Source organism: Perissodus microlepis, chromosome 23, assembly GCF_051167445.1.
Source record: "Perissodus microlepis isolate ML-2025 ecotype Zambia chromosome 23, ASM5116744v1, whole genome shotgun sequence".
In the NCBI taxonomy this organism is placed as follows: Eukaryota; Metazoa; Chordata; class Actinopteri; order Cichliformes; family Cichlidae; genus Perissodus; species Perissodus microlepis.
Window position 1 is genome coordinate 37,985,594 of NC_140482.1, and position 114,630 is coordinate 38,100,223.

The window sequence follows — 114,630 nt, forward strand, 5'->3', positions numbered from 1 at the left end:
TCCCAGATAACCGTAGATACAGCTGATCCACCAGAAATGTATCCACTCTCTCCCTGCAAGTGTCAGCATTACAAAGCTGTTGAGTCTTCCCATTTTACAGCTCACTAACATCAACATATCAAAAATCATACAATTTTAGAAATAACTGCTTCCTCATTAAGTGTTTCTTTGTGTGTGTATTCTCTTTATGCCTCTTTTGCTGTCTTTCTGTCTCTGCTCTCCAGTAAAAGTAAATCAAGCTGAGAGCTGCTATGGCCTCTGTACTCCTTGATCCACTGTGAAACCAGGTGCTATTAGACAAGTAGAAGGCTAGTGAAGTGGACAAAACAGTTACCTACCAGTGCTGTGAGAGTAAATACTGTAGTAAAAACATAGTTGTGAATTCAAAGATTGCTTAGAACATCATAATAAAACTATATGAACCATAAATTATCTTGATGTGGCCTATTGCAGGGCAACACAGACCCTTTAAAAAAGTTAAATTAGTTTAGTAGGCTTAGTTCCTTTGAAAGATTGACCCAAATAAGGAAGACACTACGCTACATGGAGTTGTTCAGAGTGGTTGTTTAGATCAGTGGTGTCCAGCCTGTTGGTTGACCGGATGACAGAAAAGGTCAAATTGAGGACATCCTCTATCACCAACTGTGTGATTGAAAATGCTTCTCAGCTTTGTGACACATTTCTTGTTTACTTGTAACTTTTTGTTTAATGAGCAGTGATATATTTTTGTATGTCTAGCTTGCTTAGATGACAGCGAAAACTGATAGTGCGGCAGGTTTAAAAATGAGACGTCCTGTCTGCCAACAGGCAGAACTATCAGACTAGACAAGATCCAGCACTCTGGTGCAATGATTCTTCATCAGTCAAAGATCCATCAGTAATGTACAACTCTGTAAGCTATGACTTTTATTACTTTGGGCAACACTGCACTAAGAATGAGAACAGAGCCAGAGTTGTGTTTAAAGCCATGATAAGAGAAATTACATAAAAGCTATTAGATATGAAGCTACAACTGAATTAATCAGGCCAGCATGTTTTCTCATGCTTACAAAACAAGCTTTATTTGTCAACATATGGCATTCTAATTTCTCCCCCCCTCCTCCTCTAATTTTCTTGAGAAAGTTGACAGTGCAGCAGATTCCTCCCTCGGGGGCTTTATGGCTTCCTGAAAGGTTATAAAACTATCAGAACAAAGTGTCTGTGTTTAAGTCGACTTTTTCTCTCTTATTTTGCTTTTATTTTGCAATAAAAAACAAGCTGTAGCTGTGTCTAAATTAAACAAAAAAACATCATCAGATTAGGCATTTTAGGCAGAGAATTCAATGCAGAATATGCATAAAAGGGAACACTGTAGATGATGGTGTTGAATATTAATCGTACAAGGAAACGGGGACTCCTCCTCGCGTCCCCTGTCTCCCTTTACTCCCTTCTTTGAGGTTGGTGCCATGCAGGCAGTTGAAAGGACTGAAGTGAAATATCCGAGCAGACAACATTATCCTCCTCTCCTTGTTTGGGTGGATGATGATGATGATGCTCCTTTACAGTCTGCCCAAATTAGATCTTTCTCCTCTGTGTGACAGGAGTCTCCTAAGTGGACTCTGAGGCACAGGCTGAGTTTCCTATTACAAGAACAGTGACTGAGAATAAAGGAGATGAACTCAAATAAAGAATAGGGAGCCTAGTGTTTTTTTAATTGCTCTTGTCTTCCCCCCACCCAACACCCACCCTACACACACACACACACACACACACACACACAGACACTGAACAATTATGTCACAATTAAAAACCACAATCCCCTGGAGCAATTTTGTGCCATCAATTATTGTTCTTCCTATGTTGGTGCTAGTTAGTAGGAAGGGAAGAAAATATCAACAAATCCCCCTTTAAGTTAGGATGGAAATGACACCTCCATGCTGATAATTATTCATCCCATCCTGACAGTTAATCTTAAAGAGGAAAACCGCTATGTTTTCCACAAAACGCCCCCCAAAAAGCCAAAATGTCTCAAACGTGAGTCAGTTTGAGACAACAGCAGCCACAAAAGAAAACGGCCATAAGGATTGAACTGAAATCAGTGCATCTGTACAAATATTACAGTTTGCTGTGTATACAAGCACAATATCATAATATCTAGACTGTATCAATATCCTTTATTAGGTTTAGGCAGATATTATATAACTGGGGACACTGTGGTAAATGGTGTTTGTATACTAACCAGTAGCCTGACAAATGCGTTGATGCATAGCAATGTGTTGGTCTGCATGAGTTCAAATTTTAGTGCAAATCTTCATGTTTTCTCAGACTGATGGTACCGATCCAGTCCATATTTAATGCTCAGTTGTTTAATGCAGAAGTCAAAACACTGGTGTGACTAGAGATTTTGTATTTTATGGGATTTAAGAGTCATTCTAGGATGCTGTAAACAACGAGATTTTGTGGAATTTATCTCTTTGAAAGTAGAAGTATTTCTGTATTCCTTGCTTGTTAGTAAACTGCTTATTTTCTCAAAGGAAAAAAGAAAAGATACATTTTCTTAACAACTTTGCTTTTGTTGATCCGAATCTATTGAGCCTTGAGGGACCAAATAATTTTCAAAAAGTGTTATTTTAGGCTTGTTTTCCAATCTGTGAATAAATGAATGAAGCAAAATTGGTTATAGCGTGCCTTATTTCTAGGGAATGGTTGTTAATCAAGGCGTGGGAAAGGATTGCAGATAAGGTTCCCTCTCATGAATCTCATTTCATGTTTTTTTCCCTGTTGCTTAGGCTCATATTGATTTCTTGCCTCTTCTTATCACTTCCTCCAAATAATTGGGAGAGTAAAGCCAAATCCTCTCTGTGATCTACAAAGGGAACTTTTCAAATGGCTGCCTTCCTCTTCACACCTTATAATCTGTCCTTCTGGTATACAATGTAGACTGGAAAAGGATCAGTAAAATACAAAAAAAATCTGTCCCACTGCTTGGTGGTTGGGTGGAAGACACAAAAGTTGATCACAACTCAACACGTAGCCCACACAGCATGTTAGAAACATACTGACGGTACAGAATAAAAAAGGTGAGGGATCGCAAAAGTTGATCTGTTACTAATATGTCCATTCAAAACCCTAAATGTCTACCTCATGGTGCAACAAAAGGAATGAGCAGAGTAGAGCTGCTTCCACACATGATTTCCAAACAGTGGAGAGGATCACTTCTGAATATTTTCAAGAGGTAGTTTCATTGATATGCATGATGACCGGTGGAAATATTCTGTGCAGACCATGTTGGAAGCAGGACAGATGAAAAACAAAGGGGCTACTAACTGCAATATTCTCACACTGGCCTGATCGGACATTAGTTAGATTATGGACCAGGAAACTTGCAGGTTAAAGGCCATTTCGTGTCCAATGCTTCTAAAATACACCTTTGTGTTTACAAGTGCTGCTCTATTAAGTAAGTTCAGGCCAGAAGTGCATCTGTGATTCATCCACAACAGCACAGTAGAAGAATTCTCAAAAAAATAATCTAATAACTGTTGAGATGTTTGAGTCATGCTCACCAGATTACCTTTCATGGACCGACGCCGCAAAAACAAAATAGTGCCATAATATTTTAATATTATAGTTTTGTTTTTTTCTGTTGCAATCTTAATCAAAAACACATGACAACTAACCATTGCAAGTACTGCTGGAGGAAAAGCATGGCTCTGTATACATTTTTGAGGTTGGGGTTAACTTTAAGGAAACCTCCGGTGAACTTATAAGACTGGGAAGTGATGAAAAAAAGAACGATCCAGATTAATGCAAAGTCTGTCTCATCCTGTACAAGCTGGTCAGAGCAGAAGTCACAAATTATCTTGTCAAAGTTTGGGATTCTGCCAACCCACCAATCAAACCATGTATCACAGTCAAAGTAAAGCAAACTGCAGAGTGTTGCTGGCTGAGGTGGAGGAAACTGCAGGGAGAAGAGCAAACAGGCTCCCAGTTCCCTGCTTCAGTAGGCATGCATTTTAAGAGGCATGAAGAAATAACAAGTCAGGGGCTGTATGAGTGCAGACAGTCATATTCTCATGATTAAAATGTTCTACAAGTACTGCAGTAGATATAATGCTATCACTTTAAATAAACACAGAAGAAAATAACCAGTCAAAGCAATAATAAACTGAGAACCAGTGTGACTGTAGTCTGTGTTTTCCTCCCTTAAGCAAGATTGTTTCATGTCATTTGTCCTCGTGGAAAAATACAATTTTCATAATGTACTGTCCTTAGTCAAGTAACTGTCAGTGTATTGATTTAATACACATCACTTTGTGCTTTATAGTGACAGACAGCAGGGAGAAAAGCACAGACTATAAAAAGTGACATTCATTCAGTAAAAAGTGGGAGGTGAATGTGAAGCTTTGGGGAGTCTGACATTAATCTGCTCTGAAAGAGGGAGACAGCTTTGGTCTCTGACTGCCACTCCTCTGTGCTTTTTTCACTCTTTTGCATCATCCTAAAGCTTACCACCACGGTCCCCCTTATATTTGAGCCATTCACTGAGCCAGACATCTCGGGGTTTCCTTCCGTAGGTGTAGACACTTCATCTTCGATGCAGTGTGGCTAATCCAATGAAAAATCCTTTGAGGTTGTTCAAATGGAGTATCCATCTCCAAATTTATGCCAAGTCACCAGCCACCAAGGGAAAAAAAACAAACAATTATGCATTTGTAGTGTCTTCATGTACTAAATGATTGTTTCACATTTTGCAGAATGAACAAAATTTATAATCAGCTAGGCAAAGTGGGACAGTTCATCCAAAGCAGTCTAAAAACTAATCGAGAAGTTCAGTGTTAGCTCTTTGACTTTGAAATGCACTACCATGTCATTTACTCTACACTCTACTTTTTACTTTGTCAATCACATAGTAGCAACTCAGTGCATTTAGGCATGTAGACATGGTCAAGACGACCTCCTGAAGCTCAAACCAAGCAGAATGGTGAAAAGAAGTGATCGGCAGTTCTCTGGCCAAAAAAGCCTTGTGATCAGAAAAGAATGGACAGACTGCTTCAAACCACTCATTACAACCAAGGTTTGCAAAAGAGCATCTCTGAAAGACCAGCACACAGAAAGCAGAAGAAGAACATACTGGGTGCCACTACATATAGGAAACTGAGACTACAATTTGCGTGACCTCATCAAAGTTGGACAATAGGAGATTGGAAAAACATTAGCTGGGCCCCTTAGTACCAACTGAGTGTTGTTTAAACACCACAGCATACCTGAGTCGACTGTGTCCTTTTATGACCACAGTGGGCTCATCGCGTGATGTATGCTACCAGCAGCATGACACATCAGAAACCTATAATCATACCAAACTGGTTTCCTGAACACAACAGTGAGTTCACGGTACTCAAATAGTCTTCACATATCACCAGATCTCAATCCAGTAGAGCACCACTGGGATGTGATGGAACAGGAAATTTGCATCATGTGCCGCCAACAAATCTGCAGCAACTGTGTGATACTATCATGTCAACATGGACCAAAATCTCTGAGAAATCTTTCCAGCGCTTTCTTGAATCTGTGCGACCAAGAATTAAGGCAGCCAGTCCGGTACCTGCAGGGGGTAACTAATAAAATGGCCAGTGGGTGTACACTGAACTTAAATAGCTTCAGATAGACGCAGGCGCTGCTGTGGGGAAATAACTCGTGACCTTGTGTGCAGAGGACTGTGCCTCTTGCTTCTGTGACTTATTTTTCATTCTTGCTGTGTAAACACGAAGCTGGGTTTGATATTATCATGGAAACCTGTTGATTCTTTGTCACTGGGATGTCTAGCAGACTGACAGACTACAACGTGTGAAAAAAGATGCTATGAGATGTTTCAGCTGTCACAGTTTGTTTCAAACTGGTGCAGTAACTTTTCGTCCACAAACACAAACTTACCATCTAGAACCACAAATAGTGACAGCAAATAGCGTTCTTTACTTTGTGCCCTTGCTTCACACATCCACCCACTCGCTGCACAATTAGAGTCTACCTTACACACATGAATGAACACATATTGGCCACCACAATTCTCTCAACCTCCCTGCCTGCTCTCTCTCCAACATAAGAAGCCTGTCAGGGAGATGCTCAGTATTCAGGGATGGTGCTAAGAGGAAAACCCCGTCTCTCCCTCCCTCCCTCCTACCTCATCGCTCCCCTTCATCACCACCGCCACCATCACCTGCTCCTCTGTTCCCCCTCCACCCACACTTTCACCCCGCCTTTCTCCCTCTCACCAGATTGCCTTTTAACAGAGCGGCTCCAGGCATCATTCGAATGTGCGAGAGATGCCGATGACTCATCGGGTTACTCTTTGCTCACGATTAGACGAGTCTTCTCCTTCTCACTTATTATATGTGGCTAAACAAATGTGATGCCAAAAGCTGATAAGTGTGAAATAATATTGCCTGAGCAGACCCTGGCGGTGTGTTAGACAGCCATGAAGCTGAAAAAACAGGTTTCACTACTACAGTGTTGTTTTGTGAATTACCCAGTGAAAAAAAACAAAAAAAGGAACAGTGACATTATCAGTTTTATTGTAATAATTTCCTTTTTCTTGCAATTATACAAGAAAAAGGTGTTTCGATATGAATATAACCGCTCTCTGAAGAATATGAAGCACCTGCTTGAAAATACAAGCTTGGATGATTTATCTCTGAAGCTTAAGAATAAGCACATATGCTTGTGCAACTAAATGAGACATTTGAGCAAAAATAGTTTTTAAAAAAAGATAAAAGAAAACAAGAAACCAATAATAGCAAGAGAGCCAGGCAGACAGGGAGAAGGATGATGGGAACGAATAAGTCGGTCAAACCAAAAAAAGTAAAGAAAGTAAAGAGGAGAGCAGGAGAAAACCCTAGAAAGCTTATTATGCACCATCTCCGTCCCACGCATTCTGCCTACGCTCCCTCTCTCCACCGCCTCCTCTTCCTCCTCTCCTTGTTCAGGATTCTGCTCCATGCATCCCTCCCTTTCCTTTCTCAGCTGCGTCATCCAGCTCTTCATTGTGTGCACACCCCCACCCTCCTCCTACCTCTCTGGGGACGGAGCAGAACTCTCCACAGCTTAGCTTTGTTATTACATGCTGGCTGAAGCGTTTGGGCTTTTTGTTACAGCCGCTATGCTTCATGATGGGTTGAAAGACAAAAACACACCCACACACATGCAGACATTATTGCACACACTGGAGAGGCATTTATTTATCAACTGGCATGTAAAATCCGTTTAATTTAACAGTAGTCATGTGTTTCGATGCTTGGTGAAAGATCCCACTCGAGCATTTGGATGCATTTTTTTTATGTTTGTGTAAAATTCAATTTATTCCTGAAGGGCGGCTGAAAAAAAAACCCTGAATGTTGATATTTTCATTAAATAGTCTGAATGAGAGGGTCTCATCATCTGTCCTCTTCATGTGATGATACAAACTCTTTTTTATACTGACCTTGAACCTGCATCTGCGGATTGAGCTGTTTTATCTCTCATGATTATGAGTTTGGGCTCGGCATATCAGCCTGTAGACTTCTGAGTAATCCTCACTATTTAAATATCACTGCTTGTGTGCTGTCTTTGCCTCCTTTGTCTACACGACTGGTGCTTCCAAAACAGCTCTCACTTGTCACTTGTTGGGGCATGAATGAAGGGTCTCTCAGGGTGTCTGGCACAGGCTGTTGAAAACAAATTCTCTGGGTACCGTGGGTTGCAGAGTGGGACCCCACTGGGATGTGGGGAGGCTGGAGGCTGGGCTTTGTTATGTGCTATTTATTTAACCTATCACACAAGCCCCAAGGCACCGAGTATGATAAGAAACCTGCCAATAAGAAATTCATTTTTCACTGCCCTCAAACAGACAAGCATACAAATGGTATTATTACTATTTTTACATTTGGCCAGTGTAAAGATATTTAACATAATGATGGGTATACCTTTACAAACTGATCCGATGAAGGTTCGCTTGGTACCCAGTGTGAGCTGCTACCCAGTTTATTCCATGAATGTGCAGGTGTGAGTCTCACATGCAGAGCAAACTCTAGAGTTTCCAGTTCAAATACGGTTGCTGTGAAAATGTTAGAATTCATCTACAGCAAAGTGAAATTCAAGGAAACCTGATGGAGTAAATGAGACTCACCACTGGTCTTTTACGCACAAGGTGAAAAGAAAAAGGAATTGACATCATTAATGACAGGCCACAACTAGATTTTCTGTTATATTTAAAGCACCAAGCACTGATGTCATTTGGTGTTAGACCTGTAATGGGCAGGTGCCATGCTTAGGCTGGAACAGGCTTCAGCTGGATAAGTGGTTGGAAAAATGAATGGAAGGACACCTGTTATTGCTCTTAGATAGCAATAAAAATGCTAACAGTGTTCTGCTTCAAACAGGCAAAAGTTTAACCCAGCAAATGATAAGCCGGCAACCACACTCCTAATTTATATGAAGCTGATTTATGCCTAAGTACAAACTGTGCTATTATAATTTGTAGTATTAGCAAATCCCTTAAAAACACTTTTGCCACACAAACGTAAGCAAACAAGTCAAAAAGAATGGACCAAAACCAAAAGTAATTTTCTGACGCCAAGTGCAAAGTATGAAACCAGACAGCATTTGTGAATCACCTCAGCTCTCACTATAAAAAGCTCTTTTCCAAAACAGCATGTCTTCACCCGAGTTCTGTGACAATGAAGTGACAATGAGGCTTTTGATGATTAATTTCTAAAGCAGGGGTGTAGTGTTAATATTCAGAGACGCAGCTGTAAACTTGCAAAGTCCTTTTATGGGAAAACAGGAAATAACTTCCCGTAATGGATATCAAACAAAAAAAATAAAAATCTCCTTTCCAAAAATCATCTTTATTCAATCAGAGATAACAAGTGTTCTTGGACTAAAATGAGTGTTAGGTGCCCCCTTCCTCTTTCTGACACCACCCGCCTCCTTCACAGTGTGCTTCTCAGCTGTGGGTTTACTGATTAGCCAGATCCATAAATAAATAATCAAAGAGTAAGCGGCGACATTCCGCTCGCCCTCATCATCAGCCTGTGCTATGCTATCAATCATGCACATCATAACACAAATGACACAGTGGCCTTTTTAGATCATAATTTTAAGTATATTAGAATACTGGTGATAACTGAGAAATTTAGAGACATTTTTTTCCTTATCTGATGAATTTTTAGAGTTGGAAGAACTCGAAAAGTGTGTCTCAGTGTACGTCCGTTGATGGCGGGAAGGCAGAGGGACAGCGGGATGAGGGGAAAAAAAGAAGACAGAGGAACATACAGTCGGTGTGAGTGTGACTAAACTGACTGCAGCAGAATGACTCACCCTGTTGCTATGGCAACCTAAAGACACGCTCTCCTCTAATGTGCGATTTCAACAACTGGTGGATCGACGGCTAACAGGGACGGGGGGAATGTACATTTATGGAAATCACTGAGGGAAAAAGGGTTGCAGAGGGCAATGCATGGGTGCAAGGAGCAGACATAAAGCCTCTACTGCAAAAAAAAAGCAAGCGATATTAACAAAACCAAAGGCAAAATGCCCGGCACCTCTCTCTCTCCCTCTCTCTGTGAGTCTCTCAGCACTGCAGTATGAAACCCAGCGGCTCCTTCTCCACTGTAGTGGACTGCTGTGTGTGGGTGTTAAGCTTGAATGCCCTTGGTAAGTAAAAGTCATGTAGGATAAAGTCTGGCCTCCCACCACAAAACTAAAACCCCTTTAGATTTCATTTCCAGCCAGAATTTTCTGGTGATTTGTAACCACTGTAGCACTTCCTCTAATTCACATTCAGTCACCTCTGGTGATGCACAGACGAATTTAGCTCAGTAAAATAGCAAATATAAATAGCCATAAAAGTATTACTTAAAGAGAATGTAAATACAGAAAAACAATGGTTAAACATAATAAGTACTGAGCGGAGGATGTGCTCCTGTCATTTCAGACACCAGACTTGCTCAGTTGACAGAGTGATAATAAATGACAAAGGTAGGAATGTAAATCCAGTCTTATATCACGATGTTGCTCATCACTGGCTTCATGAATATTTTACATTCCCCCCACCATAAAAGCACAAAATAAAGCACACAATTAACAACAAAACAGGAATAAGATGTTGGAATCTGATTTAAACAATTTCTAAACAGCTACCGGTGCACAAATATACCAAAATGTTTAACATAAATTATAATATGGCACAGCCTCTTGAAGCAAAGACTTTCTTCTTCTCTCGACTGCTCTGTTTAGGAGTCACCACATCATCTGCCTCCCCCCAATTTATCCAGGCTTTGGATCGGCAGTAGCAATACGCTGGGTTATGGGCAGCCTCAAAAGATACTTTTATTTCTCAAAGATATAACCTTCTGGGCTATAATTGATGAAGTTGTCATGTTGCAGAGAAAGTTGAATGGAGAAATAAATAAAAGAATTCATTCCAGTGTGATGCGTGAAGCAAATCACAAAGTCCAGTTTTTGTCCTCAGATTCTTTGTTCTCTTCCTCTGCCCTCCCCTCAGCAGGAACGAAGAAAACCATGATTACTCTTCCACCTTAACAACACACCCCTCCCCCCAAATCATTTCTGTACAATCCCTAAATTGTGCTGAAATAATGTGTGCCCTCAGTTCAGACTGAAGAAGAAGTAATCTAATTTCCTACCACCACATAAACAAGACTCCAGTCTGACATACTTAACCTGCAATTAATTGGCAATAGAAAATGAATCAGACCATGTCCCTCTTCACGTCCTACCATTCTGGAGGTGGGGGCGAAAAGAATGATGGTCCTCATGTTTAATTTAATTGGTTCCTGTGTGCACACAGTCACATTTCCAGGCAGCTCATTAAGCTCTCCTATGGAAAAATAAATGTTCCAATTCAAAAACTAACACAATAAAACTAGACAAGATCATAAATAAATAGATATAATTTCCCATGTGACCCTCAAGACAGGTCTAACTTCAGCTGTATACTGTAATGCAGTGAGGCAAACATGTAATAACAGCAAATGAAAGGATTATTCTCTATAACTTCTGCCCGCCTACCACAAGAATACGCTGCCTGGATCTGTGATTGAGGACGCTTGATTATAAACGAATCTGAAGAGACTGTTGTAATGTAGCCCTTCATCACCACGTTTGACTCACCGCAATAAAGAGTCACTGCAATAAGAATGCTGAATCAGAACGCTCCTAAAAAAGCATATTTGCATAAAATCAAATAAAGAACAGTGTTGAAGCTTTTTGATTGAGTATTCAGTCAGAGATGATTGATGGCTGTGTGTCTACACGTGAATGCATGCTTGAGAGGGCATGTTGGCTTGCTGATACCGGCACCATGCTGTAATTAGCCAAACAAGAGACAATGACATATTGAGCACTGCTAGCACCTTCTGTTAGTCAGCCTACATATGTCTCTTCAGGCCATAGCTGCTGACACAACTACATTTAGAAAATAATTCAAATGTAACCCAGTGCATGCATCAAAGATGCTACGCATGACTGTAATCTTTTTCATTAATCTCCAAGTAGGTTTCCTAAAGAGAAGACTTTAGCAAAGACTTGGTTCCTTTCTTATTAGTTAAATCAAAATAGCTGCAATCATAAACTGAGCAGCATGCAAATGTCTGACTTCTTTTCTATAGGCAAGAATAAAAAAGTGTAATGACTTCAATGATTAAAGGGAAAAAACAATAAACAACATCTGCTTAATGTTAATTGATACATGATGGATTTTTGTAAGTAAACAGTGTTCACCTCTTTTGTTTAGAAGTGGTAAACACCTGCAATCGTCCCAGCATGAGCTTATTTACTGCAAGCCCAAGCAGCTCCTTATTTTGAATTATCCACTCCTATTTAAGCCATTCCTAACAGCACGTATAGCTATTATTAACCATTGTGGGTTGACGGTTATTTGCATACTGCTAATAATCAAACTGCAGGCCTTAATCATTTCTTTTAAATGATCTTGAAGCCAGAATAGCCTGTAGACATACAGGTAATCAGACACAAACACATCATGTCTCTTGTTTCTAGACACTGAAACAGATAATCATTACCAACTTGTCATTAGACGTGCTCTTGTGAACCTATCTCCTTCATGATGAAGTGTCTCATCACGAAGCGGTGGGGGTGTGGGGGTAGAGCCATTTTCCTACAAGAGCTCCTTCATGTGATGAGAACAAAAGGTAGCTGCAAAAGCTAGGAAAGCATGGCGGAGAAAAGGTTAAAGGATTTAAGTACAGAGCAACAAAAGTGAGCCAAGGAGTCGGGAAACACTGAAAAGGGACTGAGGGACTGAGGGGCTGCGTGTGCGACAGCTGAGTGAAAGATGAATGAGACAGCTGAATACGTGTGGGGAGACACATTTGGAACAAGACTCAATTCGCTGCATTTATCGGTGCAAAAAGGTCTGGCACAAACAGCAGGTCTAGACAGCTCTCTGCAAAAATCAGGTCATATTATGTAACGGTGACTGTTGATGTTGAGTTCATATATTTTCCTCAAAAAATGCTTTCAAATATTTTTTGAGCTCTTGTGGTTTTCCTGTTTGAGTTAAGTAATGCGCAAAAGAAAAACAAAAAGCTGAAAAAGGGGAAATTTTCTTCTTCTATAGCGTAAATAAAAACCAGCTATAACTCTTCTAGCCTAGACATGAAGTGGTTTGTATCAGTGTAAGTAATAATCAATAATAACCATAATAAAGACCTATTATGCACAGTTTTGATTACAAGTTATGAGATACAAGTTATGTAACAGTTCCTCTAGAAAATTTAAACAGTGGTTCAGTGTTCAGTCCTGCCACCTCTCAAGAGGGTCCTAAGTTCGAATCCTATAGGGGCTTTCTTTGTGGAAGTAGCGCGTGCTCTTCCTTTGTGAGCCGGGGTGGTCCGACTTGACCCCATCCAATCCACAGACATGCGTATTAGGTTAACTGGCAATTCTCCGATTCTATTTCTATTTCTAATTCCATTTGCTGTGGGTGTGAATGTTACCATTTTTACATGTTAGACCTGTCCCATGATAGCTGGGATAAGCCACAGTGGCAGCAGTACTGTGGAACTATCCTCTTAAGATTCTCACCAAAGAACAGCTTCTTTTCTTCCACAAAATGATCAAAAGTATGAACAAAGACTTAGAACAAATAGATATTTTATTCAGTTTTAAGAACTCTGTGATTTTCACTTTTCTTTCAGAATTTTTTTTCACAAAGCAGTTTTATAAATAACACGTCTGCAGCACCGACAGCACATCAACTCTTTGGCAGCTTGTTAGAAGATAAAAGTCAAACTTACAGATCCATAAAGGCCATACAGACAAATATGTGCTCGAGTGTGTGTCATGCAGTCACCCCGTGACAAATAAAAGAAAGGTAGAAATGACTCTTTTTTTTTTTCAAACAAGGGTCGTGACTGGTGTCATCATGAAGTGTGCTCTTGCTCTTTTTTACACATTTCAGACTGTCCGCTCACGACGCACCGACATGAATGAAGCGATGAAGCTTCTGTGGTCTTAATGAGGGGCTGGTAGAAACAATTGGGACCCATTCAGATTCATCCGCCTCACTCATATGAATATTAACTTTGTCATTCATGATCATCAAAAATACATTTGAAATTCAGAACACAGCTGGAAGTGTACCAATAGATTCCCCACTTTATAAAAGAAAAGCAGACGCCTTACCACGACTTTGTGTAGACACTTAAATTATGAAACACTACATAACAGCTTATGAATAGTTTTCTGCTGATGATGATTACATGGTGTGAAAATGTGGCATTAATTTGAGTTACATGTAACAAGGCACATAATCACTTCTACATAATGATAAATTACATAAAGGCAATTTTATTGATGCGACTTTGAAGGACCTTCAAGTGTAAAAAGGCAGAGAACAGGGAGTGTGAATGATAGATGGTTTCACAATAGTTATATACGCTGTCACTATACGACACGTGTGCTCTGTAGGTGGCTTTCTCCTCTTATGTATCATTCAGTCAAAAAATGGCCTGCCTGTCCTTCCTCTTACCAGAAATATCGAATAAAGAAGACTACAACATGTAACACACAGCATCCTCTCGGTGCGAGCAGTGAGTAATGTTTGGCGATGGAGGGATGTAGACCTTTAGTTTTGTAACAGCTCAGAGAGCATGAGTGATGTCAGCTGAGCCACAGGGGCATAAGGTAGGTAGCTGTGAGTGACTGTGTGTGTGCGTGTGTGTGTGTGTGTGTGTGTGTGTGTGTGTGTGTGTGTAGAGAGAGCTTTTTTATAACTGTGTAAAGTAGTATGTGTGTATGCGTGGGCAAAAGCGTGGAAGGTGTAAGTGTAGTGAAGAGTGTTTGATGCGTGGGAGGAGCGTGTGTATGCTTTCATGTAATGTAGATAGTGATGTACACACCAAGCAACGTCGGCTTCTTTGTGCTGCTGTCACATGTACAGTCCATGTCTCCTTGCTTTGTTAGAGTCGCCGTTTATTTCTTCCCTCAATTGTCAATACCTATTATTTCCAGAAATTACTTTTTCTTCCTTTTTCCTGAGACTAAGAGCTCTTCTTCCCACTCCCATTTCCAGAGTTAAACAACTTACTCCACCACCTCCACCACTGCAGTTATATAAAAACATTTAAAGGGGCAATTATGTGTGACTTTCAGCAAGTTCAACAATGAATTGAAAATATTTTCAGCAAAACGATCGTTGGGCTTATGTCATACTGTACCTGGCGCTTCAAGGTTTAGTTGGCTTTTTTCTCTTTCTCTCTTGTTAAAAAAGGATTTGAGAGACAAAGGCAATTTTTCACCCTTTCCATGTCCATTTCAGGATCTATATTCTGTGATGCCACCAATTAAGAGCTTTCAAATAGCCACGTGAGTCCTAGTACGCTATTTTTAGATTATGTTTTCACAAGCATGGATGCAATTTTTTGGAGGAAAATGAGATTTAGTCATACTGTACAATGAAAAGAAACACACAAAGAAAAAGATTGCTACCGTCATCAACAGCTATGGAAGTGGGGATGAGCAAATCTTTGCCAGGTGAAGCTCTGATTTGTCACAATCCTTCCACAATTTCACAGACATATGGTGGTTTGTGGTGGGGTTCAATCTTAAACAAAATTAAAATGCTTTTCACTAGAAAAAGCATGCTCTTTTATCCTAGAAATTTAAATTTAAATGAAGCAATTCTTTAATTGTTTTGCTTTATTCTTTAAATAAAGCAAGTCTTCTTATGGTTAATAAGTTGCTGAGATAGATGGTGAACAAACTGACTGTAAGCAACCACTGCTGTCTTGAGCCACACCTCCACCATGAGTAAAAATACCAATCCTCCATGGTCAACAAAATATGTTTGGCAACCGCAACAACATCTTCAGTGTCTCACTGAACACTGTCTCGCTATGTAGTGGATGACCCACACATTGGTCCACGCGGTAAGCTATTATCAGTTTTAGAGGCTTTGTGCTACCTGTCTCTACATGAAGTGACTCTACAATGGGTTGTGATCATTAGAAGGATTGTTATTTCCTGCTGAATCTTCCTTTACTAGAAAATACCAATTAAAATGACATTCCCTCTGATGGCAGTGTAACACTGAAGGCTTCTGTCTGTAGCCAGCAAACATTTTCCACTTTAAGAGGTGAAGGGCTTTTGCTGCCAGTCATTAATACTGCATAGACTCCAGCATGGAGCCTCTACTGATGAAGTCACCCCTAACATTCATATTTACACTGAATGGGGTAATTAATTCTAAAGACCCATCTGCCCTTTTGCTTGTTTAAATATTTATACAGCAGTCAGTCGTTTTTTTTCACCTACAATTTATTCCCGTCCACTGTTGCTTGCTCTGCCTACGTCTGCAAAGAAACAGCTCCCATATATGGCAGACAAATTGATTTAATTCTCCGGAATAATTCATTGTTGTTAATGACCAGAGAAGTAGCCAAAGGAAGTTCATCGATCAGCTTGTCAAACATTATTCTGTAACCGAAAACAAGCTGCAAATATCAAGAGCTGTAAAATTAAATCATGCTGGCAGTGACAGTAACCACTGGTAATATCATTGTACACATACTTGACTAAGGGATGTGTTTGTTTTCGTGACTTATTCGTGTTCAGACTGAATGCAGTGAATCAAAGTTTCCGAGCTGTCACATGGCTCTCAGTTCTGAAAGTAATAATCAAAATCTTCCCTCCTCTGTTTCATTTTATTTATCTGTTTCTGACAGCTCTCGGCATAAGAGCAGCAATAGATACACTTCAGTCATTTGTTGCCATGGTAACTGCTGCCAGCATGAGCATCAGCTTTTGTGCAGTCAAGAGTCTTTAAAGGGATAGCTCGCAGACACGGGCTTGGAAGTTGGAAAATTACAATGTGGAAATGAATTTTTAGATGCAGTCGGACAAAATAATATCACCCTTCATGCCAGTGTTTGCTTGTTTGGAAAACTGATAAGTCCCTACAGCACCTGAAATAGTCTTACAAAAGCATTTATATTAAAAAGAAATTGCTAAACTATAATGTGTAATATTCCTTACTACGGCTTAGTTAGCAGTTTATAATCATGCAAAGCTTTTGGGAGAGATTTCAACATGTACTTAAATAACATAATAGGCTGATATTTCATATCTCCAACATCTCCAACACTGATTAACATTGACCAACAACTACAACGTTAAAATCACTAATGGGCGAGACGAATAGCATTGATTATCTCATTACAATGCAATAATCTGCTGGGAAACCTTAAGTCCTGCCTTTTATGGAGATGTTGCAGAGCAAGTACACCTCCAACAATAGTGAACTGCTCCAACAGGACAGTGCATCGCAGAATAGCCAAGAGTGGCTCAAAGAACTTAATAAAGAGCTTAAAGTTTTAACCTGGTTTTAACCAGGATGCACAATTGGACTAGGAGGTGGTAGGTTTGAGGGAAGGCCTCTGTGTATCAGGATTCACCCGCAAAACAACAAGGATCCACTTCCAACATCCCACTGCCAGACATTGTTTTAGCATGAGGGACCTTCCCAATATTAGGCATGTGGTTTTAATGAGATCCCTGATCGGGTTAATGAGTGTATACAGACTACAGATGCAACTTATGAGTGTTTTCACATTTGCACTGCTAGCGCCTTTGGAGCAGTGTGAAAACTGGCAAACATGCATTCAGAGGCAGAGGGACGAGATTAGCACAAATCAAAAACAAGACAGCCACAAGACCTACGTTTACTGTTTGGTTAATTTAGGCACCTGAGGAAATTGGAAAGCTTTAGGAAAATAAGTTAAAATAGACCTCCATTTTTTGTTATTATTATCACAGTGCAACCAATCCTTCCATGAAAAGGCGAGGCATATTATATGTAAATACATGGATTTACATGACGATTGCCTTCAAAAATCAGCCACTATTTTTTTCTCTGGTGAGCTCAGGCTGAAAAATTATGTATTTTTTGGGGGGAAGCCAATAACACAGGCTAGTGTCATGCTTTCATGTTTGAACCATGGGATCTTGCAGAGTCTGGCATAATTTGCAGCGTGTGATCTGACAAGTGGTTCCTGCTGTGATACCAATACACTCGATTTCAGCAGAAAACAAGCAACACAAAAAGACACCAAAAACTAAGCCCCTGTTTACAAAAGCACACACACACACACACAGAAATGTACCGAAGTCTGTGTCATTTTTGGAGCTTTTGACTCAGGCCTGCATGAGGCTGAGTGAAACTGCTGCTTCAGAGGCAAACAGGAGAATGATTACTTACTTTGCTCTGTCTTTTCTTGAATCACGAACCTATCTGCAGGGTCATACTGGAGCATCCTAGAGCAAAGGAAAGAGGACACTATTTTATTTCTGTACAAAACCACACTTTGAGTTCTCTTTTATGTTTGCACATAAAGATGTTTTTTTCTGGGTATATTATTATGGCTACCACATACTTTGGGAGAAATGTATTTCATAATGTACAGGTATATTGCTCAGTTATGTAGGAAAAACATGCAATGTGTGAGACTGAAGCCTTCACATTAAAGACCGCCAACAGTTCTGACTCATATCTAGCACCTAGTGATGACACTGATGGAAATTAATATATTCGCAGCTAAAATTAAAAACACTGATGAGTACTGAAATACCACCTAAATATCCAAAAGTTATTTATGCTATAAAATGTCTGAGCACCTCCAGATGACTGGATCCTACACTCACACTACACTGACTTCTGGTCCATGTTTGATCACCTGTGATTGATTAAAAAGGAGGACATTAGGGAGGTCAGAGAGCAATTTAGCTTAAATGACAGCGCTCCAGTCCTCAGGGATTTTATACTCTGCTTTAATTTGAACTAATGAATGTTACTATTTCAAAAGTATCCCATGCCATGGAAGAAACTCATATTGCACATCATTTCAACAGTGCTTTACTTTTAAAATCTGGTGAAGCTCAGAATATTATTATGACTGTTGATGAGCTGTTTTCATCAGGAACCTGAAGTATCTTTTTTATCAGTACTGGAAAACAGTTAGTCCCCCTTTTTTTTATTTGTGCTTCCTGTTGTTCTTTCCTAATTCACTTCCTGTGTTTGGTATACATTGCAATGAGTTTTGAGACTTTACCCCTCTTCGCATTACATAATTCTTCACCAACAGTGCAGGAAGTGACTACAGTAAGTGGCAGTTGGCTGCCTACAGTAACTGAGTCATATTGAGTTGAATAGCAATTAGCTGGACTGAATGTGGCAGCTTTAAATGAGCCCTGACAAACACTGTTTGTTTAAGTGAGCTCTCAGTGCAACATAAGGCAACTTGAAGTGTAAAGAAGGCAGATGGCTGCTAGCACATCAGTTGCAGTCACAAGTCAAGCAGGGTATGTAGATCAGCACGTTTGTGCTATAGCTGTGATCAGTACCGGGCTGGAATTTGACATGTGTAGTGCAAAAATTTACTTTGAAAGATTTTTTTCAAATAAAAACATTAAACTCTGTTTTATTATTATTGTTGTTGTTATTTGGTTTATTATTTGATTCGTGCATACATTTTATTTATGCAAGGGTTTTTGATACAGCAGGGGTTGAGTGATATAGTGTAAAAATGGATGCTTTAAACTCTGTTTCACTCCCGGTTCACACAATTACAAATCAAATTTAGGTCAAATAGAGGCCAAACAAAAGATAAAGGACCAGTTAAACAGTTTGATTCTTTAAACATTTATGTGAAGGATATTCTTCACATACTAGAATCTTTTTCTTGCATGGACTAAAATAGTTTGCAGACACTTGCTTTTATTGATATCTAAATAAGAAGATATAAAAAAAACAAATCAATCTTAATAAAGAGCAATATCTGATCAGCTGCAGCGTCATCTACCATTGTGCAAAGAGTGGAGGCCAGAATAATGTCTGGCTGTTACAGCATATGTTCTCCGATATATGCCGAAAACATATGCTGTTCTTTGCACTTTGTTATTCCAGATGGATTTGGCAATATACACTCCTGGAATAAGAAAGATTCTGACACTTTATACAAACACACACACACACACACACACACACACACATATGTATATATATATATAGATATATAGATATATAGATATAGATATATATAGATATATATATAGATATATACACATATATACACATATCATCCCCATGTAACACAGTTGAGGGGAGTTATGCCTTAGTAGAAATACTCAATGACACTATCTAAGTTCCAGTAATCCAGTAAAACAGTACTCATTTTCATCACACCATGACAATAATTTGACACAAATTATATTGGTTGTCTAATATGTTGGATATATTGCTGATAATATACTGGCTAAATTAAGTATTCAGTATCAACGGTGGAAAAGGCACTCAGCTAAGATATTCTTCCAAAAATGTCTTTACATGACAGACCAATCTGAAAAGTTCGTCTGTTTTACAAGCTTTTATAAGTCCTTTTGAATACAGAAGCATATGACATCTATGGGGAGTATAAAGATTTCGGCTTATTACAGCCCTCAGGGTAAAAGCAGAGCCATCCGGAGCTGCACAGAGTTAGAGCTAAACAACAGCTACTCTGACACCGAGGGAGATCCTTAGTCACGACTGCATCAGTCTCCGGTTCTTGCAGAGTGAGAGGGCAAAGAGAGGACTCAAGTGAGTGGAAAAGGTGACACGGGGGCAGGAGGGAGGCCAGGGGGGAGGGAAGGAGAAAGGTGAAGAGGGAGCGAGTGCAGTTTATATGAGCGGCGCGTGCACCAACATTAACTCGCCCCATTAATGAAACGCTGGAGGGACTTCTCATGGGCAGCACTGAACACAGGAAGGAAGCAGAGAAGGAGAGGGCTAGAGCGGGGTGGACGAGGAGGAGGAGGAAAGTTGTGCATGCAGACGGACACAAGGTTTGATTCTATCCAGCCTTGTCACTGTTCCTGGCCTCATTGCCGGTTCAATCAGTAACACGCATTAGGAGTAAATTGAGTGGATAGATGATGCAGCTGCTTTCAGCCAGTCTGGGGCGAACAGAGCAATTACCACTGCTGGGCTGTGTTTAGCTGTGTGACGTCCACACCAACACTGTATGACTGAAGACAGGACAGCGGGTGGAAGGAAGAGTATTGGGCGCGTTTCTTTCTACATATCTGATTCGATATGTGTAATGGCAAGAAACAACATGAGTGCTTTCATTTATCCACACAGGAAAGTGTTCTTCTCAGTGACTCAGGAGTGCATGCCCTTTCATATGTAACACGGTACAGTTGATAAGTTGGGATTCAGCTCACACACTGACTGTAATAATGTCACTGAAGAACAAATCGTGGAATTTCTGGGGGGGCACAATTCAGAGACAAAGGCTTCTGAATCTTAGCCATAGTCCCCATGTAGTTATTTTACATGTCCCAACCATTAATTAATGTCAGCTGTCATTCCTCCAGGACAGAAACTGAAACTGTATGGTTGGGAAAGTCAGCATGTGGGACTTGACAAGAAAACCAATGAATTTAATGTAAGACTGCTTTAATTTCCCAAAACTGCTGCCTAACGGCCATTTTAATAGCCCGGGATGAGTGGTGAACGTTACAGGCAGAGACAGAGGCTGAAAATTTAAGACACATGTGAGAAGCGCCATCTTGTGGTAATTGTTATCAATTACCCCTGTAAATTACTGGCTAAAGGGAGAAAAATAGAAAAGACAGCAACAGCTTCATTTAATCATATACATATAATATAATAATACATATATTATAATAAATTTGGTCCCAGAGTTGATCACAACTTGCATTTCACCAGATAAGAGGAAAAGCTGTCTGCTTTCTTTACAATTTTCCTCATTTATCCCCACCTCAACTCCTTTACCTGAAGTCCTGTCCTGATTTTCTCATTGCTGATTGGTTCCTGAGTTTCTTTCTTCCTTAACTGAATTCACCGCACGCATTATATAAATAAGGAGTGCATCCCTTCCTGTTCCTTTTCACTCCTAGGTGGGGCAGCAACTGAGGTGTGTTTATATCCTTGGTTTCTTTAGTTAATTAAACCTGTTTTTGAAGAAACAGGTTAAAGTCTCACTTTGTTTTCTCTTTCAGTCTAGCAGTCCACGTGTGACTTTTTCTTAAGTTAAGCTATCTTTGGTCTAAAGTAGAATTAACTTTTTGATAACAATACTTAACTTTGAAATAACTTCCTGATTAACACTACTAGTTAGTCAAATTTGTCAAAAAGACAAATTAATATATACTGCGACACAATCACTGGTTAGCTTTAAGTTTACTGGCACAAGTTAACTTTAGTAAATGTTAAATGTTAGCTAAAGAACATCTGAAGTTATTTCCTTATTTATGTTTGAAGCCTTTACAGCTACAGGTTCTAACTCATGTTTCAAATGCAATTTGTAATGTATATTTTTGGGCATGTTATCCGACACTGTCCTATCAAACATTGGCTAAGGCTGGAAAGCTGGAAGAAAAGCATAAAGAAGGCTTCCATATTGGCCTTATGGAATAAGGGTTGTTCTCTTTGCAACCCAGTGAGCTAAAGCGGTACCAGTGGAATGCATTTTTAATTACTTTGTTATTAGTTGGACATGGGGATACTTAGGCTTCCTCCTTTTTTAAATAGAAAGTTGTTACTTTGTTGCATAGTGTTTGTTTTACAGCATAACACAATGTCATTGTTGCGTCAAGTGTAAAACAATATTGAGCAGAACTGAGTATATGCATCAGAAAAGCCAAAATGGGATGTTTCTCATCTGGGGATGGAGGGACAGAGGAGGTTTACTCTGTGGTCGTAAACCTCCTCTGTCCCTCCATCCCCAGATGAGAAACACACACACACACACACACACACATATATATACATATATATATATATGTATATATATATATATATATATATATATATATATATATATATATATATATATATATATATATATATATATATATATATATGGTTCCTGAGTTCTGCTTGAAAATATTTCTCAGGATATAGCTCAATGTCCACTTCAAGAACACCAGTTCAGCTGCGTTTCAATACAAATGACTAATATGGCAGCAACTGAGTGTATGAATGCAGACTTGGTAAAGACAACTTGCTAAAGTTCAAACCAGGCATCACAATGGGGAAGAAAGGTGTGTAGGAGGGGTTTTTTTGTTTGTTTTTTTTGTTTTTAAGTGACTGTAAAAATAACTGAACCGCTCATTACAACCAAGATATGCAGAAGAACATCTATGTACACAAAGCACTTGAAACAGATGGGCTACAGCAGTAGAAGACTACACTGGGTGCCACTAAGAACAAGGAAACTGAAGCTAACCCTTACCAAATTAGATACAATACAGTAGAAGATTGGGGGTGCCTTATCTGAGTCTGGATATCTGTTGACATTCAGATAGTAGCATCAGAATTTGGTATAAGCACGATCAATCCCAGTGTGGTAGTGTGGGTAAAATTGGCACATCTTGAGCCCCATTCTACCAACTGAGCATTGTTGGTGAAAATGTACATATTTATGACATTAGTGCATCCATCTTCCTATTTACTGGTTCTGCTTCCAGCAGGATAACGCACCATATCACAAAGCTCAAGTCATTGAACATTGTACTCAAACTGCCTCCAGTCACCAGATCTAAATCCTATAGAGCAGCTTTCAGATGTGGTGCATTGAGAGATTTCCTGAGAAATGCCTAGACATCTGCATCTGTGTGATACTGTCTTGTCAGTATGGATCAAAAACTCTGATGAATGTTTCCATTACCTTGTTGAATCTATGCCACAAAGAATTAAGGCAACTCTGAAAGCAAAAGGGGCTCCAGTGAATGTATATCCCTAGTTATAAGCTAAATGTGTGTGAGCAAAGATAAAACCCTGCTACATTATACACCAAACCACTCCACTAGATGGCAGTGGTGTGTTTTTAAAAAAAATACATTTTTTTGGTGATCTACAGAATGACACTGAACCCCACACCTGCCTTGTCGGGGATGTGCTGACAAGGCAGGTGTTGACTGTTCCACAATGGAAACAGTCTACGCTGGATTTTTTTCATGGTACTCCAAAGAGCCCTGCCACTTGAAAAAGACTAGAATCCCACAAAAATGGGACATTAAATTCTCTAATAAAAATCATACAGCGGATGCTCCAAAATTCCCACCATCCTCTATTCATGGTATCACTCAGCAGTGATGATCCAAACCATATGAGGGGCTCAGTGGATCTGCAGAAACCCAGCAAGGAGGCAGGCCACCCACAGCCATTACTTGCTGCGTTCTTTTCGTCTTTCCTCCCCTCCTAGGTCACGCAGCATTCCTTCGTTGCCCTGGGGATCTCCGTTGAAGAAGCCAACATCATTCACGAAGACTCAGATACTGCAGCATATGCTACCTCCATTTCCCCCTCAACCATCAAAAGGGAACATTAAAAATAAAGCTGTGACAGACAAATGGGCAGACTCGCATAACTTTGTCATTACCTCTCAGTGTCAGGGGGTGAATGAGTGCAGGAAAGGAGGAAAAGCAGAGCAGATGTCCTGATCTGACACAGTATTAATATAGATTAGGCTCTACTCGCTCCTAGTGTGCCATTTCTAAAGACTGGGTGGTGTTACATGAACATTGTTGTCCCTGCGCTTGACAGATATTGTATATATGTCCACATTTTAAATTTTTTTTTTATTGAATGTTTTCAGTCTCGCTGCTTGTGGCTGTCTGTGTTTGATCGTAGATTAGCAATGAAAGGACAGACATGTATGTCATAGTTTTGTTTATTGAACTTGATATATTGCCCAAGGGCAGACCACCTTCACTCCCACTCTTTCCTTCGTCTCTCAGTATTATTCTAACCGCAGCTGTACAGCGAAACATAAGCATTCATTGATAAACCCAGACAGTCAACAAAATAAGGAATGACAGTGCTGGCGAGGCAAATTGCTTCATGTATTCGGATTTGCTAGATACATATAATTATAGGCACTGGATAATAATTTGCAGCTTTGTTGTGGGGAACTTTTGCCTTCTGCTGGATTTACACTACAGAAAAAACAGTTTAGGGTCACTTCAAAAGAACAATGAGATAAGAAATAAGTGTGCCATTTCAATGGGCCATGTTCCAAAACCACACAGAGCAGCCGATAGAAAGAAAAAGGAGAATAAGTATCTCCAAGCTGTGCCCCATTAAAGGCAAAATGAAATTATACAAAGTAAAACATATTGGACCCCAACGAGCAACAAAAAGGTCACATCCAAAGGTTCATCTTTTAATTAATAGTATATAAGGAAACACTGCTGTCTTTAGAAAAACTTAATGTTTTATAAGGAAAAGGCTATTAAAAAACAAGCCCTTTTCATGATTTTTATTATTTTGTGTGGTGTAAAAAGGTTTTGTGAGGTCATATAAGTGCCCTCCGTCTAGTGCTGCAGGGCATGGATCATTTCCCGACTCTGGAAATTGAGTCAGAGTCAAACTGTGTCCTGCCCTGGCTTATTACTGGCTGAGAGGATCGCCCATCCCAGCAGCATAAATATTTATACAGAGGGGGAACGACATCACTTATTCACAACACATTCATTCACTTAAGGCAGAGCTACTTGCAAAGTTAACTCAGAGTGATCAGCTCTATTTGCCAAAGGACCATCACCTTTTCTTCTAGGTGTTTGCTGAGACAACCTTTTGAGAAGAAGTTTTTAAACTAACTCAGAATACACAATGAACGTTTTGATTTCAGTTTTGGGGGTGATTCTCGCTTTCTGTCAGATTGGGAGGAATCCTGTTAGTGGTGAGTAGATGTTTTCCATTTTTTCCATATTTTGAACAAAATGTCCTATGCTTTAAAAATCATGGCAGAAATGTTGGTAAAATGATCACTGTGAAAGAAGGATTTTGACAAAACCCCAATCCATTTTTCTCCTGCTTTGCATGTACATTTTTGTAAATTCGAAATAAGCTATTTACTACTGATATGTGTTAAAAACTCCTGACATATGTAATATATAGTTTTCTAGATGGTATAATATTTTTAAAAAGACAAAGATTTGTGACAAGACTTATGAAGTGTGATTGACAATCGTTCATAATAACATGATACACTTCCTAAGTGTTCCTGTAACAAAGATAAATATTCCTATAATAATTAACGTCTGTTATGGCACCATCTCCAGCTGGGATGTGCTGGCTGCAGCAGAGTCAAGATCAAAGGTGCGACATGGTGCTGATGAGAGGGGTGACCAGGGAGGAGTGCTGTGCCGGGGGACGCCTGGACACAGCGTGGTCCAACACCAGCCTGCCCATGAATGAAGTCAGCCTGCTGGGCTTCCTGGGTATTGTCTCCTGTAAACCATGCAAAGGTAAACAAACCATTAAGAAAGTAATGAGTTGCATCTGCCAAGTATAAGAAGCAAGTTGCATGTACTGCTCTTAGTCACTGCCATTAACTGTAAAAAGATGCTGCCTAATTCTTAACAGTCATATTCTTTCAAATATTTACTGCGCTTGGTCTGCTACTGTAGTTAGTTTAAGGTGAGTACATGGAATAACAGCTGATACCCTAGATATAATTTGCGCACTTAAAAACAAAGCTTAAATATCATTGGGTTTTGATTAATACACTGGGGATTCCATTGCATAATGTAACAATTGTGTCTCTTGGAGAGAGTTTGTGAAGGTCCATTTGAGTCATTTGTGAGATATTTACACAATGAGTTCCCAGTGCAGCTTTCTAACAAATTGCAGACGAGGATCAAGGAGAGGCATTATACAAAACTCCTGCTGTCCTGAGAAGCTTCCTGCCATGGAATTTCTGCAAGGTTCATTCAGGTTCACTTGCAGATAAATTCTGTTTTCATAAGCAGAACTTGTATGTGAACAATGTTTTTTCTTTTCTTTCCATGTTTATAAGTTCCACTAAAAAGACAAGACTAGCTACTGGCATTTTTGGATACACTCAGCCCCATGTTTGCCTTGGTGTGTCACATGGCTCATCATGGAGAAGTTGAGATGTGAATTCTGTTTAGATAAATTTTAAATAAGCAGAAAGAACACAGTTAAAGCTTTGTTAAAATGCCTCTTGCATAAAATAAACCACTGTAACTCATGGGGAATTAATGAGGCTGGTGGAAACCAAAGCTAGTTAAAAAGGAGTCCTGTTTTCTTTCACAAACAGGAAAATGTTTTCCTGCATTCTGAAATTTGCCCAGACACCTGGGAATCATAATGTCCTGCGCTATTTTGATAGTTTGGATTTCTGTAGGAGGAAAACATCAATATTTTCAACCATGTTGTGTCATGCCAAATAAATAACAACCAATAGCTAGCAACTCTGGACATTAGTGGCATATGCAGAGGACATGAAGAGAAGGTGTACAGACAGCAAGACAGAAAGGGAGAGATTGAAATCAACCATAGAAACAGACCAGGGGAGTCGAGCAATGAAAACACAGCTTTGAAATAAAACAGGATATTAAAGTACTGTTGGAGACAGGAAATAAGTTCCCGATTGTTTACAGAATCCTCGGGACTCGGAGCTCATCAGGAATCATCTCCACAGACTCAGAAACCCGGGAAGAGACCTGTATCCACTGTCTCATGTTGATTTTGCGCTAGGATTACAGATCGTCCTGTGCTTTGACATTATGAGGTGTCGGAATAGCCTGTAGCTTCCTCGTTTTTCAGCCTGTAAACTTTCCTGACAGCTTTTTGAACTCCTTCCTCACAGCCTCCGCACAGTCTGTGTGCAGCCATACACAGATCTGTTATGAAAACACGCCAGCCTCACATTCCATCGGGCGAGACACCTCTGTGTGTAACGGTCAATAAAGAGATGTGATTATTATAAATATTGTGCAAGGTGGGAATTGTGTTGTGATCTGGGAAAAAACCCAGGTTTCCAGCTTGTTTTGTATGAAAACGCAGGTGAATCACCTGATGTCTGCAGACTTGTTAATATGGTAACATTACACTGTGCTTTTGTAGAGACATGTGAGGGAGTCAGATGTGGTCCCGGGAAGGTTTGCAAGATGAAGACAGGAAGGCCTCAGTGTGTTTGCTCTCCAGACTGCTCTCACATTACCCGGAGGCATCCTGTGTGTGGCAGCGATGGAAAGACATATAAGGATGAGTGTTCTCTGCTTATGGCGCGCTGTATGGGACACCCAGACCTTGAGGTCATGTACCACGGAGAGTGCAGAAGTAAGTTCATCCTTTCCTGGAAGCTAAGCTGTTTTGTTCTTAAGCATTCCAGTTCTGTTGCCCTAATGCCTTTTATTTTTCTTTATTTCCCCAGAGTCGTGCTCCAGTGTTGTGTGTCCAGGAACTCACACCTGCGTGACCGACCAGACCAACAGTGCTCACTGCGTCATGTGCCGCACTGCACCTTGCCCAATACCCATGCCGTCTGAGCACCGTATCTGTGGTAATGACAACGTCACTTACCCAAGCGCCTGCCACCTCCGCCGGGCTACCTGCTTCCTCGGCCGCTCCATAGGAGTCCGCCACTATGGCCACTGCAACAGTAAGATTGCGCAAACACCTGCCAGCTTCTACTTTTTACCTGTCTTTACATTGCTGTGACATTGTTTGCTACAATAAAGTCATTTATGGCTCTTTTTTTGTTTGTTGCAGGTCCACCTCGGAAATTTCACATGTTGGATGGCAGTGAGGAAAACGCAGTCTAGATGGTCGATTCCTGACGCAGCCCCTTTTTGCAGGATATGACCCAATCAAAAAACATTTTTGCTCCACTAGCTTCCCATAAGGAACTTTTTTTTTGACAATCACTCCCCCCTCCCCCCTTTCTACATATTAATGGTAGATGTGATATGAGACACCTCTGTTGGAAGAGAGGTGTTTAATAACACACACATGCCTCTAAAAAGCTATTTTTTGTTAACTATGTTTCAGTTTGGAAAGTGGAGGCAGATGAATGCATTTGTCATGAGACAGATATATCTCATGAGCTCTTTGGGAGATGTGTGCATATTGTAAATAGAATACCAGTACTATTTATTGGAGAAGGTATTAAAACTCTATTTATGTTTTTTAGCCTGGTAAAAAAAAAAAATGAAAGTAAAAGAAAAAACAAAAATAGTATACCCTATGAAAGCTCTTTGTGGCGGGGCGTGGCCTGCGATGCTGTGCAGGAAGGTGGACGCGCCTGCATGGCATGGCAGGCCACGCCCTGCCACACTCATGCAAAAAAAAAAAAATGTATTTATTGTTTGTTTGTTTTTTTAATGTACATATATATATATATGAAGTCACTGGGTTTGGCATTTTACAAATATTTTACAGTTTTAAAGGCTCCATTCCCCACAAACAAACATTTTCCCTCAAGTTAATGGAAAGCAAAGCTAATTTTTTCGAAAGCTGATGCTATTTTGTCGTCTGTTGATGTGGGTTCAATTCACCACAAACAACAACGTGGCAACTACAGTTCAGCTGCATATACTTCATTTAGGGTGGTGAGGACGGGGTTCAGTCTAAACAAATCTGTATAGTCTCTATTCCCCCCTACACATGTTTACTCTGAATCCCAGGCCAAACTCTTGACCACCCGCTGATCACCGAAATTAACAGTTTTGTTGTGTTTCTGGGAGTCTCACAAGGCTGTTGGTACAACCCAGAGCCCTCTACAATACCTCCTCTGTTGAATGCTTTTTTTTGTTTTGTAAAATATTTTTTGTACGTCATGCAAGTTAGTTCTGATGCTGTTTTGCTGCTTTGATTTGTTTTGAATTTTTTTTTTGTTTAAATAACTTACAGGACAGACAAATGTAATTAGCAGCGCCTGACTTAAAGGAAAATTAAATTTGTCTGGGAATGAAGTACAATTTGGACCAATTGAAAATACCTGATTATATTGCTATCAGAGTCAATCTGCCATAATACTGCACACATCTACACAAGTGAAAGTAGTCAAGTGATCCAATTCAACATATTAAACTCAAAGCAGATGCCTGGATCCTCTAAACAGCCTTAATAGTGTACTTTGAAACATGTTAACTTTCCTTCTGTAAATAACAATCTCAAGTGTACCACCTACCCGTGTACCTACTGTGAACTTTGAATGACAAATGCATTAACATATTTTTGTACTGCCGTTGTAAAACAACTTAAAGTTTCATGTGTCACAGTGCGTCTTCTTTCTTTAGAAATCAAAATAATTGTTCTTTTCCAAGCTGCCTTGTTATACCTTGTTATTGCCTCAATTGTAATTTAATAACAGTACTTTACGCATGTGAAACAGCATCTGACATGTATTTGATGATATATAAATTTTTCTTAACTGTGTCACCGTCTTAATCACTTCAGCCAAATGAGATCATACTTGCACCCTTAAACAGAACTCATCAGCTGGGGTTTAGGGTGGTGGATCAGGCTCCAGCAGCCAGACAGAGGCTGTCAGTTTATGTGTGCTGTGGTTAGACCTCGTCTTCTGTGCGTGCAGTGGGTGAGTTGCCTTTCTGACATCCCTCGCAAGGCCACATGCGAGAGGAAAGAGAGAATGAAATCCAGCCTGTCCAGCTTTCCTCCTGTCTCCTCAGGGATATCCCCCGTTCTAGAAAAGGCGGGACGGGTCAGGGGGACGAAGGGTAAAGGAGCTAAGGATTGAATGTTTCGAAGTACTGAGGCCTTGATACTGACTCACTTTCCTGTATAAAGTACCTCCCTTGTTTTTCTGTTTCTAGCCTTCCTCTTCTGAATTCTGCACTCCGCCATGCAGCAGCATCTGGTTCAACTTTAGGCAGATGTTTATATTCCTGTCCAAGTACCCTTTTATTACACTGGGAATGGAATTAGATGTTTTGTTAGTCCAAACAGGGCAAATAATAATGCCACAGCAAAGCTGTTGTTGTGCCCACTCGTAAAATGTGTTGCTTTTTCAGAAATGTACATTTTAACATCGTTAGTATACTGTGTATAAAAAGACCCAAACTAATTCAAATAATTTGACTCTGGCATTCCTGCATACACATATTGGTCAGCTTTTGTCATCGAGCAAACAGCCATGATCTCAATATGGTTTACTAGAGTTTTATAGACAAAAGAGGTAGCTAGTGTAGCTACTAAGCCAGTTTAGTTTTCCATTATTAATGTGGAATTCATGTTGCCGTAGCCAAAGTAAAGTAAAGTCTATCCCCAGCTCTGTATGGTGTCAAAAAATGAGAAAATATCCTTAATACTGTCATCCCAGGTGAAAAGTTCTGCCTTCTACTTGCGAAGAAAGTTGGAGTGGAGCTGAAACAGCTTGCATTTTCTATATGTTAATATATTATAACTTTTAACCAACTAGTAACATATTTGTGTAATAAATATTTTTTTAAAATTCCCACACCTTTGCCATCTATATTATTTACGTTTAAAATATGGCACCCCCACAAGAATTTGTAATGAATGTCTACCGCAATAAAGAATTTGCCACACTTTTGAGGCACATATGTTGACATACCTGTGGTCTCCCCGTAAAATACACAAGTGGAAAACACAGCGAGAGAGGAGTTTTGGTTCACGTGTGCTGACTAACTATGCTCATTTAGGTACATTTTGTTTAAAACTAATTTTAAAAAAAATGTTGTTGTCATTATGACTGTGTAACATCTTCACCAGGAACAGCCTGGACATCATTACCACATAGGCCTCCAGCTGATGTCGGATATGTTGGGCCTGTGTCATAGCAGTGGTGGTAATAACATAACCACAGAGTAAACCTATGAGCCATTTCAGAGCAATTCTAATTACATCTACCGCTGAACCTCAGGAATGCTGTGCCCACTTTGCTCCATATTTCATTCCTTTTACTACATGTTATGGTTTGTGGTGTATCCAAAGAGGTGTTAGCCTTGCTTCCCCTGGAACACGGTTTTGTGTGTGTGTGTGTGTGTGTGTGTGTGTGTGTGTGTGTGTGTGTGTGTGTGTGTGTGTGTGGGTGGATGTTAGTGTGTGTGGGTGTGAGTATGGATTCATCTCTGCTGTTGAAGCTCACCTGTTATGACCAAGGGAAAAGTCATACACGTTACATCAGAGCCCCTTGGTGAGTTGTTTATATCCCTCCAAACACATGGGCTATAATGTGACGCCCACACTGAAATTTGAAGGATGCGTCATCATCCTGTTCTGATATGTCGAGCTTCTTTCTCAACGACGTCCACATGGTATCATTTCCTCCAACTTGCCATACTACTTCCAGTAACAGCCAACATTTAGATCTGAAACAATGTTGTGATGAAACCCAGTGCTGTGAAGTGTTTTGGAGACCACCCACTCTCTGGATCGCGCCACTGGATTGTAAACATCTCCATCCCACAGCTGAAACTAATAGATATCAGATCCATCACTCCATCAGAAAATATCTGCCTCACACAGTATTTCCCAGAGCTGTTCTGTTACATGGCAAGTCTTTCAAATTTCCACATGTGCGCAATATTTTACGTCTGTAATAGTTTATTATGCTGACACAATAGCCAGTGCATCAGCCTTTTAGTTTAGACTTTTAAATTACAGATGATGTTTTATATATTTCTTGGGAAAGCTTTTTGCTTTTTATTGCTTATCTGGAGTAACATGTTCTTTAGAAGCAAAATAATCTATCTGTCAGGGAACATATCACTGCTGATTATAACTCACTAAAGAGCCTTTATAATAAACAGCAATTAATAATAATTAGGCAATGTTTAGAAGTTTTGTTTCATGCCGTAGAAGTGTTATTTCAAAGCTGATTTTCAGAGATTATTTGTGGATGTCAGGTAAAGATAATGATGTCCAGAAAAATCCCCCAAAAGTTCTGAGAAACGTCTGCAATCACCAAAGCCACTTTCTTTGAGTCATTTGAGGCAACAGTAATGTAAAACTGCAGGCAAGTGTAGTGCAAAACAACAGCATTATCCAAGTACTGATCATCAACAACAAATCAGCAGAGTTAGGAAGTTGTGTAAATGCTAATTGTCCCAAATTATTCCTGGTGAATTGTTTCACTTCCTCATCATGACCTCTGGCTTCTCTGTGGGCTCTGCGTGTGGTCTGGCCATATGTACTAGGAATCACAGGGAGAAACCGGACAAGCAAAATATACAGTAAGATTCTCTGAAAAATATAATTCCAGACATAATTATGAAATATTGATCCCTGATGAGTTCACTATTATATTCAAAAAACTATTGAGGGAATGTCTAGTCGTGGTTTTTAAAGTCTCCGGGAGCATTTATGCTGGGAAAATAGGCGCTTGTTGTTTCGCTGCCTTGACATTTGACAAGGTAAGTAAATTAGCTCTGGTTTGGGTTTGTGCTGAAATATCACACTGCACAAGTGAAAAATCAGTCAAGTGTGATAATGGGGCTCTATTACATTCCTAACCTTGACTCAAATGAAGTCCAATTGTGCTGTTTGAGGCTTGGAGAGCTACCAGACCACGGCCAGTTTCACATCAGCTTTTCAGGTGGCTCGCTTACAGAAACAAGAGTGAAATACCTTTTTTTATTAGCTTTGGCCAGCTACCTGCTTGTTTATCATGGAAAGTTGGATAGTTATGATGGAAAATTGCTTGAGCATTTATGTGCTGTCGTGTGTTACAGCATACCATGTAAATTCAGTAAAGATGAAAATGGAAAAGTTGCCTTTTCATTTCATTTCTCCAGCTCATTAGGAACTTCTGCAATAGCCACCAGGACACACCTAATTAAATCACCTGTTCAGAGCACCTTTGTTAGCTGAAGAAAAATGTACCAACGACAAGCTCGGGAGATTCATATGGCATCTATTCCCCAGAATGCTAAGCTTAACATCTTATAAACAAACAGATGGTTTAAATGAACTGACACCGTGTTTAGCGGACACTCTAGCGGTGTATAGCATACGCTTTTGCTGGTACGAGACACACAAACATTGTTGATGCTCTATGTGTATTATGGCACTCTGTAGTTTCATTCATGCAGACAGACATACAATACCTTTACACATCTATACAAAACATGTAAAAGCCATGGACCTTTCTACATAACAGAACAATATAGTGACCTTGATGTCACCCACTGGTTTGTGGACTCTGCATTTAAAGTTTGGGGTGTAGCATTATGGCTGTCACCAGAGGCGGCTACATTTGAGCGAGAAGTGAGGGTGCTATGTTTTCTATGCTATGGACTGGTTAGCAACATTTACTATGTATGGGTGAAAACGCACCTACTCAGATATTTTCTAATTAATACTAAGTAACACACAAATGAAATGCTTAAATTTCCATCCTTCCCTTTTCTTCCAATTATTTAATTCAGGTCACGGTTGGGTTACAGCCTATCCCAGCTGTCATAGGGTGAGACGTAGGTTACGCCCTGCACGGCTCGGCAATCTGCTGCAGGGTTACTTGAATTTCACTCACCAGATTTCTTGGATGAAGAATCTGTGCAATCAGGCAGCACACTGGTATTTGCCAGCTAACTGCATTAAATAAGCTCTAGAAGCCATTAGCACAAATAACACTGTCAAGATATCCAGGTTAGCGGCTTCCAATAGCTGGGGTGACTATCAGACATAGGTTTTTTTGTTTGGTTTCTTTGTACCAAGTATTTAAAAAAAAAAAGTTTTAAAAAGGTATAGTGATATTCTTTAGTGTGATGTGGGGGGATTAACTTGCTTTATGTCTCAAAGTCTCAACTCTGGATTTCCCACTTTACCCAACTCATAACATTTAGTCATTAAACTAGAACATCTAGATGATGTATTTGTACTGTCTCTTTGACAAACTTGTTAAACTCCAGCAGCTTGAGTGATTCACACATGGCTTATGTTCTCTTTGTAGCACATTCAGTGGTTCTGAGACTGTATTCAGCAACCTATTACCTACATGGTTTCTTTATTGTAAACTGTAACTGTAGCTTCTTTCCTCACTGTATCAATACCCACTTAGATTTGAATATACTCTTCATTCCTCATGGAGAATGAGTGACTCAGTGACTCTTCCTTTCCAATCATACGAGCAAACCCAAAATTTCTATGTTGAAGTTTATGCAGGAAATGATTACAGTTTTTTTTCCTGTGGTAACACTGATGTTTGACCAGGCAAATGTATGACAGTTCATCCAGTGGTTCTTTAACAGAAAAATAGAAATAAAAATGTAATGGTGGTTCTTGAGGAAAAAATCAGGAGGATCCAAAGTTAGATGGCAAAAGTCAGGAGCCCTGAAGCAAATACTAAAAGACACTGATTGGGTCAAGGGCATAAAAAACACACTCTTAATGATCAGGACTGATTACCACGACTTAATGCAACAACTGCTTAATGAAACCAGACAAAATCAAAGTTTGCCAAAACATCTGCAGTTACCACAAACACTCCACTACAACAAGTAATTTGAAACTAAGTAGCTAATTGTACACATGTGTTCCTCTAGCAACATCTATATTTTGTTAGCTGCTCAGTGATGTAATCCTAAACACTTATGTACTAATGCTGTACCATGGAGGTTTATCCTGAAACATGCAGAGTGGAAAAACATCGCTGGGATGCCTGCTGTGATTCACATATGATTATAAGCTGTGCATATCTTCATGTTCTTAGACGTACAAGGTTTATTTTGTTAAAGAGAGCTTTGACCATCACTAATGTTTTGGCTGTGTGTGTGTGTGTGTGTGTGTGTGTGTGTGTGTGTGTGTGTGTGTGTGTGTGTGTGTGTGTGTGTAATGCACAAGTTTTGTGACACATGGCATCAGACAGAGTATGTCTGGAGGAAGAGAGAGTCTTCGATGGGTGGGACTGAAAACAAGTGACGCATGACTAAGAGGCCCAGGAAGTTCCAGCAGGCGGCTGTTATTGCTGAGTGTCTGCATGTGTGTGTATTTATGTGTGTATGTTAGTGTGATTCTGGGGCCCCGGGGAACAGTGTGGGGCAATCCTGGCGGGAATGTCTGGAAAAACTTGATGGAGTGACAAAAGCAGCAGTGTCCCTTGCACCATATCTGTCTGCTCCCTTGGCTGCGACACTTTGCTGTCTTTTTGAGTTCAATATAAATTAAGCTATTAAAAGTAGGTCATGAAAATACCAAATATTGTATTTAGGAGTTACTTCATGTGAATGTAAGCATGCAGATTGCACATGACCTCATTCTGACCCACGGTCACTCAGTCCCCAGATTGCATTGCTACAATGAGCATTCAACTGCAATGGCAGTGACGCACTGGGTTCAGGGAGACAATAGCTTACCTCAGTCTGGCAGACATAGCAAACCTCGGTGCTATCAGACTCTCTCTAATCTCAGCCCATGGGACAGTCGTGTCTTTCCTGCTCCCACATGGCCAGATCAGACACAACATCAACCTAGAGAGCACATTAGGAACTAACTAGGTTACATTGTTAGCTTTGCTGTGTGGCAACATCCAGCATTTTTTTCCAGTGATTCACTGTGCCATACCATACTTTAAGCTATTGATTGGTTTACTGACTTTTTTTTTTTTTTGCATAACACATTTACAGATATACATGGTTATTTGTTGTTTGTGCAAAATAGCAAACACTAAACACAAAAAAATACCCGAGGCTGGGTGCATATAGGCCTGCTGTTACCAAGAGCATGAAAGCAAATGTTTTCATGTAAAAATCAGGCCAGAAGGGTTTAGAAACCTGATTGGCCAATGGCTGGTCAGATGGGAACTCCTACTTGCTGTCAACATGTGATGTGACTCCAGACTTATGTGATATGTTTATAGCCATGAGTCTGCTGTTAAGGTAATCTCATTAAGGACACCTGTGTATAATAAAAATATTGCTTACATTTTAGCTGACAACCTCAAAAATAAAAACAGACCTGAAAACAAAATGTAATCAATCATTTTGCTCTCCAGCCCTTATGCAACTATGTGATGTCTGAGACCTTTCACTGCTATCTCAGGGCCACCAGATTGATGAAGAATTTAAAACAACACAACATTTTTTCCTGTGTGAGTGACTACTTATTTTACTGTCTTCTGTCTCGGGTTTGACACTTGATGATATTCCAATAACTGCTGTCAAACACTGACACATGAAAAATACAAAATCCACATTTGATGAAATAGTTTTGTTCAAAAACAGATGCTACAAAACCTTTAAATACTTGGAGCATGCCTGTTGGCTCATAAGGTGGTTGACAGGAATCCAGTGGAAAAGTAGCATGTGTCAAAATAAATCTAGTGTTCTGCCAAATTGCAAAAACACATCTCTGGTTGTCATGTGAAGACGGTGAGCAGGGGGGCAATGAACCTGCAGGGATAACACGAGTTCAGTGGAGACACTGTGTGGTGATACAGATTCACTGGGGGTAATTATATTGACCAGTCTCCAGTTCCTTAAGGCTTTTAAGCTAACATATTAGTATGAATCCTCATTTACAACAGGCAAAAACTAAACTGCATATTTATCATTTATCATGGGACAGAAATGGGAAACTTGTCAAGAGTGAGTAGTATCTTTAGTCACTGGCTACACTGTGAAATACCCTCAAGTCACCACTTGATACACAAAAGCACCACCATGTGGTGGCATTTTGTAAACCACATGTGTGATTTTTTAAAGCACACATTCTAATTGTAATACATACATATATATTTAATAACCAATAACTGTCAGATCTATTCAACCCAACTGCCATAATGATATTTCAGGAGCTCATTCCTAGCATTCTTCATGAAACTATACAATAACTCTTTTTTTGTGTGACAGGCATAAGATTTCACACTCATATTTCTGTATCATACCTTCTTGTAGCTGTTTGTCATATTTATTATGTACATACTATTTATTAATTCAATTTTTTTTTCTCTCTAACTTGTGTTTTTGTTTATTTTTTGTAATCATTTTTGTATATACAATTTTTTTTAATACTTTATCCCACTGCTGTAATGCAATAATTTGCCTTGTGGTTGTGGAATCTATCTATCTATCTATCTATCTATCTATCTATCTATCCTGTCAGTAAGGGAAACTGAATGTTGAGGTTTACCAATGGCAACATTTATGGCACCATCCACAGTCACTATTAACTTAATTCTATCTATGCTATTTTTGTTTTTATTTTTGTATTTTTTATGGCAAAGTTTTTATATGACAGTGTCAGCAGTTCACTGTAATCTACAATGTTTACGTCTATTATTTTTTGGAATATCGAAGTCCAGTAACGTGAATTGTCCCTGTTAAATAAATAAAACTTAACAAATCCATGTAATCTATTACAAAATATTAAACTGACTATAATATTTCATTGCATTCTATGTCGACAATAGCTTTATTAAAACCTCACATTGTAATATTAATTGTTTATGTTCACTCACAAGGTCGGCGTCATTTCTAGCAAGTTCGCGTGGTGTCCTGATTGTCCTTTTCGGTGCTCCGTAGTTTTTCCTCTTTACCTGTTTAGTAGCTAATGATGGCTGAAGCTCCTCCATGGCCCAGCCGGTTTTTCTGTCATAGATGCTCAGCAGAGATCAGTCCTCGGCTTCCCGTAAGTGTAGTGGATAAAAATTGTAGAGAATAAAATTTGGACAAACGGAAAACGCGATGGCATCGGCGGTACTTTCTTATGTATTGTTTTAGTAAGAGGACAACAATTAGCATGCTAACGGTATTAGCAGATTCCTACGATGTAGCGTTTATCTCGCCAACCCTGCCCATTTAGTTAGCTACTCCTCTAAATAGAGGATCGGCTGTTATACAACGTCAAACTGCGTAAGCCTCACTGACAGATGGATTTCTAATTTGTAATATCTTTAAAAAAATGCTGGTCCTTATTTGATGGGATTTCGATGGGTATTAGCCTGACCGCTAGTTACACTTACTAGCAGTAACTAACGGTAGAATTGGAATCTTTATAATTATAGACTTCGGGACTTTCTTATATCGGAAAATTCTTTTCAAACTGAACAGTTTTTTTTAATCGCTTGTGTGCATGTTTCTGTCAGTCCGGCTGAAAGGATCTGTCACAGGATGCTAAACGTGCCGTTTAGAGTGTCAAATATCAGCTAACGGTTTGTGTAGGGTGGTGGAAATGACTTGAAATGTGCTGTTGTGTATGTCTCTAACATGTGAACAACTAGTGACTTTTTATTCTTGGCTTTTTTGAAGGACATAATTCAAGTGTAACTGGTTGCAGTTGTTATTCATTCCACTAGTGTTGGTTGATAATATCGAAAATTGTTCATATTTGTTTTGATATTACTGATATTATATAAATGTATATTACATTGCAATATATACATATTACGATGGATTATATGTAAGCTATATAAACGTATGTGATAAAATTTCATTTTGACCAGTCAGACTTCCACTTCTGTTTTTGATGTCTTCTCAGTTAACTGAGATAAAAACGGGGCACAAGGGACAGAAAATATCTTGAACAGTATTGGGTAATGCAAATTAAACTATACTGAAAATGTGTAGGGAATGACTTTATTCATAATTTTTCCTATTAGAAATATATTTGTAAATGCGATTTTTTGTAACAGATGTTATGAACTTCGTTTATCGTTTTTGTAAACCGTGACAAATGCATGTCAAAAACTTAAAGGAACTCCGGCTATTAAGACATGTTTGCGCTAAAATATGTACTGTGCTTTCAATAAAACATGTGTGATATTAAAATACACCAAATGTTTTCCTTTTAAGCACATTTTATATAAAACCGATTTACCAGTAGGTCGCCATTGTTATTTACTTCTCAATGCACTCTGGGTAGTGATGTCATACGGTTGCACCGCATCCAGTTAGCAGCACACTGGAAATGGCTTCTGTTCAACCTTTCCAGTTTGAACCAGAGCAAACCGAGAGAGAGAATGAAAATAGTCAACCAGCACTTAGTTTAGATGAAGATGAAAACAATCCGCCACACGAGGACGAGAGAGTGAGGGAAAACTACTGGTGCCTATGCGGCTACTGCTTGCCAATGGCAACGGCGACTGAGAGCGTTTGTTGTAAAGCACCAAAACTTTTTGAAGCCGTATGTCTTAATCCAGATGTTCTTTGGGCGGCCCTTGTTAGCCTCCATGACCGGTATCCGGTCTTTAAGTGATAACATTATGACAACACAACATTATGAATCGTGCTTCCGGGCCCAAAGTAGTTCAAGGTTCAAGGGTTCAAGGTTCTTTATTTGTCACATGCATAGTTATACAAGTATAACACACAGTGAAATGTAGCCTGACACGCTCCTCGACATGTGCAAAAATTGGGGGGGGGGGGGTAGAGGAGTCACATTTCAAGTAGTCTGCATTTAATAAGACTGTTGTGTTTTTAACACGTTTCAATGCTTTGTATCTTATTCGATTTAATCTCAACAATCCCCTAAAACAGTCAGTGATCACTGTCGGCTTCTCACGGTTTTTATTACCGCTAATCACTTTAAAGCTCAGTTTTTAAACCCTTATGATGTAACTAGCCCAGCCGATGCAGCAGCAGTATATTAATAACTAACCTTATATTGTGGATGGATTATCTCGGTGGTTCTACCAAATCGTAACCAGGTCACTAATAGGCAAGTTAGTTAATACCGTTGCTACACTTTAAAAAACAAAACAGGTTAGCTGAACGAAAGCACCTATACTACCGACAACCAATGCACGTCATCGTCCCAGAATGCATTGTATGCGAAAAAACATGGCTGCTCCCACGGCTCCAAAATAGTTTTAAACAACAAAGATTTATGAATAACAAAAAAATTGTAGTTATTCTCAAGTATGTTTTTATGTAGTGGATATAATTTGTAACATATTTAGAGTAACTTGTAATAATAGTCGGGGTTCCCTTTAAAAAATAACCCCCTACCCCAATAATTTTTAAACCATGGAACTAAACTGAAATGACCACACTTACTCCAATTAAGTGAGAAAAACTAAAACTATATATATATATATATATATATATATATATCAAAGAGACATCTTTTATTTTTTTTAAGCTGACCTGAAACAGCTCACCTAGAAGGGATCCTACTGCGATGCTCATCTACCGTAGCTAGCTTGTTTTTGATGTGGAGGAGTAGTGGCTTTACTCTGACCCCTACTTTAATGACTGAGCTCCTCATCCTGTCTCAAAGGCTGACCCAAGCCACCCTTCGAAAGAAGCTAATTTCCGCCTCTTGTACGCATGATCTTATTCTTTCAGGCTCTATACCCACGTATAACCATACACAAGTTAATTTATTTATTTATTTATTTATTTTTCCTTTTAGAAACAACAGCAGCACATAGACTGCACTAACACGTCCCACCACATTAGAATAAAATACATTTAAACAACTGTTTTATTTACAGTCCATCACACTTTAAACGAAAGTAATCGGTGAAAATACTTGCAATTGATTTTCTTTTTTTTTAACCAAAACCCTGAAAGTAAGCTTTTCCAGTCTAGGGTATATGTTAAGCATAAGTTGCTTAACATATACCCTGATGTAGCCTGTGGAGTCACTTGCAAATATGTAAGATTTAAATGACAAGCAGTTATGTGATCATTTTTTGATTAAAGGTTAAAGTTGCCTTTTGTCTGTTTTCAGTCTTTTTTTTCTGGATAGCTTGAATGAAAAATAAATTGTATTAATCAATGCTGGCTGCAGATGCATTAACTCTTACAGTTAAAATAGTATGTAGCATTTGCAGATAAATCAATTTATCTCTTTGTAAATTGTGAGTGAGGAAGCAAAGAAAGTATTTTGTAGGGAATAATGTTACATGAATGGCAATAATTATTACACTTCGCAAAGAATGTACATCTTGTTATTAGAATTGAAAGGTTTTTTTTCCTCACAATCAGAGAACAACATTATGTGTTTGCTCATACTACTGTCTTGTTTTACAGGAGTATACATGTCCAAGATGTGAGTCAGGGTTTATTGAAGAACTGCTGGAAGAAAGAAGGTGTGTAAAAAGTGTATATTGAACACAGTTTAACCCTGTGTAAAACAAATTTAGTAGTTTTTGTTGATATATGTCTGTATATTTCCTATTTCTCGAAAGGAACAAAGAAATAAATCACATCATTTCCTAAAGGGATTTTTTAAGTATTCTGATTCTGATTTTATATATATATATATTTATTAGAAAATCAGTAGGATGAGCATTCCATAATTAGTTGTAGATGATGAAATTTAGGAAACCTCCAGTAGCAGAAATAGAAAGCAAACTAATTCACTTGTTTAAATATAAATGTTTCCGTATATGCTTTGCATATACTGTGAAATGGAAGATTGTGTTATTTTCTTCCATTAGAGGGTGGCCTAAAAAATCTAATAACTAATCTGATGTAATCAACATATGGCCATGAGTTTTTGTCCTTTTTTAGGTGTCTTTAATGATGTTATCCTGTAAGTGTTACATGGTAACAGTTTGCAAAAAGTAAATAATCTAGAAAACAAAGTGAAATGGCAGCAAAACATTACAAATATATAAAAGGATAAAAACGTTGACACATGGTCATTTCCTTTGATGTCACTGGGTCTAAACATAACACTCTCAATGATGTTCCCCTGTTTAGTGCTGACAATGGCTCCATGTCTACCATCTCCAGTGGGCCCCAGAATCAACAACCATTTGAGGTTTCTAACCCATTCTTTATTCAGACTCTGTCTTTATCATCTAACCTCCCCCTGTTTTGTACCGCTCTGACTCTGTTATGCACACTATTGTGTAACAGAGTCAGCATTTCTTAAAACTGCTTCCAGTGACGTTTGTGCTAATATGTTATCATGCATGATGAACTTTGTCTTGGAGTTTGCACTTTAACTTTTGAAGCTGCAGTTTTGAGCTTTACAGTGTATTTTATTGAATAATTTGTCTAGCTTTACTTTTCCCTGTTAAAAATAGGCATCAGTAATCTAAAGATTTTTTTAAAAGTGATAGTTACTCAGGCTTTAATGATCAGTAAACAGGGAAATGCTGCAAGTCAGCATTCTGTGACTGTACCATTGGTGAACCTTGACCTAATTATCAACCAAACCATTAACTTTCAAAGTGTTTTTGTATTGAATGTAAAAGTTTGGTGTTTGTATTCCAAAAGCTTCACTTGTTTGTACCAAGTCAGTGTGTTTGCTTTCATTTATTTGTGTCCCAGAATGCGGACCAGCACCTGTTTACATTCCCTTCAGGCTATGGCCAGTTTGCCCTGGGTGTCTTTGATGATAGCTTTGACTTTGGGGCTGGACTCGCAACAGAGGATAACAGGGATGCTGAAAACCGTCGGGAAAGGGAAGCTGCATCTCGGCAACGATATGGTGCCAGGCAACCAAGAAGTCGCCATGGTTCAAGACGACAAGCAGGGAGACACGAGGGAGTTCCCACTTTAGAGGGGTAAAGAGTGCAGATTGTGAAGTGAAGCGGTGTTTTGCTTTGTTTTGTTTGTGCTTGCTGGGCAATTTATTAATATTCCTGCCTCCTACTTTGTCATATCTTTTTATGTTCTTTTTCATAGAATCATTCAGCAGCTAGTAAATGGAATAATTGCACCTACGGCAATGCCAAACATTGGTGTTGGACCCTGGTGAGTTTGTGAAATAGATGTGTTAAAATAGAGTGGAAGTTCACACCAAAATGTGCTTACTTTGTTCTAATGTCCCATTCTTTTTAAAGGGGTGTTCTTCACTCAAATCCTATGGACTATGCCTGGGGTGCTAATGGATTAGATGCTATTATAACACAGGTATTATTTTAGAAACTTTGTTTTTTAAGTGATTGTATTAACATTGTAGATACTCATGCGAATGAAATGTGTCTTTCAATTTATCCTCCTTTCTAATATTCTCCTTTCTTTAATGTTTAGTTATTAAATCAGTTTGAGAATACAGGACCACCACCTGCTGATAGAGATAAAATAAAAAGTCTTCCTACAGTACAAATTACAGATGAGCATGTTGGTAAGTTAAAACAGCTTTGCAGGCTATTGCAAGTATGTCATCAGATTTCAGTTGTTTGACTTATTCTTTTTAATCAAGTATGACTATTTATTTGTAGATTTAAGTAAATAACTTTAGGGTATTCTAAGTCACTATTTTACTTTAAAAATACTAATAATGGGAATATACTTGCTCCTAACTTAACAAATGTTTCCACTGGATATTAAAGAATATGGAGCTTTTCCTGAAAAATAAGTCCTAATGCTATTTGCCTGTCAGTAAAAGTTTCATCCAGAACTAACTGTTGACCTATTTGCACCATATTTAACTATATTTTTTGACATTTCAGCTTCAGGACTGGAATGTCCAGTGTGTAAAGAAGATTACAGTGTTGGTGAAAATGTGAGGCAGCTCCCATGCAATCACATGTTTCACAATGATTGCATAGTCCCTTGGTTGGAACAGGTACTAGACATCACCTATTCAGTATTCTTTACCCTTACAGTAAATATTCAGTTGTTGCTGACTGAAACATTGGGCTAAATGGGACTCTAAAAAGGTTTTATATTTTTCTCCAGCATGACACTTGTCCAGTGTGCAGGAAAAGCTTGAGTGGACAGAACACAGCAACAAACCCTCCAGAACTATCAGGGATGAATTTTACCTCCTCCTCTTCCTCCTCTTCCTCCTCCTCCTCATCATCCTCCTCAACACCCCAGTCCTCAAGTTCAACCAGCAATGAGAACTCCACAGATAATTCGTAGGAAGAACATGTGTCACCCCATGAGCTGTTTTTAGCTCTCAGGCTGCTGTACTTCAGAGCAGTGACCTCCATCCTCTCCCTGCCGAAGGGCCGAAACCTGAGTGCATCTCCCCAGGAGCACTCACGCTGATTCACGGATAAGTGATACATGAGGCCCATGTATTTCTGCCCATCCTGTTGCTCCCACCTTCATCAGGATACTGAACAAAGGAAGGGCAGAGGCCTGGAGTGCACCTTCAGTCAGGGAGGATGCATAGAAGCATGGATACTTAAAGAGGCTTGATCTGCCTGAATCACCTCATACAAGAAGAGAAAAAAAGAATCCAAAGGTAGAAAACTAGAACAAGACAGTTGCTGTTCTTTTTTTATTTCTCATTTTTCAATCTCTTGATTTGTTTGTTTTATGATGACCCACTTTTTTCAGTAAAGCAAGAGAATAATAAAGCTGTCCCTTTTTAAGGAGCATTCATATCTCACATATTAAATGACCCAAAATGCACTATAGTGCACTGCTTAAGCGTGCACTTTGAACTTACATTGAAACAATATTATATCTGACCCCTTTAGCTCTTTAAAAAAAATGACAATAGTTTCTATAATTATTTTATTGTCAACCTGTACTTGCTATTTTAAGATTACCTGAATCACACAGGTACCATTGTTTGCACTTGAAATGATCTGTTAAATTGCAGTAAATTTTTTATCAATTGCCACATACTTCATGATTTATATTTGCAACCATAAAACATGTTTCCACATATGATACACGTGATACGTTTTGAAACATTTCTGTGCATTTTAATTTAAACATAAATATTTTCAAAAGTTGCCAGTTGAATACCTCTTGATTTGCAGTATGATCATGTACAGACAAAACTGTCTAACAGATGAAAATAAAGATGTTTGGGTGCTAGCACTCATTTCCTGCAAGTCATTCTTAGGGTGTGGTTACAATACTCTAAAGGCTTTCCAATAAGTCTTACAACAACAGTGTTTTACGTGTATTCATTTTTTTATACTCTGACTGTGGTGCTGTGGTTTAAAAACTAAATGGTAGTGCAGTAATCATAAAAACTGGGTCATTTTAAAAGAGGAGAGGTTAAAACATACCCTCTTGATACCCTTTTGTTCAAGTACCAAATAAAAAAAAAACTAATGATATGGTGAACTTTTAAGTTGTAAGTTGTTCTGGTTCCCAGTCTAAATTATTTGTTCCTGGACGCCTTCAAAGCTGTCCAGAACAGCCAAGCATCAACCAAGGAACAATGACCCCATTAGTGAGCACTGCTGGACCTGTTTTCAATGCATAATAAGATTTTGTGATAATTTTGTACTTTCAAAGTAAGGCCTGGTCCAAAGGCATGCAGCTAGTAAACAGATTCTATATTAAATCCTTCACTGGTGTACTTGCCTGTCTAATGTTATCAAGAAGCCAATAAATTCTGTTTCCTTTAATTGTTTAGCCATATGGGTGTATTTCCTCTACATTGTACTTCACATCAGGGGTTTTATGTTCAAAGAGGGCATTGTTATGGACAGAACACTGATCTTACTGGAAGACAGATGAATACATATAGCTCAGAGTTTGCTCTCACAAGGGGAAATTACAGATTCATAATCTTTCTTTAAAAAAAAAAACAATACAAAACATTGTTGACCTTGTTTTTTTGCCTTCTAGCTGTGAAGCTGGAATATATGAGGCTTATTAAATATTTGGTTGCTGTAGATTCAGTGGTTCTGGTGCCGGTTAAAAGTCTAGACTTATGATTTTAAAAAAAAGACAATGTGAATATGTAGTGGCTTTATTTTTCTAGAGCTGCAGGTTTTGCAAATCTTTTAATAACAGAAACCTGAATAAAATGAAAATATTTAAATATTTCATGTTGGAGTATTTTTTATATTTCCAGAAGAATTATCTCATTTAATCCCCGCGACCCTGAAAAGGATAAGCAGAAGTGAATGGATGGATGGATTATCTTATTTAAATGTTATTTAATATTAATTCCAAAACTCCATTTGTTTTTACTCTAGCCATTTACCTGTGAAGAACAGCCTGCGTTTAGGTTGGATGTGTTTTCCCAAACAAAACTAGTTGAAATTTTTTATTCTTCTTCTAATGTCTTTTCCTCTGTGTTTTTTTATTTCCTGCTTTTGCTTTAGATTGCCTCATAGGCACCGCAGTTCTATTCATACTTCTTTTCTATTTTCTGCTATTGATTCCTTTCCTTACATTTAATTTATGTAAACATCTCCTTAAAAACACTGACATACTTTGAACGTCTTATCTAGATGAGTTTCCGTTTCAGACTGCGATTCAGAATGGTGGCGTGATTAGCTTTGAGCTAAACTTCAAATGTATTAAGATATTGTGATGCTAAAACAAAAATAGAATTTTATTAAATGTAATATAAAAATGGAACAAGGTTTTACTTTGGGTTGCATGAACTATACAAAAAAGTAGCCACGCCTCTAAAAACGTCACGGTGTACGTGCTGATCAGGGCGTGTGCGTGAGGTGAAAACTAGAGGACAACCGCATCGGCTCAGCTTCGGGCATTCAGTCCGTACAATCAGCGGAGAGAACATTCAGCTAAACGCAGTTAACGTTGAGGTTATTCGACGACCTAGTAAATATTTATTATCAACAATGAAGTTATTGTGGGCTGTCACTGCCCTTCTGTTGAGCTGTTGGCGAGCCGATGCCTCCACAGGTAAGAATTCTGTGTCAGCCATGTTGTTCGAAGATGTAGACTTTGCATTGACTGCGAATATTATCGTTATTAATTTATTTGTTTAGATTTCAGTGTCCCTGCTTTGTAAAAGTAATGTTTGTCGCATTTGGTATTTTATTTTTCATTCTCGGTGTTGAATGCCGTTCTATATAAAAACCTAAAAGCTGTCCTTAAACGGTTAGAAACATGATGTCGAAAACATAGGCGTAGCATTGTTGCTAGCTAGCCGATTTGCTTCTTTGCGATACATAAAAACCCTTCCAACCGCTTCGTGACATATGGTATATATCGCTAGTATTACAAATCTCCTTCGCCTCGTTCTTTCTTGTTCATTTAGAACGCTCCTTGTTTCGAACAATTTCTGGGTGATGTTATTTTAAGATTTTCCAAACGTTAGCTAATAGTAAATGTGAGGTCACGTGGGCCATATGTTAATTTACAACAAATGGTGGATCAATAAGCTTGTTTCAAGTTGCTTCTAATCGTTTACGTTGCTCAAATGTAGATGGAAGTTGCGTAATGTTCTAAACATTTGCTATCAGTTCGTACTGTTCGTTATCTTGTGGGGTTTTTTTAACGAACACAGCACTCGGTTTTCTCAATCTACTGAAGACTAAAATTGCCCTTTCTGTGTGTCCCTTAATGACCGTCCATGGCTTACAACATCAAAACTGCTCAGCTTGAATAGCGATAGCATGTTCACACTAAATGTAGACGGTGAGCCGGTTGACCCAGCCCGTCTCCAGTATTGGAGGCGTCACAAGACTGTATTTATTCGATGTGTAGCATTGTCATTATGAGCTGGTAATTTTAGGTGAGGCTCTTTGGAAGATGGAACAACTCTGGTCTTGAAATTTCTTTAATGAACTATCTTAAATGTTCAATTTTGGCTCACACAAATTTGATCAGCTCTACTTAGTAGAGATGACTAATTTTCCGCTCAGAATTTCATCACAAAGGCAATTCAGAGAAATGAGGAACTCCGTGTACTGAGACCTTGTAAAATGTTAGTAATTTGATTACCAGTAGAGGATAAAACCACTGGAACCTTAAATTTTGTAGAGCTTGTACCGGTGGACAGTGTGTTTGGTTGTTATGTGTACATGCACTTAAGCCAGAGCCAGAAGCCCTCATGCCTTTCATTGTTTTCTGCTTTGGAAAAAACAGTTCTGGAGCAGATCACGAGTAACACTAGACCTCCCCTGAGTTTCACCTCCTTGTTAGTTGTTAGTTTAACTTTGGCATGAAAAGTAGGCTACAGAGTAGACGGGTAGATAAGACTGTTGTTGTTTTTGTGTGAGTGAGAGGGGGGGCAAACAAGCAGTAAAAAAGCAATTTTAACACATTAGTTGTTCAGTATTCAGTTCAAGTAATTTGGTGAATGGTGTTCAAAACACACCCATTTTGTTATTGGCCACCATTTTGAGTCTGCTTAACTTGCTCTCAGTAAAATTATGCTTTAATGATAAAAGCGTCTAAGCATTAGTGCTGAAGGTGGCAGATTTTTTTCTCTCCTCCTATCCATTTGAGTGTTCACGTTCATCCTTTATGGGTCTCCTGTAGCCAAATTATTAAAGAGGACAAAGTGTTCTATTTGATTAGTGCCCTCTAGATCCATAGTCCAAAATCTGGGGGGTGGGTGGGGAGTGAGACCTATTTATGTAGGCATATGCTACAAACAGAGGGCTATTTGTATTGAAATTATTTCCAAACAATTTTTTCTTTAATACATGCTTAAACAAAGACTTTAAATGACCTGTGTATTCATTGTATCCGTTTAGCAGTTTTGTGCCTTTTTATTTTTAAATTATTAATAATAATAATAATAATAATATGTTACTAGAACCACAGACAACCACCTTCTATACATAGTTATTACATCAAACCTCCAAGTAAAGTACAAAGCAAGGCTGGGTCTCCCTATTCTAAGCCAGTTAATAGGTCGAATAGCTATTCAGTTGGGACTAGCAACTCGTTTTGTTAATGACTACTAGCAAAATGTAGACTATGACAACATTTCAGTGTGTTTAGTGGCTTTTTGCATTAGTCCCCATCTATCAATATATTACTGACTTTTCACAAGTACTCGGTAAAGCTGTTTTGATCCTGCAACTAATGATCCATTGACTGTTTGTTTGCTTTCATTCTGATGTATGGAGGGGGATTCTTCACATAAGTATCACCAAACTGGGATAGACTACTGGGAGGACTATGTTATTTTTAGTTGTTGCAATACTTGGGTGAGAGCTTTCTTTAGATTGTAAAGAGTTTTTTTTCTTCTTTTTTTGTAATATGTTCTGAGCTCTCTTTTCTTCAAACAGATGGAATATTAACCTGAGGTGCAGTACTGTGGTGTGTTAAGTGATCACATGCTGGAATAATGTTGTGGCCTCAAGATCTCCATGATGGTCACGTGACTAAAAAACATAAATTGGGATGGACAGTTCAGTGTAAAAGCGTCAATATATTTATGTGGCTATTGAAAATAGCCTAACAGGTTTTAGCTTGTTGTCAAATAATCCTCCACATGTACTGTTTATTTTTTTTGTTGTTTTTTTTTGAGTACACAGAAATGTAGCACATCAGACTGATTCTCATGTTATTAGTGCAGAGGGCTATTTGTAGTGAATTGCATTAACATTCATGTTGTCACTCTGAGGCCGAGGTCTAAACTATATTTAATTTTGAACTTTTAAAAAGCATGTGCTTTTAAGGTGACCTTTGGTAATCATGGAGAAGCCATTCTAAACTAGGAAACCGCAGCTCTTGTTACAGCTTCACAGATGTTCTTCTTCTGTCTGGTCTATATCTATTGTTAAATTGGAAATTTTGTAGTTTTAGTTGAAGAGAATGTAAGCCTAACCACATCCAAGTGGTGTCTGGGTAATGATCACATTTAGAGTCCAGGGACACCCCTTTAGACATAGCACTTCTTGCAGGTGGTTAAACTCTGCCACTCTTGGCAGTGGACACTTGAAATATACCTGTTTGAAAAAAAAATCTGTATTTCATTAATGTACAACAAAAGTTAAACATGTATAAGGTCCAGCAGCTCTTGACACCATTAACTAGGTCAGCGGCTATGCAAACCCATGCAGTTAATTAGTACTTCTAATGTTGAGATGAGCAGTTTCATACAAGTTGGGTGGGCATAAACTGGCACATAACCTCAACCAGGGCAATGCATAACCACATTCTGTACAGGCTGGTGGACACTAACCTGCAAGAACAGCAGGCTCTGAGCGCTGTTAACATTAGCCAGACCCGGCAAACTGATTTAACATGTGGTATGTGCAGTGTTATATGAACATTTCTGTGACAAATGTGTTTATATGACACCGGCAGGGGTCATGTAGTTGATATTTTCAAATTCCTATGTTGGAGTGCTTTAATGGCACTCGAGTATCAATAGTAACACCACATGTCCATCTGCTTATCAATACTTTGGTACTGACCAGCCTGGCAGAAGCACCCATTTGAACTGTTGTTTGAACCTTGTGCAGCAGATGGGTTATATGCCCATAATTTAGTTTTTTCATTCATTCAAAAACATTTTCATCTCAACCTCATCTGCTTTTTTTCATGTTCTTTCATTCATTGTAAATTGTGTTAATTTCATCAAAAGCTTCTGCATGCTTCTTTTGTGGGTTTTTTTGTTTTTTGTTTTTTTCCCACCTACCTTTAGGGATGACCTGGGAAAGCTTTGTTTTTTAAAGACGAAACGTTCCAAGGTATTGTGTAACTGCTAATACTTAACGCTGGCATTTAGTCTATGTAATCCAGTGTACAACTGGATTACAAAGACTACACTTGATATTAACAAACAGAGCAATGAATCCTATAAATTAGATTGATCAAAAACAAATGGAAAATACAAAAGACTCAAATTTTATTTCAACACATTTCAGCAGTCTTCAGAGTCCAGACAATAATTTAAAAAAAAAATTGACAGAAAATTTGTTTGGCTGTGGCTTGGCTTTACATCAGCTTGGTCATCCTTATTTGCCTTAATTAGATCTTGGAGATACAGCTTAAAAAAAATCACATTTCAAAACTTTTCAAAAGTCTTTCCTTTGCAGTGGTGCAGTTTGACCCCCATTTCAAAAGCCTAAACATGGTCACAGTTAATTTCAGCTTCCACCAGAATGATGAAAACACAGCCTTTGGCCTCAAGGATTGAAGGATCATTAACAGTTGTCTGCACCTACCTTTGTCAGCCATTCTTGGCAGTGTGACTGAGAGATCACATACTTAGGAAAAGCATTCTTCCATAGCACAGTGGGGGTCATAATTTTATGCTTTTTGTAGCTTAATTAGATGTTTTTGAAAGCGGTGACACAGTGTCCCTCAAAGCATTATCAGAGATTTTTCTTTTTAATTAAATAATTTTCCTTAAATGTAGCTGAAGGAAGCATTAATGGTTAGCAATCATGCTATAAGTACAATGGCAGGGGTTACACTAATCAGACAAACTGGACTTTGCTCGTGCTCGACACAGAGCCTGTGTGAATACATACAAAGTTACTCAAATTGGTTAATAACCCTCTGGGGCCCAGGGTGTAATTGGCCGTTTTTGACTACTTTTGATTTTACCTTTATATTTCACATTTAAAAACTATTTATCTTGCCTTGGTTAACATTACTTTACTTGATCTAAAAACCACAAAGACATAAAATCCAAGTAGGAAATTTTATTTATTTTTACGTTTAATGCAAAATGTATAACAAATTTTAAAGACTTTTTTTTTGTGTACAACCATTTAAAACTATTTGAGCAGCTGTTTTTTATGTGCATTAAAGTTATATAAAAAGTTAACAGTGCAAATTCCTTGCTGACAGTTTAACCAAAAGGCATTGCCAGTAGAAATTGGCCGACATATCCTCAGCATAACCATGTATAATATCCAAAAACCTTAAAAAAGAGTTTATACACACACAATACTGTAATACTATGCTGAAGCACAGTACGTATCACTCCGCGAGGCTCCTGCCTACGATAGCTGCAACGCTCTGACAATCCATCAAGCGGTGCAGGTTCGTAGCTTAGCAAAGTCGTACTAAAACATTTGACAGATTTTCGAGCGCCGTGTACCATATAAAATCGTTTCGGGGTCAGTAAACACAACCAGAGTTCATACATAAAGCACATGGGATTAAAAGGGGCACTGATTTTCAGAAAAATCAAAGGATTGATTTCAAGTGTGCCGTATTTTCCAAAAAACATGGTAATAACGACGGCCCGCTAGCATTCTCTACCAAAAATAGTGTTTTGTTGTGTATCTGATGGACGAAAGCTAAACCAGTTCCACACCACTGAAGTTGCAGCATTTTTACAAAACAATTCTGGTTCATCAGTTTCATTCAACGATCCGCTTTCGCCCTTCTCATTCTCTGTCGCCGGCACGCTTTTTCCGCCATGTGCGTATGAAAACAAAGGCACTGCGCATGCACGTTTTACCCATATCCTATCGCGATATTTCATTTTCTTATCGTTGCCCAACATTATACCAGTATTACCATGAACGGTATGATATGGCCCAGCCCTATGTGATACCCCCACAAGATAATTTTTGTCCACCACAAGCACAGGAACACATCACAGGCCAAAAACCTGCCAGCTTGACAACAGAAGGTGTTTCATTCATCCTGTTTTCTACCTGGAGACAGATTTGCATTGAAATCTGCCTTTATGGGGCTTTTTGGCAACAACTTTGGCATTCACTAGTGTCCTCTTTGTTTTGAGACAGAAAACAAAACAAACGAATAAACTACACAATAACTATATACTGCAAACACACCAAATGTCACAAATCTTTCGTCTCAAAACTAGCTTTTGATACTGCTCTTTCACTTTATGTAGCCTATCAACACAACTTAACAACTTGTATATAGTGAAGTCTGTTCAACATAAGTTTAAATGGAGACTCAGAGTGGCTGCATCTTGTTGCTTGTTCCTCATCTTAAATCGGTCATGTGTTTTGGACACGCCAGTGCGTCTGGGCACCCCAGAGGGTTAAATCTCTAGATGGACACAAGATTAAGTGTAACAGTTATCTAAAACTTGATTAGCTTAAGGGAGTGTTATACTGTCTCTATTTCCCCTAGAGCCAGCCCAGTCAATACAAGCTAGTCAGAACCTACAGACCTTATATTGGATATCAATGTTTTCATTAATCTACCCAGCATTAATAAGAGGACAAAATGATTACAAACATTTCTACAGAAATTGGGTGAACATGATGCTCTGATCTGTTTTATTTTTTTCTCTTCTGTGTGTGTGTGTGTGTGCTTACTTTCATGTTTTTATTTCCTTTGTGTATTAACTGTTTTTCTTTCTCTTTCCTGCTTTGTTGCTTTTTCACCATTGCACTCTACCATCAATTCATTAAATCATTTGGTTTGCTTTAACCCCATCACATTCAAAAATGTTCAATTTGTTTGCTGGGCTTACTTTAAAACTGTGCTCAGCGGGTTTTATCAAGTCCCCTTTGTCTCAGATGAAGCTAACCAATGACAGTGGAGAGCTGCATTGCGAGGTTGTAGGGAACCCTATTCCTGAGGTGCAGTGGTGGTTTGTAGAGGGCGAGGAGCCAAATGAGACTTTTACTCAGCTGTTTGATGGGGCACGGAACGACCGTGTGAAAATAAATGCCACATATATAGCACATGCCACTAGCACCATTCACCTCACTAGCCTGACCCTTGAAGACTCTGGCACATATGAGTGCCGTGCTTCCAACGACCCTGACCGCAATGAACTGAAGAAGACGCCAAAAATCAAGTGGATCCGCTCGCAGGCAAACGTTATTGTGATTGAAAGTGAGTGGCAGAGTGAACCTGAGGAGACCCCCAGTCAAAGTAGATGACTGTTATCTCCTCATTAGTTAAGTCCCGGACATTAATCTCCTGTTACATACCTCTGCCGTGTTTCCCGGACCAGAACTTTCCATCCTGCTTCACCCAGTAAACACACTCCTCCTCCTTTCCTGAGAAGGTCCAAGGTTGTTCCCTAGTAGAACATGAACCTCGTCTTATGACATCCATAGCTCCCTAACCCTGTATTATCTGACACAGTACATATGTTCAATCTGATGCCTTTTTTCCCCTCTCAATTTAAGGCTTGGGTAGTATTATGGTAGGTTTTCTTGTATATAATACTGGTCATAAGGTTGGAAATATGCAAATGGCTCCTTCAGGAATATTACTGTACATGAGCAAAGTAATATTTGATCGGTTTAACTATTTATAGTCATAAAACCAAAAAAGGGGCGTCAGATTAGCTTTGCTTCTTGTTAGAAATTTAATTTGCTAGCATTTTCCTTAATTGGTACTAACACTGGCAATGCCCCTATTGTTCATGCTTGTAGACCATCCCTGTGGCTTATAGCCTACTGAACAGTAGGTACAGAAGATGGCAACTAACTGTAAAAATGGATTCTCAGCCATGGGGCATCTTTCTGCCTTGTGGCCCAGTATTAATTATTTATTTTCTTTTTTGTGAACTTGGAGTAATGTTGCTTTATCCAATTGGAGCTTCATTTTAAACATCTTTAGTTCACCATTATCACAATTGGCTGTTAAACTTACAGTTTTTATTGCTGTTGCTTCTTCTGCATGAATTAAATAATTTTTCCCCATGACCTTTCTGTAGCTCATTACCTTTCCAGTATAATTCCCATTCTCCCTCCCAGGAGGGGAGCTCTCCACCTTTTTCAGAAAGTTCTGTGCACCTGTATAGAACTTGTGCTTGTGTCACATTGTTTTCATGGTTTATTTGTCATCATGTTTTGTTTTATTTCTCCCGTCTTATTAATCTTTAAACTTGTAAAGTAGTTTGAACATGTTAAAGCTTAGTTGGAAATCATTGGATTTTTCTTTGACCAATCAACACTCAACAATTGTCTTAGCAAAACTGACACATAAATGTGTACCTGACAACATTAAGGCTAGTAGGCAAGTCGGATAGTTTGCCTCTACATTTAATTTTAAGGTTGTTGTTTTTTTTTTTTTTTTTTTTTTTTGTTTTTTTTTTATTTGTTTTTTTTTTCCCCACTCCTTGCTCATTGGTGAGTGTGCGCATAGGATTGTCATATACATGGAATTTCTACTACATTTTTATGTTGTAGCCTCTAAATTGAGATGTGGAGTTATTTGACTCGTTAGAATAATCCAACAGAACCACAGGGAATTTTTCACAGGATGTGTATAATTTTTTTCTTTTGAAGATGTTTTCTATCATTTTTCCCTCCCTGTGATGTCATTGTGTCAAATAGATTTTTTTTCTTTTAAAGACAGCTGTTGAGTGTCAAGATCAAAATGTAAATTGTAACTATCTTATAAGCAATCAGTGGCAATGATGCATTTGAAGCCAATGCTGTTTGTTACTTGGTATATTTATAAATAATGTGTTAAGTTAATTTTATTTTTTTTTTATACTCAATTTAAGCACCAAACATCCACACTGAACCTTCTGAAGTCACCAACCAAACCTCTGCTGTGCTCAGCTGCAACCTCACAGATGCCGCCATGTTCAGTAAGGGCTCCCACTGGACTTTTAATGGCAAAATCATTGAAAGCTCCAAAAAGGATGGCAACATACATCACACTACCCACAAGTAAGCAAAAAAAAAAAGCATCCATGTACCATGTAGGCAGGTCTGTCCTGCTGGTCTTGCAGAATATTATGCTGTTTACCATAAGCTGGTAAAGCGAGAGACCTTAGCCAATCATTTTAGTCACTCAGTGTTTCTAATTAGTTAAATATGTCTGGCCCACAAAAGGCTTCTGTTGGAAAAGTATAATTGGCTTGTAAATATTTACCATTGCTGTGCCTTAAAAAAGTGCTATGTTTGGTATACATGCCTTTTGCTAGCCTTCATTTTCTCTCGTCTTTGTCTACGATCTCCCCCTCTCACTACTTTCTCTTTGGCTTTAGCAGCAGAGCTAGGGGCACCATACAGGCATTTCACTGCTCTTGATTAGCAGAGAGATGGACTGCATAGACGTGCAGCTTTACTGGTAGTCTTGGCAGCCGTGAAAGCTGTGTGCTCACTTTGCTTGACCTTAATTCCCCATTGGAGATAGAATGCAGGATTGTACAGGATAGTAGCACCAAACAAAAGGTCGATTGTAATAAAGGGGGAAAATATGAAATATTTGCTGGGTGGATAAGCAGCTTTAGTTTTACCACGCTCTTGAGCATAAATGGAGATCTATTGTGAATTTTCTACTTGGCAGAGTGGAAAACTAATCGCCATCATTAAAGGGGTTTCAGCAGTGGTCCTAAGTCACTTGTTGGCTACTAATGTCTTAAAGAAAAAACAAAGCTTGTTAAACTATTCTCATATAAATGATTCTTTTTCTTCCCATAGATTGGAGAAGATCACTCATACCAATAGTGGAAAGTATGAATGCGTGTTCTTGACTGATCCAGAAGTGAAGCAGACCATTGAAGTCAGAAGTAAGTAGAGAGTTGCATATCAAAGATGTTTTCAGAGATAAGTTAACATTTTTTGTTCAATTTTAAATAGTTTTTATATAATACCCTGCAGATTAAAAATATAGACTTGTACTACATTGCAATATCTCGAACTATTGGTTTAGGTTACAGGAATCATGTGGTACGTTATGTTGTGCTCTGGTGAATGGTCAAAGGGTCTTTATCATGAATCTATGCTGTCATACTGAATGCTTGAAAATGTGAAATTGACATTAACTGTGTAGTGGTGGGGTTTTTTTGTTTTGTTTTGTTTTTTTTCTCCTCCCTGACTTCTAGAGGAGCTTTGCAGGTTGGGAGTGAATACACGTTTCCTGTTATTTCTGACTATTTCGATGATGTTTGTTGATGATTGTGCTTTGCTAATATTCACCATAATTAACACAATTATTTCAATTATTTTTATAAAAAAAATCTATATTGTTGGAGCTACAAACTGGTTGGATGTTACTTGCATGTGAGGGGAAAAATCAGTATCCACATAACAGAATTATTTGAAGAACTTAAATATGTCTGAGAGCATTTTAAATGATGTATTGCTTTCTGTTTTTAGGTGTCCTATAATAATTATGTGAAATGGCTTCTTTCCCAGTGATGGGGTTATTTAATCTACTGTTTACTGTCATATTGTAGTTTGAATCAATGTACCTATTTTTGCTGTAGCACTTCCCCATGTTGCTGCCTACAAGCACTCTGAGCACGGCAATGAAAATGACAAAGTTATGCTGGTCTGTGTGAGTCATGGATATCCACTACCTACTGATTGGCTCTGGTTCAAGCAGAACGACGAGGAAACCCAAGTTGTGAGTTTCTGTCACACTCAGAATGATATTAATGTTCACTAACACTTTAGTTAATATTGTCTCAAGTTGAAATTTCTACAAGCTCTCACAGTGCATACCTGAGCATTACGATTATATTAAAAAAAAAAAAAAAAAAAAACCTCATTATCATCAGCAGTCTTAATGTTTCACTGTAGATATGGTCATATTCCAGTTCACTAAACTGTGCATAATTCTGGCTTAGTTTGCCAGTGAATGACAAACATGTTTTGGGTTTTAACCACTTTGTTATTCACTAACCCTCAGAGTATCACCAATGGAACTGACAAATATGAGATCAAGAATACCCCCAACAAGACCAGTCTGACCATTAACAACCTGAACATCGACAGTGACCTCGGGCACTACATTTGCTCTGGAAGTAACGAACTCGGCGTAGCTACTGACAAAATCAACCTGCGTGTCCGCAGTCGCTTGGCTGCTCTCTGGCCCTTTCTTGGCATCGTGGCAGAGGTCATCATCCTTGTCACGATAATCTTTATCTATGAGAAGAGGAGAAAGCCTGATGAGGTCAATGACGGTATGTATGCTATGTCCCCTACACCACTCATTACATCCTTATTTAGTTCATATTAAAATTGCAATTAGCACAATGATGCAACACTGCCTTCATCTTTGATTTTTAGCAATGAAGAAAATGCTGGGATTTCAACAGTTCCTTTGCAAATATCAGCATAAGCTGAAGTCATTATGTAGTGACTCCTCACAAGTACCTTTGCCAGTTGGCTGCAATAGTTGGTGACTTCCAAAACCTTTTGGGCCATTTTGATATTATTAGGAATTCTTAGTAGAAAAAACTACATACAATTTTATTATTCCATAGTTTTTGTGTAATACCAGCTACCGGCTGTTTGTCAACCTGCAGCTCCTCTTTTTGCAGGAAAGACTTGTTCTTTTTCATAAGTCATTTAACTACAATTAAAACCAGAACACTTCAAACTGTAGACCTAGTGTACTAAGCAATGAGATCAGAAAATTGAATGCCCTTTGAGACTATGAAAGCAACGTGCTGGTTTTTATGGAGAGATGTAGGATGTAGTTGGATTTTTTTGTTTTGTTTTGTTGTTGTTTTTGTTTTTTAACTATTATTTTTCATTTTGAAAATAAAGATCAGGAAATAGCTGCCACCACTGTGTAAAAAATCTGTGTTAGAAGTTTTATTTTATTTTTTTATTATTTACATTTTTACTTCTCTGTTCGCTGCTGATTTTGCATTTTGGTAAGTGAACAAAACTGCATGTCAGACTGAAGTGGTTGAACTGAGATGACCGCGTGGAAAAGGCAGTGGGAGTCTGAATGAACTGCTTTCATAGTAACCACTTCTAAGAGGAATGCGCTCAAAGACTTGTTCACTCTTTCACTGGCCCTTAATCTTACAGCGCAAACTTCAAATATTTCTTTCACTTTGTTTTGGTTTTTAAACACGTGTGTTTGAGCCAATGAAAGAGTCAAATGAGACACTTAAACTACTCTAATGGTTTGACATGAATTTGGGTAGGTTGAAAAGAGGTCTCAACTATTTGTCTGCATGCTTTGTGCATCTTGTACTATATGCATGATACATAATAGGCAACCTTCTCAAGATCAGTATGTCATATACCATTTGTGTCATTCATCATTTGGCTGCAGAGGTAGCCTACTTTTTGCCATACTGTGAATACATGCTGTTCGGGTGTGAATATGGCCAGAGGACATACAAGGATGTGTGTTTGCTCTGCCACTTTAAAGGTGTTTACTGTTGTTACCACAGCAGTGCACTGTAGTGTTCCTTTGGTCTTCCTTTGCTTGAATTGCATGAGCCTCTGTGATACAAAGGGGGGAATCAAGCCAGTGCAAAAAAAATGTTCACGTTAAACATTATTACACGACTTGCCAAAAGCCACATTATATGATATGAGTAAGAACAAATGATTGTAATTGTTAAATGGGTTTTATGTAAATGTCAGAAATGCAACAGGTGGGCATGCTTCTATTTGTGTTTAGTTGGATTTAATCATAACACCATTGCAGTCATGTTACCGATTAAAACGTTTGCTACTATCATTGTGGGCTGGGGATGGCGTGGGTTTCTCACACCAATCAGAGATAAAACATTTTAACTTTGTTTTTGTTTTGTTTTTTCCATTTGTCATTGATCCTTTTTTGCTGTCCAGATGATGACTCAGGATCTGCTCCTCTGTAAGTGAAATCTTTGATAATTACCTTGTGAAACACTTTGGTCAACTTTGTTGCTTTTAAATGTGCTATAGCAATAAAATTGACACAAGGTTTTGCTGCTGTTGGAGCTCATTTTGCTAAATGTGTTTCAGGAAGAGCAATTCTAATGCAAACCACAAAGACAAGAATGTGAGGCAAAGGAACTCTAACTAACTAAAAGCTGAAAGAGGTGAGTTAATATAATTGTTAAAATTAATAATGCATTTTGTGGGCTAGTCTGTCTGCAAATTTATTTGTAAGGAATGAGATAGATATATGTGTGTGTGTGTGTGTGTGTGTGTGTGTGTGTGCGTGCGTGTGTGTGTGCGTATGAGTTTTTAAATAAAACTTTCTCTCCTCCCTCTTACATAGATGGATGTCCAGACGACACTCCAGGATTCAGCTGCTGTGTGGCACAATATACTGTGCACCTTGCAATTTTAAGTACCTTTTTGTGCTTGGGTGTTTTAATGTTTAAAAGAATATGATTTCCTCTTGGTTTGGTTTCTTCTATATCCCTCTCCATATTGTGCAGCCAGAGAACATAGTGTGAAATAATTTCTGCTTGAGACTATGGGGCAAATATTGCATGAGTTTTTAAATGCTGTTCTAGCCACGTGTGTATGTGTGTTGTTGCAAAATCATTAGTGTTCACATGAGGAATGCGTAGTTTGTGGTTATATTCTGTTAATGCTGATGCTTCCTGCACTGACCTCAGTTATCAGTCATTGGTTTTATATTCTCCGATCTGAAATGGTGACCTATAAATCGAACCAAGATGCAGTTAGAGGATCTGAGCAGTTGTTTTGATCCTAATGAATCACTGCCACTCTGAATATAAAATAATGAAGGGCATTTGAATTCACATGTTCTGTCCCTTCACCACCACAAACCTCCCTTAGCAGAGTTTTACACTTTGCCTTAACAACCACCATTTCTTGTCTTTTTTGCATTTTGTTACCTACCACTAAATTTTAATGTGTTGCTTAAAATGCAGAAATAATGGCTAAGATTCAATGTGTGCTACCTTTATTACCACAAGAAACTAGTGTTTTGAATAGGATTTTTTTTTTAAGCTTTTCCCTATTTAAATATTTTAGATTGCGTTTCTCATCGATGCTTTTGTTGCCGACTTCACATACACGGTTGAAGTTTAAGGACCAAGTGCAAGAGATATGTTGCTTTTGTCAAATGCAACTTTTAATGCTACACACTTATACAGGCAAATTGCTGACAAATATTGGTTTTAGTTTTATTTGCTCAGTGTGATCAGAACTGGTTGTGTGCGACTGTTGGATCCTTGTCTCTTCCCCTTCATTGTATAGATGACTCAGAAGCCATATATTCCATTTAACCAAGAGTAGTGTTGTGATTGGATATTACCATTTCAGAATTGCACAGTTTGAGAGACCTAGTCAGCCAGAATTGTGTCAATTGTTGTACTTTCCTTCTACATGGAACAACATCTCTTTACAACTTGCACAATATAAATTAAAGGTATTAAAATTTGTCTGGTCTTGTTACTCAACTACAGCTACTCAAGTGGTTTAGAAATGGTAAGCTACGATAGAAAGCAATCCTAAAGTGAAAATGTTTGGTCTTGTGATTTAATGGAAACGTATTTAAGTATTTTATTCTTTGGGGTTTGTAAATGAAATTAACAGCACTATAGCTTAATTGGTTACACTCAAATACACTGAGATTCTTTTGGATGGTAAGGTTCAAATTTTGATATTTAAATGTCAACTTTTATAATCAATATTGGAAGCAACTTCCCATTATAACAAAATATAATCAGTTTCTTTCTAAACCAGCTCACTCACTGAAACAAAGTACCTGTTCTTAAGGCATTTACTCTTTACAGAATTCCAAGCTCTCCCCACCAGGGGGCAGCATTTTACTGTTGGTTGTCCAGGTTACTTGATTTTTATTTTTTTTTTCAGCATGATTTGAGTTTTCCTACGTTATAAAAAATTTTTTTTTTAAAAATGAAGGTATTTTCTTAAGAACTTAGGTTGAAGGAAAATTGACTGACCCCTAGTTCAGCTTTATTTGTTCCCTTCAACACAGACTTTAAAGTCAGCTTGTTGTTCAGGTTATAAACTATTGCTTTGCAGAAATGTACAAAATAAGTTTGAATGTGCTTAAATTACCAACAAATTGAAACTTACAAAAAGGGGAATTCAGATATGGCAGAAATTCCTGTTCCCAGCTTCTTTTCTTTTCTATTTTTTTTTTTTTTTTTTTTTAAGGGTAGTCAAACACACTACACATTAGTTGAGTATCTGAGGCTGAGACCACGGGACTGTAAAACATGATTGTTGGACTTCATTTCTGTTCTGAACAGTCATTTCAAGATTAATTAGTAAATAACAATCAGCTAATGTTGTTCATGAGACTAAACTCATGTCACTTTGGTAATGTAAATATAATATGGCCAATATTATATTTTATTGTCAGGTTATGAGAGATATATATATATATATACACACACACACACACACACAGGGAGTGCAGAATTATTAGGCAAGTTGTATTTTTGAGGAATAATTTTATTATTGAACAACAACCATGTTCTCAATGAACCCAAAAAACTCATTAATATCAAAGCTGAATGTTTTTGGAAGTAGTTTTTAGTTTGTTTTTAGTTTTAGCTATTTTAGGGGGATATCTGTGTGTGCAGGTGACTATTACTGTGCATAATTATTAGGCAACTTAACAAAAAACTATATACCCATTTCAATTATTTATTTTTACCAGTGACACCAATATAACATCTCCACATTCACAAATATACATTTATGACATTCAAAAACAAATCAGCGACCAATATAGCCACCTTTCTTTGCAAGGACACTCAAAAGCCTGCTATCCATGGATTCTGTCAGTGTTTTGATCTGTTCACCATCAACATTGCGTGCAGCAGCAACCACAGCCTCCCAGACACTGTTCAGAGAGGTGTACTGTTTTCCCTCCTTGTAAATCTCACATTTGATGATGGACCACAGGTTCTCAATGGGGTTCAGATCAGGTGAACAAGGAGGCCATGTCATTAGTTTTTCTTCTTTTATACCCTTTCTTGCCAGCCACGCTGTGGAGTACTTGGACGCGTGTGATGGAGCATTGTCCTGCATGGAAATCGTGTTTTTCTTGAAGGATGCAGACTTCTTCCTGTACCACTGCTTGAAGAAGGTGTCTTCCAGAAACTGGCAGTAGGACTGGGAGTTGAGCTTGACTCCATCCTCAACCCGAAAAGGCCCCACAAGCTCATCTTTGATGATACCAGCACAAACCAGTACTCCACCTCCACCTTGCTGGCGTCTGAGTCGGACTGGAGCTCTCTGCCCTTTACCAATCCAGCCACGGGCCCATCCATCTGGCCCATCAAGACTCACTCTCATGTCATCAGTCCATAAAACCTTAGAAAAACCAGTCTTGAGATATTTCTTGGCCCAGTCTTGACGTTTCAGCTTGTGTGTCTTGTTCAGTGGTGGTAGTCTTTCAGCCTTTCTTACCTTGGCCATGTCTCTGAGTATTGCACACCTTGTGCTTTTGGGCACTCCAGTGATGTTGCAGCTCTGAAATATGGCCAAACTGGTGGCAAGTGGCATCTTGGCAGCTGCACGCTTGACTTTTCTCAGTTCATGGGCAGTTATTTTGCGCCTTGGTTTTTCCACACACTTCTTGCGACCCTGTTGACTATTTTGAATGAAACGCTTGATTGTTCGATGATCACGCTTCAGAAGCTTTGCAATTTTGAGACTGCTGCATCCCTCTGCAAGATATCTCACTATTTTTGACTTTTCTGTGCCTGTCAAGTCCTTCTTTTGACCCATTTTGCCAAAGGAAAGGAAGTTGCCTAATAATTATGCACACCTGATATACGGTGTTGATGTCATTAGACCACACCCCTTCTCATTACAGAGATGCACATCACCTAATATGCTTAATTGGTAGTAGGCTTTCGAGCCTATACAGCTTGGAGTAAGACAACATGCATGAAGAGGATGATGTGGACAAAATACTCATTTGCCTAATAATTCTGCACTCCCTGTAGATATATCTAGATATGTGTGTATATATCTATATAGAGATAGATATTACAGCAGTGAGCTTGAACTCTGGGTCAAAGATTCAAGTTGCAGTTATTTATATTGCCTATCACCTTAAATCTTCACTCAAAGACAAATATCTTTAACAGTGTATATATAGATGCATTATACACAAATATTGTTCATTTAATATGTTGGCATTACATTACATTTGGCTTAATTCTTACATATATGTGTAAAAAGAAAATGTATGAGCTGTGAAAACTGTTTCTGATAGAATGAAGAGTAGACTGATATATTAAATATTCCTTTATTGGGTGAGAAAATCCTACCATGTCATAACTGCTTTACGTCATACAGAATAGATATCAGAGCCTTAAACAGGCTGACTTCTGCTAAATGGGTCAAACTGGGCAGAAAGTATACAAACACATAACATCCTTATAGAATATGATGTAACACTATAGATCAACTTACCTCAGAATATATAAAGCATATAAACAATTACAGCAATATGATGCAACAAACACAGCAGTACTACTAATCCAAAATACTCAAAGCTTCATAGAACTGAAACAAACATTTATTTTTAGGTCCATTCTGCTGCTGATACATACTTTAGGTTTCTGAACATTAAACTTGTTGCTGCCTTTCATAGTGTGTAACTTGAAGGCCCTGAGTACTTTCTCCCACACTGAAAACACTGGGAGGATAAAATTATTTGAACATTACCTAATAAGACTGATTCAGGACAGACAATGAGTTATTTTAAACTTTTCTAGCAGTCCTTCACAAACAGGGAACAGTCTGTCTATTCTCTCCATCTGTCAGCTGCTGCTAGCTCTTCCTCCTCCTCTTCCTCACACACTGCTGAGTTTGTCCTGGTGGATCATCAGGGGTGCAAAGCCTCACAGATGATGTGCAGCAGTGGGTCCCTCAGTCTGTCCTCACTCTGGACACTTGCACTTGGAAATCAAATGTGTGATAAGCTGCAGGATTCAAACATGAGTTTAACTTATAAATACATGTTCATACTTTTAATAGACAATCAGAGAGAAAGACAAAGAGAGAGAGTGCAGGACAGACAGACAGGTGACAGTCTCAGGTGTACACACTGCTACAAAACAGCACCAGAGAAGGAGGATTTAGTGTTTGTGTTATTACGAGTGCTAAACAAAAAGAGTTCCCAGATGGTACAGTGGACACGTGCGACTCCTGTGATTAAAGCATCTTTCTTTCAGCTTAACGAGTGAACCGTCAGCTCGTTCAAACACACGGTAAAGTCCGTTTGGCTCGACACCACCGAACAGAGGCAGCAATATAACATAGCTAACATTAACAGTGCAGTGAATCCTGCTTGTGCCGTGATATTCAGGACTGCAAACCGAGCAGCATCACTGACTTTCAGCTTGTTGTGTTTGTGTATATATGACTGACTTTAATTATCCACAAAATCATCACATTCTCTGTAAGATTAAGGTCAACTATTGAACGGCGTATATTTGAAAGTAAAGGCTTTAAAACCAGGTTAACGCTGAAAGTACAAACATCAGTAATGTCACATAACTTTGCCGACATGTGGCCAACAGTAATGTTTTAATGTTCTTCATTATTAAACATTCGCACATAAATAAGTGACATGATATTCAGTACTTACTTTTGACAGTTCACTCTTCGGCCGCTCCGCTCCTGCCGTATTTTGCGGTAAAATTATCCACACCCACCGCCGCGCTATGAATTGAAGGATATATGGAACCACGAAGCGTGCACCGGACCACGCTTGATATTTGGGGAAATCAACGGTGCATTTGGAGTACACTTCGGATTGGGACAGCCGTTGTCGCGTCGCTGTGACGTAATAGGTCTCAAAATGCGTACTTCGAGCGTGCGGTCTCTTAATTGGGACACTAGGATTTAGTACAAAAAAGATAAGCTAGTAGCAAATATGATGGTTTTTTTTTCTAAATCTTTACACTGTTCGTGAGTGCCTTGGCCCTAGATTTTGCCTTTATCCACAAGGTGGAGTCATTTCACCATTAAAAACCCCACAACTTGGGAAGGCTGCCAGAAACCAAAGCAACAGGCAGACGCTGCTGCCAGACTCCGAGAAAGTCTAGATAGAATTGAACTGATACTGGGTCAACTGAGCATGGCAGCATGGGATACTCACTGATGATTCCTTTTGATGTAAAACTGCTCAGGCCATCACTGCATATTAAAAGTTTTTTTTTTTTTAATCATCATAGTTTTCCATTCACACAAGTTTGAGTTATTCTAAAAATGTATTTGTGCGTTATTTAATTAGTTAGTAAGAATTCACTTTTAAAATCGCATTCACTGACTTTTTGTGTCCAGGTCTGACAAAACTGTTTTCTTCTGTGCGCACATTTTCTTCAGTAGGCTGAAAGCTACCTGTAGGTGGTTGAAGCCCCAGGGTAAAGCTGTTATCTCTCCCTCTCTCTACCACACACAAACACAATAACAACAGCCAGGTTGCAGCCATAGCAACGCCACCGGTACGCCGTTAAGTGATGTGAATGGAAAGCAGACGGAGGCTTTGAAGTCCACACTCCTTCCTCTGCCGCCGCCCAGTCTCGCCCGGTTAAAGGTACGGAAGTGTCTGTTTGCCTGTAATGGACGAGGCGGAGGACAGCGAGGAGGAGCCCAAATTCCAGAAGGCTCGACCCCTTCAAGTAGCCAGCTCGGCTGGATGCGAGGATCATGGGAGTAGCAGGGGGACCAATATGAAGAAATTCTCGCCAGGAGGCGGAGCCGTCTCTCCTGTGCTAAAAAACTCCAACAACAATGAGCTCTTCCTCTTGCGAGGCGAGGACTCCACACCTTTCACTCCCAGCGGCAGCTGTGCACTTGCTCTGTTGTGCCAGAGGGATGCTGCTGGCGGCACAGAGTCAGACCACAGGAGTGCAGGGGACACAGTGTCTGAGGCGGGCGTGATAGGAGAGGGGGGCATCGGTATGATATGCAACAAAAACGGAGACTGTAGAAGAGACCCGGCCAGTTCAGGCAGTCTTTCTTCTCTCATCTCAAGACAGGAGAAGCAGGCAGATGGAGTAGTAGCAGCTGAAGACGATAAGGAGCTGGCTGCGAGCATGGACGGCTCTGTCACTTCAGCAGGGTCCCTGACACAGGGGCCTGGGGCCGAGGTCAAGACGACTGCAGCAACGGAGAAAAAGGACTCCAGAGTTTCCTTCTCCAACCCCCCGAGTAGTAAAGGACTGGCTCAGCAGCCAAGAAGTTCTGTCACGTTCAGCAAAGCAGAGGACGGCTCTCAGATAGTGCCGGATGATGGAGAGTCCAAGGGGAATCAGACATACATGCAGCGGCAGTTTAGTGCCATGCTTCAGCCTGGAGTTAATAAATTCTCCCTGCGCATGTTTGGCAGCCAGAAGGCAGTGGAGAAAGAACAAGAACGCGTAAAGTCAGCGGGTAATTGGATTATCCACCCATACAGCGACTTCAGGTATGGGTCAAATTGTGTTAGGTCAGTGAAAGTGTTGCTGTAAAGAAGCTAAAGGGGTGTTTTTGAATGTTGCCCAGCGCCCATTCTTTACGTCAAACAACATTATATGTGAAGATTGTGGGAATATGAACATAAATATGCTATTTTTAAACATTCAATGGTTATCTGGGGGAAAAAGTTGAACCTTACCCTATCATAAACAGAGCTATTTCTCTATTCCTGAAGCACCGAATGATGACATATGGGAGCTTTTGTGTTTACACAAAAGCTCCATATTCCAGAGGTGTCACAAAGTTGATTCTAAATGTGTCTTAAAGTGTGCTTGGTTTCAGCACCGAGGACAGCTCCTCTAATAAAATGTGGGGAAACCAGGTTTCTTGTCTTTCTTATTTGAGTACCATCAAATATGTAAAGCCTGCTGTTTATTAACAATACATGGCTTGATCGTGTTAACTTACGGACAAAGCTCAACAGCAGGATGCGCATAACAAGAGAGTTCAAGTCATGACTCAGCAGCCGCTTCCATTAGTTCCTCTAATATAAGTAGCCACAGTGTCTTCCTCTTATCCTGCAACACTAACAACCATCGTTCATAATTAATCTGCCAGTTAATAATAGGTAAGTTGAGTAAAGTTATATAAAAATACTTTTTTTACTACAGTTTTCTTACTTTAATAAACAGAGGAATATTCATAGATGCCTCGCATGGTCAGTTCACCAGCTGAATTATCTTTAAAACACAGGTTCTCATAATTCAGCACCTAATGCTGTGGCGTGACTGGCTATTGTGTGAATGTTTGTTCAAACCAATAAATATCACATTAACTAACTACTGGAAATAGGTGATGGTGCACAACACCACAGCCGTGAAGGCTGCTTTATTGATTTGGGCTCCGGTTGTTGTTTGTACTTGACTTGTTTGGAGGGTATTCTGCTGTTTTTGCTTTAGTTGTCTTTTCTTTGCATGGTTGTGGTTAATGGGGTAAAGTGAAGGAACTATCAGGCATTTCATAAAATTTGAAAGATTTATCAGTTTGGATTGGGTTAGTTTTCTGAGTGTGTTCAGCCTGTGAGAGTGCATTGCTTCATGACACAGAGAGGGCCGGAAATATGCTTACCCCGTGTCATAAATCAAGCAGAATCAGCTTCTTTCCTGATATGTGATATCCATAACATGTAGCAACACTGTCAATGTCTGGACATCAAATTTTAGACATGGTTTCTCTTCTCATATGCATAGCATCAGATTTTTCTCCTTTATTACTTTATTATTACATCTTTTTCTCTATCAGATTTCAGAGTTGTACACATGGCCCTATGCTGCCCTTTGTTTGCGTGTGTTGGGATTAAACAGGCGCCTTTAATCATCTTCTACTCTTTCATCCTGACAGGTTCTACTGGGACTTCACCATGTTAATGTTCATGGTTGGCAACCTGATCATCATCCCTGTAGGCATCACCTTCTTTAAAGATGAGACCACCACACCCTGGATCATCTTCAATGTGGTCTCTGACACCTTCTTCCTCATGGACCTAGTACTCAACTTTAGGACTGGTATCGTGTTCGAGGACAACACCGAGATCATCCTCGACCCCAAGAAGATCAAGAAGAAGTACCTGAAGAGCTGGTTTGTGGTGGACTTCGTCTCCTCCATACCTGTGGATTATATCTTCCTCATCGTGGAGAAGGGGATTGACTCAGAGGTGTACAAAACTGCACGGGCACTCCGCATTGTCCGCTTCACGAAGATCCTCAGTCTGCTGCGTCTGCTGAGGCTGTCTAGACTCATCCGTTACATCCATCAGTGGGAGGAGGTATGCTGAGTTACAGCATTTCTATACGAACAGGAAAGTTTTGTTCAGTATTGAAGTTTAGCTTGGATAAATACTGGATAAAGTAAGTATATGGGACCAGATGGGGTTCTAATGTACAGTTTATGTAACATTTTTATATAAACAGATAATACTGAAAGGAAACACATAACTTCCACACTGAACATCTCTATTTTAGATTTTTACTCCGTGGTTCTCAAACTTTGTAAGGCTAGGGGTCGCTCACAGGGAATCCACTTATACAAGGACTATCTCATGATCCTGAAATAGATCAAGTATATGCGGACTACCATTTGGTCCTACCTACTTTTTAAAACTGTTCAAATAAACCCTTAATCAATACTAAATACTTGATGCATGTGATGTGTCACATCCTGGGTTTCTACTGGTCCAAACATAATGTAGGTCAGTCTGTTTTTCATATCATTTTCTCATCGTATGCATCCCCTGTGGTATAAGGTTTTTTTTTTTTTTTTGTTACTGAAATCTTACAGAGGAAGACTTTTTCCCCAAAAGCATCAAAAGAAAATATTAAGTTTTTAACTTGTTCATACAATTATGTATGTTTTTTTAATGAACTACTACTACTGCATAGCTTTAATGTCTAAAAAAAACTCATTAGCATCACGTTTGCTACACCTGACAGACACCACAGCTGCATTGATTATTGCTGTAATGCAGAAGTTAGTCAATTATGATCAGATGATCTGCTTACTATTACCCCTCCACTTTCAAATGTGCTCATTAATAATGAGAAATTAATCTAACTGGGCTCTAATTAAGAATTGTGCAGCAGTTTCCAGTGCAGTGGCTTGTTCTGTCAGTATAAGTCATTCTAGTATCACAGGAGAAGGCACAAAAAATTAGGTGTAGAGTTTTCTACTGCAGCAAGCCAAGATGAGTGGATTATAGGTCATCTTACTTGATCATCACATTGTTGATGAATTTAAAACTGTATGAAAGAAAAAAACTTTCCACATAGTAAAATATGTTTTGTTGCAGCATTTCAACCAATTAAGGCATCAAACAGCTGCAACCACATGCTGAAAGACTTGCTAATGCAAACCCCCTTGCACCTCTAATTGCATCAGGAAATAATGTTCTAGAGAAAAGTGCATTATCATCCATCATATGGCCCCATTTTACATAAACACAGCATTCCACAGCTTGGACTGTGTGTGTGCTTCTTTGTGCTTCCTTATTTGGCCTAAACAAGCATCTTCCAATCAAATGAGTGTCCCCTCACTCTGAAAATAACCACCGCTCTTCTGATTACACAGTGGTAATTTGGGTTTGACGAAAACCCTAATTACTCATTCAAACACAGACGCGTACACACACACACACAGAAACACACACACGCGAGTGCTCCTTTGCTTCAACTTGGCCCTGCCCTGATCCTCTTAGTTCAGCTGAGCTCTGCTCTGCTCCGCCTGATCCAAACGGGGGGAACTGTTTGCCCCTTCTGCCCAGCTCAGCTCAGCTCAGCTTAAGTCTGCTCGCTGCAGCACTGTTTCCTAAAAGCTTGTCTTAGTATTGTGATGATTTCACCATATAGATCTATTGAAGGCCAGTACAGAGGTGAGGTGAGCACTGGGTAACAGTCGTGCTAAAAAACAATTTATTTGGAATGATCTCAGAATAAATCGCTTATGCATCTATGTTGGTGATACAGAAGCAGAAAAAAACAATTTGCTGAAGCAGGAAGCTTGTGTTGATGCCTTTTTCATGAGCTCGACAATGATGGGGAATGGACAAGAGCAAATGCACAAGCGTCAGGGATGGAAGGATAAAAAGGTTCATATCCGTCATACGCACTAGTTTTACTCTAAAGGCATTTTAGCAGTCTGACAGAAAGAAGCAGCAAATAGTTTATCTGTGTTTTTCAGGCTGTGACTTGTAGTCACAGTACTATGCTTTGACCCAGATTGTGCTGTGACAGTGACACATGGCCAGGTGCTGTTCTGGTGTTGGGGGGAACATTAGTCCTAGCTCATTAATCATAATGGGAATGCTTTCTAATCACAGGGCAGGGCCTCACAGCATGTTTCCCTTTCTGCGTCTTCTAAATGACCCAAGGCCATTAGCCATTACAGGATATACAAAAAATGTGCAAAGAACGTAGTTTCTTTTGTTGACTTTGTGTTGATTTAATTACATATGGACCCAAAGCAGGCCTGGGGAAGGGATCAAACCTAAATTCCTGTAAAGAAGAAAAAATGAATATATATCAAAAGATTGAAACAACCAGGTGCTGATAACATGTTAGAACTGGATAAGGAAAATGTGATGTGCAGCATACAGCTGAAATGCTACATATTTCTGAGGAAATTGTTTTGTACAATTTATAAATTACATTTAGGAGGAATTTAAATAAACTTTGATACAATTGCCATTATCCATCCAAACACAAATCATATGAAAAGTCCAAGAGCTATTTAAACTAGGATCATGCACATTAACAACTGGGGTATAACATGTGTCAGTTTTCCATATTCATGTGACTTGTATGTTTAGGACAGCAGGGCCTCTGAGGTGTAGAGATGTGTGACAGCATGCCCTGACCCTGCTGCTCCCAAACTGTAAATTCTAAACAGAAGCTGCTCCTTCATGCCATCACACGCACACACACATACACACACACACACACACACACAAACACACACAAAGGCCTAGTTCATATTTAAGATGAATTTCTCAAGATCTAATCCCCACATACTTGTAAACCTACCCATACACAAACACACACAAAAACACACACGAACCACGATAATTCGGCCTGGGAGATAGCCAGCCAAGCCATAGTGAGTGGTGTTTTCATGGCTGTGACCACATCACCAGCTCCACGCAAATTAGCCTTCTTACCTGGGGTGAGCAAACTTAAGAAACAGCAGCGAGAGCCTGGCCTGGGCTGCTGATCAAAGGTTCATCAGCATCTAATGAGGTTTTATCATGAATGCACATTGCATGCCCTGTGGTCTCATACCTGGTTATAATGGAGAACCTCAGCCTGGGAATGCGAAGCACATTTTTTGCTGTTTATAAGTTACTAAAAAACTGGTCAAAGTTATACCATCTGTTATCATAGTTCATTAAATTATTCAAATTTTATATAACAATAAATTTAGTTGTTAACAGACAAGTTACCTATAAATAAACTGAGATATTAAATCCTAAAGTTCTTCCTCACAGGTCGTCATGTTACCTAAAGCAGCCCTAATAGATATTTCTATATTAGCAAGAGATGAATAACAACCTCTGGTGTGAAAGGTTCCTGTATAAGTGTGAAACTCACAAAAAACTTTCTCCAGACTTCCTTTCAGTTTGTGGATATTGTAGCAACCTCTCCATTGCAAGAACATGGGCAGCTTAATGAGACTTTGAGCTGCATGCCATGGAGGGAGAGAGTGAGAGAGAAAGATATGTTTAATAACAGAGATGTTTCATTGTCAACCAACTTATCAACAGAAAATTTATAAATATAATGTTAATAATATTAATAACAATACAAATATCTGGCGAACGATTCCCTGCCAGACAGATATATTGAGTGATAGATAGCATGTGGTATGAAAGATTGCCTGTATCCTTCCTTGTGGAAGCAGAGCTCAATCAGTTCATTAGAGAAGTTGCTTTGCTACCTGCCCAGTAAGTGTTGCTCATAGTGGACAGGATTGTCTGTGATGGAGAGCAGTTTGGTCAGTCACCTCTTCTCACTGCTTCAGAAGTGCTATATTTTACTATAATAATTCACTCCCACTGCTCTCACATTACTGTGTTCAGGTAAACCTCTGAGGTTAGCACATAACTAGCATTTAAAACATGGCTAAATGTGAATATTAATTTGCCAGCGTCAACAAAAAAACTACATATGAAAACTATGTTTTCCTCATTTCTGGAAATTTTGCAGCTTGTTAAACTGTACCACGTGCCCAAAATGAATCTGCTAAATTTGCAAGAGTTTGATTTGTTTTCTTAAAAAATATAATATAATAATTGTCCTACAGAGTGGATCAGGATTTGCAACTGTGCAAATTGTGCACAAGTTAAAGCTATCTTATATAGTCCCCACAGCATCACTGTTGCCAGTGCTATCAGCAGAATGATAACATGCTGGATGTGCTGTTTGTGAGAGCCGATAGAGTAGTGTTTACCATTGTTTTCAACTCTCGCTCAATCGCTATAAACACCAACTTTTCATTCTGCTCACACATCAGTTCTGGCTTCATTCTGGCCTCCTCTCCAAATCTGTAACCCTCACGTCCCATCTCTCCTCCTCCTGACAGATCTTCCACATGACCTATGACCTAGCCAGTGCCGTGGTGCGAATATTCAACCTGATTGGTATGATGCTACTGCTGTGCCACTGGGACGGCTGTCTCCAGTTTCTTGTTCCCATGCTGCAGGACTTTCCATCTGACTGCTGGGTCTCCCTCAACAAGATGGTGGTAAGAAAAAAATGCTCTGTGTGTATGTTTTTGTGTTCAGTGCGATCGTAAGTTAGACAATCACAGGAAAAGTGTTCACTGCACAACTAGCGTGGTGACACAGCTTATTTATTCAGACTGGAGTTGGGAGCTTTCGTTCAGCTTCAATTAACCCCCCAGTAGTCAAACCCAGGAGACACGCCAGTGTACGGCAAGTAGGAGGTGGATGAAAGAAAACATGCTGCTGTCACTCAGTTCATATAGCAGCTCATGCAGTAATTTAGGTGTGCTCTTCTTTCTTTCTCCTGTCAAATGTCCTGTCCTCCTTCTGGGTGGCAGGTGGCTTCTAGCTGTCTGTTGGAAGACAGACCATTAGGAGAGGTTTTCACCAAAATTACTGCTGGCATGCATGAGAAAAAATAAATAAATAAAATGAATGCATACATAAATGTAAAAAGAAATTGATAGCTAGTATTGAAACACACTATCTCCTAATCCAACTGGATAATTAATGAAAAGTAATTATTAAAGTTTTGTTCATTTTGGAAAGCACTTATTGTCTAAGCTATAAAACAAAACCTTATAACATTGACTAAAGAACAGCCTCTGTATGTCTCTATTTTATTTAAATTGCACGATTAATCACAAGTGTGGACAAAGAGGAGAAACACCCAAAAAATACTGTCTGGGTTTTTATCATTTTGAACTTAATCCCTTTATCCAGTCTCACATGTCATTCTGCTTTGGAGATAACAGATTGGAAGGTGGTGAGTGGCAGTGGCCGGAGGCACAAACAAGTCAGAGGATACAAATACCTTTTTATCATAAAACTGTATTTCACACATATATTCACGTTCACACATACAGTATGTTTGTTGGCAAACAGAAGAAGAATTGTGGTGGTTTCAAGGAAGCATTAGTGTCAGTCCTGTTTGTCCCACAAAAAAAGAGAGAAACATTAGAATTGGTTTAAATATTTTGTATGAAGTACTCAAGGGATATTTTGGATACAGCAGCTGAGATGATAAGCTTAATGAATGGCTGTGACTCTGCAATTTGTACAGTGTGCGTGCAATGTTGTTAACAGAGAGGTGATGATTGGTTTGTGAGCAGCTGTAAGTAAACTGGTGAAGCAGATTGCATGCAAGCGCAGGAGGAAGAGATCTGCTCTAATGGGTGTAAATAGATTGAGTTATAGAGGACAGTTTGCATTGCAGGGGCTGACTACAGGAAGAAAACAGAAAAAATAGTCTTAATCTAATGTGTTAATTGACAGCAATATCAACAGTCCTAGAAACCATCGAATTATCTGACAGAGCTAAAAGACGTCATTGGTTGGCTGCCGGATGCTTATTTCTCCACATAACTGTAACTGTCTTGAAACCATTTTTTATGGGGAACATTACATCTTTTGCGCCTTCTCCTAAGGAAGTTCAGCATACCGGATAATTCCTTCTTTATGCTTTTGTCAGGCACTGGCTGACTCTGCTGCAGCTGAGAAATGCTTGATATGCTGGGAGAAAACCTTCTAATTTTGGCACAGAGATTTTTGGCATTCAGTTCCCTGAAATACACTGTGTACTATGGTGCTATGGTGTACGTGTTTACATGAATAGGTGTGTTCTGTTATGAGTGTGTGTGATCTCTAGGAACAGATGGATCTCACACCAATTGACCCTAGGGGAGATTGTTGTTACTTCTCTGTCACTCCATCCCCTGCTTTCTAGTTTCATCTCTGGCCATCCTATTTCCTCTATCTCTCTTTCTTGAATGTATGAATTTGTATGTATGGAAAATGGCTTTATAAGTTGCTTTTTCAGTGACTCTTTTATCCTTCATGCCCCACTTCTTCTTTCGCTGATATCTCCTTCCGTATACATTCAGTTTTCCAGAGTGACGTGTGTTGTTTAGGGCTTGTGCCTTTTTCCAAGCTCGCTGCCATAATGCCAGTGAGCACACATGTGGGTGTGGCTGCCTGGTGTGCCCTGTCACTGCCATTTCAGGGTAATCAAGGTCACATCTTCTTCAGAGCTGCTTTGAGTGAGAGATGCAGCGTTAAATGATCCTCGTGCCTCCTCGGGCTGACAGGCTGCCTGCCTGCACTGGACATTTATTGGACTCCACCCTGTTTTGCTCTCTGCGTCGTGCATGCACTTAGGGTTATGGAAATAGGGCAAGAAAGCCATTCCTGAGAAAAACATGGGACTTGTTTCTTCAGTAGCTATTCTTATATGCATTTTTATGCATGTCCCTTTATATAGATGTGTTGTGTTTGGCTGAGATTTGTGTGCATGTGATATATAGTACAGTATAACTAAGTGATAGTCAAAATATCCTCCTTCAGACTTTTTTTTTCTGCAGTGTATTCATCTCTGCCTCTTAACACTCAATAAGGGAAAAGATACTCTCGCAGCAGACAGTGGTGTTTATTGTAAGTCGACAATCAGGCTCCTGCTGCAGAGTGATCAAGAGACCGGATGATCGTGGTCTGTTATGTAAGTGACTCTCTGTTATGTGAAAGATGACAGGTGGTTTTGTCCCATCTCCCTCGGCCTGATTGGCTGTTATATCAATGGCATTAGAATAAAGACGCTCTTTTCCTCTCGACTTCTTTCTCTGCATCAAAAATGAACTGCGTTTCTTTATAACTGGAGAAGCAGAAGAGCTGCTGTAACTGCAACAGAACACCAATTTGTGAGAACCTATTTATGCATTTGCACCGTATTGAGGCACACAGAGATGCACTTCAAGAAATATTCATGCTTTGGAAGTTGATAACGAGGCCCTCCATTCATTCTGAAGTGATTGAACCGGCAAACAGGCCTGTCAGTGCATATAAAAATAATGGACAGTTACTGTGTGAGGCCTGTGTGTGGAAATGTTGCACATGTGTGTGAATAATAACTGCTGTGTATGACCTGACAGCCACTCTCAGTGCTAATTTGGTACAGATTTTTAAGAAAAGTTAAAGTGGGTGGTGCTATTTAGAGCAGGCAATACAACAGAGAGACTTTAAGAAACCAATTGACAAAGTTTAGCTAATTAAATGCATTTTTAAGTCAGAGTGACTGTTGCAGCCCACAGACATGTATTTTTGTTGAAGAGGATTAAAAATTCTTGCAAGGTCAAGTCTTGTTGTAGCTAGCTAAAAAAAAAAAAAAATAGAAAAGGAAAAAACAGCCTCACAGGCTGGTTGGAGCTGCAGTCTTTGTGGGCCAAGTTGCCCCGGTGAAACCAATCCCATTTTATGAAGAAAAGTTGTCTTGTCATTTTTAGCCATGTAGTAAAAAGCAGTGAATGCTCTTTGCTGCTTTACTTTATAATGAAGGTAAACTTTAAAATAAATACATAAAGACAAACTTCAGTGTAACCTGAAGTGTATCCCATAGTTGGTTAGAAATCTAAACATGGGAGGAAAAGCTTTTGAAATATGCTTAGGAGGAGCAATTGTTGGAATACTTGTATTTTTCTGGAAACCTATCTGCAAAAAGAGAGATGAATGTAAGAAAATTGCACACCAAAATGAGACTGATTGCTCCTTTAATTCAGCTCAGTTTTTAAGATCAGTATAAGTAAGTAGAATATGCCTCCTATAACATCATGTTGTACAATGCATGTCAGAGACTGAGAGCTGAGTTAACTAAGAAATCTCATAGGTTTGAGAATGTAGTTCCTTTTGTGGGGTGGGGAAGACTACTGTGGCCCAACCCATTTGTTAGAGTGACTAACCACAGACTTATGTTGCTATGGCTAAAAAACAAAACAGCAAAGCAAATGTCTCTTAAAAATGTCTCGAAGCCCTGCAGAATTATTCTTCCTCTGCTTTTTATTGTCAGTGTTTAAACAAACGAACTTGAAACGTGTACTTGGTCGAGAACAGAATAGATGCTTTTGGGCTTGACTCATATGGCCACAGCTTGCATCATTAACTAGACAGAATCTCTGGATGCACATGGTTGCACACAAACAGCAGTTGTGAATACTACAGCTGTGTCTCACTTTAGAGACCGGATCCTCCAAATGATACAGCCCACGCAGGTGGGGTTTGTTAGAGGACCCGATGGTCTGACTGAACCCTTATTTTTTTTCAGCAAAGACTCCGTGCGAACTTAAAGTACTATCAATCACTGTAGTCCACCTGTAATTTGTAACCTCAGAAAACTTAGACTTGCATGGCTAGTTTTTCAGTTTTGCTGAATGCGAATAGATGGCAGCTGTGATCTTCTCCCGTCCACATACAATATTGCTTGCATAGCCAGCAAGTAAGTGGATCATTTTTATCTGTGTGGAGGGTTTTTCATTGTGAATATGATTCTGCATCTCTCCCACCACATATTTGTCAAAGGAGAAATTCAACTTAAAGGCTAATAAACCCAAAATCCAATAATAAGAGCTTATTGAGCAGGAAGCTTCGATCCACAGAGGCAAATTCTTCTTACAGATCATTTCAATTGGACATATAATTTACAGGCATTCATTTCACATTCAACAAAGTCAATTAAACAATACACAGGAGTGTGACTTCAATAAAGCAGACTGAAACATAAAATCTGAATTATTGACACATACATCACAAGCGTTCCTTTAATGGGCTATTCCTATAAATTGTAGCCGTACTAGTAGATGGCTAGTATGGCTTTGGGGGATGTCAGTCCCACCAGTTTGGTTTACACTGAAATATTTCAAGAATGTTCATATGGATTTTAAAAGCATTAAAGATATTGAATCATATTTGCTGTGCTTGTTCATCAGCTTTTTACATTTTTACACAACGCAATTGGTGACGCCAGTTTAATTTTGTGGAATAGCTGCATTTTCCCCCCGGAAACAAAACTTCAGGCTTTAATCTCTGAATATTAAAATAAAATCACAGCATGTAAGTGAAGCAAATAACAGAAATTTCCCAACAGAAAATAAAAAAAAAAATACTGCATTTGGTTCACCCTTAGGTGATTTGCCCCACACCTGATGCTGAATGAAAAGCTTGTAGTTTAATTAAGGAAAGAAATTAAATAAAATTAGAAATTAAAACCTGTGATTTAGCGTTCATCTGATCTGGCGTCTTCCTCGTTAGTCCATCATTTATCTCTGACACGCTGAAGCTACGGTAGGTTTATGCATGAACACTCTAATCAGACACATTACGCTGTGCTGTTACAATCAGCGTTCTTAATTAATACTGTTACGTAATTCAAGCAGACACCAAAACATCTTGCAACTTTCTGGACTCATTTGCATTTGAATAATAAATACAAACATGGACCCACTGCTTCTAAATAATGAATCTTTACATTTCTAACAACCACTTTCATGGAACTTTACATATTAAAGTTCTAAATGTAGGCTCTTTGAAGCAAACCAAACTCCCTCTGTCACTTGTAGACTTTCAGAGAGAGGGACTGCAGTGTGTTTAAGAGATGTTCAGCGCTCATACAGCTGAATAGATGCTGTGAGCCAAACACCTCGTACACCCAGCCGGGTGTGCCAGCATGCACGTATACCCACTATTCTATAATTACGGTATCATGCTTCATAGATGTCCCATACTCCCTTTGTGCTCTTCTCTAAATGTATTATGTACAATTAGCGATCATCGGCGTTGCTCAGTAAAGACTGATAGCAAATAAAATGAACACAAGCGCTAATTTAATTCATCCCACCCATCTCACCCCCACCCTCACATAGGGTGGTATCTCTGTAGAATTCGTTTATTGTGTTATTATGAAGGTTGTAATTTTCAATAGTAACAGACAGCTGTGCACTGTGTCAGTTTTAATCACTTGTTATCACAAACTTGAACACATGCTAACTGGTTGCAGCTGGTCAGTGTGTGTGTTGCTCTCGTCTCAGAGGGTTTTCTTGGTCATGCAGTCACATGCGAGCGAACAGTTCACCACTGAGGATGCCATGATTTTTCACTTTCTTTGTTCTCAAGACTGCAAAATAGCACGCATCACGAAATGCCACCTTTATCTCTAAAGCACCATATGCCTCAGAATGAGTTTTGCTGTGTGTTTAGAGGACCCACGATGCTTCTCCTAATTTTCTGTTTTCACTGTTACCTAGGAGGATTGTCACGTGTCAGCATATGTACGAGTAAACCCTGTGAGCCAAAACCTCAGGCATGCGTTTAACTTTCATAGATTTGTGATCAGGAGTTTACATCCACTCATGATGGGCATGAATGTCAGGGTAATGTTTGGGCTCTTAACGTTTTCTTTGAAGTGTTCTTTTTCCAGGATGGAATAATTGAACAGCATTCATCTTTAATGACTAAAAAAAAATTAATCTGGTGGACAAGTCAGACAGTTTTGGTAGCCATCAACAAGTTCTGGCATAAATCTAGCTGGATATTTGAGCACCCCTCTTGACTGAATTGGCAGGGTTCATTCTCTGGTCGGTTTCCTGGCACTGATCCGGGTTTTAAGGATAATCCACAAGTTTTCATTAGGGTTGAGGTCGGGGCTTTGGAGAGATCATTCCAGAAGGTGGATGAGCCATTTTTAAACAACTGCAGATTTCAAGATCATCACTTTACACACAGCAAAACTGTGTATTTGTTTGTTTACCTCCCTCTGTTTTGTCTTTCAGGTGTTGTCTGTCGTTGGAGTGTGCGTTTGTTACAAATGCAGCAGTCGGAGTGCATTTGACACTGCATGTCTGATTGCTTCATCCCCGACTTTTTTCCCCACCCCCATACTTCTTCTTCTTCTGTTCCTCCACTTTCTTCTCCTATCTTTAGCCAACGTGGCCTTCACTTGTGTTGTTTACATATACCATTCTAATGTCACAGCAAACTCAGGGTCAGTTGTAGTCTCGAGTGGCACCTGGTGCGGTCTTCTGCTGCATTAGCCTCTCTGCTTCAAGGTTTGACATGTTTTTATAATGAGTGGTAATTTAAGTTACACTTACCTTCCTGTAATGTAGCCATTCTCCTCTGTCCTATGACATAAATAAGGGTTTTTGTTCAGCGACCCACTGCTCACTGTATAACTCCTTTTTTAAAGATGATTCTGTATAAACCTTATTGTTGGTTATGATTGAAAATACCACTAAATCAGCCCTTTCTGAAATACTTCTGGTATTGCCTGTCTGGCACCAATAGCCATGCCACATGTAAATTCCATTTGATGACTTAACGCTAACCAACAATTATGCATATACATCCTACATTTGTGCTTATGTCATGTACTTGTGTGACAATCAGATCAGAAACAGAAAGCTTACCTGCAACATGAGCCATGACGTCGCCCAAATCATTTCTGGGAATACGGCATGCGCTAATTTACAGCTGGGCTTTCAGTAACAGCCACGTGGCCATAATGAAAGACAGTCAGGGTATTGCATCTTCCACCCATAGATGAGTTATACTCTCACCCCTTGTGCTTGTACCAAGATAGTAACATAAAAAACTACTGCCAGTGACTGTATATTTATAGTAATGATGTCTTATAAATGTCACAATAGCATGCAGCAGTAGTAGATAAGCTATTTTATCATCAGGAGTTGTGGTATAGATCAAAAAGAAACAGGCTAGGGGCAATTTAATGATTTTATAGAATGTGCTCATGAACTGATGTAACCCAGGAGTATGAATGGATGACTTTGTAATTACTTATTGTATACAGTGTCTTTTATATAAATAGTGTTTATTTATATGTTTTTATTAGTTTTTTGAGCACTTTGTATCATTAAAAAAATTGTAATATCATTCAATGTCAATATCAGTATATTTATATTGCAGTGAAGCTCTGTCGGTTGAAATACAGTGTGTACTGTATATTAATGTACACATGTATTTGACTATAGGAGAATACAGCTGACTGAAAGAGGGTGTTTATTTCAACACCTTGGGGCTCCCTGCTCCTGCTGCTTATTCACCAGCAATGTGGCCCACATGCTGATGGCCGCTCCACGTCTGTTCACCACCTGTGGCAGTCAGGGAGACTTATGCTTAATTTATGCTAGCCTGGTTGTGTCCATTTGCAGAGGTATTTGCCTATGAAGTGCTTACGAGAGGGGTTTTCAGCAACTGCAACCGTGCTCCTGTGCAGTCCTCCAAAATCCCTTGAAACGGATGATGCTGTGTTGCAGTCAAATGCTGATTGGTTGAGAAGTGAGCAGAGGGAAGGGAGCAAAAGGAGAAACCATTAGGGATGAAATTAAAAAATCTGTATTTACAGCACAGACAGTCGCTGCAGTGGACACTTTTTATTGTTCCCAACACTTGATTTCACTTTGATGGACCAACAGAACAAACCATAGCAGACAAGTTGTAGCATATATATCTGACACTGGGGGCAGTCACTGCAGGAAGATGACCAGTCTGCTCACAGACTGTCAATGGACTGCCTACACACTACCTCCATAATTTGTCAATTAGTCTCAAACTTTGCACTTACATATATTCTCAGGGTTTGCAGATAATATTTGTTATTTTAATGTGCTTAATGATTAATGTTTACGAATTAAAGTAAAGGAAGTATTGTAGTTGGAAGGTGGTATTGTGTAGAAATAACAAAGCTGACATAGTGATGGTTCTTAGAACTGCTGCTTTTAGTATTTTGCATAAGATTATACAGCTCTGTTTATTTCCCTAAACAAAATCAGCAGGCCGAGTGACACAAGGGCACAAGAGTTTCTGGCAAACCCCATCCCTTGAGACCAAGTGCCTTTGAAATTTCATCTTCTTTATTTGCATTCCTCTAAATCACCTTTAAAATGCTAAATTATAAAGACCTGACAGCATTCCTTCTCCAGTACATCCTTTTTTACCTCTTCCAAAACTAGCAGAACTTGAATCTTAAATTTAATGCAAATGCCAGTGGAAAATACAAATCAGAGAAAAATATGTGTAGTCAATCAGTGGCTGACAGGTTGAGGAGCTGCAGAAGAAACACACATACACACACATGCTGTGGTACATGTGTGTATGTGTGAGAATACAACCATTTGAGGGGAGGATGTGAGGTTCAGTAGTGCCTGTGGAGGGCTTTCTAATGAACCCTAAGGTAGAATGAGTGTGCCAGAACCAATCAAAGACACACTGGAGTAAGTAGATGTACGAGCTCCTCATTAACCAAACACTGTGTTCCCATCTTCTTCTGCGTAGCCAAGGTGAGAGGATGTTTTTCAACGATGATGATTGGGCTAAACCTGAAACAATCACCACACATGGAACCACAGACCACAGGAATGTCTTACTCTTTAGACCAGTGGTCCCCAACCCCCGGGCCTCGGACCGGTACCGGTCCGTGAGTCGTTTGGTACCGCGAGAGTTGAGGCTCAGGTGTGAAATGTATGGTTTTCTGGGTTTTTATCGGTGTTCAGCGTTGTTTTGTTATCGTTTTTATCGTTAACTCGGTTTTCCTGGGTCTTTTCCCGTGTGTTATGAATAAATCTTCTTTTTTTCGGTACCGGTACTAGTTTTATTTTGTTGTATTTATCCGCGACACCTTAAAGGCCGGTCCGTGAAAATATTGTCGGGCATAAACCGGTCCGTGGCGCAAAAAAGGTTGGGGACCGCTGCTTTAGATGACTCATTCTTTAATTCACTCTCTCCTGCATCAGTCTAATGTGTATGAACAGTATATCTTCAGCAAAGAAGATAAGAAGAGAGTTTCAGATGTCAAAGCCAAAGCATGAAACCAAAAATATGAAAGTGGAAGTTATTCTAGGATCTTGATTTCTCTTATTTCTTTCCAATCTCTTCAATAATTTTTTCTTTAACTTATATTTTGTTTACTAAACTGATTCTTACCCTCATATCTCTTTCTACAGAACGACACATGGAGCGAGCTGTACTCCTTTGCCCTCTTTAAAGCCATGAGCCACATGCTGTGCATTGGATATGGAAGACAAGCCCCAGAGAGCATGTCGGACATCTGGCTGACCATGCTCAGTATGATTGTAGGAGCCACCTGCTATGCCATGTTCATCGGCCATGCCACCGCACTCATCCAGTCACTTGACTCATCTAGACGTCAGTACCAGGAAAAGGTAGGCCTCTGACTCACCGTTGGTGTATCACCATTTAAAAAAGGAAAATCTGGAATTCAGGTGAAGCAGACATGTTTGGGACAGTTAGTTAAAGCTGGTATTAATATTAATATTTTAACAAAAGTATTATTTTCTTGTTTGTAATGCCTGTTTAATTACTGCACGAAAGGTGAGACACTAGATTTTTTACTCATGTGTGGATGGAGACGCAAAAGTGAGATAAAAATGCATATTGTAGTCCTAGGATAGACAAATGTTTCCCAACGCGTTTGCTAAATCAGCTTGGTGATGATATATAATGAAGATTCTGACCCCCTCAAAACAACTACTTTTTTGCAAGTTCACAAAAAAATTGTTTTGCTTTTTATTTCCCTTGATATTCGATCTGTGGCATCGTATTTTCAGAACTTTAAAACATTTTATTTTATGTCTTTTAAAATCAATAATCCTCAAACCACACTATCTGCACTCATCTTTGGAACAGTTTCTCCCTTCTGAGGAAATAATCTGCCTGAGAACAGTGGACTGTGTTTTTGTGGATTATCCTGGATTACTGGGACCCTCTTCTGGAAAGGATTACTGATGATATTTTTTTCTTGAATTCAATTTATCCCAGGTGTTAGCAACACAAGCAAAATTTAATTTAGTTCCACTTTACCAGTGTGGTAAATCTAACAGCATAACTGAGTTAGCACGTTGTACTGCAAGCGATACTGTAATTTTTAGTATTTTGTTGAAATAAACATCAAAAAATAAGCGGGTTGAGTTTATCACAGTCTATCTTTAGCTCACTGGTGGCATAGATCAGGGGGTCCCTCTGTTCCTTTCTGATGTCATAAGGAGACTCCAAAAAGAAATAAAAATTTGCAGTTTGTGCCTTACAACAACATGGATAAGGTTATCACATAGTAATGAACAGAGATGGGTCGCTCATTTGGCTCCAACCTATTTTGATAGGAACAGCTTCTGTTCTATCAGTTCGATATTCATGGGTGCAGCTCACTGGGCTTCAGCCAGTCTGTCGTCTCTGTACAACAGCAGATCAAAGCTTTAGGTCTCTGCAGACCATGGAGGGGAGCTTGCTCCTGCTTTTTCTTAATGGTGACAGTGTTATTGGTGCTCTGTGTCTTGTTAGTTTCCTTAGATACTGGGTGATGTGAAGATGTCTCATGCTATCTGATCCCATACTGATCCATACAGATATGATAAACTGCAAACATTGCACGGTCACAGAATTGACCCTATTTAGTAAAATAGGGCGATCGTGGCTCAAGAGTTGGGAGGTTGCCTTGTAATTGGAAGGTTGCCGGTTCGAGCCCCGGCTCGGACAGTCTCGGTCGTTGTGTCCTTGGGCAAGACGCTTCACCCGTTGCCTACTGGTGGTGGTCAGAGGGCCCGGTGGCGCCAGTGTCCGGCAGCCTCGCCTCTGTCAGTGCGCCCCAGGGTGGCTGTGGCTACAATGTAGCTTGCCATCACCAGTGTGTGAATGTGTGTGTGAATGGGTGGATGACTGGATGTGTAAAGTGCTTTGGGGTCCTTAGGGACTAGTAAAGCGCTATACAAATACAGGCCATTTACCAAAAGTGAAACAATGAATTATAATAAAGAAATGATTTGAAATCAACAGTTTTATTCCTTTATTAAGTGTTTGGTAACTTTGTTAAGTGTATCAAATTAAATTAAATTATTTACTCACTTTATTAATTGATCATTAGCAAGTGCAAGGATCTCTGTAAACACAGAAGTTTTGGCTGTTCTGAAGAATTCAGACATGTTGACACAAAGTGATGGAAGAAAGATAATAATAATCTTAAAGAATCTGTTATCGCTGCTGCTGCTCATCAATATGGAAAGTGTTGCAAGGTCATTGCCAATTCTGAAGTTAATTACTCTACAATGGGAAAACATTCAACACAGCTGCCAGTCCTCCCGGGAGTAGATGCCCTAGGAAATTCAACCTACGGCCAGGTAAAGTGCGAAAAGCCCTCGGACCCTACAAGCCTTACTTAGCGTGTTTGACGTTACAGTTCATGACAGTACAATTACAATTCACATGTTAAGCACACTGAGTTGGCGTATAATGAAATATGTATTGCATGAATAAAATTGCCATTGCCAACAAGGCTGAAGAAGTATAAATGATTATTATTATTAGGAAGGGTTTCCAGGAGAAAACACAGCTTACATTTGTAAAGCATCATCTGAACTAACCACAACACTTCTAGAACAACGTCGTTTGTACAGACAAGACTAACGAGGCCATAATGCACACCTCTCTGTTTGACAAAAACCAAACATAGCATATCAAACATTAAAAAAACAAGTGCAGCTATGGCCTAGACCTCAGCCAGATTGAAATGCTGTGGTAGAGAGCTGCGCATAAATGAATGCTCACAAACCTAGAAAAAAGTTGGGTACAATTCCTCCACAATGATCCTGAGTCACGGCTGCTTCTGCATTTTGGCTCAGTGCTTTGTTAAATAAATAATGATATGGTGAAACATATTGCATGTTTTTGTTCATCTCATTTATTTCCTTTTAAGACGTGGTAAGCACTGTCTGCATATTTGTCTTTAGGAGACAAAAACATTAAAGCAACACTGCTATGAAAATGACCCTTAGTGATTTTGCTACTAGCCACATCTGGACTGCCCTGTACCTCCTATCAGCCCGAGCCAGTTGCAACATTAGCACAATGCCAACATTTGTTTTAAAGCTACTTACTGAAGCAAGCAGATATAGTTTGCTAAAAGTAGTGATAAAACATTTAAATACTTAAGAGAGAGGTTAGAGCTTTAAAACAGGTAAACACTGCTCACATAATCCATAAAACTACTTATAGATATAAATATTGGTTGAAATACTGTTCATCTGACAGGGATATGCTGTAAAGAAAGAAAACATTGGGAAGCACTGATGACCACTTTCCCATTAACACAATCCCCCTCTTATCTCACACTTACTGTCTCTATTTATGATGCAAATTATAAACAGACCAATAATCAAACAATATATGTCAGCTCTGATAAAAGCAGAAAAATGCCAGCATGTCAAACTCCATCCCACAGTAAACAGATCCACATCTCTCTTTGGTCAGTGCATGCAAACAGGAGAAGATGCTTAGTGCGGAAGTTATGACATTTCTGTCTTGACACAGCATGCAAGAGCTAACTGTTGACTTTGTGGTATGTCAATACAAGTTCATGCTGTTGCTAGCATTTAGACTATCCTACAAAAAGAATCTGTTTTGTCAGCTTGGCGAGTTCCAGCTCATAGCTCTGTCTCCAGCCTGTTATCTGTTGGCAGGACGTATTATGAACCGCTGTGATGCACTGTTTAGTTCAGTGGTTAATGATGAACAAACAGTCACGAATGACTGGATGTTGGATAAGTTGGCTCGGTCCAGCCTTGCACTGTTTAGCTGTGCTGTTTATTATTTCACTGTTCTGCATCATGGAAGAATTGTGGATTTGAAAGACGGCAGGAACTGAAGCTACGGACGTCACAGCATTAATAAAGCACAGAAACATATAACTGACACAAAGCAGACTGCAGCATGGAGTCAGACTCTCATTTCCCCTTTCTGTTTTTTTTCCCAGTACCTCTTGAGTTGCTGTTAGAGAAAGGGCTGTAATCTGTGTTTAATGCAAGATGGCCTTATTTAGATTTATGGCATTAATGAAAAAACAGCCCAACTGAAACCCAGTCACAATAGAGTAGCATGTATATGTCTACCAAATAAGCTCAGTAAAGGGTGAAAAAAGTTGAAGGTGGTCGAAGATGTGTTGAGGGACAAATGGGAGTGGTGTAGTACTGATTCCAGGTAGCAATAAGGCAAAAAAAAAAAAAAGCAAAGTAAATTCAATTGAAATCACCTTTCTGGCTTTTTGCTAACAGACAAACATGGGCAGAATCAACATAACCTCCTTTGAAGAGGTAGTATAATGACATCAAAAATGAGAAACGTTGAAAATAGCAATTGCCCAAATGTAGTTCACAAAATTCATAACAAGCAAGCAGAAAGGGCAAAAATTAAATAATGAAAAGACAAATTAATAAAGAATAAAATGCAGCTGGGAAATAAAAATAGAAAACATGATCAAAAGGAAAAACAACTCCGTGAAATGAAATTAGATTTTTTTAAATGCATGGGTAAGCATCGCAAGGTTAAAAGTTGGCAAGATCAAAAGGCAATTACATAAAAGCAAGTCTACGGGAGGTTTTTTTTTCAGAAGTGGATTTAAAAGATGGTGCTGAATTAGTGATGGATTTCTTTGAGTGGGGCAGTCTACAGATCTAAGGTTGCTGGGTGCGAATGGCAACTACAAAGTACTTTTAATGATAACTGCTCACAGCAAAGACTATAGATCCAGAGAGCCATTGCTTCTGTCAGGATGTTTCAATTCAATTTTTAAAACATTAATATTAATTTTGGTTTAAATTTAGTGTATCTGCCTATTTCTTTTCATAACTTCACTGAGGTGAACTTCTGGCCACGTGATAGTCACATGATGATAGTCCGTCATGTGTTTGCAGTACGCAGTATGCAATACAAACTCCCCATTTAATCATTTTAACATTAAAAAAAAAGCATCTAACTCTTGGGATGAACCAATGTTGTGTCTACACATAACAGACAGCTTAGCAAAGAATTAACTAGATGCATCTGGAGGGCGAGGTCAGGGGAGAAGTACAACAGTGAGTGTCATCTGTAAAACACGGTGGAGGCCGTGTCATGTTTGGGGGCTGCATTTCATCTAGAGGCTTTAGAGATATTGTCATTGTAACTCTGAATGCGCAAATGTACCATCTTTCTTTGATCCACCATGCATTACCGTCTGGAATATGCCTGCTGCGCCTTCATTTTTCTCGAACACACTACCAGTGTTGTAAAGTCATACACAATGGAACACTATCAGTCATGGACTGGCCTTCCAGGAGCCCAGACTTCAACTTTATAGAAATAACGTGGGATCATGACAGAGAACGGAACAAAAGGCAGCCAACATCCTAAGAGCTTTTAGACTGTGTTGAAGAATAAAGGTGGTCAAACCAAACATGGACTTTCACGTTTGTTATAAGAATTGTGCAAACCTTTGGCTTATATACTGTATTTGTGTTTGCTTGTATTTCAATGTATCACTGGACTCATTGACCATTGTTCTTGCAAAATATAACAATATAGGGGGTTGCTCAAGACTTCCGAACAATGGTGTCTCATTCTTTTACAGATATTTGCTGCTATTTTAAAGAGAAAATAGTAGAATATAAATATTTTAGAACTTGTTTTAATTTTTTATTTAATTCTTAGATGATATTCTTTTGACTTTTATAGTGTCAAATATCATGAAGTGCTCTTTTGGTGCTTGGATCCTGAATCTTTGAAAACCCTCTTCCCATCTTCATTCTTCCATCTCTCCCCTGTTTTATGTGTCCATTCGCCCTTGACTGTTGGGCAATACACCATCTGGTAGCGGACACCGCACATGGACAGAGGGCATTAGCCATTATGTAACTGTACTCCCTCTCCTCCTACCCCATCACTTCCTCCCCTAAAGAGCCACGGAGCAGTGTGTCCAAACAGTGGTGAGAGGAGGAAGATGTGACCCTTGGGGACTCACATGATGAGCAGAGATGCACTTGGCCTCAAGAACTACTCACTTTATAACCTAGACAATCACTTGAGTCCTGACCGGGACAACTTGGGACCCATCTCTTGCATGTGATAGATCAGATCTACATCATCTGAAGTTTGACCCCCAAAAATATCTTTACTTAGCATCCACTTACTTGCCCTTTGTGGAGCTCACAGCCACTTTTCAAGGCTTAAAGTGAGAAATGCCAGACTCTCCTTTGCAGTTGACGCTCATTATCGAATGTTTGGCTAAACAGCGACTTCTGCTGGTTCCGTGTTAAAGTCTTTCTGTAGTCAATTAAACATCCATGAATACACCTAAACTTGTGTAAAAATCCATGAAGGCGGTGCGAATCTGTGTCAAAATGTAAATTATATCCTTTGATATAATCATGTGTAATCCTCCTTTGTTAGTCTTATGTGCCATTAAGAAATCAGTGTTATCGGTGTAATTTCTGAAATATGTTAAAATCTATTACTATAGTAACAGTAATAACGATAATAACCCATGGGTCTGTCTCCACTCTTCAGTCAAAAGCTAAAAGGGTACAGCTGAAATTGACTTAGGTTTTATAGACTTAGAACAGCTCACACACAGACAGATATAAGACCGTCACATCTCATGCCATGACTCTCAGTGACATGGCCCATTAATACGAGCACCAATTCAATTTCTCCTTTCCCTCTGTGGCAGCTTACAGTGACAGCCATGCATCATGCTTGCAAGCCACCAACTAGGGCTTTATGGCCAATCAAAAAAAATAGAAAATCTGTGCAACTTCTGCAGCTATGACATCCAGACTCTCTGACTTAATTTTATATAAAAAAAAAATAAATACTTTGCTTCATACAAGTCCTACAGAAGAACCTGATTTCAGTGTCATCTTTCTCCTTGGGCGCACTTTGTAAATTTAGAGTCCATTATTAGTACAATTCAGAAGCATATCATCTGCACCTGACGTGGATGTATTTGTTTGTACAATCAAAGGTAATTACAATGATGAAAGAGCAATCTTTAAACAGATGCACAGCTATATTTAGGGAAACTATAAATACACACAAGAAGTTGAATAAGGGATAAAAAAAAGAAAAAGGTAAAACTGACAGAGACATGCAAGGAAAGTGATTAACAAAGTAAAATATACATCAGAGCACAGGTAGATAAACAGGGTAAAGAAAGCCGGGAAGCTATGTAATAACACAAAGAAACAAAGGAAGTGATCAGGCAAAATAAAACTGAAAGATTATGATGATCTTTGCTTGAGACTTGAAAACAAAACAAGCCCTGTTGTATTCAATTTTTTAAAACTTGCTCTCTTAAGTGGCAAGTATTACACTTGTAAGTGTGCATTAACTGGATGTGGCTATGAACTTGGATTTTCATACACCTTCTATTGTCTCTGTTATCCAGCATGATTGACAGCATTAACCGAGTTCAAACAACAGCCACCGGCCATCTTTCCCCTTTGTTCTTTTGCATTTCCACAACATCATTTCCTAATATATCCTCATGGGAGACCATCAATTGTTTCTTGTTCACTTATAAACATATTTTTCTTCAAGCATGAGGCCTTTTGAACATCACTCCTGTCCTGCTAACTTTGACTGACGTAGTCACTAATCTGAGTCTAATGCTGCGAAAATCAGAAAGGCAGTAAAGCTCAGCTTCTTCACCAACCAATTTCAAGTAGTAGGAGAACGAGGAAGCAAGCTCGCGAGAGAGTTGTCATTCTAGTTTAATTGAAGCTGTCACATACTGAATCACTGGGCAGGCAACACTTAATTGGAGCCTTCCCGTTTATCCCTACGCTTGACTGAGTGAGTCAGATATTATGGAAGTTGGCTGAATCTTTGTTGTTACTGACACATGGTGAACGGGAAGGAATTTGTCAAGTTAAACCGTTTTTTTAAATCAGGTTCGTGAAGGGCACATTCATTTTGCAGGAATCCCCCTTCATTATGTATATACGATACCATTTTGTCGTTGTTTGGATTATGTGTTGACTTTCAGCATATGCTCAAAATCTGAGCAGATGGCTGAGGAAGACAACCTGTAAGGTTTCATTTAGTACTGGCCTTTCATGCTAAATTAACCATGACCCAAGGCAATTAATTAAGACTGAATGAGATGGAGATTAAAATTAGTTTACATAAGAAAGAGGAGGAAGCATTAAATTGTTTTTGCAGGTGTAATTTCATTATGCTGTTCATTAAAGCGGGCAATCTACTCAAGACATGGCATATATTTTATCATGTACTTATGTAAGGTAATTCATTACTATATGTATGTACATGTATCTATTTGTGGAGTATCTGCATCGAAGAACAGTATAATACCAGACAGTTACAAGGAAAGAGAATGAAAGAGTATTAGGGAACTCTGAAATAATAAACAGAAATATTGTGAATGGATTATAGCAGATGGAGCGGATTTAGAACAGTCCAACTGCCTCCAGAACTTTTATTATGTTTTCCCAAAAAACCTTTTCAAAAAAAGCGCCCCTCCAACAGCCAAACCCATCTGTTCTCTGATTGGATTGTTACATTTGTGATTGACATGACATTGACCAATCAGATGAAAGGAAGAAAAATAGGGTCAAAATTCGTACTTGTAACTTGCAGGGGTTTTTTTTCTAAGTCCACACACAAATCTTTTTTACGCACACACAAATCTTTTTTACACATACAAATCTTTTTTACGCACGCACAAATCTTTTTTACGCACACACAAATCTTTTTTACACATACAAATCTTTTTTACGCACACACAAATCTTTTTTACGCACGCACAAATCTTTTTTACACATACAAATCTTTTTTACGCATACACAAATTCTTTTTACACATACAAATCTTTTTTACGCACACACAAATCTTTTTTACACATACAAATCTTTTTTACGCACACACAAATCTTTTTTACGCACGCACAAATCTTTTTTACACATACAAATCTTTTTTACGCACACACAAATTCTTTTTACACATACAAATCTTTTTTACGCACACACAAATCTTTTTTACACATACAAATCTTTTTTACGCACGCACAAATCTTTTTTACGCACACACAAATCTTTTTTACACATACAAATCTTTTTTACGCACACACAAATCTTTTTTACACATACAAATCTTTTTTACACATACACAAATTCTTTTTACACACACAAATCTTTTTTACGCACACACAAATCTTTTTTACACATACAAATCTTTTTTACAAGTACAAAATATTTATGACCACATTTTGAGCCCATACTTTGACCACTACAAGCAAGGTCACTGTGAGTGCCCCCGCTGCTGACCCTCCATACATGTTGTGTCCTTTAAATCTAACTGTGAGCGTCAGGCTAGAATCTACTACTCATTCCACTGACAGTTTATTCTATAGAGGTGTGACTCACAGTGCTTATTACACAAAGTTGGGAGGGAAAGAGAGAGGGGCCTTATGTAACATTAAGCAACCCCATCCACAGGGCCATACTCTCTTTAGCCAGTACTGATTACAGTTCTAGAGCAACTTTTCTGTGAGATTCATTAATATTATTCTCCACTTTTATGATTTTCTTTGAGTCTTTTTGTCTCCCTTTTTGTGTGTGCATGTTGCATCTTTATGCATCATTTTGTGTTGGTGTGCCTGCTGATATAACAGGAAGTGAAGTGCACTGCACTGTCTTCATGGGTAATCTTATCGGCTCATTTTTCAAAATCACATGGTCACATTTTTGCCCTCAGGGTGTTAATAGCGTGTGTAGTGTAGAGATTTACATATTTTTTTATACAGGAAGGAAGGAAGAGAGATCTGTTATTAGATACATTTTTATATATTTTTTATTTGTTATATCAGTTAAACTTATACCTGATTATATTCTGATAAATAATAAGCAATTAAGCATGAAAAGCTTAACAATTACATCATACCTAATATCATGTCTTTTATTTAGAATAATGTGTATTCATGGGCTGGAGACACATTTCTTATCTTTTACATTTCAAATATGCAAACATATTCATTACTCAAGCTGCACTTCTCATTCGTCATAGTGTTAGACTTTTTACTTTACTTATATCTTTGATCAAGAGTAAAGATGATTTACTAGGAAAAGCACATATAGATAAACACGGTTTAGTACTCTGTATCACTTTTAACATTTTTAACTGGCTGTTTCAAGTTTTTACCTTCTCTGATGTAATGAGTGCTAAGCTGGGGGGATTTCAGTTTCTTTCATTCCCACCATTCTCAACAGCTGGCATGTGAAACTCCATGGGATCATGGATATTTGTGATATAAATAAATAAAGCCAATCCAAAAACTGTCTGTGTACAGTGAATAACATGCCTTTCAATTTCACATTATAGGAAAAGCTATACAGTAGGTCCAGCAGCTTCTGTTTTCACAGGGAATCCAGGCATTAAATGTGTTACAGAGCAACAAAGTGGACATTCAGGCTGCATTTGTTTCAGATAAGCATTGCAGTGCCGAATACGCGATGGTGTGAATCAGTGGGTTCAATTTGACTCTCCAGTGAACAAACACGATGTGCCAAAGCCAACCTCTGTTTTCACGTGATTATTTCTAGCCACATAATTACATATTAATCAAGCAAAGGTGACAAACATCTTCCTTTCTCTAAATAGAAACTCTTTCCACTCAAATGCCCAGTTCCACTCAATTATTTACCGATTTCCCCTCAGTCTTCACAGATCATGGAAGATTTGTTTCACGTTTTTTTTTTCTTCATGAAAAATGAAATGCACAACAACAAAACATGTTTCCTTTGTGAAAACCTTGATTGCATTTTCTGTAAATTTGTCATTTAAAAAAAAAAAAGCATTTGTGACACAACATCACTAGAAAGAGAGAGAGAGAGAGAGAGAGAGAGAGAGAGAAACTGGCTTTAGTTAGCATGTATGATCACAGCGTCCTTCTTCTCTGAGCACATCAGAGCGGGAGGAATCCTCATGGGCTTTACAGAGCTGTCATGTTTCCTTAACTACTTCATCACAATTTTCTTCCCATGGCTACCAGGTATAAATAGGTCATAGGATCCCTGTGTGTGCAGAGCTGTACATCTCAGTAGCTTTACTGGTCATGCACACCTGAAGCTGATGGGGACAGTCAAAAAAACAGTCTTTTGAGAATTGTCTTTCCAGCTGCTGCAACTTCTGTATCAAGGCCGTGGTGATTCTTTAAAGTCGGACGTACTTCGCAAAGTGTCAAAATTAACAAGAAAGTTGCTGAATCCTGTTTTCATTGATTTATGCTTGTGTTCATTCTCATTAATATCTCCTATGACTCTCTCCATCTTCCAGTACAAACAAGTGGAGCAGTACATGTCGTTCCACAAACTCCCAGCCGACTTCCGACAGAAAATCCATGACTACTATGAGCACCGATACCAGGGCAAGATGTTTGATGAAGAGAGCATCCTGGAGGAGCTTAATGAGCCTCTGCGCGAGGTATGAAAAAAAAAAAATCCCATACATTTTCTGTGATGTACGCACTCACCCGTGAATACACACATTTCACACACATCTCCACAGATGAAATAAGATGGAATAAATTCAATAAAATAGTCATTTATTCTTGTTTCATCTGAAAAATGAATAAAATCGATTACTTCCAGCCTTCTCTGTATGTATTTAGTTATTAAATGGTCTAATTTCCCTACTCATTCGGTAGTTGGCAATTTTCTTTTTCAAATTGAAAAATATAGAGGTTTACAAATGCAAAAGAAATGGGTCAAAAGTAATGTTTGCACCTTTTAAATTTCAGGTAACTGCAAAAAAGTGAAAATGTATGCCAATATCCTTCAAGACAATCTAAAGCAACCCCCCAAAAACTATAATATAGAATAGTGTTTGAACTGTACAAACAGTGAATATACTATAATACACTCTACCCATCATCAGACAGCTATCACCAAACCCGTGTTTGTATCTTTAACTGTAAATCCCTGTGCTAAAAATCTGCACAGATTAACCATTTGTATCTCCCGTTGCCATTTAGGAAATTGTCAACTTCAACTGCCGTAAGCTGGTGGCCTCCATGCCGCTGTTTGCCAACGCAGATCCCAACTTTGTGACAGCCATGCTGACCAAACTGAGATTTGAAGTATTTCAGCCTGGAGACTACATCATCAGAGAGGGGACAATTGGCAAGAAGATGTACTTCATTCAGCACGGGGTGGTGAGCGTCCTGACCAAAGGAAGCATTGGCATGAAGCTGATGGATGGCTCCTACTTTGGAGGTATGTAACTACTCAGTAATCTACTCCTTTCTATTCATTTCTGTTCTTCTATGGGTTATTTACACTTTACTTCCCACTAGAATCCACTGCAGCAGGGATGTAAAACTCATTTTACATCATGGGCCACCTAAAACTCACTTTGATCTTAAGTAGGCCAAAGCAGCAAAACTCCCCTTTCTGTCTGTGTAAAGATATTTAATTACAAACTTAATCTCATTTAATGTGCAATTTCAACAGTAAATCTCAGTTTTCCTACACGATAAAGAAATGCTGCTGTAGCAAATGACAGAAATCAGTCGGCACAAAAATTAAATATGTAAAATTACAGAGAAAGTTTTACCTAGAAAAGGCAGTGAGCTTTGTAGTTTAATTGGTATTGTTTATCTGTTATTCAATTACTTTAGTGTAGAGTGAATAACAATGTCTTTATCAGTAGGAAATACTGTAAAACCTATGAAAATACAGTTAAAAGTCCAAAATCTCTGCTCTCTTTCACATTTTCCAAAGCTGTCCAATGGGCCTGATTGGCATCTTTGTCAGGCCATTTCTGGTCCCTGGGCCTTGTGTTTGACAGCCCCGCACTACAGTAATATCACAGATGTGTGTTTAATTTTGCAGTTTGCAGATAAACAAAAAACTACCCCAATGTTTTATTTGGACTTCTTGTTCAGCCTTACGGTGACTTCTGTCCCACTTTCCCGGGTTGTTGTTCCTCGGTGGCTGTTTAGAAGCATGTGGTGCTACTATTGCCACGCATAAACCCACACACACACCAACATACACTTTTTAGGTCCTGTAGCGTGACTCTTTGGGCTGCATTGTTAACATCCGATGCCCTCTGCAGAAGCTCTGTCCACTCACAGTTTCGTTGATGTGCCAGCTGCCCAGAGCACTGTTGTAGTGACATGACTGCACAGCACGCACATGCACACATCCATTCACACACACACACCTAATTAATAACACCTAATTAGCACAGCAGAATGAAGATGATGGGGCCATTTATAATGTCAGACATCGAGTGTTTGAAGTCATGCCTGCGACCAGGGAGGAAATCACAGGTCTCCATGCACACAACTAGCAGTGAGCTAAGAACCGAGGGGACAACAAGGTTTAACTTCCAGTGGGGTGTGTATGTGTGGTAAAATCTCTGAATAAGTCAGTAGCACTAAGTAGATGGTGATGTCACCATCACCAACCAGCTAATGCACAAAGTGGTTTTTGATTGGATTTACCTGCTTTTAAATTTTAGTATCCGACTTAACCTTAGCCACTGGTAGATTTTCTAACATTAAGAAACCTTTTCGTGGAGTTTCTCCTTTCCACACCACACTACATTTTGTACAGTTATCACACACAGATGGGGTAGATTGGTTGTATAATATATTGCACTTTGAGGAAGGGTTTTTCCTTTTTTACCCCTATGCCCTTTCCATAAAGTCCACAGTGAATACAGCCAAACATAACCTCATAATCATCATCTGTATTACACAGTGTGTGAGCAGATCCTGTGGACAAGCAGTTTGTTACTCAGATTCTTCTGGTGTCCCAACAAAATCCCAGGGGAACGGGTTAATTCCTGTCAACACATCAGAAAATGAAGCCGTAAATAAGAGAATTTGCAGACATTACCGTGTACATTATAACATACCATAATAGACCCATTTCTGTAATATACTTACATATCTATATTATTGCTAATATATATTGTAATATATCTATATCACTAAAGCACTTCTGGATGGATGCAAACTGCATTTCGTTGCCCTGTACCTGTGCATGTGCAATGACAATAAAGTTGAATTCTATTCTATTCTATTCTATTACATTAACTGAAACAGGAAACAGAGCTGGTTATGCCACAGAAACAGGTTACAATGATCATGATTCAAAATTGAAGCAAAGATCCAAATTGCCACAGTTCACATTAACCATCCAGCCTTTCTCCGTTCTTTCAGTATGTTTGAGGCAGTTTCCCCGTCGACAAGCCACAAATGGTCACCCAGTGGTTTGGAAACCCTTTTAATTCAGTAGCAGCAGTTTCATTGGTATTATTATCCTCTGTCTGCACTTCCCAGTAGACACTATTGATGCTACCAGTATGTAAATGGCTGTGTTTTGTGTAAACAGGGATATTCCAATTTCAAGAGAGCTTTCTGAACATGATGTCTTTTCCTACAATTCTAACAAAAGTGGATTTCAAGCAATTGCTGGTAATCACTAGCAGTTGCTTTAATATGATGTCAGTGAATTAATATGAATGCACTCTATTGCACACTATAGGTCGCTTGTCTAGAAATGTGTAAGTGCATGTATGTGTATCCTTACATCAGTACCTTTGTTTGGTGGAAAAACTTTCTTGCAGAGAGAGTCAGCCGGTATGAAAAGAAGCTTATGCTAACGGAGAATCTAATGGACTGTATATATTATAAAAATGTGTATATACACATATATGTGCTAATTAGTCCTCAATAACAAAGTTTTAAAATACTTTAATTTCATTCAACTAGCAGACAGGTATCAGCTACAGCTACCTGTGTCTGCCACACCTGTTACTGTAAGCTTTAAGACTTCCCAAACTGACGGGTAACAAAAAATATATAATTTTTAAAAATTACTCATCGTACACACCAAAACTATTTTTCTACAAGGGTGTAAGCACAGATTTTATTGCTGTCTGGTAGTGGTCTTGACTTTAAGCTGATGGAACCTGCTAACGATATCACTCTGTTTCCAATCTGTTTGCTAAGCTAGGCTAAAAGACTGTAGTATTAGATTTAACAGATACACATGAAAATATAATTATTCTTCATTAGAAAGTAGATAAAATAAAATAAAGTGCGACTTCCTTGGATTGCTCCGAGTTTGTGAGAAACCTCATATAAACAGACAGGAACAGTCCAGTGCAGTGCCTGCTCTTAATGGAGTATCCTGGTGCCCCCACACCCCCTTCCCCCTTCCCCAGAGAGTCAGAGGAGGTCAACCTTTCAGGGAACGGAAAAGGAGGGAATATGGTTGTCAAGACAACAGTCAGCTCCAGCCAATAAAAGGAAAAAGTAATAAGAGAAGAAGATACTAAAGAAGGGAAGGGAAACAACTGAATGCAATGGAGCACATCTCTATATATACTATACACTGCTGTCAGTGTAGTGCTAGTGAATGAGGAAATACCTAGGGTTATTTTTAGCGGGTCATGCTGATGACACACAGCCTTTGTTCTGAGCACACATTTTCTTAAGCCCAGGAGTTTTCCACAGCCTGTGTGGAAACATAATAGAACATTTTAACATTTAATGTACTGTAACAGTGTTTTGGCTGAGCGTCGCACTGCTTAACAGACCTCTTACTCATAGCGTTTCTCTTCTTTTCTCTATTGCTGTCTAACACTGAAATCTGTGGGTTTGCCATTTTCTGTTCTGACCGTATCTGTCACCCCTCCAGAGATCTGCCTGCTGACCCGTGGCAGACGGACAGCCAGTGTGCGTGCGGACACCTACTGTCGCCTGTATTCTCTCTCTGTGGACAATTTCAATGAGGTGCTGGAGGAGTACCCCATGATGAGGAGGGCTTTTGAGACAGTTGCCATTGACAGATTGGACAGGATAGGTAAGAAGACTGCCATTTTGTTCAATATAGAAATGGGTAGTCTCCGGTAGTTGTTTTACTATGATGTGATTAAAAGTTTAGAAATGTAAAACAAAAGCCAAAAGATTAAAAAGATATTTAAGAACACAGCTTTCAGATACTATTCATCTGCTGTAGATAGCTTTTTAAGGCTTACCACTTCTTCCTTTTTTTGTCCTCCATTTGTCCACTTTCCTCAATTTTTTTAAGAACATACTGCACACCAAGCAAAGCTTTCAGCTCATAGCTCTTGGGGAATCACCTTGTTAAGAATTTGGAACAAATTATGTGTTTTTGTGAACGGCTGCTGATAACACAATGTCTAAAGATACAATTTAAAACTGGTTCTTTGCTTAGCTGATATTTGAGTTAGGAGGCCTTTTATGCTCGAATGATTCAGTGTTAAATGGTTCAGCAAACCAAAAAAGAACAATCCTCTGAAAATGGTCAGGTACATGGACAAGACTGAAAATGAGAGAAAATGAAAAAGACCTTTAGAAACTGTAGAGAATAAGTATTCAAAGACCACTTTTAAAAATGCAAAAAGGTCAGTTTTTTGGAAGCAAAATTTCAATAAATTAAGGGTGTTGTAAGACTTTTGTGCAGTACTGCAGCACTCAGGCTCCTCAGTCCAATATTGTCTCTTAAATTTATACAGAAACATGCTAGGCTACAATAAAAGGCTACAATAAAAATGTATTTATTCTGACATGATTTATGAACAGAGATATGAACAGAGATGTAGTTTTGGATAATTATGCCTCAGTGATAAAAGCCACGCGCATTGCTGTCTTCATAAGCTTATGAGTCATTCACAAGATGAAATGAAGCATAAGGAAAACATACTCATTCATTACTCTGATGTCTTTGTCAAAACACCGCACGGTCTGACAGCTGGGATGTAGTCTATGAATGATCCTAACAAGGGCTGTGTGCGGTGTATGGCTCAGGAAAGAAATCAAAGGTGAATATGTATCTTTGTATGTTATTAGGTTCCTTAAGCTCAGTTGTTTTAGTGCAGTTTAACTCTTTTGGTAGATATTTGCCATTTTGGGAAGAAAAGCAAAGCCAGTTAAAACTTTTACTTTACTTGAAATGCATCATTCTGATTTTTTTCAGCGATTGTTCAGCAGTCTCAGTCTGGAGTGAATGTATAAAATATATATATATATATATATATAAAAAAAAACCACAAAGATGTGCTCATGAATTCTGATTGACAGTTTATATTTTCCTTCACATTAAAAACAACTTTCCGTCTCCCGTCATGCCCCCCAAGGTCAGCTAATGTTACATCCCTCATCACATGACCACACCTCATACGTTCACGAGGCCCTCAATCTGCCACCTGCCAGCTGTTGCCATAGCAGCCAGTTTCCACACATGAGCAGACTTCAGTCAGGCAACTCACATATTTAAAGAGAGGCTTGGATTGTCTGCTTCAAGACCAAACCTCCAATCAAACATTCCCACCGGGTTCCGTGCATACTTGATGCATACTAGTCACTAATGATGAGCTCTTTTAATTGGCTTTCTCAACAGTCTTTCTCAGAAGAAAACAAGTGGATCAAAGACACAGAAATCTATAAAAAGGTGCCTTAAGAACATAAGAGTCTAAATAAAAGAGACATGCTTTGTTGGTTAAATAGCTTTCATGATTAAATAAATCTTTAAGCTTAATTGTCTTCACTAGTTATGTATTGTTTTCTGTGACTAGAAGTTTGAATGAGGAATGCTGATTCAGCCATCCATGCATTTTAATGACAACAGTGTTTGACCTGTGTGGGCCATTAATGGACATAGAGACACTTGTGTGACCTTCTTTGTATGTGTCATTATCCTCTACTAATCAATGGCTAGTAAAAGAAACTGTAGGTGTTACTTGGCAATGGTACTGCTGTGGAAACAGTGACGTATTATCCGTGCTTTATCTCTGAATTCTGCAAATGAGGGTGGTCCAACTTGCAGTACCAACTTCTTCAAAGGCATGATAATCCCCAACCAAGTTTGCACTTTAGAGGATGCAATCAGATGGCTGTATGCCTTTTCCCCTTTTTATTGTCATCCATCGCTGCTATTTGTGATGCACATTTGATGAGCAGAGCCTGGCACTACAGCTTGGCCAGTTTACAAGCACCCAAGGAGGATGTATGACAAGAAACACCACCATATCTATGAGAAATTCCATCTCTCAATGGCTCAGTCACACTAGAGAAAAAACATGGTAGCAACCTCCTTGTGGCTTGGACAAATTGGTGGTTCCCTGGTGAATCTATTGAATTTTTTTTTGATTTGGCAACTAATTACAAGTACTGTGGAATACACAACTCTGCTATGGGTCTTTTTCCAATGTAATTTTGCACTTAAATTGCTGTCTTAGAATAAGTACATTACTGTCTGTGGAGGAATTCTACGATCTATGAGGTTCTGACTGGAATGTAAGTAGTTGATGTAAATGTACTTTTAATGTCAGTTTTCTGTTAATCTGCCAGTTTATCACAGTTCAACCCATTCATCTGTTTGATGTCATTCAATCACAAACTGATAGCAGACTGACTCGGTCTTATTGCTGTTTTATTGCCAGTCTCGATGCACCAAAGTAGCTTTGAAGATCGCAATAGGATTGCGAGTAGATGCAGACCTGATCCCCTTCAATGCAACCATTTCAAAGGCAGCTAGATCGCACATTCATTGCACACTGATACAATAATTTTGTGTGATGCCGAGTTCTCCAACTGCTGTTTTCCCTAGGAGAATTTCCAAGGATGCAAGCCAACAAATATGCATTCCTTTGTCTCCTCTTTCCAAGCCTCCAAACACCTCAGAGGGTTGCTCTGTGTTATCAGCAGATAAAATCACCATAAAAGTCAGTGGGAGGAGGAGGAGTTCAACACAGAGCTGGAATGAAGCAACAGTACTTACCAGGAACACCCACACTTTTGATTAATTTTCTCCAAGCCTTCTCATTTTTTGTGTGTCTATATAAAAGCTAAATTGAATCATACATTTCCAGGGTCACATATGTTACAGCATGTCCCCCTTTTCTGATTGTTGGCATTATCAGGAGATTCCCATCTGTGGGAAAATCTTGCTTGATACACAGCATCAAGCAAAACTGCTGACGTTTAAATATGATCAACCTGTATAGATGTGTTTGCACACTCTAGTGCAGATTTTCATAATCACACTGTAATTCCACTATTAAACTCCCAAGCTGTGAGTGTTTTTATTCCACACATGCAGCAAATGTATCATGCTGGTGAAGCACAAGTCACCAAATCATCATCAGCCTTCCCCTCATGTTCTCCTTCTGGCTTAGCAGCTGGTTGTGGTAGAATAATAATCTTTGTTTGTGATGTACAGTAGATCTCAGGCTTTGCACTTACAAATAACCTAGCTCTGAAGTCAGCTTTCCAGGCTGCCTTCTGCACTGGTGAATCAAGCTGACAATATTACAGTTTCCATATGAACACACAAACCTGCTGTGAGTCCCTTTTTGTTACCAGGGCACAACAGATGTTGGGTCATCTGGATTTTGCTAGGAAGGCTGCCAACATCTTGTCTTTGGTCTCAACATGTCCAATCTCTGCAGCAACACATCACAGTGTCCATCTTTTTCTCTCATACTTCATTGCCTCCTGTTTTAGCAGTATCTAATGCTCACCTGCAATGAACCTTCTACTCTAAATCTGACATATTGAGGATTTGTTCACCTGATCTCACCGTTAGTTGCCTTCTCCTCACATGTAAGCCACTGATTAGAGTGAATAGGTGTTAGTGTTAGAGAGAGAGAGAGCCTATTTACTGACTATCAGCCTATCTGGGCCTCACATCAGAGGGAAGGCACTCAGCAGGTATCATACACAATAGTCTCTAACATAGTCATCTTACTTGCCTGACAGCAGTGGGTTTGAACTTGTGCGATCCCATTATTCTCTTCTCTGCAGTACTACTGTGACCCAGGATGGCCCTCAGCTGAAATGCACACCTGCTTTCACCTGAATTACTCTGTCTTAGTTTTATCTGTGCAGACAGTTTTTTTCAGGACTAAGTGGGATTCTGCAGTTCACTCCTCAGTGGCATACATCATAATGCCTCGTACAAATCTGCCTTTATAATCCCAGCTGGTTTACTGTTTTACTTTTGAGTGCTTTCAAGAGGTTTTGCTATAAGAAGCAGTGCATTTCTGTGAGTCATTTACAGCCTGAGATCACATAAACCAGCTTAATATTTTAAAGCATTGTGACCACCACATGAATTTATAACACACAACTGAATTAAGGAATGAACTGGTGCATGCTGGGATGGTTTCTAATTCATTGATTCATGCCCCGTGCATTCCATGTTACTGTAGATCAGAGTGCATATACAATGTTTTTCTTTCCTTGGTGTGTCCTCTCTCCTTGGCGGATTTATGAAATAATGTGGACAAATTGCAGTTTTTAGTGTCGGATTCATCACGTGGCTGTTTTTTACTTCACCAAGTGTATGCTTCTGCTAAGAAAATAGATCACACATCACTTGTTCAAGTGCGTGTTTTTGGCCACCGCACTCACAGCCGAGATGATGATGGGGAAAAGCCTCAAGTCGGCTGTGCAACTGCTTCTGAAATTGGGGCCACTCATCCAGCATTGCATCCAGCTGTGCTTTGAGCTGGCAAGGCTGGATTCAGTGCTTTGCTGGCAGCTCAGGTTCTCTCTTTTTTTTCACATAAAAATCAGAGGTTGGCTTCCTGATTTGGATGTGGCCTGTTAGCATCTGCCAGCAAACACAAGGCGAGACTCCCCATGCCATATAAACTGGGACACAGACCTTTTCCTCAGATGGTTTCACTAATCTCTTGTTTGCAGTTTATGATGCTTGCGACCATCAAATTTAGCAATAAAGGCATCAGTTGGTGCTGTTTACTGATAACCTGTTAAATTAGCAGTTGCAATAGCCGTCCATTAGCTGCACATATACGTTAGAAATACGTTGAAGTAAATAGTGTTTTCTCCTGTAGGGCTAATATATTGTCAGTGAAATGCTCCCTCTTACATCATATGCACTGAGGTCATTGCAGAAATAATGGTTGCCTGCACCTCTGCATTACCCTATAGTAGGCAGAGGGTGTTTCTGTGTCTGCGTGTCCATCAGTCTTGGATTGCTTGTTTGCAAAAAATGGATTCAGGCAGTATATCTGTTTATATCAGTATATATGTGTAAATTAAGCTTTTTTCTGTTTAGCATATTATTAACAAATTGTAAGGTATGGAAATATAGCATTAAAGTCTGTTTTGTTTTTTCTTTCATTTTTTGCATTGTTTCTGTTTGCTATAGCAACACTTCTTCCTTTTTCCATGTCTTTACAGGCAAGAAGAACTCGATCCTGATGCACAAAGTTCAGCATGATCTCAACTCAGGTGTTTTCAACAATCGTGAGAACGAGATGATCCAGGAGATAGTTAAATATGATCGGGAGATGGTTCAACAGGTGGATGTGCCACGCCCACGGGCCATGTCCATGACGCCTCCACTGACCGGTGGGATCTTTACGCCTCCAAGTTCCTCTGCCCACAATTCAGCAGTTGCCACTCTCCAGCAGGCTGTAGCCATGAATTTTTGTCCCCCCATGCAAGGAAACTCCGTGGGATTGGGTAACCTGCAGTCTCCCAGGATGATGAGGAGATTTCAGGTGATGCAAAGTGTATCGAGCCCTGTCTCAGCCTCTCCACTTCAGTCTCAACTCCTTGTTTCTGGTGCCTTTCCTCCGGTCCTGTCCAGCCCCCCTGTCCAAAGCCCACTAGCAGTCGGTGGGCGATCATTCCAGTATGGATCCAGTGCCCTGGCTGGTCCCACCTCAGGCTCACAGCTTTCTCTAGTCCAGCAGCACATAGCCAGCCCCGTGCACAGGCCCAGCACACATAAGAGCACCCATTCTTTGCAAATGGGAAGTCTGAGCCAAGATGCCAGGGCACTGTCAGCTTCTCAGCCTTCACTGCCTCACGAGATGGGACAACCAGCTGTCCCTAGTCCACCCCAATCTACACGAGTCTCTTCTACTTCCATCGAGCCCCCTCACACCCCACTGGGTCACACAGGCATCCGGAGTGCCATACCACACAGGGTGGTTCTCCCACACCAGATGTCTGTTGGGGCCTTTCCTGCAGCATCCCTCCCTGGTTCTGTTCATGGTTTTGCACCTGTTGCAGGGGTAGCAGTAGGAGGAGTGGGAACTGGTCTGGGAGAATCGGGACTCCCCAAGAAGGACTCTTTAGTGAGCCTTCCTGAGACAGACCACATCAAAGTCAAATCCAGGCTATCCTCAAACTTGTGAAGCTGATTAAAAACACTTGGAGAGTGACTCAACAAGGATCTTGACTACAGGAACATGGGGAGATTTCTGTTATCTTTCCTACAGTTCCTCTTCTCTTTATTCCAGTTTGACTATCCGATCGTATGAATGTCGAATGAGATGCAGCAGGGAGAATCTGATAGGCGACCGTTCTAATATAATAAGGTCGGTATGGTGACTTTTAAAATTGCAGCACTCAGATGTTTCTACTCACAGAAGTACTAGTTGCACAGATTGGTAATGGTACAGTAGTGTTTTTAATTCACAACATAATCCACAACACATGGGAGATTTGTTTCACTACCCCTTCCTTCACCTCATTTTATGCAAACTTGGGGTTGGATGAGAGTTAAAGAAATTCAGGGATGTGCTTAAAGTATGAGAAGTTGGCACTTTAGTGGGATCTTATTGCTATATTTGAGCAGATTTTCTCAGTAGGTTGGCTGCAAAAGGCCAAATTTATAAGAACAAGACTACACAATATTAATGATGATATTTCAAAGTATACAGTCTAAAAGCAGTCTACTTTGACTTTATGAATCAGACTAATGCGATCTGATAGCCCTTAACTCAGATAAATAAGTCCCAGATCACAGACAGTTAATATCCTCAATGCTGAAATTACGATTGTATTGTTTCTTCAAGCCAAGCCACTGATTTCTACAGTATATGTCTGCCTGTTTGTTTTATTTAAAGCCACATTAATCACTGTACTTTAAATTAACACTGACTCTAATCAGGTGTTTTTTTAACACCTGCAAGTTTGTGGTACTGTTCAGTCTTTTTCCAGCAAATGATTAATATTGAAGTGACCTGCACAGCAGCAACAACAGAGACAAATTCAGCAACACGCTGATGAATAATGTTTTAATGACCTTGTTGAGACCAAAACAGAGTTAACCAGCATCCCAGTAAAAAAGAACTGTGATGCAATAATATGTAGTGTAATATTGCTCATGTGAGCAACTTTCTAAGGTAAGTGACGTCAGACTTTTGCCCTCAAGTAGCTACAAACTGATTGATGCAGCTTTAAGTAGATCATAGAAGTAGATCATAAAGACGTATAAATATATAATTCCTTTTAATTACATATATATGGCCTCTGATGGAGGACCTGAGCTTGACGAACACACACATACCATCCCCTGGAGTGCAGGTTTATGGACTAAAGTCATGTAAGTGGTAATATCCCACAATTGTGAAAATGTTCTGTTTAACCTTACAAATTGTAATTCACTGCCAGCCAAGTAAAATAAATTTTATAGTTAAAATGTAAATTCCCTCATCAAAATGTAAATTCATTCTTTTCCTAACCCCTAATCTCACTTTCCTTTAGTTGCAGTTTGGGCCATGTGTCACTACGCCAAAGTCAATTCACACCGATAATGAAACTCCCGCGAAGCTCAATGCCGCTGCTGATGCTACGGTTTTGGTCCACAGCCAAGGACCGTGCCGATACTTTGCAGGATGTATATTGCCGTGTGCCTCTGTCATTAAGGCTTCAATAAGAGGTCATGGAATACTGGCAATTTGTGTCCAAAAGCATTAGGAAGGGAACCTTTTCTCCTGGACCTGCTATTCTATTCACCTCATCTCACTAATGCCTGAACCATTACTGGGTAATGAGTGTGGAAATTGGAATCCCCCAGGTGTGTTTGGGACTGTTATTGTTCTCGTTCAATTGGATTTCATTATACAGTGCCAATAATGAGTTCCTCTCCTATGATCATTTTGCATTTTCATTTTGTTTAGTTTCAGTCCAGGCGTTGTTATCCACCTTGAGAGTTCTGCATGGGACAAAGTTGAAGGTTTATAAGTATTTTTGTATCGTGTTTTTGAGGTCTGTTGTGCTTTTGTTTTATCCCCAAAGTATGCCCTGTGGAACCTATTTAGCTACTCCAAAATAATTAATAGAGGCTTGTTATGAGAATGGTATTTTGCTGAACTTCACATTGTTTCCTGGAGGCACTCTGTTAGGACAGGAAATGCATTTCGTGACTAAATTAGTTTATAGATATTTTTACTCTAGTGGAAAGCACACAGTAAAGGATGATGGGGTAACAGAGAAAGAGAGTAAACCAGACTGAGTCAATACCTTTACTCATATCACAAGATATTACTAGCTCAATTTTAATAATTATAAATAAACCCCATGTTTTAATTAAGTGTGGAAATAGTGAAACCAAAGTTCCAAAGATTGCAATTCTTTTGTATGCAAACCTCACAGTGATTTAGCATAAAAATCAGACAACACTCATTCAGTCCTATTGTCTGAAAGTGATGTTTATCACATGAAGCAATAACTGTTTGAAATGGAGTGAATGACCACTGTATGCAGATGATGTTCTGTCCTTGAGGTGTTAACGAAGATGCAATATTTCATATTTTAGACTGCACTCCCAAACTTTACTGAGAATTTGTTGAACATCTGTCTTTGAAAACAGATACGTTTAAACCGCGCTTACTGTCCACTCAAACTAACTTGACAGACATGGTATTTCTATGTGTAAACATAGTGTGCATCATGTAAACCAGACTATTAATTAATGTAACCTAGTTTACTGTAAATGTAGATCTGCTATTAAAAAAAAAACAGATGAAGAAAATGTTTGAAAAAAAAGAATCTCTTTGTAATCTCTGACAGAATGCATATTATCATCTGGTATGAACTGATATTACTTGAAAATAATAATTAAAGGAGAGAAAAGCTGTTTGTATTACAGAGGATGTATCGCTTGTTTTTCTACAGTTACCACACAGAGTTTGTATATTCTCACGTGCCAGTTGCTGTGAGGTCTGCATGGTTTCTTCTACTGTTTGCGTTTTAAGTTAGTTTTATAATGTCACACCCCAGTCAACTTGCAAAGCCTGGTTCTTTTCCCAGCGCATTTTGGGGTTATTTTTTTCCCTGATGAGTCAATAGTGTGTTCCCCTCAATCCTGTAAATGCACTTTTTTTAAACTTCTTCTGCAACTTTACAAACATATTTAGTGTTATGTAAATGTTACAAAAACTCAGCTGTTCGGTTTTTTCAGTACACGCTCAAGGCTTTGGTAAGTCAGCTGTGCTTACACACACATGCACGCTCAGACACGGCAGTGGAAACAGCAACAGAAGCATCTGTATTTGCGTCTTTTTGTGCTTTCTTCATAGAGCCTCGTTTTTCTTAGCTTCAGTGCTTCTCTGAGGTCATCAATAGGAGGAATGGTGGTGATTCAGGGTGTTTAAAATGTTTACCTACAAGGGCTGTTCATAACAACTGAGCGACGATATGATTTTGTGTCATCGACATTATCATAGATGTACAATTATGCGAACGAGTTTGGATTATTTCACTCTTACTGACCAATAAGCAACTAGAAGGTAAAAATATATGATGCAAATTTTATACTGGCTGTTTCTGTGTTTTATGGGATTTGGTGTGACATGATTCGGTTTCTATTTATTATTTCTTTCCTTGTTGTCAGATCCCTGACTTGTGAGTCTGACAACCTTCAATATTACAGTGACTCGGTACAAAGCCAATACTTACAGCCAATCAATACCTTAAATCTACAGACAAATGTAGACAACCTCTTTTCTGGGAAACTCCCTTGAAGCAAACCGATAATCTCCAGCCGTCACTTTAAGAAAAATCAACAGTGCAGTGCAGGCGTTTCTGAGTCAGGGACCTGAATTTCTTTTATTGAGCCACTCTGCAGTTGTCATGTGTCCTAACATGTACTGTGCATACCTAGTGCCTAGCAAATATGGTAGTTTCCACATACATATACTATATTCTTTGTGTGTGGCTGTAAAAATGCGAGCTCCTCAGAATGCAAACGTCACTGTTACATATATCCCACTACAGAGTTAAACCAATAAATTGAATTTGACTACAGTATGATTCCACTGCCTCATGTTTAGGTGATTTATTTTAGATTAGCATGGTAGAAAAGCACAAACATGCAAAGAGTCAATAATTTTGCGTTATAATAGAATCAGAGCTTCTTAATACAGTAAAAGCAAATGATTGTCTCTGCTCGCTGTAGGTCTTGAAGGTATTTTTCATTTATCAGAGCTGTTATTGATTGTTTACATCTAAAACACTGCAATATTTTTTCTGTGAATTTAAACGCCTTTCTCTAGTTTCTCTCTCTCTGTAGCTTTTATTTTAAAAACACAACTGGTTAAGATTTCTCTTCAGAAATGTGATGTTTATTCGTCCCTTTTGCGCCACTCAACTTAGTCCTTTCCTTCTGAGCATTGGGAACTATCAATAATTTACATGAACCTTGGGGTTATTGATTCCCGCTGCACTTCCACCTACCTTGCTGGCTACATGTTGGTCTGAAAAACTCATGATGAATCCAGGTTGTATGTGGAAGTAGGCATGTACCAAATTACCACAGACGCATCTCGCATGTACAGGGATCTTAGCGTTTTTACCAAGAAATCTGTCCAGAAGATCCTGTAACAAAAACTTTACGCTGAAAGTAAAGTTATTATTTACAATTCAAATAAAGGTTATTCGGAAAAAAATATCACCTACATATAGGGGTGTTTTAACAGATTTAATATGCATCTTATTCTGCTTTTCTAGCTGGTTTGGCAGAAAACCTTATAGAAAACAGAAAGCGATCATCAAAAATCTTTTGCTCAGTCATATAGTGAATATTAGACTTCAGCTTACTTGTGGTTTTGGTGGCATTCTGAGTGTTTTGACCACGGGCTGGAAGACGCACATTTACTTGTGCAAATTTTTATTTAATTATGCAAGATATCATTCAGCATGAAGGATTTATTCCACATAATGCTTACTCCAACTTGTGCTGAGGTGTGCTCCCTTTTGGTAGTCTCTTACGATTAAAAGGCAGATTCATTAATATCAATAAATGCTACCTGTCTAATATATTGTTTTTCCATCTACAGTGTTTGACTTCCACTGAACTACAAATGTGTTTCTGATACAAATATACATTAGAAGACTGTGTTTAATATAAATGCTCTCACAGCTCGTGTGGGGATCTCCTAAGAGGGACTTAAGCAGTTGGTAAGGAAAGCTTACCCAGCTGTTCTGCATGACCTTTCCCTGCAAGTCTCTGATCTAGATAAACACCTGGGACAGGAATAACAAGTCTCATTATGCAATGTAATTATTGTAATTAATCATAGACAACAATAATGTTAACAGGTCAATGTCAATTAGAGTTGAAGTCTCAGTTGTGTGCATTCTTGGTTCCACGAGCTAAAGGTTGCAAAGGATCAAGGGAGCATGTAATGTAAGTAATCACTGGCAAACGTACTTGGCCAAGATACTAACACAAAATGATTTCCCCATCACCACCAAAGAAATTACCCAAGCCTCCAACAACCAAAATTATAGAACATTATATAGTATCATTACTTTATGCTATGGTCCCTAAATCCAAGCTATGGTATACACTCACTGGCTACTGTATTTGGTAGACTTTGCAGAGGCTGGACCCCTTTTTCTTTCAGAACTGCTTTGATTCTTCATGCACAGGTGTTCACAACATTCCTCAGTGATTTTGGTCCATAGTGACGAACTAGCATCACACAGTTGCTGCAGATTTGTGAGCAACAAGTCAATGATGTGAATCTGCTGTCCCACCACACCCCAAAACGCTGTATGGGATTGAGATCCTGTGACTTTATAGACCATTTGAGTACAATGAACCTACTGTCAGGTTAAAGAAACCAGTTTGAGATGAGCTCTGGGACATGGTGAATTATACTAACAGGAGTGCTGCACAGTGTCGTCTTTTGATGTGTGGTTTGTTCAGGTATGCTCTTCTCCATACTTTGGTTGTAGTGGGTACTTGAGTTATTTTTTACTTCTTATGAAGCAGTTTGACCTTTCTCTTCTGAAATCTGGCATCAACAAGCCATTATTATCCAAATAAGTCTCTTAAAGCACCTTTCTTCATCATTCTGTTGCTCACTTTGAACTGCAGCACATTATCCAATCCATGTCTATATGATTAAACACACTGAGTTTGTGCCATGTGATTCACTGATACATTTCAATGTGATTGTATCATCAGTATGCTGATATGTCTCGTTTTGTTTTTGCTGCAGGATGAACTTTTACACACAGTGCTCCATAAAAACAGCAGGGAGCAAGGCCAAAAATGCAAAGTCAGCTGCAACAGAAATCCAGCACATGGAAGGTGGAAATATATTTAAGTCAAATTGTATGATTAGTGGGCACAGAAGAGTTGTATGTGATCAAACTGAAGAATCATAAAATATTCAGTTGTTTAAAGTAAGTATGTAAATAAAATAATGAATTTGTGTCTTACTTTTTTCATAATTTTTTGCAGACAAAATATTCTAAAATTCTAAATAAGTAATCTAAACCTTTTTGAAAACCTTCAAAAACTCTCAAGCACAGAAATCACAAAAGTTTCCACTTCTTGATGTCCTTGCTGAGACATTTTTGGAGTGCCATTTCAAAAGCCACAGTTTTCCCTGCAGTGTTGAGACAGATGGTCTCCAAAGGGGGAATTTAATAGACTTCACACTTATTGTGTGAGTTTGCCACTTAGAAGTTGACATGCAGATGATTAAAGAAGCCTCGGAGGGTTTACTTCTTTCCATCTGAAATTTACAGGAAAATTGATGTTTGTTAAACATGCATCAGCACCAGTCAGCCAGACTAAAGGTCAGACCAACTAATACTAATATACCTGACACACACTTGCCAACACTGTACCACCCGTCTCCTAAACACCAGAGCACCCAGCCCCCGTCCCTGCGGTGCCTTCTGCTTCCTCTCCCCTGCTATCATAGAGTTACGACCCTGTTTGCTCCCACAAGGGCTGTCTGTACAGTGTGCTCCCCTGCCAGTGCTGCTGAGTGCTGGGAGATAGACGAGGAGAGCCCAGGAGCCTGGCAAGGAAATCAAAGTCCTCTCGGCAAAAGTGAGTGGTGCGGATATCGAAGAGTGGCTTCCAGTTCTGGCATGTCTCACAGATAGCGACCAACACTTCTGTGGTGTCTCCTCTCTGATGATGCTGCAGCTAGAATAAAGAGCTTAGTAAAAGCCCTCCACTGATGTCTGATGGTGCTTCTACATTCAGTGACATACAGTACATTCAAGGTAGGCCGTGATAAATATTAGAAGTTTTTGGATTTAAGATTTTTTGAATAATTAATGTATTATTGCTTCTATGCATATATCTTAATTCTATTTCTGGCCATGGTGGGTTGGAGACTATGCCAGAATGCTTAGAGTGTGAGACAGGGGAACACCCCACATAGGCCCTCACTTTATCACAGCTCTAATGTAGCCAGCCACTTTCAAACTTATCACCAATTTAGAGTCCCCACTTAACTCTAATCTACTGTAGCTGGACTGCCAACAGAAAGCAGATCTCAGCAACTCCTTACATTCACAAATACCCTTCCCGTTTCCATAACATTTGTGAAACTGCCTAAAATATAATTAAAAACAGAATACAGTGATTTACACCTTTATGTAAATGAATGAAATAAGCATCCAGCATCTGGTTAAAGCATTATAACAAACCAGATTTGTATTAGATGGAGGTTCTGAGACTTGCTAGCAGAGGTTTGATTATTAAAGAGTGACTATAAAATAAGGCGCTTAAAGAATCTTGTTTCATGTACATTAAAAGAACATATGTGCAATTTTAAAGATTATGCTCTACCTTTTAATCTCTCTAGAGAGGCCTTCACGTGAAGGGTTTGTCAAACATCTGCCCCAACATCTGCTTGTAATACATATATTCTCTTATGCAGGCTTGTAATGGAAGCTACCTGACTATTTCTTGCTTCAAGCCTTGCTCCATTATTGCAGGTTTGACCAGTGAAGCTCAAAGGATCTAACAGCAAACATCCAGGGAATCACCTCAGAGACAACACGACAGGCCCATCAAGCCACACGTCAGCTGTAATATCATCTTCAATATCCTGTGCACTCCCTTAGCCAAAGTCATCCACAGTTCTGGCAAACAGCACACCTCCTCCCAACAAAAACAGATGTCTGTTCCTTGACCTCCCCCCCTCTACAGTAACCTGCTAACGGGTTCCACCATTTTTAGTGTTGTAGAGTAATAATTTTAAAGCTTATACTATAGTCAGACATCCCACGCAGGCATCTGGTATGCGGCGCTCATTCATGACCACTCCTTGGTGCTGAGCTCAGGTCAAGTAACACTTTTTTTCAGGCAGTCGTGTTGTGAAACATGATACGTATTAAGTATGTGTGATCCTAAGAGCACTTTACAGGAGAGAGCTCCGTCCTTGAAGCCCAGTTGGAAAAAAAAAATCAAAGGAAAGGAGAGTCAGCTCTGGGCTAATGTCTGCTGAATAGAGACCTTTGCTTGGTGTGCATCAGGTTAAGATTAAAGTCAAAATCATAGCTTTCTTTATTAATCAATAAGAAACATGACAGTTAAATCAGAATCACAGAATTGTGTAAAAGTCTTGAAGCAGTTCATTGAATACGTGTGCAAAAATGCTGGAAATACTGAACATAAGCTAAAGTTTGTACAAGCTTGAAAGCCAACATTTTGTATGACCACCTTCAACATAATATCTTCAACGTAGCCTGAACTCTCTTAGGAAGCTTTCTTGTCATTTCTTGAAGTAGTCACCAGGAATAGTTCTCCAAGCTTCTTGGAGAACTTCTTGAAGCTCTTCTTTGGATGCTGGCTGCCTTTCACTCCATTATCTGTCAGCATGTTTACATTCTACTTCACTGATGTTGAGGTCTGTGGGGAGGCCAATCCATGGCTGACAGTGTTTCGTTGTGTGTTTATCTTATTAGTTATGCTTTTACTGCATTGGCAGTGTGTTTGGGATCAGTGCACTGTAAGTGCAATAAAAGCATGAGTAAATGAAAAATAAAATCGGTGCAAATCACTCTTTTTCAGATGGTACTGAAGTGTAATTCCATCAATTCTGACGAGATCTCTAACGTCACTGAGTGAAATGCCAAAACCACGACAGAGCAGCCACATTGTTTTACAGATCGCTGCGGCACTCACTGTTGTGCATCTGTCCTTACCTTCTTATACTCTGACAGACGTGTTGTCGCTGACTTTCAGTCCAGTTCTTTGGCATAGCTCAGCCTTTTCCCCCCCATTTCTCTTCCTTAAGAATGACTTCTTGACAGCCACTCTTGCACTGTGACTGAATCCTGTTGATGAGGCTTCAGTGAACAGTAGATGGATCAGCTGCACGTCCAGATGGATCTCTCAGGTTCTGTGTCAGGTCTTTGCTGACATTTTTTCCTATTTCTGAAAGACATGACTTTCAGATACTGTTCATTTGCTGTAGATAGACAAAATGAAATTTAAGGTGTGAAAAACTAAAATTGTCCAGTTTACTCTTTTTTTTTAAGGACACAATGCACAACGTGCTGAGATATGCCAAGTTTTCATCTAATAGCTCTTTGGGAATCACCCAAAATACGATTCTATACCTGCCAAACTGTTAATTTTGGCATTTCTCATAGGTTGAACTAAATAAATGAGAATTAGTGATGTGTTTTTGTGAGAAACTACTAGTAACAGTACCCAAGGATCCATTTTACAGCTGGTAAATTGCCAGATTACACTGCTTTTCAAGTTTTTATGCTTGAATGAGTCATTGATGTTAAGTTTTGACTTTCAGTGCTCTTCATGGACAAGCACC

The 114,630-nt window shown here is 39.1% G+C and overlaps 5 protein-coding genes across 19 annotated transcripts in view; all 5 read left to right on the forward strand.

The window, feature by feature from the left end:
* cbarpb (CACN subunit beta associated regulatory protein b) overlaps nt 1-2,652 on the forward strand; it is a 17,625-nt gene extending 14,973 nt beyond the window's left edge. For all 13 annotated transcript variants that reach the window (XM_084921377.1, XM_084921376.1, XM_084921378.1 and 10 more), the window contains one exon: nt 1-2,652. This exon is cut by the window's left edge and continues 1,617 nt beyond it. The gene's annotated coding sequence lies outside the window, so the exon portion shown is untranslated.
* Nucleotides 2,653-24,931: 22,279 nt separating this feature from the next.
* fstl3 (follistatin-like 3 (secreted glycoprotein)) lies at nt 24,932-29,749 on the forward strand. Its single transcript, XM_084922276.1, has 5 exons — nt 24,932-25,241; nt 25,624-25,809; nt 27,434-27,649; nt 27,744-27,971; nt 28,082-29,749. Exons 1-5 carry the CDS (start codon nt 25,172-25,174, stop codon nt 28,132-28,134), a joined length of 753 nt encoding a protein of 250 aa, XP_084778402.1. The 5' UTR covers nt 24,932-25,171; the 3' UTR covers nt 28,135-29,749.
* Nucleotides 29,750-37,803: 8,054 nt separating this feature from the next.
* On the forward strand, nt 37,804-45,939 carry LOC146362087 (E3 ubiquitin-protein ligase RNF126-like). Its single transcript, XM_084920450.1, has 9 exons — nt 37,804-37,921; nt 41,269-41,327; nt 41,944-42,004; nt 42,520-42,755; nt 42,877-42,945; nt 43,035-43,104; nt 43,225-43,318; nt 43,647-43,762; nt 43,876-45,939. The coding sequence occupies exons 1-9, from the start codon at nt 37,844-37,846 to the stop codon at nt 44,059-44,061; spliced, it is 969 nt and encodes a 322-aa protein (XP_084776576.1). The 5' UTR covers nt 37,804-37,843; the 3' UTR covers nt 44,062-45,939.
* A 602-nt stretch (nt 45,940-46,541) lies between these two features.
* bsg (basigin) lies at nt 46,542-60,835 on the forward strand. 2 transcript variants are annotated; one of them, XM_084920452.1, is made up of 9 exons: nt 46,542-46,770; nt 53,260-53,610; nt 55,238-55,406; nt 56,163-56,251; nt 56,951-57,090; nt 57,376-57,649; nt 59,283-59,307; nt 59,439-59,515; nt 59,698-60,835. In XM_084920452.1, exons 1-8 carry the CDS (start codon nt 46,707-46,709, stop codon nt 59,497-59,499), a joined length of 1,173 nt encoding a protein of 390 aa, XP_084776578.1. In that variant the 5' UTR covers nt 46,542-46,706; the 3' UTR covers nt 59,500-59,515; nt 59,698-60,835. The 2 variants fall into 2 exon arrangements, with proteins under 2 accessions (XP_084776578.1, XP_084776577.1); XM_084920451.1 differs by lacking the exon at nt 53,260-53,610 and having other exon boundaries at nt 46,549-46,770.
* A 4,959-nt stretch (nt 60,836-65,794) lies between these two features.
* hcn2b (hyperpolarization activated cyclic nucleotide-gated potassium channel 2b) lies at nt 65,795-108,844 on the forward strand. Of its 2 annotated transcripts, XR_014799373.1 has the most exons (9): nt 65,795-66,858; nt 68,250-68,673; nt 72,978-73,139; nt 82,899-83,117; nt 94,069-94,215; nt 94,766-95,006; nt 98,448-98,612; nt 103,982-105,129; nt 106,301-108,844. XR_014799373.1 is itself a non-coding variant. In XM_084920449.1 (8 exons), exons 1-8 carry the CDS (start codon nt 66,011-66,013, stop codon nt 104,944-104,946), a joined length of 3,171 nt encoding a protein of 1,056 aa, XP_084776575.1. In that variant the 5' UTR covers nt 65,795-66,010; the 3' UTR covers nt 104,947-108,844. The 2 variants fall into 2 exon arrangements, 1 of the variants encoding a protein (XP_084776575.1); XM_084920449.1 differs by having other exon boundaries at nt 103,982-108,844.
* Nucleotides 108,845-114,630: the final 5,786 nt, after the last annotated feature.

Coding starts and splice junctions, on each gene's coding strand:
- fstl3 (XM_084922276.1), top strand. CDS start 25,172: ATGAACGTTTTGATTTCAGTTTTGGGGGTGATTCTCGCTTTCTGTCAG. Junction 25,242..25,623: donor TGGGAGGAATCCTGTTAGTG/GTGAGTAGATGT, acceptor CACCATCTCCAG/CTGGGATGTGCTGGCTGCAG. Junction 25,810..27,433: donor CTCCTGTAAACCATGCAAAG/GTAAACAAACCA, acceptor GTGCTTTTGTAG/AGACATGTGAGGGAGTCAGA.
- LOC146362087 (XM_084920450.1), top strand. CDS start 37,844: ATGATGGCTGAAGCTCCTCCATGGCCCAGCCGGTTTTTCTGTCATAGA. Junction 37,922..41,268: donor AGATCAGTCCTCGGCTTCCC/GTAAGTGTAGTG, acceptor CTTGTTTTACAG/GAGTATACATGTCCAAGATG. Junction 41,328..41,943: donor GAACTGCTGGAAGAAAGAAG/GTGTGTAAAAAG, acceptor TCCCCTGTTTAG/TGCTGACAATGGCTCCATGT.
- bsg (XM_084920452.1), top strand. CDS start 46,707: ATGAAGTTATTGTGGGCTGTCACTGCCCTTCTGTTGAGCTGTTGGCGA. Junction 46,771..53,259: donor GCGAGCCGATGCCTCCACAG/GTAAGAATTCTG, acceptor AACTGTGCTCAG/CGGGTTTTATCAAGTCCCCT. Junction 53,611..55,237: donor AAACGTTATTGTGATTGAAA/GTGAGTGGCAGA, acceptor ACTCAATTTAAG/CACCAAACATCCACACTGAA.
- hcn2b (XM_084920449.1), top strand. CDS start 66,011: ATGGACGAGGCGGAGGACAGCGAGGAGGAGCCCAAATTCCAGAAGGCT. Junction 73,140..82,898: donor TCTCCCTCAACAAGATGGTG/GTAAGAAAAAAA, acceptor CTCTTTCTACAG/AACGACACATGGAGCGAGCT. Junction 98,613..103,981: donor TGACAGATTGGACAGGATAG/GTAAGAAGACTG, acceptor ATGTCTTTACAG/GCAAGAAGAACTCGATCCTG.